This window comes from Ammospiza caudacuta, chromosome 15 (genome assembly GCF_027887145.1).
Source record: "Ammospiza caudacuta isolate bAmmCau1 chromosome 15, bAmmCau1.pri, whole genome shotgun sequence".
NCBI classification, from domain to species: domain Eukaryota; kingdom Metazoa; phylum Chordata; class Aves; order Passeriformes; family Passerellidae; genus Ammospiza; species Ammospiza caudacuta.
In genome coordinates, this window is record NC_080607.1 from 15,808,840 (window position 1) to 15,953,018 (window position 144,179).

Sequence of the window (144,179 nt, forward strand, 5' to 3'; positions counted from 1 at the left end):
CACAGGTACCACACCAAACCTTTAAATGCCTGATGAAATTAGGTAAAAATGTTAAATTTTCATCTGGGCACTTATAAAACCCCAAAGTTTTGATACTGTGGCAAAGTTTCTCCCCCAGCTGAAAATTCTCAATACCAAAACCAAAGAGCTGCATAAGCAGGAGCAGGATGAGGATCCCTCAGCTGATTGTGTGAGCAGAACAGAGAACACCCTGACACCAGAATTACTGACACTGATCAGGGCTGAGCTGCTGTGACCCACTGAACCTGAGCTTTTGCTTTGTCATTTATGCTTGCCAAGGTTGTCTCCATCCTGCTTTAAAAGAAAAGATAACAAAGAACTCCCAATGCTTGAATGGCTGTAATTTTCTGCATAGAACCTATAATATTATAAAAGAACTAATGTGCAATCTGAATAGGTAAAGGAGGAAAAATAAAATAAATTGGTCTAGCAACATTTAAATGATGGCAAATGTAAGTTTAATATAAAACCATATTAGAACAATTGAGAATCACGAGAGACTGATTTATTATTTATATAACACACTAAAAGTTATCTGTAAAGGAAATTGTGTAATATGCAGTAAATTAGACAAAGCTGCACTATAAATTGGGATTAAATCTTAAACTGGTTTAAATATTTAATGTGCTATCATGACTCACATTTTCAATAACACTTGTTCAAAGTTCAGCAAGAAGTGTGGAAGCAGACTGAGGAGGAGCACTCACAAACCCTTGCCTCCTGATGATGCCAATTAAATCAAATCATCTCTTAATTGCCAAAACCAGGCAAAAGCAGCACAGGTCTTGTGCTGAGGACCTGCTGCACAACTCACCAGGGATACTGGAAAAACTCTCATTAAAGCCAGCAGAGCTGAGGTCACAGTAACTGCACAGGGTGCAAGATGAGCTCTTCTACATATCAGAATGCATTTCTTAAGTTAAAACTTTATTTGTGGAGCTCCACCTAAGGTCCTGGGGAACACTGATTTCAAGGGTATTGACCTGCATGGCTCAGCCCTGCCTCAGACATTCAGGTTTTGCACTACTGTGGAAAAACAATTGTCTCACTTCCAGTCTGTGGCCTTAACACACTGCGCAAAGAAATAAATCAGAGTCCTTGACCGACAAGGTTTATAACTGGGGATGTCAGACAGCGGGCAGACAAAAGCAGGAACAGTTCAAGGGAAGCTTTGGCACAGCTTTGGTCAGCAATTCAGACACAGATCTCAGCACATTGGCAGCCTGGCTCCCTCAGAGGGCTCTGAAAGGGAAATGGTTTCGTTTCACTCAGGGCAACGGGGAAAAGGCACCAAAATTCTGCTTGTAATCCATGGGGCACTTGTCGGGCTGGGGGGAAATCAAGGTACAACCTCTGCATCCTAGAAAAGGTGGGATATGGCCTTACAAAGGGAAAATGGTTAAAACTGATCCGGGGAGAAGATAAATTACAGAATGTAAGGTAATATTTCATCAGCAATAATCTGAATGGAAATGAGTGGGTGACATTGTTGGTTAAGATCACAGGAGAGGATTTTCACTACTAAACAAGACACAAAATTATCATTTATCTGCACAATACTTAACTCATGGATCACTGAAGTCTTATCATAGGTATTCCTTATGAAATCACTTGTAAAACAAATATATTTTCATTTGTGCATAAAAATAAAGAAACGTCAGGGAAAAAACACTACATATTTCAACTCCTCTCTGTCATATTAAAATGCCAGATGTCTAAATGTATGAATATGCTGAATCCAATCTGGCTGACAGTGGAATATTTGGATGGTTCCACACTAAACCAGCTCTCTGCCTGTTGTCTGGACAGACCCACAGGAGTTTTGTTGAGTTTATCTGGACCTCAGCAGTGCAGCTCTGCCCTGCTCTGTTTGATGCCCATCATTCCCCTAAAAGCATCACAACTGTGAGTGGAGCATAGTTTTTAAAAAATGGGATAATTTGCAGCTTAGGCTTCACTAATAGTTTTAAAGCTAATGTGTTCTGCACAAGAAATAATATTTAGTTGTCTGGAATGTTCTGAGCTGCTTAAAACACCTAATTGTCATGTTGATGAATGTAAAATAGGCATAAGGCAGATAAATGCGGCCCACAGTGAATTGGAATTACAAATGGTAATACTTCCTAGCACTGCTGCTGTAGGAAATTGGGACTTTAATTATTATTTTACTTCAACAGACATTGTTTTGCACAAGGAAAGGTCTCCTTATCTGCATGAACTTCAGGCTGCTGAGCTAAGCAGGGTGGCTGCAGTTTTCCTTGAAGGACAAAGGAGCCCCTCCATCAACAGCCCCCATGGGGACACAGCTTGGTCTGTGGTCACTTGTAGGACACGATTTCTGTCCTAAAAGTTGTTTCTCTCACACAGGACAGACTCCTTGAGTCTCTGAAGCTCCTGTAGTTTATTTCTTCATTATCTTTAAAACTAGAGTTTGTTTATGGCTAGTTATGATTCAGGCACAAACGCCAAATTATTGTCTAATAATGTCATACTGACTGTACATTATTAGTGCAATATCTGGGCCTAAATAAACAACAAGAAAACTTACATTACCAAAATAGATCAATATATAGGAACAAAACCCCACATCCTCCCCTTGAATTTATGTATTTTGGAAACCAGCCCAATTTTCCCCCAATCCCAATGTCAGTAAGAGTATTAAGCATTACACTAAATAATTTTTTCTCATTTATAACAGTCCCTCTCTTTACAGTTCCACAATAATATAGCTTCTAGATAGACAAAGATACATGTACAATCTCCCCTCCCAGCTTTAATTTATTTCCATCCTTGTTACAAATATCTGAAAGCCAGCAGCAATGTTTGGGAGTGGGCTTGACTAGGCTGATTTTTATTATCTAGCAAAACTGGTGAAAGATGTGAGGATGTGCTTAACTCCCAAAACTATTCAGCCACTTTATCTGCTGTTGAAAGAAAAGTGATCCATTCCTGGTTCTCAAGGGAAAGGTAGATGAGGAAGTAAAGATTTCCATGAAAAGCACACCACTCTCTTTCTGCACTATTAGAACCCATGTTTCTCAGGAATGTATTTTCCCAAAGAATATTGTAAGTAAAGTTTTATCGATTTCTGAAAAGCACTCACTACAAAAGAGACCGCTGTACTCCTCTTTGCTAAAGACATCTGATGTTCAGAAGGTAAAGGGTAATAAATTACAATTCCAGACTTTTCCTGCACCTGCTGCCTCTGGCCCTGGTCCCAGGATAACAAGAACTGCAATCACCCCCAGCAGCAGGAGCCTGACAGGCACAGGGACAAACCCCGCCTGTCACTCACGCCACATCTGCCCAGCCATGAGCCACGCTAAAGGAATCCCTGCAGCTGGATCCCTCTGCAGCCTGGCACCAGGTGCACAGGGCACAGCACCACGCCTGACACAGCTCCCAAATCCAACATTTGGCTGGCAAAATCACCCAGGGTGGAAATCAGGACACAGCTCTGTGACAGTGTTCACAGGGGTCTTGGGATGAGGGAGGAGACGAGGATCTGACTCCATGTTTCAGAAGGCTGATTTATTATTTTATGATATATATTATATTAAAACTATACTAAAAGAATAGGAGAAAGGATTTCATCAGAAGGCTGGCTGAGAATAGAAAAAGAAAGAGTGAATAACAAAAGCTTGTGTCTCAGACAGAGTCTGAGCCAGCTGACTGTGATTGGCCATTATATAGAAACAATCACGTGAGACAATCACAGATCCACCTGTTGCATTCCACAGCAGCAGATAATCAATGTTTACATTTTGTTCCTGAGGCTTCTCAGCTCCTCAGGAGAAAAATCCTCAGGAAAGGATTTTCCATAAAATGTGTCTGTGACACAGCTCCAGCTCTGCTGGGCTGTTCTGGATGCACAACTGCAGCCACAGAGCCTCTCCTGGGGCAGAGGAGACCCTGGGAGTGCTCCTGTGTGTGTTTATCCTCCTGATCAGCCACTGAACCCCCTCTCACTGCAGCTCAATCATAGGATAGACAAATAGTCCATTTAGACGTTTCCAGGTGTGTCTCTCTATATATTCCTACCACTCTCCTGGAATAATGTAACTCAGATATATGTAAGCCAGTCTTCTTCTGGAAGAACACTCTGAAATACATTTCTGGTGTTGATTATAAGCTAAGAATAATTTATTTTTAAAAAATTCTCAGCAAGAACATATCCAATCTTTATCATGATATGAAACAACATTATGATTTCCAGCTTGGTATTATTTTTATGAGTTCCATTCTTTCTTAATAGAAACTTGAATAAAAACTGGTCTGGCCAAACCTCTCTGTTTTATTTCTTTTATTGTAACCATTAAATCAGCTTTCATTTCATTACTCTAATTGTGCCTGGGAGCAGCAACTGCCACCTTAAGGCACATAACCTAATTTAAAATGCTCACAGCTCATTCCACCTTAAAATATATTGCAGTACTTAGGTTCAGCACAGCAGGTCAAGCTATACAACAGCACTCTTGTGATCAGAGGACTTTTTGGCAGTTAAATCAGGAGAAAGACTGAGGCAATGTGAAAAAAGTAACATTTCTCTTGCTTAAAAGATACACAGTAGTTGACATAACCATTTTTTATTTGTACCTTAAGTGTCTCCAGAGGATTCTTATTTAGGCAGAGATTTCTCACATAAGGAGCATTTCTTGGCACAGCACACAAACATCTAATTCACTTGGATGATTTTTACTGTGGGGATTATACATGTAAAGAGCCACCTTACTGGGCTGTGAGGGGAAAATCCATAATGATGATGTATATGCCTGTTTGTGCTCCTTGTGTGGGCCTTTCTGCCATTGTTTCTGACTGTTCTCTGTCTTTATCTATTCCAGATCTGCCTGTAAACTGCATATTCCCTCAATCTTATTGATATTCTCTCCATTTTATTGATGGGGAAGTGAGACAACAATTAAACAACTCCCTGACATCACATAGGGGTGCAAAGGCAGAGCTGGCATTTAAATTTAGGTCTCCTCCCTGCTAGGTGAGTGCCCCATATAAAAGGTGCTGTTGCAGCTACTCCTCCTTTCCTCTCTCATTGCACAGACTCATTCCCTACAGCAATATCTCTGAAAGACTTGCCCTGGCTCAGGGATTCCAGCCCCTGGAAACCAGGCCATGAGTAAAACACTTTCCTTGAGCAGACGTGGGGCAGATCTTCGTCAGCAGGAAGCGCAATTACAAACCCGAGTTGTGGTAAGGTGCAATAAAGGGGCAAACCAACATTTCCAGTCTTGAGCATCTCCAAAAACCTCATCCACCTGAAATCCCTGCCTAAAAACTCTGTAACCCAGTGTCTGGTCCCTGCTGGACCAAAAGCAGCCAAACCCATGAGGGGGTTCAGGGTTTGAGTGAGGTCCAGGTCCAAGGGAATTCAGTACAAACAACTAATAAATATCTGCAGTTTGCTTTGGAAGAAGAAGGGATTTTTCCTTGGTCCTACAGAGAACCAGCTGATAGGAAATATCTCCCCACTCTCCTTGGGAGGCAGCAGCTGAGGAGCTGCTCATTTCATGGGCTGAACAGACCCTAATTGCACCTCAAAGCACTGAAAAAGGACCAAGCAGTCCCTTGGGCTGGACATAAACAATGAATGGATCCATTCATGGTGAATCTGTTTTAGATATGAGAAAGCCAGAGATGGGTCAGTGGATCTTGACCAAAACCCCATAATAATTCTATTTTGATGCATTCTATGATGTAATATCTCTAAGTATTTGCATAAACACATATTTACATATTTCTAGACATTCACATGCCCCACCCATCTATAAAACAGATTCTGAGGACAATTACCAATGGTATTTAAAATACAAATTTTAAAACTTCCTCAAACCTTCTTTTTGCAGATATTTTAAAACAAGTTTTTCCTCTTCAAACAAATCAGCATATTTTAAAAATTCTTCAGTTGAAGTGTCATTGATGAAATACTCCAGGCTGGGGAACTTTACTATGTGATAAGAATGACTTAGCTGTGAGCTGAGGCATCCCAAAATGACAGTTTTCAGAAAGCCCTGATTCTGTTTTCGTAATGTAAATTAGATGATTGAGTGGCATATGGTTATCCTGTTGTTATGACATAGCTGTGTGTATTTTCTCTGCATCAATAAAATTAGAACTTGAAAAAAAAAAGCACTCATTTAAATTGCAGCATGAACAAAGCCCCAATTTAAGCACATCATACATATAATGTGCAGGGATATGGAGATACATTTGCATCAGCTCGATCCACATTACAGCTGACACCAACCTGCTCCAGAGGTAGGGACAGCACAGGTCACTGCAGAGCCAGAGTTATTCCAGCAGCCAAAATGCTGCTCCAGGGTCAGACCATGGCCTTCACCTTCTGGTCAGTGCAGGAAATTGAAGCCTTCCAGAGTGTGGCATGATTTTATTGGAATTCCTGGTTATTAGGAGCCTGGCTCTCAGTTGTTGTTTCTCAGTCACTGAATTGTGTTTCACAATAGTGCCACATTTGGTGAAAATACCTAGTGCTTTCCCTAGAATATTTTTGATCCCACCTACACATCCTTTGATGAATATTTAATTATTTTCACAGAGTGCAACAGCCCAGGTAACAAGGACATGAACCTGTTGTCTCTCTAGGTGCTTCAGGGGCAGAGCTCCAAAAACCTGCTACAATTCCACCATGTCTACACAAGTGCTGCAATTTTGCTGTCCAGATGAGGGACATGGGCATCTCCTGCCTCCTTTTTTTTCCTGTGTGCTCAATAAATACAATTTTAACAGAGAACTGCAGTACTAAAACCAGTGGATCATTAATTTTTGAGTATCTTCCCTAGATACTTCATCTGAACAGCTCTGGAGCAGAACACAAACATCTAATCCAGGAGGATTAATTTTCACCACAGAGATTACATCTGGTAAAATGTGTCATGTAAAATCTTCATGATGCCCTGGTGGGATGAGGGCTTTGGAGAGAATCTTGTTTTGAGAGTTGTTGGAATATAACTGAAAAACAACATTGCCTTGTCAGGTAAGATGAGCATGAAGGCTTTTAGGCCACCTTCAGGCAGGACTGGCAATCAGTCAGGAACTGGCTGATGGCTCCTGTGATGCAGTAATTCTTATTTTTTTTGTGGATATTGGCAGCTTCCTTCTAAACTCAACTTTGCAACCCAAGTCTCCAGCACGTTTAGAATTGCAGATGTGTGTTCTGAGAATTTGCAGTGTTTGCCAGAAAGACACTATATGATATTAGCACAGTTGGTTCTGAATTTTAAACCCAAATCTGATGTTCTATGACTCACAGCCTCAGGAAAGAATTAGATGAATATCTCATAAGGGGAGAGACACTGCCTGAATATCTTTATAGAGGAGATATGCTGAATAGTAACCATTATCTCCATATGACAAGCTACCATTCTATTCAGGATCTGGTGTGCTGCTACACAAGCAGAGAATGCCACAGAGATAGCCACATCTGAATTATCTTTAATACACCTAGAGTGCCAGAAATCAATGGAACTGCAGCAGCACAGACCTCACTCATTGCTTTTCCTTTCAGTTCATGTCCTGGGTGCCTCACTGACACCCCTGCACAGTCCACTCTGAAATCCAGGCTGTCCCAGCACTGCCAGATAAAAGCTGTCCCAGGGCTCCTACTTGTGCTGTAATCACCTCTCTGCTCACAGCACTGCATCAGCTCCACTTCGGAACAACAAACCAGCACTTGAAATATGGAGGGTGTTTAGCAGAGCCTCAAGATAGCTGGCCTTTCATTCAGATAGCCAGCACTTAATTTCAATTTTTGCTACGTCTTTCTTGTAGCAAAGTCCCTCACAACAGCTAAAAATAATTGGTACAATGTGAATCTAGCTCCAAGCAGATCTGTCAATGAAAATATTTCTGTCAATAAAAATATTTACTACACCTGGTTTTGAAAAGTGAGTCATCTCATAGACTGGTTGTTATTAAACCTAAAGTGACCTTATTTTCAAGGTGTCCAGATTCCATCATGTGCTAGAATTTCTAGGATATTCCTCTCTCTTCCAGGACTCAGAAGCACTAAAGTTGGCTTTGAGAACTTTTCAGTCCAAAGAATTACAGCAAAGAAATGAACAGCTTGTGGCATTGCAAGACTCGTGGTGCCATGTAAATCAATCTGCTCCAAGCATCCCCATTATAATTCTTTTTGAAAGGCCCAATAAATGCTTGTACAAACAGATGATAAATCACAATTCCTTTAATGACTTACAAGAGGACACTGCTTTGCATGGGGAGGAGGTGCACTCCATTTGGCTGACTTTACTGCCTACCCAGGCTCACATCTGGAGCAGCAGGATTTATGGCACCTCCAGGCCATAACTCTGTTAAAGGAACATGGAAACAGCTCCTTTTGTTGTGCAACTCCAGGAGATGCCCACCCCAAACAGCCCAAGAGGAGCTGGGCTGCTCCTATGACTTATCAAGCATTTTTCATTTCTTTTTTACAAAGAAAACCTCGTGACATTGTCCTAAAATGTCCTGAGTTCAGCAGCAGGATGTAATGGCAATTATCAATTCACTGTATTTAACACAATAGCCCCCAAAATTCCTAACAGGAGTGGAATATTCACAGTGCCCTGGTGCTACACAAATACACAGTGTAAAGTTTCTTTTTCTGAAAAGTTTTTGTACTCAATAACCCAAAAGACCAAAGATTGGAAGAGAAAACATGGGTAAATCTGTGTTTGGTGGATTTTAGGGATGGTGTGGTGTTTCAGCATTGCTTACCTCTTACTTCCTCCTGCCTTGACACTTCTTTATTCCACTTTCTTGCTGGATTCATGGTGAATCTCTGGCATAATCTTTGTGAGCAGGAGAAGAACAATACTGGACCATTCCCTCATCCTCCAATTTCTGATCACAATTATTGTGAGAAGAGAAGGAGCTGCAATAGAAACGGGTGTGTTTTAACAAATATCCAGCATTTCTGGCTCTGTACTTTTACATCCCTGGTACCATTTCTAGACCATCCCCAGGAGGAGTTTGTGTGCTAATGCTTGCAGATTTGGCTTGTGAAAAGTGCCTCCATAAATAGATTTATCCTTTAAACATCAGTCTCTCTCCTTCCTTTCTGAGCAGCATCTTTCATTTTTCACAAGATGCAAAAAGAACCTACTGATGATAATGTCCTTTTGCTCCTCTAGAAAGAGAAGCTCTTAAGCCCCTCCAGCAAAACAAGTCCCTGTTTAACAAGTTACTGAATAAATGCAAATTCCATGGAGCTTTGCTTAATGGGGCAAGCAAGTACTTCAGTTCAAAGTTGAAGAAATCATGGATGCTAACTTAGAAATGCTTCTTTCCTCTGAAGTTCAGCTCTGCACAGAATCAAGGAAATAAAATCAGCTGGAAAAAATATACACATTTAAAAATAAAAAAAAAAAGTCAAACCTCTCAAAATTTGAGAAGTACCAAACTATTCTCAGATATGTATTTCGATAAAGTGATTTTCAGCTAAGTGGCAAGAAAGACATGACTTTTCATCTTATTAGGCTGGTGTGGAAAGAGCAGTGCTGCTCTATCACACCTTGCAGGCTTTGCCAGTCCCAGATAAGCTACAGCAAAGCCTTCATGACTCAAATATTAAACTTTTAGAACAGCTTTTGTTTCCTCCCATGCTGCTCACCTAAACAGAAGGATTGGCAAACATCTGCGAAGGCACTGCTTGTTCCCTTTACAGCCCTCCTCAATCTCCAGTGCTGTAATGGAGCCACAAAAACAGTGACAGCTTGAATTGGACAGCTCAGGATCGACACTCCTGCTTTACATCTTAAGAAATATTGTCTCCTGGGCTATTCAAGCTCCTTCATAAGCAGCTGTGGTCTTTTTCTTCTCCTGAGATTACAAGATTTAGGGAGAAAAGACTGGATTTTTTTAACTACAGTTCAGTACAAAGCACCTGCAGCACCACCTCCAAAATCTCTCATTTCTTGCTGCAATGTCAGATCTGATTTGTGATGAATTTCTTTCCTGCACATAGAGCATAACCCCAAAAACACAAACAACACCCATGGTCTACAATGGGTGCCAAAAGGCAATGTCCAAATCCACTTTCTCCCAACATTATTCCTTGTTTGGGATCTCAGATATTATTTTGAGGCTCAAAGCAGAAATTTCAGGGCCCAGAGAATACATAGTGTTTAACAGAGAGCTCTCCAGAGAAGTTTGGCTTCTGGAGCAAGGGGAAAGCTTGAACCTAAACATTTCTAAGGGACAAAACAAACGGTGATAAAGTGGTAACAACATTTAGTTGGATAGAACTAATTACTCATGGTAGAGGATAAGAGCAAGGGCTTGCTTTGGCAGTAAGTGAACTTACTGAAAGTAAGCACAAGTAATAAACCTAAATATGGGCTTGATTAAGGGAAAGTTTTTCAAAACTCAATGTATGGAAGTAATTAGACAGAAAATGAGAACAGGAGAAATGGCACCAAGTCACTTGGAGACACACTACATAAAAAACATAGATTTTCCTTATGCATGATATACACAGTGGACTAAAGCTCCTGTTTTCTTTTCGATCTGGCCTGATCACATTTATTTTCTAGTCATGAATGACTGGATTCAATTAAAACACAAGCTCGCCTGTCAATTAAATTGAAACAGAAACTCTCCTGATATTCAGGAGTAAGTGTTAAAAATCACCAAGTACTACCAGCAACTGCCATACTTAAAACTCTTCACACACACAAGCAGAATGTATTCTGTTGCTGAATTACTGTAAATGTGAGTTTCTATTACCTTGTGGGGGTTAATTTAAAGGAAGAAAAAGATTATAGTCCTTTCTAAAGTCTAAGCATTTAATTTTTTAAAGTCCAACAACAAATATTGCAACAGCAATGTGATGCAGATATGCAAGGGTATGATGAATTATTGGGTGACTTAATGGAGTCACTTTTCATCTCCACTTAAAAGGTGCCAATTTTTTATTAAGTTTACTTACTTAACCTGCCATTTCATCCAGCCTAGAGAAGTTTTGCTGACACCTCAGCTTAATTTAGCTTGCTTAAATGGAACTTTGCTACATTTAAATACACATGCTCTTGCTCCTAGCTTATTTCACATCACTAAAAATAAATGAGAAACTGTTGAGACCTGTACTCTGAGTACACTATTTCCTTATGAATTGGGTCTTGCAGCTGTACTAAAACAACTTTTGGATGTCCCCTGGAGGAAATAAATATTAAAATTTCATCTCTCATATTTCCCAGGATCCACCAAAAGCGCACTGCCAGCAGGGGAGGTTCCCAGGCCAAGACCACTCTGATGTGTCCCTCAGCTGCCGAGGTGCCATGGCCAGGCTGTGCTGGTGCTTTTGTGGGGCAGGAGCTCCTTACCCTGCTTCTGCAGAGGGGATGCCCTTGGCTCAGGCTGTGATGCTGAGGGAATTCCCTTTAATGTGAGAGGGATGTGCCAGTGGAAGCTGCCCTCTCATGGGGAGCTTTGCCCCTCCAACAGCAGGAGGGTATTGGAACTGTGCTAGGATTTCTCAGCTGTCAGAAGCAGAGCTAGAATTCCCCTGTTAATAGCCAGTGCTAACAGATCCACAACAAGCTTGGAAAGCAGAGTGATGTTAAACTGCTCTGCCTTTGTGGCTTGGGCCTTTTTTAAAAGCAGACCACCAAAAAGGTCACTTCACACTCGGCACTTTCTCATTAGTTTTGCATTTAGCAGGGTTGTTCTTTATTCCTTCCCTTCTTCTATTGATCCTGGGGGAGAGGAGGTGCAGAGGGAAGATGACAAATAGGCTGCAGTTGTCCCTTCCCTTCTGTCATTTGTTTCACGGGTAAGTGAGTAGAAATGAAGACAGCATGTTCCACACTGAGTGCTGAGAGCACAGAATATGGCCTCCAGCTAGAGCACAAATAATTTCTATGCATGATGAATCCTTTCAATAACAAGGGCCCTGCTAATGCAGGATCAAATCACAGTCATTAGCTCTTGGCACTGTTCTTAAAATGATATAGAAATCCAAGCAGCATCCAGCCATGCTCCTGTAGCACACACACACTAGCCAGGATTTCAGCTGGCAATTTACTTTTCTCATCAATGTGCTGGTATAATTGGATTAAAAACATAAAAAAAAGCCATCTGATGGCATAAACTCCTCAAAAAACAATAACCTGCTTAAGGAAATGATGGATCATCCTGAAATAAGGGGCTGTGGTGTGAATCTATTGATGGATGAATTGATTCTGGGACTATTTCAAGACCTGTGGCCCTGTGTGATGGATGATTTCCTATGGCAGGTAACAAACTATTGAAACAAAGCCATATATTCTAGTTCTTCTGATTCTCAGTCACCAGTGCCTTTTGAAACCATGGTACTCACAGAAGGAGTCACACTTAGTGCAGCAAAAATGCTTTCAAACTGTGTTCAAGCTCTTTGACTGTGATCCAGAAGCTTCACAGAGTCATTTAGAAGCATTTCTTGTTGCCTTAAGCCATCTTTTTCTTTTAATTCTTTTGCATTATTTTTACATAGGTAGTAGTTATATTCATATTCTAATTTATGATACTATTATTCAGTACTTGATAAATTGAAAAATTTTATTAATATCCTGCAATGTTTAAGTTAGAAATTCTCTTCAAATCCCCAAATAATTTCTTTGCCTAAGTTCTAATACTAAGAACATTGTATTCTATTTTTAAACAGCACTTTCCTGGAAGATTTTTTTATTTGCACTTTCTTTTGGTAACTGTGCATCCATAAAGATACCTTACATTCTATTCTTAATGGATTTTTTAATGAAAAGAAAACCAGCAATTAGTAAAGAATTCTATTTACATGGATGCCTCAGTATTCCCTGTGTTGCTGTTCTTTGGGGAACAGCACATGGCAAAATAGATACTACTCTTTTATAAATGAGGTTCACAGAAAATTAAACTTCAGCCCGTGTTTCACTCTCTCTCAGTCCAGATAAGGGATGTCCCCTGCCCCCTGTACATATTTTTGGCAGTTTATCCACTACAATAATTACAATTTTCATAAATTCTCACAGCACCATTGGTTTTGCTAGTTTGATACAGCACTGGGGCTGACCTGGAGCAGACCATGGGTCTGTCCAGAGTTTGTCAGGCTGAAATGGGCTCCACTTGTTACCCAATTGCAGGAATTGCTGGTTAATGAACTCCCTGAAGTGCCAGCAGGACAGTGAGCAGGGGCCAGGCTGCCCAGCCTGTGAGAGCAGCTCAGGGCCATCAAAGGAAACCCAACAACAAAATTGGCCTTCTAGACTGTGCCAAAAACCCTGCTGACCAAGTAATTCCCAAAATCCTTGAGGCTCAGCTAACTCCAGAAGCGCATTGACATGACAAACCTGAGGGAGGCTCTGTCAGGGATGCACTCTGGTTCCACTCCAGCACAGAGCACGCTGAGATCCAGAAAGCACCAGCAGAGGCACACACAGAGCACACACAGCACAGAGCACACACAGAAAGCACCAGCAGAGGCTCACATTTGACTGTCCCAGGCTGAGACAGGTGACACCCAGGCCAAAATTCAACAACATCAGAGATAAAAGGGTTGGTGCAATGGCCTGCTGGTACCTTTCCCTGTTGTTCTCTGAATTCCACATGAACCCAGTGCTGAAGCAGCCTGTACCAAACCGAGCCAAGAGGATCAAGAGAGATAACATTTTAAAGTTGATTCAACACATGTTTCTTTTGAAAACAAGTTTTTAGGATGTTGCCATATGATCTCATCTGGAAGAATATATCTTCTCTTCCAAACCTATTATGCTGACTTTCTGTGCAACCTTGATTAAAAATAGAAGACATATTTTGGAAGCAAATCCCAAATGATTTTTGTATCTGAAAATAGAATGTAATTATTTTTTTAAATGCCTTGACTTTTTCCTCATCCAAAAAAAAAACCTTATAAGCCACCCACCTTAAATGCTAAATTGTGACACCTCAAAGTTATAAACTAACTGGACACCATTGGTGACAACATCTGAAAACATCTGTGCTCCTTCTGGGATTTACTACAAAAACTGATCAGTACAAGAGGACTCTAAGCAGCAGAAGGGAAATGTGGTGCCTCTAGACAGCTGATTGCACATTTGTGTCTAATGACAAAGCTTATAGAGCAATATACCCACTTTGTTATCTAGGAACATTGGATTCTGTTCTGGAAAACACCTTAGCAATCACTATATGTAGCTCTTCTCTGTTTCAAGCTGCCACATTTTACATGTTCCCTGTTATAAACCAGAATTAATTTGCTGTAATGCAATATGCAGATCAAAATTAGAACAATATTTTCATCTTCTCTTCAGTCAGTTTGTTTCATCTAAAAGAAAAATCACAGCTTGAGCTGTGTAATCTCAGCCAAAGATAAATCTCAGTTTATTATGTATCAAGACTTCCTGGGAAGCCATTTGGCTGAATTAAGCTCATCCTTCCTTTTTTGTGACAACTCATGTCATGACATTAAAAGGTCATGTTCCTTCCTTTCTGTCACTTCAAATTATGCCATCAATATCAAGAAGTGATTCAACAGAGAATGTAATAAATACTACGGAATTATTAAAATCATGCTAGGTGGCGGCTTTTCATACATTCCTGATTTCAGCTAACACTTTGCATTCTTAACAGGAAAAACAGGTGCCTTGAATACACTGGGAAATGAGTTGAGGCTGCAGGTCTGGGGAGGAGGAGGAGGAAGAGGAGGAAGAGTAACTCCCATTCCAGTCACGCCGTGCCCATAATCACAGCAACAGCAGCACACACACATTCATTAAGGAAACGTTCAGCTCCCCTCTTTGCAATTGTGTTTAAAATTATTTCCTCAACACTCTATCCCCAAAGCATACCTCTGGACTAAAATAAGAAATAAATAATTTAAAGGGATAAATGTTTATTGAAAACATTTGCATCTGACTCAATCAAGTGCTTAGTTGTTATTTTTCTGTATCACTTTTTTACTTCCGTGCTCTTCTTTGGCTTTTAAATGAGAAATTTAGGTTTCATTTTTCAAGAAAAGCACTTTTATGTTTCCCCCACCTTCTGGCAGAGAGTCCCAATCTCCTTCCTAGGAGATGACTTGGAGCTCCCCACCTGAAACACAAATTGAAGAAATAATCCAACTGTAAACACACCATTTATGTTAATGGTTGGGAAAAACCAACCTGGAGAATTAACTGCCACACAGCAGCACAATCTCTGCTCCCCTTGTCAGAGAAAGCAATAAGAACCCTGGGAGAAGGAAATAAAATATTTTTTTTAATGTAGCTGCAGATTGAGATATGGCTCTTTTCCACAGGTTTAATTAGCATGGAGGCAGAGATTCCCACTTTGTAATTTCTCTTCCTTAATTGATTCATAGTTCTATTTTTGAGTTAAAATTCTGCACCCAACTACACACATTGCACGTCCCAGGAAGCAGAAACAAAGTCATTTGAAGAACAGCTGAGCAGCTCACTGCAACATGGATAGAGGTGAAAAATAACATTAAATACACACAACAAGGGCTTGGGGAGCAGGAATATCAAGAGAGGAGAACCTTCCAGCAGCACTGGAGTTGGCAAGACCAGAGGAAAAACTAAAAGAACTGACTGAAAAGAGGGATGAGAGGAGGGGAAGGGAACAGAGATGGCTGAGGCAGCAGGACAGGGAATAAAGGCTGCCCCAGTGACGTGCGAAATAAAACCTCACACAGCTGCAACACCTGGAGCCTGCCCTGGCCAAGGGGCTCTCTGCTTGTGCTTTTCAATAAGTGAGGTCTGGTGGCTCTCCTTGCCTCTCCCACCTGGAACTACATTTTATTTTTGTGCCTGCAGCTTCCAGCAGGATTTCTACCATGTGCTGAACCACTCCTTTTCCCCTTCCCTTTGTACACAGGAAGGATCTTTCCACCTTGCCTTTTCTCTCCTCCAAGACTGATGCTGGGGATGGACACACTCAGTGCTGAGAGCCACTCACTGCAGCCTCTTCTGCTGAATGCTGGAAGGAAAAACCAGCACCAGAAACCTCCTCACTGCCCCTTAGCAAATTTCCACTTTTTAACCCCAATGCCAATCCTGACCCTTTCCCCCTGCAGCTAAAATCCAGTATTCCTGGGGTGAAAAGGTTTGTCTCAGACAAGACAATTTTGCTGCACACACTCTAAGTTGTGTTCTTGAATACTGCTGAGCATCCAATTCAAATTTGGTTGTCTGAAGGACAAATTGAAAGAGCTATATAGATGTCTCAATCAACTAAGAATATTCTAAAATATTACCACAGAAAACTTTTTCTTCTTGCTAAAAGAGGTAGATAGAATATTTTTAAATGCAACTTAAAATTCCATTTTATATTGAGAACGCAGCAACTTCTATCTTTGTTTAGCACATTCTTTTTTGTCACTCTGATCTTCTCAAAACCATGCAGTCAAAGCATTGTGAACTGCTGTGTTTAGTTTTTGGCCACAGAGACATTTTCCTGCTGAAGAAACAATGACTTTTAAACTGCCTCTTCTTTCTACTCAGTAATTACAGCCAACAGCACTTTAGAAATTTAGATGCAAACAAAACACCAGGACCTTCTCCCAGTCAAGCCTCATCTTCAGAAAATCCAAGACAGATCCTAGAAATGTTTTTGTGTATAAGTCAAAGTCAGTATTTCAATTATGAAGCCAGCAACTACTCACATGTAAAGTTTTACAGTGCTAAACGCACTAAAAAGTGACAATGATGCAGAACCACCAAGCTGTATTATAGTCTTAGTTCTCAAAATATTTGGATTTTATTAGCTTAGCAATGAGGCTTCCACTGCATGCTAATCATTCATTAATGCACCTCTCCTTAGAGAGAGGACCAAGTCCAACATGTTCCTTCTCATTTCATTTCAAAGGAACATATATTATATATGTGAGCTACATATAGTTCTGGACCTCAAGAAATCATCAGCAGTACCTCATTGGGCTGTGATATTCTGCAGGGAATCTTACACAATGAAGAGAAAAAAAACCTCTGAATAATTTACACTAAAATCTGCTTGATTTACAACCTTCTGTTCTATCTCTGTGGGAGACAGCTCTGGCAATGAATCCTCACAGTAAATCTACATTTAACAAAAGAAGTTGCTAAGCTCCAACAACTGGCCAGTCCAACTTAGATAATCCTGACAAGGAGATAACTAAATCCCAGAGACCCCGAGGAAGAGCACAGAGAGCTGTTCCATCATCTGATTTAACCACAGCCTGGCTACAGCAGAGTCACCACAAGGCTGGAAAGGAGCTGACCCCGTTGTGTCAGGCAAACAGAGCACAAAGGCTCCCAGGCCAAGGATCTTGCAATCAAAGTGAAAAAAGGAATAAAAATAAACACTAGAACCCAAGGAAAAAGGACAAAAAAGAACAGCATTAGTAAGGGCTGCAGCAAGTCCTGCTAGTGCTAAATTTCTTACAGCAGAGAGCTGGAAGGAGCACAGAGGAGGAGAAGAGCACATCTTGCCAGAGGTGCCCAAGGAGCCTTTGGCAAGCAGGGTCAGGCTGCCCCAACAGCTCACACTGAGCTGGGCAATGCTGGGGTCACCCACCAGCATTCAAAACACCAGATTTGAAAATTTCCACCAGTTCTGGAGGTGAACACACACACACTTACATAGGGAAAAATGCCCCTGAACAAAGCATTTGCCAGGAGATAGCAGGAGTAAATGCTGAGCAACATCCTCAGGTGGTGTAGCCCAACTTCTAGAAAAGATTCCTTCTTAAGAAAACTGAGGAAATTTAATGCATTTTTGGAACTGTTGAGGAAAAACAAACAAACAAACAACATATAGGTTTTTAAAATCCTACTGCTTAACAGGAGATGAAATCTTGAATATTCATTATCTTCCTGAATTGGAATGAGTGCTGGAAAACAAAAAATCAGGAGATGGCAGAAACAGGGAAAACAGCCAGACTTCCTCTGTGTGGAACATATGTGTTAGTTTTGTTGAAAAATAAGAAGGAAGAAGTTCTTCAAATTGCAGCCCATGGGTGATGATTTTCCAAACTCACACCGGGACCCTCGCCCTTCCTGCAGCCCATTCTCTGTATCAGCTCAGGCATTAATCACATAAAAATGATGCTGCTGCTTACAACAGGGAGCATCCCACCCTTGGGACGGCAGGAACCTGAGCTGCAGGAGCTCCTGAGGGCAGTGGGGTGCTGGTCACTGGTGCATGCACAGAGCAGTTACACTGGATGGAGATCCTGGCTGGTTCTGGGGATGGAGAATTCACACAACAGCAGAAATGTTTGTGATCCCCAGCTTTGGGAGGGATTCTACAGCCTGAGAGAGTGGAATGGTCCCCTCCAAGCCTCCCATCACTGGTACTGAGGGGTTTTAACCCAAATCAACAAAGCAAACTCTTAAGCATCAGCCTTGCAAAGGATGTTCATTAAAGCTCTTCTCAGAGGTGTAAAAGATAAAAATAAGGCAACTGTTGAAGGACAGGAATGCATGATGTGGTGCTGAAGAGGATGCTGAGAAACAGAGATCCAGAAGTTGCTCTGCTCAGGCAGGACAATTTGGCTTGTGCAAAGTTTCAATGGCCAGGTTTGGTAAACTGTTTTCCTGAAGGTCCAGAACTCAGAGCTGTAGGCACACAGAACTAGAAGCATTCATATGTGGCTTTCCCACTAAATAAAACCCCCAAACAACTCAAAGGCATTCCACAATTTTGTATTGCTGTTATAATTTCAGATATTTATGAGGCAGAGAATATTGGTATTCTGTATTTCTTATGAAATTATTTGTTTTATGCATTATCAGTATTCTGATTGGAAGAGTGAGTTCTGGAATAGCCTCTCCCCCTTCTTGGGGCATTCTGATTATCTGCAGGAAAAACGACATGGGTGTTTTAAAAGAGATATGTTTAGGTTCCACTAAAATACCATGACAACCTTCAGAATTATTCACTTTCAAAGCTATTCCAGAATAATCTGTAAACTAACATCAAATATTTCATACCATTTTGGCAGAAAATGAAAAGTGTTCCATTTCATGCTTAATTTATTTTTTAATTATAAATCTGTTGGTAAACAGTACCATAATAGGCTTTGCTTTGTGCCTGCTTTATGCTTCTGAATTCTTAGAGTTTTAATATGTTTTCAATACAAAAAAATATGATAACTACTCCTGGAAATGACTGGCTGGATGAGTTCGTCCCTAAGTAAATTTTAGCATTAATCACATACACTTGCTAGTAAGGGACATTAAAAACCCAGATAGAAAACAGTCTGGCAATTTTTAAACATCAGAATAATAATAGAGGTAATAATTTATACCTAGAACAGTTTAATACTAATTCTACCATAACAGTAATCTTTTCAGAAAAACAGGAAGATAATTTTTAATTAAAACCACTTTTTGTATAAAATTGTTAAACAAGCACATGGATGACATCCCACAAAGCCACAGCCTCATATTTTACCTACTCCCTCTGCTGTACTCCTGAAATTGAGAGTTCCCCTGACACATGAGTGAGAACTTTGGCTTCCTGTTGCTCCTTTTGAAGTTCCACAATCACTTAAGATAGTGGGGGTTGGTATTTAAACATTTATATTAGCACAATTACAACGTGCTGATTCATTAACAGCCAGCCTTTACTGTATTTGGGCAGGAGCACTTTTCCTTTTGCTGCTTTTTGGCAGCACATTCTCCTCCCTAAAGCAGAAATAAGCAATATCTGTCCAACCACACACAAGCCAATCATCAAAAGAACCTTCCTATCTATATGTATAATATATGCAAGTAATTAGAAATATATTTTGAAAATCAGCCTCCCTCCTATGAGTCTTTGCTCGTGTCTGCACTCAGCCTTTATTGCTGCAGGTATCATCACACCCTCTACTATTTGTAGCATACTCTGAGTAATTTCACAGTTGCCAAGCTGTTGACAACTTCACCCCCAGCTCCCACAAGAGCTATGGATTTGCAGAGCACACGGATATTGGAACTTCTGCAGCAGCAGAAACAAGCACAAATATTTGCAAGGGATCAGGAAGCCTCCCTGGTAGAGTGACAAGCATTAGGAAATCCTGGCTTTGCATATAAGATAAGAAGTTCAGTTTACATGGCCTTACGCACAAATTCACCCAGGCTGGTATTTCACCTTAGGTCAAGAGGAAAGTTCAAGTAGTCAGCTCCTTTCTGCCATTAAATAATTTATCAGCACAAGTGCACAACACACTGCAAGGCTCTTCCATCACTGGACCCAGAGTGAAAAAGGAAAATCTGCCAGGCTGTGCTTGAGGAGAGCTGCTGCCCTTCCTGAGAGGGGGCTGTGCTGAAACACAGATTTCACCCGGGCAGGTGTTTGTGGAGCAGAGAGAGCAGCATGGAAATTCCTCACTGAAATCTGTCAGCCCTGCACAGTCCTGAGGACGTGTTTTAGGGAGGGGGATGGCAGCTCAGTGGTCACTGCAATAAATCAAAGCCTTGGCTGCACAGAGTGACTCCAACTGCAGGAGGGATTCCCTCAGAGCCTCCCTCTCCCAGCAAACCTGCTCTGAGGAAACAGGGAGGTGTCACAGACACATTTTATGGAAAATCCTTTCCTTAGGATTTTTCCTCCTGAGAAGCTGAGAGGCCCCAGGAACAAAATGTAAACATTGATTATCTGCTGCTGTGGAATGCAACAGGTGCATCTGGGACTGGCTCATGTTGGATGTTTGTCATTAATGGCCAATCACAGTCAGTTGGCTCGGACAGAAAGCCAAGACACAAATATTTGTTATCATTCTTTTTTCTATTCTTAGCCAGCCTTCTGATGAAATCCTTTCTTTTAGTATCCTTTTAATGTAATATATATCATAAAATAATAAGTCAAGCCTTCTGAAACATGGAGCCAACATTCTCATCTCTTCCCTCATCCAAGAATCCCTGTGAACACCGTCACAGGAAGGGACTGCATAATTTAATAGTACAATATATATTTAAAATAGCATACAAAATAAATAACAAAAAAGGAGTATACAGGGGTGCAGATATACAAATGGAAGTCAGAATTCCATCAAGAAATTCAAGTTCTTTTTACATAAACACACATCCCTATTACAGCGGCCTGAGTGGGTCGCTGCTGGTGAGAGAGAGACGGTGAATCTTGTATCTTGATCAGAAGGCTGAATTTATTAATATATGATATAATACATTATAATTATACTAAAAAGAATATAGAGAGAGGTTTGCAGAGCTGCTAGCTAAGCTAAGAATAGATAGAAAAGAACCCACAACAAAGTTGTGTCCAGGGACTCAGTCCCCTGGCTTGCACTGATGATTGGCCCTTAATTATGAACATAGAAAATGAGCCAATCAAGGTGAATCCTATTGCATTCCACAGCAGCTGATAATAATTGTTTACCTTCTCTTCGGGGGCCTCTGGCTCCCGAAGACACAGAAATATGAAAGAAAAGGATTTCTGTGGAGAAATGTCTGCGACACATCCCCCAAAGTTTTAAAAATAGACTTAAAATTTTGTCCTTGGCTTTTAACAGAATATTTTACAGAAAATAATTTAGCAAGCAATCTTTCCAGGCTTACTTCTTTCTATATTTACTGGAGGAGTAAAGACCTTTATTTTATATTGATACCTTTCTATAGGCAAACATCTGGCTTTATTTTTCAAATTCCAGTTTATATCACCTACATTTGTCAAGATTTAAAACTGATTAAGATAATGCTTTAGTTCTCATTTCCCTTCTTAGAAACATTTTAATACCTTTTGATGTCAAGACTAAGGCCAAGCTGACAATTTGTATTCTGTTGTATTTTAAACTAATGTCTGTTATCCAGACTAAGAAAAGAAACAGCTATTTATAGGATTTAAATTCCATGTTAAACTTTTGCAGTATGTTAAGAGACTGAAGTTTCAAAACTTAATAATTTAGGGTATATTATTTTCATTTATATAATTTATATAATCTATTTTCATTTAGATAATTATAATTTAATTTTATTAAATTAATTATTCCATGTATAACAAGAGAAATAAAAATCAAAATTGCATAACTGTAAAAATTATTCTTGAGCACATTGTTGTGTGAAGTAAACCTAACATTTTAGTTGAGCTCAACATGACTGTTCAAAAATTTTCATCATTACGTCCATAAATTTTCCAAGAACTGATTAGCCATCACTCCTAATTTACTATTCACCTGAAAATCACAGAACCCCCCAAACTTTAATTCAGGAGTTGATTATGAAAGAAGTAGTAGAATGGAAAAAGGAAATGGTTTTGAAATCATAATGGACAAGTCAGCACTGAAAGTCAGTGACAGTGGAGCTTCTCTTTTCTTTTCCCTTTAATCCCATCCTTCTCTGAACTGCAGACATAGCAGGGCTAAAACCTGTTGATAGAATAATTTATCTATAGAGATAACAAATGAATTTAGCAGTTATGCCTATATGCAAACAAAAACAATTAAAGGAAAAAGTGTACTTTACCGGGTAATTTCTTTGCAACAAATTATTCCACTAACTTCATCGAAGTTATTAAAGTAATTCTAATTTATGTATTAATAAAATATGCAAAAAACACACATGCTGTCTCTGTGTTTACTCAGTACACAGGGATCCTGATAACAGATTTTACTTTAGTCATTCCTTTCCTTTGCTCGCTTCATAAGAATAGATTGAACTCCAAAAATCTTTCTGGAACTCTTTCTACACAATCAAAATGGCATTAAGAAAAATCTTTCCATATAGCCATGAGGAACATTTCTTGGTATATTGTGCTTACAACAATGTTTTCAAAAAGGAACCAAACTTTTGTTCAGTGAAAAGGCTGGAAATTATTCCAAGGAAGAAAAACATTTTTAAAAATATGGACCTTAAAGTTTGTCCTGTCAACTTACAAAAATACTACAAAACAGTATCCAAACTGATACTGTTTGGATCAGTAACCCTAATGTGCCTTTAAAAACTTTGAGAATTTCAAATTCTAAGTGCGGGTTTCCATGATCTGCAATCTTAACCCCTCAAAGAGTTTACTGAACTGGAATACCAAGTTCTGAAGCACAGGAATTTTGGTGCCAAAGCCTCACATTAAAACAAAATGTGAATCAAATCTCACGTGTCTTCAGGCAACACAACCTCCCCTAAATTGTACCTGACCCTGGGTCTGTATGACCAAAATGTACACAGGACTTGAACTGGATTGATTGAGAAAGGCACTTGGTTTATTTTCCCTGTATCATCCTCGTAGAAGGTCATTTAAAAATCCTTTAGGCTGTGCATTTTAAATGATTTTGTCATGAGAAATTAATTTACAGGCTTATAGACTTCGCAGAAATGGTAGATTTCTAAAGACTTTTTGAGCAGTGAATAATGAACTTTGCCATCCTCCTCAACACTGACTGATTTAGTTTCCTGAATAAGTGAGGCAAGTGGTGGTCTTATCTCTGTGCTGAGGTCAAACGATTTCTGATTGGAAGCAGCAAGAATAAAAGACAAAAATTTCTGCTTTCTAATACATCAGACCTCATCACTCTCCTGTACAGCAGCACAGCTCCATCTGAATGTCTCCAGAAGGCATTCTCAAGAATTATAACCAGGAGACCTTGGCTAAAATCTGTCAATGCAAAGCAAGAATTTTATTTCCACTCCACATTGAAAAAACAAAAAAGATGTTTGAGAACTAAAGGTGCTAATTTTCTTCATATTTTGAAGCAATTCCAGGGTCAAGTTTTCAATTTTTGAGATAAAACCTCCTCTTTAATACTGAAGACTTTGTATCTAAATGCTATAAAGACTATCATTTAGGAATACTTTTTTCATCCTAATATTTCCTCCTTTAAATACTCTGCATCACTGCAAAGCAAATAAAAGGTTTTATATCTCTGACATGGAAAGTTGCTGTTGAGAATTTGACAGTCATGAGAAGAATTAAATCTGTGGCATCAGTTTGAGCTTGGTAATGAGCCAACATCTGGACAGCTTTGGTTGTTTAGAGGTGTTTGGAATCTAAATACAAATCAGCAGCCAGCACAACCAAGGCGAACACCTTCCTATGTATATATATATATCTGTATTGATATATTTCTGAAAATTGCACTGAACTTCTGGTTTACAGCTCCAAATGTCGCCTGTTCCCAGTAGACACACTCCAGCCATGTTGCCCCCTTCCATTACGCATTATAAATTCCATGATTCTTTAGAATACATGAATTTATAGCCTCACTTTTGTCCCCAACCCAGCTACATGTTGATGAATGAGATCTCAGACTAGATAGGTAAATAGAAAGAAGGTGAAGGATGGGAGCTTGCAATGTATAATTTATTACAAGTACCACAAAATACCAGTGCTGAGAGAAAACAAATTATTGGCTTCTCATGCAGTGACCATGAGAAGGTGATAAATATTTTACTATATAGTACTCATCAGACATTTGAATAGCTCATCTGTCCCATTTATGCCAGCTACAATGAATTCAACCTATCAGTGGCGAATGCATTTTTAATGTTTTGTTACCTTCAGTGGAAGGGGCAGCTAAAAAGTCCCTCTTCCCCAAGAATCACATTTTTCATTTGATTAAACACAGTAAACTGTTTATTCTTGAAGAGGCTTTTCTTGTTCAAAGCCCTTTACATCTTACAGAAATTTCAAGCCCAATTTCATTCCACTTTCTAGGAAGCAGAAGTTAACAAAGCTGTTTTCCAAGCTGTGAGAACGTGGTCTTTTGATGGGAAAACACTTGCCTCTACTAAAATTAAAAACATTTGTAAACACCTATGGGCACTCTTCCCTTCAAAGAGAAGTCGAGCCAGATAACTCCAAGTGGCCTTTTGTAAGAAATACAATCCTGAAAAATCAGCAATTAGCTGAATTCAAAAGGCTCATTTCTGTTACCTGTGAAAACTCTCAAATTTGCTTTTCAATGGAAAACAGAACTTCCAGAGATATTGAGGAGCTCCAAGAGGGACATGAAGTGAAAAGAACCTGCTCCAAATACCCCATGAGAATGCGTAATTGGAGTCTTTATACCAAGCCTCTGCTACCCTCCTTGGAACACAGCAAATGCTTTCAAAATTCTTTTTGTTGTCTTGCTGTTCTTCACTGCAGTACTCTCAAATATTATGAGCGAAAACACAAGACGAAGAAATTTGAAATTCCTGGTTCTAGGTATCAATTTGCTTTCCAGAATGTACCTCTTGTAGGCATTCAGGCTGGGAGCCACACTGCTCCTAATCCTAAATAAAACCTTGGATTAAACATGGGCTCGTCTAAAACACAAATCAAGACTAAAGGATTCAAAGGACATTTATTCTCTGCTTGCCCTTCTGGAACTTCCTATATCAGGAATCAGGAGCTATAAACTGCATCTTGTTAGTGCTGACTTCTGACCCTAAACTTTTCAGAAAAATAGGAATCAAGCAGAAATAAAGAATGGTAAATTCGACTCTAATTAGCCAAACCTATGCTTGAACATTCAATCTTGTTGAATGCCTCACTTATTTGGAGATGCAGCTTCTATTTTCCCTAACCCTGTTTTTATTCTGACCTTTCAAAGCCATTTCTCTCCGTAAAACTTTGCTAACACAGCCTGCACTGAGCTTCCAGAGGCAATTCTTGTTCCTGGCTTTATCCCTAGAGATGGAACGGGCAGGAAAGCACAAAGAATTGAGAGCCATGAAAATACAACTACCAACAGCTATTTAAGGCTTGGATTTTGGGTTCAGAAACAGGGAATTCCTTTCATTTCTATACATCTCTGATATCCTTTGACTTGCATCCCTTATAATCATCTCTCCGTTGCCATGGTGCATATGAAGCTCTCAGTAGTGAGCAGGCTCAGTGTCTCTGCACTGACAATAACAAAGAACACAGATGGCCACTGCTATTATTCCCACTCCCTCTGTGTCCTTGTGCACTTGATGGAGTCTGGAAAAATGTCTCTGTTACTCCACCCATATAATATTGACCACCACAAAAGCTGCTGGAGCAGCAATAACAAGATGGAACACAAAGAGTTTCAGGAATTTCTGCCTGCCAGTAACAAAAATACACGAGCTCTTACATCAGAGACAGAGGGTCCAATAAAGTGGATAAGGGGATTGAAATGAAAAAAAAAAAAAAAACAACAAACAGGAAAAACATATTTTGATAGCACCTGCTTAGATGAAGCAAGGTCAGAGGATCAACAGCAACCCAGGGCTGTTGACAGAGCTCAGCTCTCTGGTCCTTTCTGATGAAATCACCATTGACACAGTAAGTAACATCATAAAAGCCAGAAATGTTGTGCCAAAAATCATCAGCTGCTAAATGAGCTGATTAATCAAAATACAGCAGAGAATGCTTCATCCTTTTGTGCTCCCCACACCCTGATGAAGCACACTGTCTTCTTCAGAGTTTTCAGTGGAATTCTGTCTTAATTATATTTGGAGAAAACGTTTCTCTGGTGAAACCAGAGTATTTTGGATACCAGTAATGGTCTCAAAGTATGTCTATCAAATCTGAAGGATAAGGTTAGGAAATAATTCTTGTTAACCAAACAACTTGGAGGTGTCAAAATATTCTTGTGGGTGGTCAAATATTTAAAACTCAGAACAGCTGAATTAAAAAAAAAAAAAACAAAACAGGTTTAATCTCAAAGTCAATTTCAGGGGAAAAAAAGCATGAAACTGAATTTTTGCCTCAGTATTTTGTGTTTGGACACCCCTGATTCTGCTCCCCTGCCTATTCCAATGAACCCCAAGTTTAGCACTGTTTCCTCTTTTTCCATGCTATATTTTGGGGATGAAAGCACAGTGTTCTAATGCACCACGTATCATCATGTTAAGCTACATCAAAATGGGACCAAGAGTTTGTCTTCAATTTTTTTTTTTTTTTTGCTTGTTTCTTGTTTCTGATTGACAAGAGCAAAAAGCAAAGTTTGAGGTGTTCTCTAATATGCAAACCAGGGACATTATTTACACTATTTGAAGCAGAATTTATGACAGACACAACAGTTTTTGAAAGTTATTATCCTTAAAGAAATTATTTTGCTTCTGATACCCAACTGTTTTGCATTTGGCAGCAAGTGATTTATAAAGGAAATCAGTTAAATATTGGAAGTTCTCTATTGTTAGAGTTCCTTTTTTTCTCATCAATTCCATATATGCTTCTCTTATGAATTCTGAGCTCTGTATTCAGTAACCATTCTAACCACCTAAATATGTACTGCATTATTTGTGAATTAGAAAGCAACTTATTTAGGAATTTCACAAAATTGCTTTTCTTCTAGGTGCTATTTTGCAATCTATCTATTTTGTCTTTTATCTAGCACAGCTTCTATGTGACATGAGCCTTAAGAGATATTTCATACACATGTGAATTGCAGGATTTGGAAAAAAAAGTTTCAAAGACAAGATCCAGCTTTGATTGTGGCCAGAAGGAAAAAACAAGTTCGATGAAAACAAGGCAAAACTAAGGAACAAAACCTTGTACAGGGCTGCTGTTATATAAATTTATCTCTCTAATGAGATTCCCACAGCCACAAAAGCCTGGATCTGACAATAAGTTCCAAGTTCCTTCACCAGTATGAAGCAGGATTCCTCCAGCATCCTCCTGAATCTTCTTTCAGAAATTTCCACACTGAGATTTATTTTTGGTAAGAATTAGTAAAATTCCACCTGACTCTAAAACATTTATTCAGGTGGCTTTTGTGAAATGTGTTCTTCAAATGTTGAAGTTAAATAATAAAGGCTCCATTCAAGACTCACACACCCACTGGAGACACCTGGTGCATAACTTTAAAAAATATATGGCCACAAAAAGAAAATTTACATTACACAACAAGAAAAACTTGGCAAACTGCATCATCCACAGTAGCTAAAGAGGAACATATTTGTGCTACACATTTAATGTGCTAATGGCAGCAAAGTAAGCAATTAGCACTGAGATGTGAGATATGATTTAACACCTCTTTTTCATGTATAACCCAGGTGCCAAAAAGGCCACTTGAATTTCTTTTGCCTTCTCCTGCCTCACCCTACTGAACATTGCATACAGTGTGAAAGAAACAAAGGATTTTGTACCTCCTCCCTAACAAATAAGGTGAATTTTAGCACTTCAAGGGTCTAGGCCAAAACCTAAGAAGGCTTTCTTAACCTGGAAGTAAGGTTAACGTCATCCTTAGCCCCTAAGCCAAATCTGCAAATTTTATAAAACAGTTTATATAGAAATTACAGCCCTGCACCATATGCAGAAGCCAACCCACTGGAAGGAGGAAAGTCTTCTATCCAGCTGGTCTGGTGCTAAAAACAAACCCCTCCGAGTGTGAGGAGAGCTATTTTGGCCCTGGCTGGCAGCCACACCAACACCAACACCCCTCCCAAGCTCTTCTCCTCCTCTCCCTCATCACGTCACTTCCACTGCCTCCAATCTGGTTTTGCACAACTCCTCAACCCTTCCCTTCCCTGGGGAAACTCCCCAGTTTGCCTCTCACACCAGCTCCCAGCCTCTCCTGAGCTCCTCTGGGAGCCAACAGAGAGGACAAGCTCTTGTTTCTCTCTTTTGACTCAGTTTCTGTATGTGCCAGGCCAGAGATAAACAACTCTTGGAATTATTTTCACATAAAACTTACCCTTCCAAAACTTACACCGGCAAATGGCTGTGGATCTGATTCATTGATGGCAACATGTTTACACTGAGAAAATGTTGATGGTAGCCTCAGCTTTACTCAGCAGTGACACAAATTTCAGGCCTAACCCAATGGTGATCCAAAGCAGGAGAACAAGTGCATTAAATTCACATCCAGCAGGAAAACAAGATGAAGGCACATTCCCAGAGAGGGGGGAAGGAAAAAAAAAAAAAAACAACAAAAAAAAAACCACTGCAGAAAAGTGTAAAAACCAAGATGCACTGAATTAGATTCCCTCTGGACTATGAGAATCCAGGACATCAAACCCACATCATGAATATTACCATCACTCAAACTCAGTGAGACAGATTGTCTCACCTAGCAGTACCCATTTCACAGGGAGACTTTCTTTACTTAAGTCTTTACACATCCCTAAAGACTTGTGTGCATAAACTGCTCAAGAAATTTGTAAACTAGTTACAACCACACTTAAAAAATCTGGCCTATGACTCCTGTGTGTGTTTTTGGAGTCAAACCTTTCTACAGTTTCCTCAGTGACATTTAATTAGAACTCTGCGTGCCACATTCAGCCTCATGTCAGCAAAATACCTTGGGTAAACAGCAGCAAGCAAACTTCAATGGGTTTATTTACTACACAGTTAATAACGTGGGTGAACTATTTATCTTGGGTCTAATATTTATTTTGGCAGAAAACTTGGTACACATCCTTTATTCTTTTTGCTTCTCATATGTACGGAAATCTTAGAAATATCCACTGACAAATAGCGAAGTTCAGAACCTTTTCCTGAAAATAAACACTGATCTATTGCTTTTGTATCAAAATGTTACTAAGCACTGAGTTCACTCAACAAAAAACAGAAGGCTCCCTTGCTGTCTCATACACACATCCTTCACTTCTTTTCAACACACAGAAATGCTCTCAAGAGAACATGTACCACCTTGAATTACTTTATTTTCAATAAAATCCAGCAGTGGTACTATAGTAACCATCATCACCATGATTAATGTAGGAAACATTTGGAAAACATGTTATTATTACTCTAAATTACATTTGCTTGAGTTAATTTTTATGCATGGCTACTAAAATACAAAGAGTTCTGAATTGTTAATTGCAACATTCAGCCTTCTGAGATGAGATGTGAAGAACAAGTACATGCTGCCGAAAGGTTTTTAGTTTGAGAATCTGCAAACTAAAGAAAAGGGTGCAACATGTTGTAAAAGTCACTCTCCAGGCTATCAAACCCAAAGATTCCAGTGCCAATGACATCCTTAATTAAAGATTCCTGTTAAACTTCAAGACCAGAATGTACTTCCAGCTTAATGCTGCGACAGAAAACTGTTTTATTCTGCACTTTTATACTGTTTTTCCTCTTATCACTGCTGCTGAGTGTTAAATCCTCCCTTGTCCTACAGCAGCATTATCTGTTTCTCAGGCACAGCAATGCACACTCAAAGTTGTGATGGATTAAGATGCACTGGGATTATTAATCACAGCACACAGGGACTGGGCAGAGCTTCTCCCTGCAGATTTCGCAGATTGTTCAAGTGACACCTCTGGAAACCCTGAGCCTCAGCCCATGCAGTCCCCAGGAAATGTTTTGTATATGAACAGAAGTACACAGATGTGATTGAAATATGGAGTTGGAAAAGAATTTGGATAAAACAGACTCCCTCTCCTGTGACTTCCACAGCTGCACATGATTGATCCTACAAAAGACAGAGGATCAGGGACCAGATTCCATTTCTCTGGGGACAGAGGAAGCATCCAAGCAGGACCTGAAGGTTTCACAGACAGAAAAGCACATTTTCCCCAGTCTTTCCCAGTAACAAGCAGCCAGAAGAAATAACTTTCCTGTTTGTAATCAGCTATAGCACAACTACACTTTCTGTGCAATGATTAAAGTTCAAGAGAATTGAGAAATGTTTAATTCCAATAAAACAATAGATGTTGCATCTGAATTTCACATTGCTGCATAAAATTTCCTTTCAATAGCAGTCAAGTCATTTCCTATTTGGCCCATAATAGTCCTAAAATCCTAAATATCAGCACCACAATCCCCAAGTGCAGGTTCAATCACATTGATTTTCAATAACCAGCACAGTTCTGAAATGTATCTACGGAAAACATTCAATAATTCCTTTGGTATTTTGATATGCATAAGTGGGATATTTATTAATAAATCAGGAAAAAAAAGATATTTAACCCTACAAGTGAATCAGCTCCTGAAATTAGTCCCTTCTCTGTGGTTACAACCCTGCTTTGGCAAACTTGCAGTTTAATTATTCCATGCTTCAATATCCCAAAGGCAACGATGCATTTTTCAGAAGTTATTGGATCCTAATCAGTGCTTTCAACCAGACTTCCAGACAAAGCCTACCCAACACCTTATTTATTAATAACGGCACATACTTTGATTTATATTGTATGCATTCAGCAAAGAAGCAGCCTGTCTCTGGTGGAAAGCAAGCTCCCTCTTTTAGCAGATAAAGATGTTTCACCTCCAGCCCACACAGAGCTGCTGAGGAGTGCAAGCTGTGGGTTTGCCTCTGTAGAAAAAGAACAGGGGGATCATGGAAAGGGAAAATTTGGGATAGGGAGAACGCAGGGATTGCATAGAAATGTGCAAAGTTGCCAATATCATGGCACAGTCACCACACGCACCATGGCAGCAGCTCTGGCACTGCTCACTCCCCAACCTCAGGGAGCGCCTACAAAAATTGGCATTTGCTGTTCTTGCTACTAAACTGCCCCTCTTCCTACTGCTTTTCCCATGTGACTGGAAAAATTAGGAGATCCACAATCATCTCCTCAATCTGCTCTAACTCCTCCAGCCAAGACCTTCCTGGACTTTGGTTTCCATGGCTGAGAGTTTATTTTCCTTTCTGCCACTTCAGGCTTTCACCTGCACTCAGAGAATATTCCTTCATAAACTGCAATGAGACTTCAGCTGGGGAAAAAGGATTTAAAGGCCACAAGGAAACTGAAAGTCCTGTTTTTCTTTATGAAAAGCAGATTGGTCATTTTGCCTGTTTTAAAAACCACTCAAATACAATGAACCAATTTGTCCAGTTTTAGGAGAAACCATGAAATTATTTCCAAAGAAAGCAAGAGTGTTATAAATCGACCAAAAGAAGGAAAAGAAAGTCCAGACAAATTTAAAAATACATTACTAGCATCCACTTCATTTCCAACTTTTTGGAAACTGTTTTGTACACAGCACTGACTTCTCTGCATGCTGAAACACTCTGTACCCTTAAAAATTTTTCTTCAAATCTCAGTTTATAGAGTATAGCAGCCACAAGGGAATTGATGAAAAGCTGGAAGGTATCTTACCTTGCCAATCCACTAAAAATCTTCTGTACCAGAAAAAAACAAAACAAACAAAAACCCCAGAGAAACAAACAAACAAGAAGGGACAAACAAAGTTCCATGTTTATTGCAGACTCAGTCCTTCTGTTCTGGGGCTGAACTCATGCATCCCCATGAAGTGTGAGGTATCACCATGAGGTCAAGGACAAAACTCTAGTATCTGACACACAGAAAATTGAACTTTAAAAAACTTTAGGTATCATCTGAAGCCAAGTGATTGTCCATGAATGGCGACCATGATCTGTTCAAGGCAGAGGTCAGTTTTGGCACTGCCATGTTGAGATTTCATTTGAAAGATTATTAATCCCAGCAGATATCCAAAACTTCATGGTCAAGGCCCTGAGCAGCCTGATCCCGGCCAGTCCTGTTCCAAGTGGGGTCTCAACCAGAGGACCTCCAGGGGTTCATTCCAGTCAACTACTCCAGGATTTTAAGGTTTATAAGTATTAAAATCAATGTCTTTGAATAGCTCTATAATCAGGATAACTCCCTCACTGCATCAAGAAGCTATGGTAAACACAAGAAAAGGACTTCAGAAGACAATGCCATCAGCAGCAGAAGAGCCTGACTCAACACCCATTGAAATTCTCTTCCTTTCTTGTAGTCCTAAAAAAAGATGTTTAAAAAACAACTCCAGAGCAGCAGACATTAATATCCAATAGACATTCCCTGCAGTGCCATCTGGCCTAAATATCTTTCCATTCCATTGAGCTTCCTGCATTAGTAACTGGCATTTCAAAGGGAGACACTCCACACAAGTGCTTTGTTGCCACTAGGATTAGTTTAGCTTTTAAAATCTGGGCTTTGTCTGGGAAAATGTGAATGCTTCCCTAATAGTTAATACCTGTAAGGTGAGGAACAGTGGTACATGCTGAGAGATTAGTGTCTGGACAGATGCTATTGAGGAGTTCATCTTAAATCACTGCAAGGCCAATCTATTCTATGCCTATAATTGCTGCTCAAAGTTCATGGTGGCATTTTCATGATATGCCTAAAATAGTCTTTGTGGGTGCTGTTAGAGCTGATTTGACAGCAGGTAAGGCATGAGGGGCAATGATCCAGCTGAATGCCTGTCTGAGTCATTTTGATAAGTGTGCAGCCTGTGCAGAAACTTCTTAATTGCTCCAATATTCTTCAGTTGTTCCTGTTCACAGGCTCTGTGAGAAAGGTCATCAATCACAGAGTGTGTGAAGTTTTTATGTTTTGCTTGCTTAACAAAATACATTTTAAAGAAAGTAGAACCAGTTAATAAGAACTTAAGGACGTTATGATGTTCCCCCTCCTAACAGCAAATTTGGAACATGAATCATTTAGTATCTGTATTAGAGGGAGGCACAAGCTTAGTGCTAAACCTTTCTCTTATTCATGCTCTGCAAGGAAAACACTGCCTCTGGTATTTAGATGTGGTAATGGCAGCAATACATCCACTAATTAAAAACTTGTGATGTATGGAAAGGGCAGAGCAGGCACTCCCATAACCCAGCCCTGGACTTGCCCCCGAGGTCAACAAAGGCATTCAGTAATTTTACATTTTTGATGAGCCTTGAGAGAACACAGCCTACACATAATGACATGGAACAGGTCTGGAGAAATCTGGGAACACAGAGCCACTTTTCAATTTCAGGACATTCTCATCACTTCCACATGACCAGGACAACCCTGGCTCTTCATCTGAGGCACAAAGAAAGGTCAGCCTGGGTGCATGGCCATTCTTTCCTACTCCAACCCAAATATTGCTGGGAAAAATGGGCCAAAAATTGAGTGGGTTTGCTTTATTTCACTGGTTGGTCCCTTTGCTTTGGAATCATCTCATTGCATAAGAAGGTGCTTTCATTCCAGGAGAGACACCAGGCCTGAATCCAACCCTTTGTATCTAATGCTGTGTACATTTCAGATCGCATCAAGGTTGCCATAGGAACATAAAGATTTGTATTGAATGGCAAAAACTTCAAAAAATATAATATAGGAATCCTGCATAATTTGTTGACAGTAAGTATTCATTGCCTGAGGCCTATATCACTTTAAAATTACACATTTTTGCTAAGAAAGAAATTGAAACCTTGATAAAGCAATTAAATTTTACAGAATATTCAATTTTTTCCCACTTGCTGCTTTTGGAAATAAGTTTTTTTTAGATTACACATGTACATATTCATACACCATCACCAGTTACGGAATTCTCCCTGGTTCTGACAGTGGATATTTTAAAAAGAGGAAGCAACCTCTCAATTATGTGAAAGAAACCCCAAAACACCACCATCTACATTCCCACTGCCCATTTATATCTGCCCTTCCAATCCAGGCAAATCTCTCATTTTAAGAATAACAGCAATATTATCTCCAAATAATTTTGAGCATTTTTAACATTAAATAGCCCCAAAGCTAAACTTCCATTATATTGCCTTTTCTTGCAGGTCCTTTCATCTCTGCAACTGCAATGTTCCAACCTCAAAGCCTTTCCTTGCAAAACCAAGCCCATGCCAGGCAGTTCTCTCCCCCAGACTTTATTTGATATAGTAACAGATGGATCCCAAACTGCAGAAAGACACCCACTGACTTCAAACCTGGAAAGATTTAAAGTGCATCTGTAATGTGCCAATTCCCACATTCCTATGGAAAACTGCAAAGGAGAGGATTTTAGGCTGCTGATAAAAGCATCCTGAGAAAAACCCACAGCTCCACACATGGAAATCCCTGTGATTGCACCTGCCTGCTTTGAGGGAAAGAAATCCTTCTCTGGTGTTTCACTAAAAACTAAAACCCAAACCGTGTTTTTCACAGGGAAGAGTCTGCAAAATTTTTTTCACCATTAGCCCTGAAGGTCACAAATAATTACAGGTATTCCCAAGCAACATCATAAAGAGATTTTGCACACTGAACTCCCATTGTTCTGGCTGCAAAGGAGAGAAGGAATTCCCCCTCAAAGGTTGTTACCAGATGTCTCACTGAGAGCTGCATCATGTGATAAAATAATTCCTCTTCTCCTTGGAGAATTAAATGGAGAGGAAAAAAAAACAAGTTCCAAAGTCAATCCTCACCCAGCAGCATCTGCAGCACTGACTACAGCAAACCCTTTCCGCAAGCCATGGAATTAGAGGAAAATAAACTCCAAAGTTTGTGGAGTAAATTATAATACCAAATGAAATAATTTTGATCTTTTTGTGGACACTCTGGAAATGGAAAATAATTTATTCCCTAAAGTCCTTGAATGATGAATATTTGGATTTATTTCAGAAGGAATCAAAACAGTCAGAGAGTGTTTGAATGCAATGAATTTTGCTGCTAATACTGGGCAGAAGTGCAAATGGATCTATCTTCTTTTTGCCCATTAATGCTAATGCATGTGCATTGAAAAGAGAATATAATCCATAATATATGCAAAAAATCTGCATTATTGTTGGTAGAAGAGTTACACTTGTCCTTGGGCTTTAGTAATATTCTCTGCTGGTGTTCTTTTGTTTAATAAAAGCATCATTATTTTTCCTTTTAATTGAATAGTTACACTTCAGAGCAGCATTAGTGAGACCATTTTCAACTGAATTTTTGCTGTAACTCCACCATCCTCCTCTTTATATCTCTTTAGGGATGAGTGAATTTGCCTCCAAAGCTTGATAGGAGCCAAATATGATTGCCTTTGAAGGTACAAAAAGTGTTTAAAAACTTCCCTTATGAAATAAAATTCTAGTTTCTTCCCTTTTTAAACCTTGTGTGAAAGGTACAAATATGGTTTAAAAAACCTGAAACCAACCCAAATCAACAAAATAGAACAAAAGACCCCCAAAATGCCATCATAACAAACCCAACAAACAAAATCCCCAAAAACTTAAAAGTCTGAGAATAACAGGAATATTTTTGTTCAGTTATGAATTGCAGGTGGGATTAAAAGGGAGAGGCAATACAGGAAATATGAAGGGTTACTACACACTTCAAGCTTCCCTCTGTCACAAATATCTCATTAATTAGAGTTTAATTTCCTATGCAATTTTGTGACTCCATGAACTGAAGCATTAAAAACTACTGGTCCTGTGAACACCATGTGCCTTTTCCCCCTCATGATTTTCCACCTCTGCTGCACAAAATTTCATTTTGCGGGTGCCCAGCCCTGGCCTGAGCCAGCCCAGTGCCCTGAATGCAGGGCTGGCCTTGGTGCTCTTATTCTGCAGAGGGAAAAGCCATTTCTAGGACAGGAATGCAGGATTTACACTGATTTGGAAATGCCCCAAAAAGCAGGAGTTAGTACCAATAAATAAAGATTTTAAACAAAACCAAACCAACAACAAAAAAAACTCCCACCAAACACCAAAACTATTGGCAGCATCCAGAAAGGAAAAATTGGCCTGTGCTTCCTCTTCCACAGCAAAAGTTTCACTCTGTCACTCTGAGCTCAGGTGGGAATGCACCTTGGCTTGGTCTGGTCTCATTCACCCTTTCTTGTTCTTTTTTGAGGCAAAAGTATTGTTTTCTTCAACAATAAAAATACTTAAAATGTTCCTGGTTGTACAGAGAAGAAAACAAATCCCTGATAGAACTGAACCATCCATGGCAGGATCTGTTGTCTGGAAAAAGTGGTTTTGAAAGCAACAGTGGTTTATGCATTCAGGTAAATCACTGTATGACTTCCACTAAGAATTTCATTATTTTTCTTTCCTCCTGATGAGGTAACAAGTACAGCAATATTGCTTTCACCAGTTTCTCTGTGCAGATTTCTATCACAAGTATTCTCTATCAGCCACTATTTAACAATGCAGTCAATGGCAGGTGATGATCTGAGCCAGATCCCTCCCATCTGCTCAGCTCCTCCACCTTCCACCTTGTAAGGGAGATGGAAACACAATTCAAATGTTTCTCCAACACACCTGCACAATTTGATTCCTTTTGTTACTTCCCTTGAATAGATTTGGAAACAAAGAACAAACAACCTCCTTCTGCACACCCCAGACATCTGAGTGCAGAGAGAGGTTAAGACTGAAGTTGCAAATGAAAGGAGAGCAAGCCAAAAAGCATACCTCAAGAAAAGAAAGCTACCCAAAAAAAACCCCTTAAATTAAATTATTTTTAAGCCACTTAAATATTTTTTCCCACTCAATCATAGTGCTGAGTCCAGAGAGGAATCTGAACATGATTGTGTCTCGTGGTAGGAATTAAATTTTCATTTCAGGTCCCATAATGGAAATGACCCTAATTCAAATTCTTTAGAGAAGATGTTTGCCCCTTGCCACCTGCTTAGATTTAATTTGAGAGAACATGAAAAAAAATTAAAAAATTAAAAGGTAGAAATCACATTGCTGTGTTTGTTGTACTCACATGGTTTTTGTGAGGGAATGCTGGAGAATAAGAGAGCAAAGAGGAAAACAGAGCACTCAAAATGTTTTGACTGCAAATGCTTGCAAAAATGTTTTCTTCCTTTCAAAAGAAGACATTGGTAACAGACAGCTTCCCTAAAAATGAGACTTAAGGCCATGATGCCCAGCATACAATGAATGGGAGAGATGAGTCTGTGAATTTTAAAGGGAAAGGACTCACAAGATTTGATTGTATTAAATAGCATGAACAAATGAGGGTTTTTCTTAATAATAAAAATCAAAAATTAATAAAATCACCCCAATCAAATACAACAAAAAGCCAGATGACTTATACCAATAGAAAAATCCCATGCAGCAGTTTTATGCTGCATCACAAACACCCTGCTTCCCTGACCAGCCTCCAGCATGGCTCTTCTTCCCTCAGGCCAGGAGAAATTCCACCAGCAGAGAGTGGTGCCACTTTACATCAGGCTGGTGCCACCACAAGCTGCTCAGCAGCACCAATAAATTGCTCCTGAGGCCTGAAGTGTCTCAGCAGATGAAAATGAGGAATATTTTTGCCCAATTATGAATTGCAAAGCTGTAGGAAAGCCTGTGACATCCTCCTGGTGCACCATATGGATGTGGTCAAGGGGGCACTGAGGTGGAGAAGCACACAGCCAAATGTGCTCTTATCCATCAGCTTGGGTAATTCAGATGCTCAGGGGTTGCTCCCACCTTGAGGATATTTTTCAGCACCTAAAATGGTTTAGGTCACCTCCAGACCTGTTGGTCATTTGGGAGGCAAAATCAAACTGGGTTGTTTCCGGGTTTTTTGCAGTTTTTTGTGCTCAGGAATGTGCACCTGCCTGAGCTGGGTTAGTGAGGGAAAACAAAATCCAGTGAGCACAAACACTCAAGGGCACTGTTTCAGTAGGAATTAATCCCACAACGAGCAGAACCAACGTTGTGTTTTCACAGACCTCCTAGAACTGATTGTCAACAGCTCCTGCATTGTGTCAGACACCATGGCATTATTCAGAGCAGATGACATTCTTAAAATCTGCATTTAGATGAATAAATACAGGTTGAGAGCTTGCACTTGAGGCAATCATTTAGGGAGAATTCTGTCATGGCTTTTTTTTTTCACTAGCAAGTTCCAGTTCTCACTCAAGTTTAGCAAAAGTGCACTGAAAGGATGCCAAAAAACACAATTAGAAATGCTTGGAGTAATCAAGTAAGAAAAATTTTGATTCCTTATTGTGCTGCCTTAAAGAAATACAAATGAAAAATTATTCTGATATCCCACTTCCAAGATACATTAAAAGGGTAAAATCTCCTTCCACAAGCTTCCTGTTGGTAATGTGCCCAGATATACAGCACAGTAACACAATTTGTTCTATTTAAATGCAAAAGGAAAAATAGGTACAAAATGCAGCTATTACCCAGTTGCTGAAAGGTATTTTCTCCCAATTCAAAAACCCTTAAAGACATTTTAGGGCAATTAGTTAACAAGTAAGTTCTGATTTTCAGATGTCAATGAATTCAGGAAGCATTTTAGACACAAAATAGGAGCATTAAGCCCCCAGCATAGGTGTGATGTCAGGGAAGGTGCTTGGCTTTTCCTGCTGGAGCCTCTCCAGAAGGGCAGGAATAGCAGCAGGATAAAGCACTTTTTTCCCCTAGCAGCACGGGGTCTGCCCAAATTGTTTAAACCTCCCCTTGCTGCTGAATTTACATCTGCTCTGGGAGGTTCAAGCCACAGGGAGGGCTCCTGTCAGTCAGCTGCATTCCCACTGTGCCAGCAGCAGCCAAACCTCCAGGGTGGCATTGCTGTGGCTCTACAAGCTGCACCTAAAATATTGCTAAAAGCTGCCCCCCAGAGAAAACAGCCCCTGCAGATGGGGAAATGTATTGACTGGTCAATGCTCAAGTCTCTGATTGTGTATTCAGAGCACAGACGACTGCAATTAGTCTCATATCCTGCGAAATTACAACAGAGTTAACTCTGGTCCAACAGGGATGGGGTGGGAAGACAGGGTGATTACATTTATTTTTAGTGAATACATCTTTTTAGAGTTCCAAAAGTTACTTTAACCTCTTTTCCCACTCCTCTTGGCTGGAGTAAGCCCTTTGCCTTTTTGGTGGTGGCAGAAGCACAGACAGTGTCTGCTCTGAAAACAAGGAACAGCAGTTCTGCTCAGCAGAGATCTGTGCAGGCATCATTTGCTGGGAGAATTGATAAAACACGTCAGAATTTGTCTCTAAAGTAAGAATTGACATCAAGTCTTTCAACACATGCTTTGCTATTGATACTTGCCATAAAAAATAAATTCAAAGATGCCAGTCAGTTGTCAGCGCTGTTTCACTGCACAAGGAAAACAAAATACAAATGAGAAACCATATTTGTATCTGAATAGTGCAGAATAAAATCAAATTGTATCAGACAGTGTACAAGTCACTGTCCCTTTCTATTAGCAGCAGTTGTAGGCAAACCCAGTGTTACAGAATGTTTCCTTCTGCATTTTTCCTTTTGGTGTCACATAAATTAACCAGAAAAAATATTTAGCTTTCCTCAGGAACAAGCTGTCTTTGTCACTTTGTCTTGACTTCATCTGTGTGCCTTAGACCCTGCCTGAAGAGCTCTTGAAGGCTCCTTAACATCAGAAACACAAACTTCTTTTAAATCATAGTAATGGCAGTGCCCAGCTCAGCTAGCAAAACAGGAGGAAAACTCAACTGCAGCATTCCCAAGGACTACACAATAAAATCCTGGGTGCATGAAAAAACAGGATCATTTTTCCACTCACCCATTCCAGCTGAAGGCCAAAGAGAAACATCTAAACAACAAAAATTTTTCTGTGGCTATTTTTTGGATGTTTTATATAATTGGTCAAGAGTAAAAATATTTACAGAAACACAATGATGGCTGTAAATTTTTTTTCAGAACAAAACTCCAGAAGTTTCTCTTGTATGCCAAGACTTTGTAACACTGAATATGAAAAAAATATTGAGCCAGGCCTTTATATAGTCCATTGAACATATAAAACACTGACTAAATGTTATCTTATTCTGGTTCAGATCAATTCAAGTCATGGAAAATTTCATCACAAAGGAATGATAAAAGGGATACAGATCTCTCTGATGAAAGGTATTTCTCATTGAATTATTTCAAGTACCCTTTATAAAGTACTTGGTTTAAAAAAATAAAATTAACACACACAAAACAAAATAAAAACAGATAATGCTGATTTACCAAGACATCTTTGAGTACATTGGCTTTCCAGACCTCACCACCCATCAAAAGAAAAGATCTTTTGGGACTGGACTTGCAGAGCAGGGTGTGAGTGAGTGGGGAAATGCTCATGTTGATGTTACACCACCCATTGTGTTATTTACTTTGCAATGTGTTACCATCACAAAGTGTTATTTTAGTTCTAGTATAATGCTTCCTCTTATAAAAATGTCAAATACAAGTGCTTTCTGCAATTACAGACTGTTTCAATAGATAAAAGGGATTTGTCTTTACAAGAAAGGAACTTGTCTCTAAAGTTTAAAATATATACTTGCATATGTCTGTAGAGAAATACAAGGAGAAAAAAAATCCATCTGAATACTCCTTAAAATGATGCTGCATCAACCCAAGATGTTTCAAGCTGTATGTACATTTACACCAAAAATTGCCAAAAAATTCTCCTCTCCCCCTAACTGCTCACACAATCAGTGTCAGTCCCTTGAGTGGCTGGATTTTGGAGATACAGAATCCTGTCATTACCTACAGAAGGACCTACTGCATTTGATCAAGGACCTCTTGTGCACAACACCCCAAGTTCACTGCAACATTCCAAAACTGCCCACGGTAATTGAGATAGACAGGAGGCTTATTTCAGCCAAAGCTCTTCTACCAGAAATCTTTCTTCTGATTGTGCTCCGCTTCAACAGTCCATACATAATTTAAAACCAATATATTTCCAATTATTCTGAGCTCCCTAAACAAGAGAATTTTTATGGATGTTAAATATAACCAGGTAATCATTAAAATGTTGCTTGTGTTGCAATTTTTTTGCAGTTCAAAAGCAATGTGAAAATTTCTTAGTAGTAAATGAGACCTCTAGGGAGGAATGGTTAGAATTAGGTTTAATCAGATTTTCCAGAAGAAAGTGGAGGGAAAATCCAGCAAAATCATGTCCAATTTTCCTGCTCTTTTGGAATCAAAGTCAAGCCCAATAACTCATCCATAGCAGTTATTCCGACAGAAATATGTTCCTAATTTCATGCAAAAGGTGAATTTAACTCCATGACCAGAAATGTTCTGGCTGCATCATCCAAAATGTTCAGGTTTGTAGATTGACATGACCTTATTATTATTAAATTGAAATCAAAGCCTTGTAGGATGTTTTCAAATGCCTGACAGCTACTAAAGCCCATCTCAGTGCCACATTAATAGAAGCCAAAAGAAATCAGCTCCACCTTCCTTGAGCAGCAGCTGTGTTCAAACTATGAGTAGGCTACAAGTGTTGTGCATGCAAAAATAGTCAAGAGTTATAAATGTGTAAAACATATAAAAAGATAAAATCTAAGATGGACAGAGGTGTTGAGTCTTACAGTTTTCTTCTGGGAATAAATGATTTTCTCATTAAAAGCCTGTATTCACATTTAGCATTTCCTGGAAGCTGATTGTGTTTTACCTCAGGGGAAGAAGTTGCCTGTCATGCTTCCAACACCTGCTGCTCCTTCTGAACCAGCAAGCTCTCTCTGCACAGTTTGCTTTTACATTTCCTGAGGTACTATTCTCAAAAGCACCCAAGCAGTGACAGTTCTGTGGTTTAAGTTCTTTTGGAAATGGGTCTTGTTGCTCTCCAATGGGACTGATGCACTACAGAAGCTCTCCCTGCACACTTTGAGGCTGGCAGATCTCCAAACTCACAAAAAGAGCCTTGTTCACTCCCAGCAGCCCCCTGAGAGCACAGAGCACTATAGACATAGCTGGAACACATCCTCTATTTCTGTTAGTTTTGAAGCCAATGCAAGATTTCTTACCTCCACTTTATGCATGGTTATATCAAAAGCCAGATATGTTAAATGCCTTCACAAGTCTGACTCAGAGAATCCCTTACCCCTGGCATTAGTAGACACACAAAAAATGTGCAGCTATTTCCTTATCCATAGGATAAGCAGTGAACTTCAGGCCTTTGCTGTCAAATGATTTTACGTAATCAACCAATACTTGAAAGCAAAATGCACTTTTAAAGAAGCAAAAGAGGAAAAATTACATCAATACATGCTAAGACACCTCCATCCTGTCTCAGCATATTTAAGGTGACAGCTTTTACGGGCTCTTAAGAAATCCTTAGGGAGGAATTAGGAAAACTTCTCAAGGCACAGTTACCTGGTGCATAGATTACATTTTAGGCACTCAGGGTTAAACCAAATACAGTGAAAACAGCTCCACACTGCCAGAAGTGTTCCCAGAAACCTTACAGTTTTTCTGCAAGGACTGTGCTTCCACAGGGAAGGAGTTTTGTTTTGTTTTCCTCCTCTGAACTTTGGAAGAAAACAACCCAACAGCATCTTGACTTCAAAAAGTTATTCAAACTGCAATTGGATGGAATCAACATCACCAGAAAAACTGGGGGCTTCCCATCAGTTCTGTGCTTTCTCGACATTTAAAAGCAATTCTGCATAGGAGTATTTGGCCAAATTTAAAAGACTGTATTACAATACACCATTAAAGACCAGACCAGCAATATTAAATGAATGCAGAGACATCAGGAATGCTCTTTTAACACTCTTCATTTCTACCACCAGGAAGAAGAGAAAGAAAACATGAGCTCCACGAGACAGGTGTCAGGTTACTCAGAATATAAGAGATGTCAAAAGAAATCAAACTGTCTAAAGTCCCTATTAATTTGTTTCTTGTTCATTGAAGGAATTACAACTGAGACACATTCAAAAGAAGAAACCCAATGAACAATATTAATTTTGTTGTCTAAATAGCTTGAGGATAAAAAGTGATAATCTCCAGAGTCAGCAGAATGTTTTCCCTTATTTACCAAATAAAACAATATATACTTGCATAAAACCTACTTACAGTTCCTAAAGTTCCTTTATCATTGCTCAGAGCTGCTGAGTTACACCCTTTGTAATCACACCACACCCTCTCACTTTTGGGGGAACAAACCAGGAGTAGAACTTAAACTACAGCTGGCAAACTCAGATCCTTCTGTAGCCTTTGCTGTTTTCCAGGTGTATTTCCAGGTGAACTTTGTAAGAGGACTCAGCGTGTCATCTTCTCTTGGATGGAATTATTTCTAACCCCAGTTTGACAAATTTGAGGAAAGAAGTAAACTTTTATTTGGTGTAATTAAAAAAGTGCACACAAGTATTTCCACATCATTGTTTGAGCACTACTTTAACAGTAATTATCATCGCAGAAGGTAACAAATTCTCTGCTGCCATGAACAGTGGCGTTGGCTTCTGGACTAATATTCCTTCTGCTGCTGCCCAAGGAGGGGTGGTAAAACAAAAAATGAGATCCACACCTATGTTCACCTTCCAGTGGGATGGGCAAACTTCCCCATATGCCAGAACAAAACTGAGAGGTACAATTGGACCCATATTTTTAGATTCCTCTTCAGGGCTATTCCCTACTGAGGGGGGATCACAGTAAATATTTGGTGGATTACATGAGCTGTTCCCCTCCTCTTTTACTGCTCTGCTAAACTCAGTGACCCTGAGATGTTCTGGTGAAGGCTCCCAGCAGTGACACTTGGCACTGGGATTTGCTGATGTGAAATCAGCTTTACTACACACACTCAGATTTAAGACTGGGTCTTACAAAATTAGCCAGAGCTGTGCTCTGCAGTTTCATGCTGGCTGATATTTATTCCTTAAAAACCTTAACACATCATTCAGACACATCCCAGTCAGCATGGCAACATCTTACTCAACATTCAGTCAGTTCTGCTGACCAAGTTTTGCTGGCCCAGTGCTGCAAGAGCCAAGATCCTGCCTGCACCAACCCAAGGGCCAATGCCTGACCCATTTCAAACCTCAGGTCAGTGCAAGAATCAAGAAAAAGTCTACAAGGTCAGGATACAAAAGATGTTCAGGGAGGAACTGTGAGGAGTGGGCAAAAAAAAGAATGATGTATCAGGATCTGTGCAACCCAGAGTGAAGATATTAGGAAGAGAATAAGCAAATGGAAAGATGTATAATTCAAAGGAGAAAACAGAGCAGTGAAACAAGGGAATGCTTTATTACATTGCTGAGTTACAGTGGTAAACCAAAGTGATATACACCTAGCTAGCTCAGAAGAAACAGAAGAATTCAAAAGAGAAGAAAAACATACAGAGTCCATAAATTATTTCACAAGGTATAACAATATCTGATAGAAAATTTAGTACTAGGATGTTGCAATAAATAATCCAATAAATATTAACATTACAATACAGAACAAAACAATCTGGAATGGGAACATCCACTGAAGTTCATGGAGGGCAGGGAAACTAAAGCAGGGCTGGTGCTCCTCACCACTTTGGGGAGAGATGAAGAGCATAAGAAATCCATCTTCAGTATTGTAAGTGACATGAGCTCCTAAAATATGCATCAAATGAAACACCAGAGAGACAAGAAAGGCCCCTGTTCAGCAGAAATCTCCAACCCTGCTGCCAGGGCAGGATGCCAGGGAAACAGGCAGGTCTGGTAGCTGAGCAGAGCTGGCCTCACCCCTGTGCCTGCAGGGATGCTTCCCCAGCCATCAGCAACATTTATTTTTCATCTAACCTCAATGAGCAGGAAGCAATACCCAAAACAGGCAGGATAATTTGTTCCACTAAGACACAGAAGATTTGCTCCACGAGTGCTAAAGGATTAGACTCCTAAATTACCTGATTTAATTTTCATTTTACCAAAAAAAAAAAAAAAAATCAGGCACTTCAGTGGAAATAAAGCAGTGAATTTCAGTCTCCTGAATGTTTTGGGGAAAGATTTTCAAGCTGAGAGGATGACTTGGAAGGACCTAAACAGTTACACCTGGGGAAACCCTTCAGGGTTTTCTTTTATTATCATCAAGCTCCTGTGTTTTCTTTACAAATTTCTGAATATCAGAAGAACTGTCAAATATGACTTATAGTAATAGAACATATATGCTTCCCATGCTTGTGAAACATTATAACCTCACTAAACATTTTTCTAGGGATTTTTGTTGGGAGACATTGTGTCCTGTGTGTTATTCTGGAGCTCATGGTGTTATGTGAAAATGACACAAAGCTACAGAAAAACACCCAGAGCAAGGAATAGTCTTCAGAAAAATAAAAATTAAAGCCTTAAGGAATATTGCATCAGTATTTTCAATCAAACACAGCCATCAGGTGACATACTTATATATATATATATATGTGTAAAACCAACTTGTGCTTTGTGGAACAAGACCCAAGATGCAAATCAGGAATCTTTCTGAAACTTTGTCATTTGTTTTGTAAATTTTCCAATCCATTTTCTCAGAGTTAAGGCAGGGAAAAAAATAGCTGGGATAAAGAACAATGAACCTAAACCAATGCATATTTAATCTCAGCTTAAAGAAAACAATTTAAAACTCATTTTGAGAAACATGGAGGTGTTGCCCAAGTTTTACCTTGTATGTCAAGCTGATTTGATATTTAACATTCAAAGTAAACCAAACAGTGCAAACAAGCTTCCTCTAGAACTAGAGATGAAAATGGATAGAAGCTTATTGATTCAACAAAACTACCATTTTAGTACAAAGTTCAGATTTAAACTTCCACCAGAATAACTGCAATGAGAAAAAGGTTGCTTATTTAAAAGTTTCACAAGGATGTTTTTGGGGGTGATGGGGGATGGTGGTGAGCTGGGGTCACACGCAAATGGTGAGCTCTGGTTTTATCAAACAGGGGAGGAGGGACAGAGCAAAATCCAAACCACCAAACACAATAAAATGCCTTTTCTTTAGAGTATTTTCTTCTGATTACTTGACATATCTCGACCAAACTAGCTGAGATGTGTTCTGTATCATAAACAAGCTCTCAGATGTTTTGCAGTTCGCCTTGAACTATTTCCCTCAAACTCCTTGAGCAGCTTAAAATCAAGGAAGGAAACGCTGTGAACTTGGTAAAGTTTTCCAAGAGAAGGAGTTTAAGTTTGATTCTATTAGATCTGTTAAACTATTCTATTATTCTGAATTGTTTGCTACCAGCTTTACCTCCAACAGCCAGAAACCAAAGAACCCCAAGACCAAAGCACAGGTCCTGCTGGAGATCCCAGGGCTCAGAGCTACAGCAGAGCCTGTACATTGCTCTGGCCAGCACAAGAATGAAAACTCATTTCATATCCCGAATCACTACATGCTTTCACACAGCAATTATTATTTATAATGACATTTCCCAAGCTGGTTGCTTAACTATGAGGCTACAGGAGTACCTGAACAGGGTAGAGACATAAGCAGACAATTTGATTTTCACTGCAGCACTCTCAAAATCTCTTTTCTGGGTACTGATTACAGAGACAAAGAAATGCTTCCTCCCAGACATGTGGTTTCAGATGGAAATATTGCAGAATGCTTTACAAAAACCTTGTCTCCCACAGATTATTTCAAATTCAAACTGTGTGTTCCAAGCATTGATTCACTCTGTTTTTCAATTTTCAAGCAAAATATTGTTTATATAAAAGGAGAATAGTCAATGTATGCATATATACACACTTACATATGCACCCTCTGTTTTAAAAGTCTTGCTCAGAGAAATGAAACAAATTGAAACACTGCAGCAAATGAAACATAACTTGGGAATTACTGAATTTCTTGTCTTTTCTGCATAAAAGTGACATAAGTGGGAGACACTGGATCCATGTGCACTTGAGTAACTTGGCAGATCCTGGCTGTAGGCTTTGTGTCTGACACACAATCTCACAGCCCTCCCTTCTCAGATGTTCTCTAAGTGCAGACAAATGTCCATGGTAATAGAGCTCACCCAAACTCAGCTAGCAGGGGCTGCAGCAGCCCCTTCCTGACACAGCTCATGGTTCCACAGAGTTCATGGCCCTCACTGTCCAATAGCCAATCTCATTTTTATATCTATAAAAATATAGACTATATATAACAAATATATATTTATAACAGCAAATTGCATTTCAAGAGTTTGACTTCACCAGGATTTCCTACATTAAACAAAAAAAACAAAACAACCCCCAAAAAAGCAGCTGGGCATTCCAATGGAATTTTATATAAACCCGAGATATAGTCCATAATATTTCAGAGATTTCAAACCTATAAATCAAGGTTATACATTCAGCTCTTGGTTTAAGAAGCAAGGAAACTTCTCTTCACTTCTCTTAATGCTTTTGAGTTTAAAAACAGGGAATTTGTTTCTTGACCTGCATTGCAGGGCAGGGGAGGAAATCTTTTAAAGGAATTGCGGTATAGGAAAAGCATTCCTGGATCATGTGGGAGGTTCTCACCAAAAACTGATCCCAAAACTCAGGGATGCTGGTAATTAGCATCCATCACACAGGTTATTTCAGATCATGCCAGATGATCTCATCAAGCCACCAAAACCCAGAAAGCTGAGAGAAAAAACCTCATTTTCTTTTAGTGAGAAAGAACCAACTCTCCTGATGAAAAGCTCTTGGCCAACATAAAATCTGTCAAACCAGCTCCAGGGGAGAAATGTCTGTGTAACTTCAGAGCCTGTGCTTAACCTTTAATCATTTGCTTACAGTCTTCATTTTCCCAGGCTTACACCTCACTCTTCCCTTTCCTGCAGGTGACTTGTTTATTCCTGAAATAATGAGAAATGCACTTCTTGCTACTGCACAGAAAGCATTGAAATAGCAACTCATGCCTTTGCTTGATCTGCATTGTTCTCTTTATGGTTTGTTGCTTCGTTTTAAAATGAAAAGTGCTGAAAACTAAGGTTGCAACAAAAAGTTTATAGAATGGAGTTTAACCCAAAATTCTCTCCCAGAATAATTATAGCAATATTACAGTTTAATTATAGCCAATATTGTAGAAATCCTTGTTTTTTCCAGGGCTCAACTGCTCCAGCAAAGAAGAGGGCAACTAGGGGCAGCCAGAGTAAAAGGACACTCCAGGTGGATAAAGTTTGGGAAAACAGATTGTAACTAGTTTATGTGAAAATCCTGAACCACACCTCATTAGGTATTTTTGCTTCTGAATTAAAGGAATAACATCCATTCTGATAAGTAACACCCTGTTGTTCATGAAATACATGATTTTGTCTGATAAAAGTGGACTAATTTTCTGAGATGAAAGGAAACTTGTGAAGGAGCCACAGAAGGCATTTTGAAACCACAAAAAATAAATCAGATGCAGCTGGTAATGAGATTGTGCTGTACTGATTTCTGTAACACCAAAGCTGAACTTTCCTGAGAGACCACAGTGTTTACACTGCTTTATCATTAATAACACAAGAGAACCCTGTGTTAAAATCAGACAGTTCAAAAGAGAAGTCACATGCAAGGCACAAAACAATTCCATTTTAGAAGCTCCACTGCCAATCAAGACATTTTTTTCAATGCACACTCCCAAATTTCCTCTGAATATTTTCTGTATAGTTCAAACACCTCCCTGGCCATGAGATTAACTCACAGGCTGCCAGGCAGTTGGCAATGCCTGAGGACACAGACAAGTCATTGTTTTATATTGGCATTTCACGCAAGAAACTCAATGCCCTGGCAAGCACAGCACTTTTGTCCAGCACAGTTCCTTCAAATTCAAGCAGCCCTTTTCAGGTTTTGGGAAAACTTGTGTTCCTCAGAAAAATCAGATTTTTTTGCTTAACTTTGTTCTGGTTGGGAAATATAAAGACCACATAGAATGAAAATGGAAGAATTTTAATCCTTATAGTCAGGCAAAGGAGAAAGTTCCCTGTTCTCACCCACATCCTTTGCTGACATTGTCTGAGTGCCAGCAGCAGCAGCTCCATGGCTTTGTTGGATGTGACAATGTCTCACCTGCAGGTACCATCAGAGCTCTCAAAGCAAATCTCCAAGACAAGCTCAGGGTTATGAATCATTCTCATATCTAGATAAATACCTTCCTGTGTCTATTAAATGTAATTGTTATCACACAGAGTACATGCTTATATCAAGTTATACTGATATTTCATTAGTAAAGATTTCCTTTAGCCTGAAATATTTCTGGCTTTATAATTTAAAAATCTTCAACATTTAAATACTCTAGAAAACAAAGAAAATAATGATGAAAAGCAGCAAAATTCGCTGTTACTTTGATCTAAGCAAAATTTACTAACAAAAAAAAAATCAAGATATTTCAATTCCACATCTACAGAATGGTTTAAACATGGTTAAAGAGCTGTAACAGTCACTTCAAATACATGACCTCTATAAAAAGGTAAAGGACCATGGTTTTGTCAACAGAACTGACTGCTGTTATGGCTAGTACTTGTCATTTTATGGGGTTTTTCCTAATCTCCAAGGGCCTTGGTGTATTTAACTTACAACCTCTCCCCTCTTTTTAAAGCCTGTGAATATTTGGCTGTGCCTAAACTGAACACAGAGGGGGGTAAAAAAGCAGCTCAATTTGCAAGTGTCACAAAGTTCACATTGTCACTTTCTTCATATTCTTAGTCTTCTTCTTTCTACTGCACTAATTCTATCAACACCAGTCAGAACTAGCTGTGCAAATGAAGCTGCCTGTGGGAGCAGAGGAAAGCAAAGCAGGCAGAATATCAGCAAAACACATGAAATAAATAATACAGTGCAGCCTTGTGTTCTCTCACAGCAAGTGGACACCAGGACTTCAATCTGTTCTCACAAAATCTCCATAAAGTCTGGGTTTGCAGCTCTGTAAAGTCACTCTCATTTCCAGAAATCCTCTTGTGCCCCCACTTCCCCAGAAGAGCAATGGCCAACGAGCTGGATTACCATAAATTCAGCAATCAAATTTACACAGCTCTGGAGATGCAAGTAAAATGAGTATTGTATCTTCATTTCCTTTGTGGCACTTTATCAACCTCTTCCTCTGCTGATGGTAGAAGTCAATAAAATCCTATTAACACTAAGATGTTGTATTAAGTTTGACAGTTTACAAATTGCAGGGGTTTTCATTTCAAATATGAGCAGCTTGAGATACTCTGGAGTTCCACTGTATAAAATTGTTAAAGTTGGAATAAAGTAGATAAAATAATTTGGGGGTATTTTTTTCCTCTCCTTTTAAAGGCAGCAGCAGAAGGAAAATCAAACATGAAAAATAACCTTATAAGCCTTCCTGAGAGATTAACATTAGTCTAACCAGCAAGACCAGAAGAATCACAACAGATCTATATTTTGAGTAAAGCATTCACCTTGCTATGGACTCCATGGGCTCTGTACCAGGCTCTGCTGCTCTCTCTAATCACAAGTAACTACCTTTGCAAAATGAGCACCACATCCTCAGAGAAAAAGGCTTAAAGTAACTGAGCACTTTAATAGGTAATTAAATAGAGATACCAGCAGCAGGGATGGAGTTGGCACCTGCAGAAACAGCAATCAAAGGTGTGGCTGACCAGCTGGCAAATGAATTAGGAATTATGCCAGAACAAACTTAGGGGCAAATCTAAAGCTATTCCTGCAACTGGGCAAATTGCCATAATTTCTGCGCTTATCCACCCAGCAATTTAAATTCCCATTAAATAATATTTGAGGAAAACAAACATCAGTCCCACTTGGTGCTGTTGTTCCAGTTTTTTCAAAGATGAAAAGTGTTCTCTCAGAGAGGAGCACATCAGTAAAAAGCATTTAAGCAAAGTCTAGAAACATTTCCTAAAAAAGAGATGTAAATGCAAAGCAGGACTTTTCTTTTGTTGTTTTTTGTTTTTTTTTTTAAAGACATGTCCCTTTTAAGTAGAATTGCAAAGCCTGTCAAAAATTCCCTAGTCACTGAACTCAAGGATAGGGATTCTCCCAATTAAATAATTCATTAAATCAGGAAAGCATCACTCAGACACTCCAGTCAGAAAATAACACAGGGTTTGTATCTGCAGCCTTTTTAATACCAACAATTCCAAACAGCACCAAGCTCGTGGCTATACATAGACTCCTCAGATCACCACTCTCACTGCAGAAGACAGTCTTGGACTGCTCACAAGACAGAGTGGGAGGCTTTATTTTGAAGCAAACATTGCCTCCAGTAAAGGATGTTTGCACACAGCAATAACTTGCCAGTGTTTAAGGCCAGGAGCATTCATAACACCCACTTATAAACATTCAAATATATCTTCTTTTTTTTTCCCCCTGTGAACTATACATCATGGCAGGAAAAAAAAAAAAAAAAAAAAAACCACAACATCATCTGCTTCAAGTAATTTTGTCCAGCTATGACAGCAGGTGGATCATATTGAGCCATCTATCCACCACCCTGCCTGCACCCCAAATTTCCATGGACACCCCAAAGGGGCTTCCCTGGCATCTGAGGCTGCCTGGCCTCCCTCTGCTGTCCTTGAGCTCAGGGGTGAAGGACAGAGTGGCAGAATTGTGTGAATTCAGCACCACAGTTCGTTTAGTGGCACAATGATTTCGCTGGTTTAAGTGGTTGGGAGTTCAATCTTGCAGGCTTAAATTTCACCTTAAGCAGCAGAACAAAAAGATGTCTCTCTACAGTGCTTAGAGAAAATAATCTGCTGGTGAAGGTAGAATTTCAGGGGGGGAAAACTGAACGATACATTTAAGTGTTCATGTTATTTACTTGTTTGTAATGCATGACCTCCCTAAGTGCCAATTAAAGCTTAGAGTAGGCCAAGTGACACCTTCACACAGCCAACCCTAACATCAGCCACAGTGGAAGCCAGGATTTGGAAATAAAACTCAAAATCCCAGGAAAACAATATCTGAAAGGCTTCCTTCCCAAAACATTGGTTGTGATTTGTACTGGGTCACCTCATCAGACTTTTGCATTCAAAGCCACACATGCAATGTGTCAGATGTGAACCACAGCACCTCAGACACAGGGTATATGTTAGCACCTGGTTCATACTGAGAATAGATTGCTTTAAGTGCCCAAACAGCTGAAGAAAGGAAGGGATTTTAATATTTCTCCCCAGCCAAACTGAAATAATTATGTGCTGTCAAGTCAGCAGTGAAATATGAACCCAGAGCACAGGACAAACCTCTCTGCCTTGTTGTGATACTGTTATGAGTGATGCATTTTTAGTCTTATATCAGGTGACAACATCTCAACATCCTTTGGTATTTTACTGTCTTGCTGACTAACAAAATAAAGCATGTGAACCCTTTTTATTTTCAGGTTCATCAGTTTTATATTCCTATTTACTTGCCATACATTTTAAATCTGATGATACCCAACACAGGCAGCTCCAAATATGCTGTTTTTAAGAGATACCAGCTGACTGTCTTTGATTTCATAAAAGCCTATTTTCAAGGTATTAGCTGTCTACACCTGTATTTTTTTTAATACACAATGTAACAGTGATAGGAGAGGCAAAGCAGATGGAAAATGCAATTACAGATTCTTCTCTAAACAGGGGAAACGCCCCATGGTGGCCTTACAAAAGTTGATTTTGTACACTCTGCTGGACCAGGCCCCAGATTCCTTGCTGCTTACATACCACACATTTTATTAGAGTTTAAGAGGAATGTGTTTATTCAAGCAATCTCCAGCCTGTCTTTATTAGATGAAAGAATTTGTTCTACAAGAACCTATTGTGTTGGAATCCTTGATTTCAGCTCCTCCATATAAGGACAAATAAGAATGTGTTAGAAATACAGGCCTTTAAAAGGGAAGTTCTCTGAAGCATAACAGAAAAATATTTATGTTTACATCTGCCTGCCTTAATTTCTTGGAGTTTTTCCACCAAGACATTTCTCCTGAAGCAGCAGAACTCATTTGTTAAGTCTTTGACTTCCTCAGCCCCTCATGCATTCCCTGATTCAGCAGGAACACTATGGAACACCTGGTGCTTTGCTGCTCCTGAGTAGCCCAATTATCACTTGGATTGCATCAAAATTAGGTTCTTTTTCAAGTGGCTCAGCTGCCCTCTCTTGAGATTATTTTCATGCTCAGACTGTGGCTCTCAAACAAGGGGTGTTGTACAATCTAAAGCAAATTTGCTCTGTCTCTTTTCATCCCTCCCAGGCTCACAACAGGGTAAGAGACAAAAGTGAAGGTGTGAGGAGCCAAAACAAAGACAGAAATCCACTGTCCCAAAACCAAGGGGTAGCAGAGACAGAAATCCATGTCCCAAAACAAAGGGACAGCAGGGCAGCTCTCAAACAGTGAGAAGGATGAAGGAGAGCTCAGTCCATAAAACCTTCCAGAGGTGCCCAGCACACACCTGATGATCTGAACATCCTTCAACAAACTCCAAATATCAAATCAGGCCACATTTGTGCGGAAAACAGACACTCCCAACCAAACCAGCAGCCTTAGGTCACCTGCAGCACTGTTTTTGAAAAACTTCCATCAGATGGGCAGGAACACTTTACCGAGGGAATTGGCTGAAATGGCAAAGCATCCAGATTAAGTAAATGCGTTCTTGGTTAAAATATTATATTAAAGTGACAGACTAAATTGAACTCCTTAGGAGAATAATAAAAGATTAGGTCACAGTACTGAGAAAAATCATTTCATAGTAAACCAAATACAGACAGTGCATTTGAGGCATTGCTAGAAAGTTAATACATGTGCTGCTCCCTCTGAGAAGTGCAGTTTGCTATTGCACTAATCTGATGCTTTCCTTGTGAATTAAATTGTCCTCTTTAGAACTCAAGGTCAATAAAACTCTTCTCTAAGCATTGAGGAACCAGAACATTTCCTCATTAAAAAACAACCAACCAAAACCATTGTCTCTTCAATCTGAAGGGTTCAGCCTAACTTGAGTATTACAGAATGAGTGAGGCACAAGGAGAGTGGCCCTGATTCTCTCCAGAAGAGTCTAGGTAACCAAAGGTTAATCAATTTTCTAGAATGAAAGCAACCTTGAGTTCTACAAACCACAGATTGGATTTTTCACGTAGAAACACTTCTTAGTCACAGTAACAAAAAAGTACCTGGGAAATACACCCACAATAGAATAAAAATAATATTCATAAGAAAACCCAATACTTAGGAATAGTAAGTTCATAATCTAACACAGTGTTACAAACAGTTAGAACTTCATTCTCCTACTAAACAGTGCAAGTTTTGCTGCTTCCAAACTCCTTCCCAATTGGGAACAGGAAAAACAAACGAACAAACCAACCCTGGATGGAAGAACATTTCACATTAGTAAAACTGGCCACAGAAGCAAAGTTTAAGCAAAAAACTCATGACTTTTCCAGTGCCCATTTCAGAGTCCATTTCTATTTTGGAGGGTACTTCAAGAGCATTTAACGTAATAATGCAAAGTAAAATGAGCATCAGATCTGCTGCTCAGTAAAGTCACCAGCCACAGCAAGTTTCTGCTTATTGACAGCATTTCTACAGCACTGACCAGGATTAAAAAGGCACCTCTTGTTATAAAAGAACATCTCTGCTTTCAACCTCTATTCCCAGATGTTTACACTATCTGTTCAAAGACCTATTAGATCTAAACTCTTTGATATATGACCAGCTAGTTCTGCACAGCTTTTTGTTAACTGAGATCTAAACCCAGCAGGGAAGAGGACAAATCAGTTCTTTTATCAAATGTTTTCACTATCAATTCACTATGAACAGAAATGTTCTTTGCTTGTTTTTTCAGCACTCTAGTAGACCATGAGTTTAGAAAGACGAGTGGAAAAGGACAAAATTCACCTCTTAACTAATGTATTTTTAAATGTATTATTTCTGAAACAAATGTGAACAATTTTAGCTCTGAATAAAGATTCCAGTGGAAAGTTCTGGATATACACCCTGAAAACAATTACTTATTTCTCCCCTCAAACAGCACTGCAGTGGGTACCAGTCTGTTCACACTGAAGAAAATTCTGATACTCCTTATGCCAAATATTTAATTTTAAATACTGAGAAAAAAACCTTCAGATTTAGTTCACTTATATAAGCAATGAAAAGCACATTAAATCAGGAATTAGTGAATAAAAGACATCTAACAAACCTTAATTCATTTATTGAACGAGAGAACGTTTCTCTTGCAAAACCCAAGAACACAACCCAAACCACAAACAAAACAAGCAAATTAAGAAATAAAACACTTGAATCTTTCAAATCAAAGGCCAAATTATGTTCAGGAGCTATGCAGAGCTGAAAAGGGTTCTAACAATACACACAGTAATAAATACCTATCACTGACAGTGTGAAAACAAACGCTGCCCAAAATAAGGTTTTGCTACATAAAGCTTAAAAAATTTTCAGAATTAATTCTGGATTTTTTTTTAATGAAGTTGAGTTCTGAAAGCAAACAGAGCACTTAATATTGATTGCTCATCTTGTCAATAATGTTAAACCACATCCACAAACCAGCATTTAAAGCTGCATTATTTCTTCAGGAAAGTTCTCACACAGATCTCTCTCCATCTCTGCTCTGCATTGTAATTGAGCAGAGGTCTACAAACTAAATGATGCATGAATGTGTATAGATTCAAAGTTCAATTTCTTCAATCAAAAATCCAAAAAGCACTGCCAAAGAAGGAGGGAAAAAAAACCCAGCAAAAAGGAAAAACAGCATCTGCTGATATTCAACTCTGACTTTGCCACTCTGAACAGAATTACAAAACCTCATGTAATGAGAGAATAATTAGGCATCCATAAAGCAATCATTGGAACATTGTCAAAAGTCGAGTCTTTGGGAAAAAAATGAGAAAAAAATACAAATATCAGCACTTTCCCCAGCATTCCCTAAGTCTGGGCTTTTTGCTTCCCCTGACTGACTGCAATCAATGAGTCAGCTGCAGTGGGTCGAACTCAACTGGGATAAAATGGCACCTTATGAAGTAAGTGCCTCCATAGATCTCCCCAAATGAGTCATAAAGCCATTCATCAATATCCCACCTCGAGCAGCACGGCCCAGGCAGGAGGGGAGTGCTGGGAGCAGCAAAGCTCACTCTGGGATTCCATTTGCAGCCCATAAATCAGGATTTCTTACATTCCCTGCCACCATTAAGTGAGGAATGAGAACCTCCACTATCATTAGTCGACAGCTAACAAGGCATTAACATTTTCATTAACAGTGTTGACAAATCCAAATCGATTTTAAAAGCTCATTTGCATCATATCCAAAAATTGTGAAGTAGAAGGGAACAGCCTGACAACTTGATTATATGCTATAGCTCAAATTTTTATTTTTCTGCCAATGCATAGCTGTGAGGTGCACATCACATCTGGTTATGTCCTGGTGCCCTCAGATATTCAGTTTGCAGCTGCTGTATCAAGGCTCCTGTGCACAGAGAGGTGATGATCTCTGGGTGTTTGGTTTGTGAGACACCACAGCCTGAGCTCTCATTTCACCTGCACTGTGCCTGAGACAGCCACTAGAGATCCTCTCCCACTTTGCCTCCTGACCTTTTTTGATAGGCAGATCTTTTTTCCTGGAATTAGGAAGGGTCAGTCCCAAAACAAGCTCAGCAGCCATCCAAAATGAAAGCCTATAATGTACACTAGACACTGATGGTTTTCTTTGAATTCCAATACATTATCTGCTATTGCTTTCAAATTTCATTCAAAACCCTTCAGCCAAATTAAGCACTGCTACAGAGAATTAGAATAAAATTCATTCTGTAATTGACAGCCTCTAAAATGGACTAATTAAATTATGCTTCAATATTCCAGATTTGGTACATAAATACAGTTAACATTTCTTTTTGCAAAAAAAATACAGTTAATATTTCTTTTTGGTATGATAGAGAGCAAGCAATTTTGAGAACCAGATTCACATGAGTGTGTATCCAGAAGAAAGAAAAATATTAGACAGTTTCAAATGCGCCTTAACAGCAAAACACATAACATTTATTGTAGTCATTAAGGAGAATGCTTTTTTCAGTTATACATTTTGGCTTTAGTGACAGTTACATGCATTGGCCAAGATGATTTTTTAATTTTAAGTAACAAGAACCTATTAGAAGAAAAATAGAAGATAAAAAAGAATAATTCTGGAGTTGGGTGTGCTGTGCACAGCCTCCATCAGCTACTTCCATTCTCTCTCTAGAGGAAAAAACAAACAGGGATCAGTGCTGCCTTCATCTTCTCCCAGTTCCACCTGTAATCACAGAGCTTAAAAATGAAAGCAAAACTGCTACTAATGAAGTGGCTTTGAATTAGACACTACTTGTCCAGAAAAACTGCTCCAAAATTGATCCCCCATGAATTCATCTTTGCAGTCTGAGCTAACATGCTTTGCCTTTCTGGCAGCAGGGAGATGAAAAGCAAGCAGTGCATGATGTGCAAAAGTTGCTATTTTCCTCTCACTGAATAAAAATCCTCTCAGACTGACTTGTCTGGCTCCACTGACAGTGACAAGCAAGGGTTTATCTCTGCTGCCTTGCAGAGCTCACACAACTCTGGGGCTGTTCCATAACCTCTGTCCCTCAAGATGGACAAGTCCCTCTCCAGAGCGCAAAACAGGACAAAAAATAAAAACCCAAAGCCACAAAACCCAACAAAACAGAAACACAAGCAAAAAACCCCATGAAAAGCGTGTTTAAAATACACCAGCAGCACAACATAGTGTTTGATGATACTTTAGAGGATCAATGTCAAAAGCAATGTCCTTGATAAACATTAAGTATTCATTTAAAGTTTCTGATGCTTTAATATTCCTAAAAGTCACACTAGGAATTCTCTTTCAAGATCCAGACAGTTCTACCAGAACTGGCCAGTCTTGAAGTGCTTGCTTTTTAATACTGGCTTCCTAATTCTGTCAGTTTACAAGCTCTCTTTCCAAAAATTACTTTCATAACAAAATCTTAGAAACTTGAATTTTCTATTTGCCAATTCCTCTGCCCCAGGAAACCTCACATACAATGCTATTTTAATAACTTCCATGCCTTCCCTTGCATCTCCATAATTACAACAATCCGGATCCTGGCTAAGCTGAGACAAATAACATCATTTGTTAAGAGAGGCTTTGCAGCCTGGGCTGTTTTTGTCCCTGGCCATGGCAGGAAAGCTGCTGCTAATGCTGTTCCATGGGCAGCAAATTGCCCGAGGCACGGGCAGGCCCAGCACAGGCTCCGTGCTGGGTTTGCTCAGGCTCTGATCAATACGTTCTGTGCATCTTGTCTGTATTGGAGCTCTCCTTATTACAGGCTCAATTGATCCTCCGAGCAACAGCAGAGATTGTGCTCCATGGCTAGAGCAGATGTTGTTCTGACCTCCACCCACCAGCTCAGAGAGTTTTCTGTCTGCCTTCCATGAAGAAAAATATTCCAATAAAGAAAAATATCCAAGGCCCACGTTGTGCCCTTGAACAATGGATGCTGCATTTGTTATACAAAAGTTTCTGCTAAAGCTCCTTTTATTTTATTTTTAAAAAAATCTCAACACCCACATCAACACCCACCATGAAAATCACAGTAAACTACTCATTCCTAAGAATTTTAGAAACATATCCTTGACTTTTAAAAACTTTAAATTCGTGAAAAAGAGTACAGCAAATTCTAGAAGGCAACACTACAGCAACACAAAGAATCCATTTTCTGAGATTGCTGTAAGCTATAGATTAACACATGATGCCACCATTTACCAATACCACAGATTTATACTGGCCCAAGAAATCTCCTGTCATTTGAATTAATTGTTATCTTTAACATTAAGCCAGCACAAAAACCAGAAATAAACCCACCAAATAATAAACAAAAATTTAAAACCACCAAAACCTTCTTAGGAGTACAAGGAAATCTGATAAACATAGGAAAAAAACCCTCTCAAGTAGGAGATACAAAAGATCCTTAAGATAGCAGTGATAAAGGAAATGGAGGTACAAAGGGAGAATTGTGATCTGAAAGGATGGGATATTGCTTTTGAGAATATCTGATATAAGGAAGCCCAAGGGGAGGTATCAATATATCAAATATTTGTTATATTTGGAAACTACTTAATAGGTTAACCTGAGTACTGAGAAGGCTGAAGGGCAGATAGAAAACACTAAACTCACCCCCACATACGCATAAAAAGCAGGAGAACTTCTGGGCAAATAACTGACAAGGCAGGGTTCTGCAGGACAGAACCTTGCATCTCATTAAAAAATAAGAATAAAAACATTGTAGAGATAAAATTAGGGAAAAAAACCACCTAGCTCCTTCATCCTAATGGGTATTGACATTATATTCTTTTCTCATGTATTTTGATCTGTCTCTTATTGATCCCCAGGTCTCACCCTTCCAGGTTCTGGAGCACAGAGCAGCTGATGGAAAGAACTGGAGCATTTTCCTTGGTGTCTCTGCCAGGGACAAGTCTGGGAAGGGTCTGCCCCTATTACCAGGACCCTGGACCAAAAGTGAAACAGGAGCAGCTACAAACTTGGTTCTTGGAGAATTTTTTAGCAAATAAACCAAGGAAAATCTCATGGACCATCAGACTGGCAGAAAGCAAAATTGTGGGCTTTGCACAGTAACCTGCCTCAGGTCCAATCCACACCCATACCTGTGCTTAGAGGCTGGAGAGGGGAGAAAAATGTTCCTCTTCTCCCTTCTCTGTACATTTAAACCACAAATCTTTTGTGCAAACCTCATCAGACCATAAAGACACACAGCTAGAGATTACTGAAGACCAGAAGACTCAATTTGGAATTAATGTCCTATCAGAATTTCAGGACATAATGTGCTATTAGAACATAATTTTAGAGAAAATATCTAAATTTTGTTTGTGATCAAGGAAAGTGTTGGTTTTGAATTAAGGCAGCTCACAACAATCGTGCAGCAGCATCGGTAATCCTGCCAGGGCAAGTATGAAAACGTCTGGATGTTGGAGGATTCCTTTTTGTTTGGTAGTTTAAATTTCACCTTTTTCCTCTCCACCTGTCCAACAGTCAAGGACTACAAAGCCAACAGAACAGGAGATATTATTTTAGGATCAAGATGTCTCACCAGAAATGGAAGAAAAGCCAGCAGTGCATTGAGTACAATGTAAGTAACAAAGTCTTCCTCCACTCCCCCTGTGTTTACACTTTATTTTTCATTCCTGGACAGCTACAGTAGTTTCATGGAGCCCTCAGCTACTGCATTATCAGCAAAGCAAAATGAAATAAACTGCTACAATTGCTTGTCACTGCTGTCATTTCTCCATCCTATTAAGTAGCTCTGTGATTCATCCAAGTGGGCTGGAGCTGGGATCAGGATGTGAAAAATAGCCTTGTCTTCAGCTTAAGATATTTCTTCTGTATATAGGTAACGAGATCCAGGCTCCATCTCTGGAACACACATGTTACTCCTCATTAAATTTGAAAGGGAATGTCTGTAATTTCATTCTGATCCCTCTTCAGGTGTAGGTGTAGATGATCTTATTCACTCCAGTGGAGGGTTGGAGAAAGAAGTACAGAAGATAAATACATAGCTGAAGACATGGCAGGAGTGATAGGCAATAATTATACAGCCTGATGGGATGTTTGTCACTTTTCTTGCCTTGTTTAATGTTGCTACAAAGACATAAATGCATTTTTTTCCTCTCCACAAAACATTTGGAGAATTGATGCTTGCTAAAGACCAGATGCATTTTGATTTAATGAAACCAGAAGATTGGAAAAATGAGTGAAAAATCTTCATTCTTAATCTCTTTCACTAAGCAAGGAGAATAATAAAAAACCCAATGCAATTTTTAAAAAGGCAAAAAACAACAACAAACAAATAAATGGATTCAAGAGAACTTAAAAATGTCTATTTCTATATTTTGTGTAATGTAAAATTCACTCATTTCATGTTCCTGAAGCTTTGCCAGGACAGGCTCCAGGAAGAGCATGGGAAATGTTTGTAGATGAAGATGAAGGAACAAACCCAGGGGGCAGCCAGGGCCTGGATTAGAGGGAGAGCTGGATTAGAAGATAAATTCCCAAACACACAAGGATCTGCTTTGCATTTTGACACCCCTCTGTGGTCAATTTAAAAGGTTCTGATTCACACTTCAGCCTAGAGAAGGGAATTTTCCCCGTTCTTATATATTACAAACACTCATGCTGTGGAAATCTCTCCACCAAGTCCCTGCAATTATCTTCATGCTTTAATCTCCTGTGCTGTCCTCAGAGTCCCATTTTTGTGTCCCTTGGGCCCCTTGCCCTGCTCACTCCACTTGAATCTCTTTGGGACAGCCCTGCTCCTCAAAATCCAGGGCAGAGTTCAGGGAAGGGAAGGGCTGGAGGCTCCCCATATATCACATTTTAAATAACTCTGAGAATAAGCAAGATAAGATATGCCTGAGAAAAACTTGATAATTATTATAATAATTTATACATCCTATTTCTACACACCTACTGTTTTAGATATCAAGTATATTAAATACTATAAATGCAATCTATTCTCAGGATTTCAAAAGGCATTAACTTGATATTTTTATTTTTTTGTTCAAAGGACAGATGATGTTTTCCAGCTGGGGGTCAAGAAGGGGAAAAATCTCTTTGTAGAGAAAATGGAGGAGGAACTCCCAGATAAATACTAATTATTTTCTTGTCAAGTGCTATCATTGTCCTGCCTACAAAGTAGTGGAGCAGCGCTGAAGTGGCATTTTATGATAAAATAAGAACTAAAATAATAATTGATACAAGATGGGATGCATTCTCATGCTCTGTTACAAGATCTGGCAATTCAAAGACTCTACTTCAAACTTTTAACAGTCCTTGAAACAAACACTGTATATACTTAATTATCAGGGAATTCATAATGAAAAACAAAGGTTTTTTTTCTATTTAAACTTTCAAATTTAGAGGATGCACTAAGTAAAAGAGATCATACATAATTTAATGTAATTTAGGAAGTAAATTAAAATATCATTTAATTCCTCCATCTAATAACACTGCTTTTTCAAGCTCTGGGGATGTTGTTTAAGCCAAAGGTGGTGGTTTCCTTGACAATTCTAGGTAGGAATAGAGACCCTTAAAAGAAATGAATAGAATAAAAGGGCATGAATAAGCAGGATTTACTAAATTAAGGGTTCAGGAAATTATAAGAGATCCCTGAAGAAGACTTAATATTGAAGTCATATATTAAAATAAAGAATAAAATGAAGGTTAATCCTGATAATGAAGCTCTTGAACACAGAGAAAATGTCATTATTCAACATGTTAACACAGGCAGAGGTGGGGTGAGACCTGGATGCCTTGGGACAGTCAATGGGATTTGTTGGTTTTCATCTGCTGCTCTTTAGGGCTGATGGAAATGATGGAAAACTGCTCCTGGCCAGTGGCTGCTGGGGTGGCAGGGAACTCCCAGCAAAATGAGATGAGAGAGTCCAACAGAATAACCCAAGGCTCCCTCAGAGCACCCTGGGGAGCTGTTCTGCCTTCGGGACAAAGCTGAAATTCATTTTCAAGGTGTTAAAAGCCTCAACTCTGATGTGACAAACTTCATCCCATTGCCCTGCCATGCAGCTGAGCTTGGGGAGACCAATATTGGCAATTTCAGCAACAGGGAAACAGTTTCAGACCAGACTGGAATTCTTTTTAGTCAGAGCAAAATCCGAGAAGGAAAACTCGCTTCTAAAAGCTGGAAATTTGGTTTATTTTGCTATAACAAGGCTTAATTCCACACTTCCCCCTGCCCTAAGCATAAACATGGGAAACTGTGAAAGCAAAAGACTTTCTGAGCTAAAACTGGCTGAAGTAATTTTCCAAGCTGAATGTTTTAGAATCAGGATGGAAGGAGCAAACCTGATGCACAGAGAACACCTAACACAGAAATATAAAGTCCATTATTTAACAGGGTTCAGTCAAACCCCATTGTGAGAGATTCTCCTTGGCATATTGCAGGAGATTTTCATGCTGCCCTTCTGTGCTCTTACCAACTGGTTAGAAATGTTTCAGATAAGCCTTCAGCTGCTCAAAGCTTTTGTACATTGAACCTTTCTCCTGGAGAGTATTTAAAACATACAATGAAATTATCTAGTGAAAGACTTGAGGTTTCTTATCCTATTTTTATTGGATAGATGACTGCATGTCTAAAGCTTGGCTCATATTCACCCTGAAAAGCTGTTTATATGTGAAGGCAGGAATTGGATAATACTGCTTAGGCTGTGTGGTTTGTGCATGCAACAGGGTTACAGACAAAAATAAAGGTAGGGTTTTAGGTTTCTGGTCTGAATTGCTGCACTAAGTCTCTCTGCAGCTTTACCTTACTATTACAGCTGGAGAAATACCTACTTGATATTTTACATTTTAAAGAGACTGGAAAAACATTTCAAAAGCCATTGACAACTTTGTAGTTACATCCCCAATTATCAAACCTTTAAGATCTACACACACATATGTATATAGGTTATTATAAAAGTGATTTCACTGTTACCACAGTCAAATGAAGAACATATTCCTGCTCCAGGATGACATAATGTCTGCTTGCTTTTCAGACACTCTAACCTTAAAGGTAATAATAAAAAGCCTGTCAAATATTTCAACCATCTTTTGGCCTTCACCACTCCTGTTATCTGTCACAGCAGTTTAGCTCTTGCATGTTCTAAATAATACAAAACACTAACAGAACTCTATCAGCAGGGAAATCACTTTGGTGCCTTTTATTTCCTTTTTACAGCATCTCTGTACCTGAGAAATGTCTTTTTCTTTTCTCTGATGAAAGTCATTCACCATTGTTTCAGTGAAAAACCTTAATTAAGAACCTCCCTGATAGAACAATCCTCTGCAGAAGCAGGGAAGAACATTCCCATGTCCTAAAAGCCCCCACAATTGTCATCCTCAGAGATTGTTATATTGAGGGATTGGCATCTCTCCCTTAGCATGGCTATTAAATTGATATGTCCAGAGACCGCTTATATTTAGAATATTTCAACTTTCAGGATCTGAAGGTATTCCCACATTTTTTTACAAGTCACATTTCAGACCAGTAGCTTGAAAAGTAAATAGAGGACTTTTGCAATATTGCAAGCACTGATCCCTCAAAATTTCATCAGCCTTCTATAGTTTAGTAACAAAAGTAAAAGAAACAAGTGGCTCTTGAGAAGCTACTGAAGAGAATTAACAAGGAGGTAGAAAAGGCTGCTCACTGATCTGTCTAATGAAACCACAAATTAAATGTAGAGTGTGGGCTAAAACAACTCCTGGCTCTCCTTGCTATGTTAAGAAAAACAAACTTGGGTGTTTCTCTCCACAAAGTGAGGAGAAATGCACAAAGCTGCATCTTTTCATCCCTGCTCCTGAATTCTGTCCTTGAATGAAATTATTTCCAAAGTCTGACAGAAGAAACACTGAGCAGGGATGAGGTTTTCAATGCCTTCCATCAGCTTTGCTGCCTTTCCATAAATTCAACAAATTCTTTTAACCAGAATTTTCAAATTCCATGAGGCAGTAGAGTAACACTTCTCAACCAAAATATTTCAAACCTCAGTAATCAAATTCTTGTACAAAGTAAGAATTAAGTATTTAGGCCATTTAACAAAACCCAACAAAATGCAGGTCACAATGGCAGGTGACATTCTCTAAGCCAGCATCACAGAATCACACTCAACTTCTTATTTTCCTTTATAAGCAACAGAAAAGAGCTTTTCATGGAGTTGTTGTTAAAGAGGCTTGGCTGTGCAGCCACCGCTGTTCCAGCTACAATCTCATCAGCCTGAGAGCTGCTCTTGAGACACTTCAAATGTTCCCAGTGTAAACCAGCTCTTCCCACACCTACTGCAGCTGACAAAGCCTGAACACGTGCTTAAAATCACAAGAATTATAAGAAAAAATTCATTTATGGCGGAATGTTTATATGAGAAGAATAAAGTTCAGAATTTTCTGTACACTTTGTCATACACTGAGATTCCCTTCCCTGTTGCCTCAGTGCCTAAAAAGATGGCTATCAGAAAATATTTGGTATTTTTTCAGCTATAATCAGAACATATTTGGTATTTTATTTAGTTATAATCAGAAAATATTTGTTATTTCATTTAGCTATAATTCTGGGATAAGTCAGCATTACTTAATTGTGCAGGTGATGAACATAAATTTCACAGTGTATTTTAATTAACAAATTTATCCACCTATTGAAATTACTGGTTTAAAAAAATGCACAGAAATACAAAAAACCTGCAATTCAATTCCCATTACTAGAATTACATTTGTTATCTACATTTTGGGAATTTCCTAATTGTTAAACAATTACCACTGCATTTACAGATAGTGCTGATGCTACTGAAAGCTGATTTTTTTTCCCCCAGAATATAAACAAGTACTTATTTTACATGTACAAAAAATTTGGTTTTTTCACCCGCAATTTATTTGTGCTCCATGGGGGTGAGTAGGAACGCTCCGATTTGGGTTTCTGCTTTTATTTACTTCTGGAAAAAAGGAACTTTAACTCCACCGGAACTGCTGAACACTTGGTTTGTAACACAATGTGCAATTCAAATTTGGCTCTTGGCAATGCCCTGGTCACTGCTGCATGAACAGCAGTGCCTAAAGGGTTAATGTTAGGGTCACATTAATTTCACAACTGCTCTGACATTAATGCACTCCTTGCTCCCTTACTTAATGTTTCCCCACATTTTATTGCTCTGAACAGAAGTCTGACGATAACTGACTTTAATGAAGTGAATCACAGGTGTCAAACCCTCATTTCTGTATGTACAGATGTAAAACCCAATTCCCCCCCCATATATACTGTGCTGATCCAGCTATCCAGAACTCTTAAAATAGCATTAATTTGCATGTAGAGCAGCTCTAAAGACCTCTCTTATTTTCACAATAAGATAAAACAACTTAATGTAAATCTAGATCTGTCGATTTAAATACATTATAAAATACATATTACATATATTTATTCAGCACACGGTGCTTCTGAGGCTTCTCTGTGCCCTGATTTATTTTTCTTTTGTTATTAGTTCACAGCTAAGCAATGTGCTTTATGCTCTCAGCAAACATTTCAGTGCTTTGGTTTCTCTAGGAGGAATTTTTTCAGCTGAACTCTGGTCATGCCCACACTGGCCAGAGCTGGCTCATTCTGCACAGCCTGGCCTCATGCACAAATCACACAGGGTTTGGCCACATTCTCAGTGCTGATTCTGCTCTGGAGTCCCCAGAACACAGGATTTCTGGGGTGGCTCTCAGATGAGAACACTTGCAGGGCTTGCAGGTTACCACTTTGAGAAGTTTCATGGCTCTGCCATGTGCAGGTTCATCTCAGGGATTTGGCTGATCTGGAAATAAATCAGCAGTAATGTAGAGCCTGAGAGTCAAATTCACAGCCTGAGCAGAGTTACATGGTCTGGGTTTGGAAAACCAGGGAGCAGACAGTCCAAAACAACACAGCAGCTTGGAATAATCCTGAATTTGGAAAAGCCAGGGATAGCAGACAAAGACAGCACAGCAGCTTGGAACCCTGATATCAAGGAAAAGTCTTTAAGAGCAGCACCACTTTTCCCTCACCAATCTCCCAAGTTAGACACTGATTATTGACAAAACTGGGCTTAGAAACACGGAAATCCTCTAAGGGCACCTGAACGAGGATCTCTGCTCCCACAGCTACATCAGATGTTCTGATAGAGAATATTTCTCCTGTCCAGCCCATGACCTTTAGATGATCACATCAAAGTCCCCCTGGAATGATTCGGTTCCTCACAGGACACCTCAGCCTCCAATCTTTCTGTTTAGGTGACAAGAGGGTATTGGGCAGAACTGTTTATTTTAGCCTTTGCTTTAACCTTTCCCCTGCTCAGTGCTATGTGAGAACAGAGCTTTTTCCATGTTTATCCCGCTGGTTTGTGTTGTGTCAGTGCAGGAATGGATTTCTGCACACCACCCTTCAGGGTGTTCCAGGCTGTGTCTTAGTCCAGAGCAAGCACTTTGGGGAGGTGATGATAAAAATGTCAAGGGAAGAACAGAAAACTTGAAGGTACAAAAACACCACAGTCCTTGAGGAACAGGCAAGTCACAGACATCTTAAACACTGCAGGGCAGAAATACAGAATTAAAAGGATTGAGGTTTAAGGATATTTTTCAAGCACAAGGAACAAGATACTGACAAAGGAGAAAACAATTTTTCTGAAGGACAACAAGAGATGTTTACTGCTGATGAAAATACACCTTAAAATAAACTTTAAACAAGCAAGATGTGCAACAAAATAACTGCAGTTAGTCAAGTTCAGTTTATGTGAGCACCAAGAGCTCCAAGCCCTTCAATCCTTTTCAATGCCCAATCTCTAACACCTCCAAAACAAGATCCCTTGCTAGCAGTGGGATCCATAGCATCCCACAGGAATTCAGAGGACTCATTTCCTAAGAGTTAAAAACTGCTATGGTCATCAGCATAGAAATAAAAACAGCATTAATAAACCCAGTGCTCAGAAAACAAGTAGCACCTGAAAAAATGCCATGTTTTTAAAACCATGGAAATTCACTTTCTTTTGATCTTTTATCTTTCTACTTCACCTGTTTTTAAGGGCTTGTTTAGTCGGGTTTTTAACTTCAGGGTGTGCTCGGGTTCGTGCTTTTTTCTGCAGCCTTGACAGGCAGATATTTACCTGGAAAGGAAGCTGTGATTTATAGGCATTAAATGACTCCTGGAGGTAAACCCTTAGGAGCATCACCAATTATTGCAAGACAAGAGCTGGGAGCCTCTAGTAGTAAACATGTATTTCCACCCTAACTCATAACAGATCTACAGCAAATTCCTTCATTTTCTCTTCCTCTGAGAAATGCTGTTTGCTTTGTGTTGCAGAAGTTGCTAGAGAGGTAGATCAGAAGAGATAATGTAAAATGCTTGCAAAACTTGAAACACTCACTTCATTCGTGTTCCTGGCTCCACTATTCACTTGTTAGAAAAACTTTAGTGCACAGATAAGGAAGGAATATTTTTGGATGTGCTAGAAAATATTCTAAGTATGGAGTTGCTCTTTTAAGCAAACTTCATGCTATTATCCTACTTCTAATTGGAATAAAAATAAAACATGCAACATAGGTAACCAATCTAGTCAAATATTCCCAACTCAGTTTCAAAAACTTACTTTTAACCAATAACTACTGACTAAAACGTATGGGAAATATTGCAAGCCACTTTTGTGAGCAGAAATGGAACACAAAGACAGTTACTTGTCAGGAACTATTTTTCCACACATACTGGCATGTATTTAAAAAGTCCTTTACCTGCTGTGCAGCACCCAGAGAGTGAAAGGACAAAGAGGTTAAAGATGGCCTTGGAGCATCTTTTACAAAAGACCTGCCATTGATGGCTAAAAAAGCCTAAAGCAAAATACAGAGACATTTTCCTCAGGGTGTAAGAATTTAGCTGGAAAGGGTTTTCTAAGATTGGAGCTGGGTCAGTGTAATCTTCAACAAAAACTGAGGACAAATTTGAAGTGAATTGTGGCAGAGGAGTGAAATGTTGTCATAAAACCAACCTAGGGAAGAAAGGATTCCAGACAGAGGCAAGTTTTATCTGTGTGCAGTTATTAGGGATGTGTTTTAGACATTCTGAGGGTGGGAGGCAGGCTAAGTGCCTTGCTGAAATCCAGGCACAAAGAACCATAAACCTTAGGGCAAGATCTGGCCACATCAATAACTTTCCTTGAGCTAGGACTTGGTTGAACTCACAATAATTTTCTGTAGAGACAAAGAAGAACTAAAGGCAACAACAGGAGCAGGAACTTGTAATTGAAGCTGAGAAAAAAATACAAGCCAGATATTGGTGAACAGAAGTTAACCTTAAATAATAACAGATTTTATGTTGATTAAGAAAATCTATTATTTGATTGAATCCTTAACAGCACTCACAGTTAACTGATTAAAGTGAATGAATTAGATTTATACACCTCTCACAACCTCTTTTTTTCTTTTTTAATGAGGAAGAGGCAAAATCTCAAAATGCCTCATTCATCTCCACCAAACTCAGGAATGGAATCAAAAATTACAAGTTATTCCTCTTTTCCCAAATGGCACAGTTCAAATTTGAGGGAGAGCCTCTGATCCTTTCGTGTTGCAGGATTAAACTAATTTAAAATCTTCAAGAGAAGTGTCTGGTGAAGAAGCTCTGAAATCTCAGAACTGCACATTCAGTCCATGACAGCACTAAAAGATTAAAATTTAAAATTGAGAAGACCTACAGTACAAAGTGTGCACATTTATCTGTGGGCATTATTTAAAAGCCTGTTTGAAGTCATCTGATGACTTTCCAGTTAATTTGATGAGCTTTAGAGTAGGACACATGAACATGATACAATAAACAATTTATACAGTTACTGTCACACCTGTCAGTAAAATGAGACTTCAACAGTTTCTTCCTGTGGCTCAAACCAAATCAGGCCAGTTATAAGAAATCTTAAAACAATCCAAATAGAGACAATCTTGTACAGATGAAGACTTGTACCCTCTACAAGATGCTGTGTTTTAAAAAAGTATTAATATTGAGCTTTTGATGTAGGTGCTGTCCTGATTTTATGCTAATTAACAGCAGAGCTTTTGCTGATAAAATTAGGTCAATTATATTTAATTGGATCCATTAAACCAACTGTAATCTTATTAATAATTTGTAGACCTGAGTTGTCAGATTTTTCTACATCTTAAGGTTCCTTGGTTTTGTTTCATTGTCTCACCTCCCATCCTGCAATCTTACTTAAGAAATAAACCCCTCCGTCAATATCTCTTTCAATGTTTCACCATTCACATGTTATGAAAATCCTACAAATTCCCATTTTGGTTTCCATTTCACAGCATGTAGCTGTGCTCAGATATATGGAATTCAGCCAGCAGTTGTCCCCAAATGCTTCAAAATACCCTCACATTGGTACAAAATTGTACCTATGCAAAGTTATCAGGAATTAAATCTTTGTAGCTCATAAACAGGAAAAGTTTCTTCTGAACAACTTCATTTTTGTCAGGTTATTTAAATTCAGCTGAAGGATGGGGCCATACATCACACAGCAATAGGTTACCCAGAAATTACCTGCCTTTTAACAAAAAGACATTTTTGATTGTTTGTATGTTACTTTTGATGCCCAGACACTTAAATCTGCCTGACTCAATGCTCTTCCAAAGACAACTTGCATGTTTTTGTTAAACACATATTTTAAGTGATAATAAATTAAAGTTATTCCCAAAAGTTCTGCTACATTCCATTCCTTATTAAAAGCTCACAAATGTAACTTCCCAAAAACATTGCATATATGAGGTACATTATTTAGTTTCAGAGTATGTTTATATTACCTTTCTAGCTCATAATTTGATTTTTTCAGCAGCTTTTCTCAAATTGATGTGACCTTACAGTGTACACAGTAAAAATGATCTAATTTAAAAAGTTCTAAGTAAGTTTCAATTGCTTTTTTTCTTCTAATCAACCAACCATTAAAATTAGAAAATTTGAGGATTTTTAAAATGTGAAGATATAAGGGTAGATTGTCATAAAGTATCTGGACATTGATATCAATCCCTCCTATCGCCACCCCCCAAGAATGGAGCTTGTCCATAACTTTTTCCTGTTATTGGTAATATCTCCTATATCGCCTAATGGATAATATTTCATTTGGATAATTATCCTATTTAATGTATTTAGAAAAAGTTTTAGTCATAACTCTAAGATTTTCAAAACAAATGTTTAGACCATCCCATCTTTATTCCATAGATGGACAAGATATTCAGAAAAGTCCATACTTATTTTGCAAGATTTTTTTCACTTGTTCTCCTCTTTCACAGCATCTTGTTAAGAAATAACAGTTATTTGAGGGCTTTGAGTTCCACACTTAAATTATCCAGACCACAGGGAGAGGACGGTTGGGAATTTTTTTAGTTACAATTATACCCTTATAAACTGATTTGCAGCATTGATATTCCTTCTTAGCAGTTATCAACTTGACCTCTAATGAACAGAACAGATTTATGCGAAACTCATTTAGGAGTCAGGTTATGACTTTGGTGATTCACACTGGCTGATAATTAACAGCACGTACTGAACAATTCATGAGAGCTCTGAAAATTGAACTTCTGCACTGTAAACTGGAGGGTACTACAGGGACAAGGGGGTTTGGGTTGGATTTGCTGTTTGCTGGTCACAGGAATAACAGGAGAGAGCTGTGATCAGTCAGGCTGTACCTTGAGTTTTCCTCATACATATCATTATTCTTGTATGTCAGCACATAGAAACACAAGAGCGCAAATGGAAGCAAGCACAGCTTATTACAGATTTATGGACTGTTTTCCCTAATTCTCCACATCAGACTTGGCCACCTACCCACCACATCCCCTAGATGTCACCCAGGATCTTATTTTTTCATTGCCTACAAACATCCCTTGACACAAGGGAGCTTTTGCTCACCTTTCTGAATAGAAACTTGCTAAGAAAAATGTAACAAGATACAACAAGCAAAAGGCTTCTGGTTGGATGCTGTTCCCCATGCTAACAACACATGACCTTTTTGCAAAAGGCCTTCAGTGACTGCTTCTTTCCAACAGCAATGTTTTACTGTGTTTCAATATTTGAACTGGAATAAAAGTTGTCCTTATGCTGAGGATAAAGTGAAAATTGGGACTTTTGTGTTTCAGTTCAGTGTTTGCCTCAGTTTCCCCAAATGTCCCTCAGGTTTCTGCACTGTCCAAGACCTTTCACTCAGCTCAGGTTTCTCCTTCAGGGGAGCTCTCCTTGCTCCTCGGGCTGAAGTTTCTACTTTTATCTGCAATTTGAAATTGAAATTTCACAAGGGTGACCCCAAACCTGCTCAAACCCTGAACACTCCAGCTGGACACTCCCAACTGAGTAGAGCCCAGGATTTTCACCAGAGGCTTTGATTTTTCTCTACTGCATCCTTTCCTCAATTCTGCAAGTAAAAATAAATACCTCTACTTTTAGCAATGCAAATACAGAGTTGGTGGGGCATCCCACGTGGCAGCAGCGAGCAGATTACAAGACAGGCTGAAGGGGAAAATTTCAGTTTCCCTGAAAATTGATCAGCTGAGCACTAAAAATTGTACAAGCATTTCCTCTTCCAGCACTCTGTGCTGCTGCTTAGTCTTGTAAAAATTAAAAATTGGTTTTATTCATGTGAACAATCTTATTGATGCCTAACATACGAAAAGCATGATTGATTTTTTTCCTAGGCAACATTAGAACTAATGCTAATTCACTCCTGCAACATTATTCCAGTTCTTATTATAGGAAAAGTACATTAAATAGCTCTTTATATCAACACAAACAGCAGAAGAAAATTTTCAGAGTTTCGTCCAAACTGCACAGTAAAGTTATATTTGATCATCTCGCAGCACTTTTTCTTCAGAAGAAAATAGCAAGATAGGCACACAAAAAAAGTGTGCACCATATCAATAAAGAGATTATTCCAAGTACTAATCGGGGGGAAGAAAGAGAGTCCCTTGGCATGAATTAGATAAACCTGTCTTTGAACAGCTTCAGTTGTTTTCACTTCAGAGTGAGACAAAGGAAAGACATTAAAGATTACTGACAACCTGTGTATTTGTCCTCCTTTTGTCTACTTCAAACACAGACTGACTCCTGTATTTGTTTTCCTGAGTCAAGCTACAGATCTAATGAGCTGCTCTATTTTTATTTTCTTTTGGTGAGAACATTCTTTGAACAGCTTATTTTAAAAGATAGGGGTTTTTCTTTAATTTTCATTGTTGGAAAATGTGACAATTATGCTATGTAGACAACTGCAGCTGGATTCAGAGCAAAGTTACTTTGAATATTCTTTATATCCTGAATTTCTTCCTTCATTACATACTGAAACTGCTGTGGGAAGATAACCATAGCTGGATGTAAATTCCAATTTGAAACCAAACGTAAAGCACATTTCCAAGAATGCATAATTAAGCAGCATTTGTTAGAGTCAATTTGAGCACATAAATTATTGAACACGGGTTAATTTTGGTGGGATTAAAAGCACCACCTGTTCACTTCTATAAAAAAATACCATCATTTCTGTTTCAGTGCTGTACTTGATTCCTACAGATTTGGTTCCATCCTTTCAGGTTGCAGTTGGTTGATGAATACCCTGCAGTGCTGACAGAAACAACACATGCCACAATTTTTGTGGTTCCATAACTAAACACTACAAAACAAAAGGCATTTTCCAGGTAGGGAAAACACCCTAGATCAGGGTTCTAGACTAGTGTTCCATTGGTGTAAAGGTTTAAATGCTGCAAGGCAAAGTTCAGAGCAATAGTGGGAGCTGCTGCTCAGCTACAGCTTTTGAGATGCAAGACTCGATGGTTGCTGCAGAGCAGCCACTTATTGAAGCCTTTCACTGCAGTTCTCCTTTCTGCTGCTCTCACTGGCTGACACACTCCAGCCCACTGTGGAAAATGCTCCTTTCACCTTCTCATGTAGAGTTGTTTCCAAACGACAAGCTTAAAAATGGGTTTACAACTGTGAAGTTTAAAGAGGGGCTCGATAGACTGCAGTGAGCCACAAGCAATTGCTGTAAATGTTTCAATGCAAATCTCTTCCCACTAAATCTTTCAGCTTTGATGGGAGGATGAACCCTTGACTTGCTCAGCATCTGAGGAGGAGGCAGGAAAATTCAGGGCTTTGGGGGAAACCAAGGAGATTACAAGTCAACTAAAAATCCATGTGGATCCACAGGACAGGACCCTGTGGTACTTGAACCCCATTGATATTTTTATGCAGAGATTCACAACTATACCTTAAAAAGAGACCTGCCGCACTCCACTGTAGTGTTTTTATCTTTAGTTAGTGCAGAGTGTCTGTCCTCCACAGTCCTGCGTGCCTGAAAGAGGCCACCACATCAAGGCACAGGGTTAAAAGTTTATAAGGTAACAGCTGTTGAAATATGCAGTTCAAGGAACATATTCATTAGATGCAGCTTGGAAAAAAAGGAAAAAATACACCGGTGGAAGAATTTATCCACTAAGTTCTGCTTTTAAAAAAAGTATTCTAGGGACACTGTCAGTTCTTGGAACAAGATAAAGTGAGTTGTAGACACTACAGAAGCGTTACTGTTAGCAGCATCAGATGTTCAAAGGAGAGATACATTTAAAGCCTTTCAGTGTAGGGGGCACTGTGGGAATTCTGTAGAAGCAGGATCAGAGACACCCTCTCTCATCTTCCAGCTGTCAAACTCAAACCCCCAAGTGTTCAATTTCATCAGTAGATATGTTGAAAAAGGAACCCATGAAAACAAGCTCAGTGCAATAAAAGCAAGGCTGCAATACACGAACATGGTGACAAGGCAGCAACAAGATTAAAATGTTGCTCAGAAAAGGAAAAGGGCAATTTCCAATCCCCAGCAGAATTGAGAGAGTGCACCAGAGACCATGCACATGTAGGAACTCTCAGAGTGGCTGCCAAGGCACCCCATTTCTATCCTTCTTCTCTTTTTTACTCTATCTTTACACCAGAGTTTAATTCTACATCTTCAGTGCTGAACTGGCAGAGGAGTGCAAGGACAGTAAAAGTTTCATTAAGTATGCCAAGAGAAGTAGCAGGGACAAAAATCCAATGAGAGCTGAATTTCAAATAAAAATGAGTAACATTTTTTTTCTTTGCAGGAGTTTGGGCCCTCATGCCTAAATATATTACTGCAGGTAGCTTTATTGCCATAAGCTTAAACTTATTGTTACAGCTCTGAGACCTCAGTCCAAATTCAATAAACTGATATGTAAAATATTGGCCCCTCAAATCTCAGAAGAGTTGCCAGAATTACTTAATCTATTAATAAAAACTTGCTTATTCCTTGGAATTCACTGCAAGTGATGAACTTCTAGCAAGTCACTCAGCAGAACACAGCACAGACCTTCCTTACAATGTGAGGTAGAGACTGACACCAAGCACTAAAGCTGTGTGTGTGACTCCTGGTGATCTCATCCCGTAGCTGTTCATGCAAAAAATTGTTTTTCTCTTTCACTTCCCTCAGATCCAGACCTTTTGATTTTGGTTTGATGTGTGGATTCGAAAACATAACTGTGAAATCAACTTGGTTTCACCTGACTTAAAGTCAAAACCAGCCAGTTTTATACACTTCCTGTAATACTTAGAAGCCTGTTCAGACCAGCCAATCTTTCCTTCGTGACCCTCATGCAAATTTCCATCTTTTTTTACTGGATGGAAAACAAACTTCCATTGTGTAGAAGGCCTACACAGCCTCCAGTTACCCCAGTCCCAATTTACCTAATCAGCACTACAGCTTACAAGCTCCAGCATTTGTAAACTATTTACCACCTAGTTAAAAACAGCACAGGATGTTTGTTAGGAATATTTTCATTTCTATATGGTACCCAGAGAATATGTTAGCATTTTCCTTTTGATGTCAAGTGCTATCTAACAAAAAACTCCACACTTTTTTTTTAATTCAAGAGATTGCAAAGTAGGTGGAGAGACTGCATTTGTAGGTTTATGATTCTTATTTAAGCAGCTGCTTACATAAATCCTCAGGTATGTATGATTAATTATTTGCTTTCTAATCCCTGTTCAAAAGAATGCATCTGCTTTCATGTTTAAATCAGGTTTTAGCAGCCTTTTTTTAAGCATTTGACAAACTAAAAACACAGACACCTGTATATTCAAAAGAGTTCTTGTAATGCTATTGATGCTCATCTGTTCCTTAGTGCACCTTTGCAGAGCTGTGGTGAGCTGTCACACATGATCTGCTTGCTGTGATATTTGGAGTTCAATATATTTCCCACAATTGCATATTTTACAGAGTAGACACTAGTATTCCAAACACTTATGTAGATAATGGATACTGGGCTAAAAACATGGATATTAAAGGAAAACAATCAATGGGAATACAGCACAAGTTGAATAATTATGTTTAGTGAGTCACCTGACAAGTCAGATCACAAAAGTTACATTTGGGGTTAAAAAAACACTTTTCCAAGGCAAACTGATGTGAACAAGTCTTGAATTAGATCCTTTTCTAAAGCCTTCATGCTTAAGCTTTGAGACTGACTATAAAACCTGAATAAGTGCCCTAAGAGCCTGTTCCTTTGGAAGGATGGTTCAGTTGTCCTGAACTTGGATGAGACAAAGCTGAATCTCACCTTTTCCTGAGCAGAAAGCTTGAGCCAGAAATGAATAGTCTATTATAAATTATGGCATCACATCCCATAGAAGGTTGTTATAATCTTATTGCAAAGCTCCCATACCTTCTCTGTGATTTCTCATGGGCATCTGCTCACAGCACTGACTCCTTCTTCACAGCACAGCCAACAAACTCCAACTGTCCCCTCACCAGCTAAGCCACTCTTTTATAGCACTTATCCTTATTGGACACAGCTGTGGCTTATTAAGGGCAGGCCTGTTCCTAATCTTTGGTGATTGGCACAGCTGAAACTCTTCAGGGTGAGATTGCCTTCTGCACTATCTTTATTTTCTTACATTCTGTCCCCCCACAGAAGGCAGGAGGGGTGCTGAGATGCAGCTCCCCATGGCAGAGCAGCACCTTTACCAGCCTCTTTTCAGGTGACATTTACCATGCTATTTCCTCCACTCAAATTCATTCTGGATGTTGATATGAATATTTCAATCAATCACAGAAATGTGAAAAAGAAATTGAAAAGGACCTAGAAACACTGTCCAACATCTCCTGTAGCAGGGCAGAATCAACTGTATCAAAACTGAAACGCTCTTTCATAAACATTCCTAATATGGATATTTCCTAACTCCTCCCCAACTTGGGGCCTTTCCCATTGGATTTGGGTCATGTCATTTCCTTTGGTTCTTAATTACTCCACATTTTATTGTGCTTCATTATCTGAAATAAATGTAATCCTTGTCAAAGCATTCAGTCTATTCATGGCACATGTAATACAAAGGCTTGTTACATCAAGCTCGCTGCCAGCGATAACTCAACTATTTTCCATTCAATTACAGAACACACTGATTTTCCTGCTGAGTCACCTCAAATTCAATTTCTCATTGAGAATTCAACTAAATTACTTGCCCATGAATTAACAATGCTGAATGCTAATACAGACATTGAATTATATTACATTTCAGTGACTAGAAGATGTAATTGCAGCTGGCAACGTCTACTTCATTTTTTTTCCCCTTCTTTTCCAGTTTTGACTTAGTGATGCTGTCTTTTAAACCCAACACTCAGTGGCAAAAACACTCCATAACCATTTTTTAGGATTTGGAATGCATCCCATCAGATCACACAAACAATATTTCTGTTTTATCTACTGATTATAGCTCAGACATGTTTTTGGGGATGGGCTGGTGGGCTATTGGCAGAACTGTGTTAATGTTCCTGGGTTTGCTCACTAAAACCTGATAGCCTGAACCAAATTTCAGTGTGAAACATTCCTTGGCCATCAGTCACCTGCTAGAGAAGTAAAGTAAGCAAATGGATGAAATCCATGTAAGACAGGCATAATTATCTTTCTTTTTCCTGAAAGAATAAACATGTTATCTATCACAGCCTTTTTCATTAATCTCAAGCGCTTCAACTCAAGTAATAAAAATCTTAATCTAGACAAAATTAAAAATCCAATCCAAATTATAGAGTAACTCCCAAGTCCCACCTAGCTAATCACCTACAATCCCAGACAGTCTTAATAACTAACCAAACCTGATTATCTATGAAAATTAAGGTGTAACTCCTTAGAACAGTATTTCTGGCACATGGAAGTAACACCAAATTATCTGCTACAGGATTTGGAATATATTCACATCAGGAAATTTTAAATCAGCAAGATGTTTAGATTTGGAGTTTGAGCTTGGTTTTAACTAGTAAAAAATAAAGCTAGTTCTGTGTTTACTTCTTCAGCAAGATAAACCAAAGACTTTCTAAATGGATAAATATTTCTGAATAGTTGAACTTAGGAGCTTTTCTTCCCAGGAAACCAGAAGAACAGGTGTGGAGATGTTCTGCTGTGATCCAGTGAGATGGGTGAGGAATTAAGGCTATGGAGCACAGTTGAGAAAACCTGGTGGAGATTTCTTTTTTCCCTTTTTTTCCTTTTTTTTTCCTCTTTTACACTAAAGTCACTGCTATACAATGAGGATTACTTCAGTAATAGCAGAAAAACACACAGATATTGACAGCTTAAATAATAATGAAAAATATACTGACATTGAGAGCTTAAAGCTTATTCATCCATTAGTATCTGCAGCAATGATGTCAAATTCAGGTGCAAACAACCTCACATAAGGACTTTGCACTTAGTTTGAAAATTCCAGCAAAATACTTTGCTACAGCATTTGCTGTGTCACCAAAATTCAAACATTTTTGCAGAGTAGCTGAGTTCCAAGCAGAACAAACCCTACCTGGCTTCCTGGCAGTCAGCCCAGTAACACAGCTCTGTGCAACTGCCTAGGAACTGTGGGCTCTGGAGTATTGGCAAAGAATTTAATGGTTTAGTTGTCCCAAAAATCAAACAAAATCTCATTACTGAAATCCAAGACAGATATATAGTACACATGTTTAGATGAAGTGAATTATTCTAACACAAATTTTCCAGAGTAATTACTGAGTAGTTACATTCACACACACAGTTCCCCCTCTCTAATTGCATTTCCTTGTATATAATATATGCACTTGTAAATAGCAGAAAAAACTTGCCCCAATTTACTGGCGCCATTCTTCCATATAGATTAAAAATGCAGATTAATACTGAAAGAAAGCTAGAAACGTTAAAAATAGTATGTATTTTTTTTTTATTCAGAATTATATTGATATTCAGCCTCTAAATAAGTTAGTGCCTGGAATGCCTTATCTGTTTTCTTCTTAACTCTTATGCTACTATAAATGGCTAAAACCCTATTTTTAATGACAATTAAAAATAGCAATAGATATCAAGAGATGTTACTGCTGACTGTGATACTTCTTTTTTCTGTATATTTTCTGACTTTCTTTTCCTCATGGTCTGTTTTTACTTTATACTAATGGATAATTTGGTAATCCAACAGGAAATTTTAATCTATTTTTATTGGGTTTTAATTTTTAATGGGGGGGGGGATCTGTAATTTTAATAGTTTAAGTACAGTCTGCATTCCTTGCTCTGGTTACATCAGCTTTGCTTTTACCTTCCAGTGTGGGTAAGCCATTGAAACAATTCTACAACTGAAGTTAAATTAGGGTTGAAAGCTGAGTTACAGGAAGAAACTCCAGGAGCCACTCAAGCTACATTATAAACTGAATCCTTTAAGGGACTGCTGTTAATTCCAGAAACCAACCTGAGCACTGAACTGCCAACCAACCATCCCTGCTCCTACCCTGCTGTAAATGTTCCTGGAGATCTCCAGAAAACAGATAAAATAACGAACAAATACACAAGCAAAATTCTCCTGTCCAAGCCTGAATGAAACCTATCAGAACGTCACCTCAAATCACTCCAGTGAAAGTAACTTTCCTTCAAGGTGTGTGTTCTTGTGCTCTTTTTGTACTGGAGCATCACAGGGCTGCGAATTATTACAAATGCCGGCACTTGGGGACTGGCTGGGCTTGTGGGAACGACGCACTCCTCTAGATGATTACCAACCATTCATCTGGCCAATGTGAGGCCAAATCTGGCCTGACTGCCTGGCTCAGGGGAATATAATTAACTCTGCAGTCAGGTTGCATTTGCCAAGTAGGATGAGCCCCGGGTGGGGAAGGCACAGGAGCAAGAGCTGATGCTGCCACCCAGAGCACAAAATTGGACTCGCCACAAAGCCAGGACCGGCTTTTTTCACATCAAAACTGCACAGACATCAAGCACCCCTTTATGGCAATCAAAAAAACCCCCCCATAAATAATTCTGTATTTTTTTAAATTTCACTACATCTTTGACCAGTTAGTAAACAACTCCTTACATTCTTACATCTTACTCCTCACTCCTTACATCAAAACACCCACACCACTAAAGGGTGACCTTAGGAAAGCATGTTTGAAAACAGCTAAGTACATTTAAGTGTTATTGATTGCACAAGTAATAGCGCCAAAAGTGATTACACAGTGTGGTACTTACAAAAATAATTACACTTCAGAAAATCAAAATTAATTTGTACACTTCTGCTACACTTTTGAAGTTGTTGACATTTCATTGTAGTGCTCCTAATGAACTGAAAATTATTAATAATTGTTTCTACTTCAGTGTGACAAATGTCATTTAGGTTAGGATGTGAATTTGTCAGTACCTCATCAGATCACTAAGTTGACTTTTGGCTCATGTTAATTTGAAAGGAGGGTTATTTGTATTTATCAGATGCAAGTCTACACAAGCCAACCATATTATCACTATGTTTGCTGGTTCCTAACTGTGAAATATTTTATGTGGTGTAGTCCTCTGTTCTTAGAAATCACTCTAAAGGTGTAAAAACAATGGAAAATTAAGTTCTCTGGACAAAACATTAAAAGTTTTCTTCTTCAAAACACTTCACAAGAAAAATGATATAAACTAAAGCTGTGAAATTAGCGTAACCCCAGGGCCACTGTCTGAAGTACCATTTCCTTTTTATTCCTCTACCAAACAAATTTAGTTTTATTTTAACATAGAGCAAACTACATTGTTCACTCATGGAAAATTATCAAATTAATAGCAAAATCTGTGTAAAGCAAAAGTCAAATTGTATTATGCCTCAGTGCTTGTCTCATAGAGCACATCACTACTATAAAGCTATATAATAAGCCCAAATAAAGTAATTCAGCTTCCAAAATACTTTCAATAAAAACGCTGAGGGCTTTTCAAGCACTTGCAAAGTATGAAATAAGTAAAATTCATACATGCAATATCTTGATACCCTTGCTGTTCCAATTTTAGAGTCAGGTGAAGTGACAAGCAGATGATTTGTCTGGGCAATTACAGCAAACCAATAACAAACCTGCAAACAGAGTTTTGGAAGACCTGTCTCCAGGCTGCTCAGGGAGTTCTCATCTACTGCCCTCAATTTTGACAGGAGTCTTTGCCTCAGGACACCCTATCAAGATTCAAGTTACTTTCCAATAGCTGATCTAAAAGTGCATAGACTGAAACATCTAGGTTTTGACAATTTTAAAGAAAGAAAAGCCATGAGAAGAACACAGAAACCTCATTTTTCACAAAACTCTTCACATTTTTCGCCATTACTGTTAATCCATGGATGGAAAAAAATTGGGGAGTTTCTATCCAAAGAATTGTTCTATCCAATACAATTGTTCTAAGTGCTATGTGAGCAGTACTTTCAGTCATATAAAACAACTACGTTAGGCTAAGACCACTGGTGGTTTCACAAGTAAGAACAACTATCCAGAACTGGGTTTGTAAAACCCAAGCCTCATGCAACGGTGGCTGCATTAATATCTGAGAAATGTTATCACTTATCCAGATCTTATTTCACTGTGTCTGCTTGATGATAAATCCTGGTTTTAGAGGCCACACAGAATTCAGGAGGCTGCAGTTTGTGCTGTGCTTGGGAAATGGGTGCTCCTGCTTTTCCACAAATCCAAGGGGAACACTGGCAGGTTTGAAAGAACAGCTTGCATAAACCCACCCATTCAGTAACTCTATCTTTGTTTACAGAACCCCAAGAAAACAAACCCAAAGAAAGCAACAGCATATGTGTTTCTACTAGATCAGGGTGGATTTTCATTCCTTTGTTAACACTGAAGGCACATGGTAAACAAAACACACTTTAATCTGATTTCTGTTGTACTTTGCAATTAGAGACCAAAGGAAGGGCTATTTAAGGAACATGCTTTGTCAGAAATACAAGAGGAAATCCAACACAGCAACAAAAGCAGTTGAAGTGGTCGAACAAGAGTAGCAAATAAAGCAGCCAAACAGTCTGGCACAGGCAGAGACACCTTTTGATTATAACCATGCCCCACTCCTCACCCACAGTGATAACAAGGTGTTTCACTTGCAGGAGATAAGCACAAACCTCCCCAAATAAAACACTCACCTCAGTTCTACCTTTATATTCTCATCAGCAATTTTCCACTTTTTTTCCAACCAAAATGTTAAACAGAAAATTTAAATTGAATAGAAAGCTATGTCTTTATTTTCATCTTGTGCTTTCCTCCTTTATTCCATTCACCTCTAAATCCCTGGTTTATCCCTGTTCAGCTTTATCAGACTCATGATATTTAGATTCGTGATGTTTATTTCTCCTACAGTCCCAGTTCTCAGGCTCTTAAGATTATTTGAGAATCCCAACTTCAATTTAAAAATCCTTATATTGCTAGCTCTCAGGTTCTGGAGGACTGTATGAAAGTATAACTCAAGTGTACTCTAAAAGCTCTATATAAAAGGCAAAGAAAAGTGTAATTCTGAAGAAAACAGAAAAACAGAGACTATGTTTTTAATATGTTTTCACAATTGCTTCTTGGTGATTTTTTTTTAATTGCTAGGATTTATGAAGGAATTATGGGTAGGTGCCATATTCTGGTCACAAACAGATATTACATAAAAACTTCACAAACCTGGTGTGGTGCATAACAGCCCACACATTCCCAAGGAGCACTGTCAGAATAGCACAGGCTCAATATTAAAAGGCCAGGAAAATCACTTCCTTGCACCACTTTTTCCATAACAGTGATGTATAAAGGGTGACAAACTAGAGCAGGTTTTGCCCTAGTGACATGATGCACTTGCTGACACTCTAGCCTGAAGAATGGGGACATGTCCAATGACCCCAAGTGCAAAATAAGTGTTATCATTATAACACAAGAGTTCAATTACCATTACATTGCAAGAACTCCGTATTGCTAGAGTTTCATACCTCCTCGATGTTTCTTGTAGGCAGCTCCTCCAGGCACTAACTTTTCCTTGTCCTCACAGCAGCCAAATAACTCGTTTCCACTAATCCACTCTTTTATAGCACGCTTCTTATTGGCTACACCTGTGGCCCATTAACATCAGGCCTGCTCCTAATCTTGCATAATTAACCCAGCTGCAACTCCTTAAGGGGTACAATTACTTTCTATAGTACCTTTATTTACTTATATTCTCTCCCCCTACAAATGAGAATTCAAGAGCCTTGTGATCTTATTGCAAAGCTCCCATACCTCCTCAGTGATGCCTCATGGGCAGCTCCTTGCAGCACTGGCTCCTTCTTCTTCACAGCACAGCCAACAAACTCCAACTCCCTTCTCAAGCAGCTCATCTGCCACCTGGCAGTGCCATTCCCTACATTGTGCCCCACGAACACCACCCTTGGGTGGAGGGATGGAATGTAAGAGAATAATGCAGAAGGCGATCTCAGCCCTGAGGAGCTGCAGCTGTACCAATCACCAAAGATTAGGAACAGGCCTGCCCTTAATGGGCTGCAGCTGTGTCCAATTAAGGGTGAGGGCTATAAAAGAGAGGGTTAGCTGGCTGAGGAAGCAGTTGGAGTTTGTTGCTGTGCTGTGAAGAAGATGGGGTCAGTGCTGCAAGGAGCTGCCCATGAGACAGCGCTGAGAAGGTATGGGAGCTTTGTTATAAGATGATAACATCTTTGGCTTCTCATTTTGTACTTGGGGTTGTTGGACATGCCCTTGTTCCTTAGGGTAGCAAACATCCCACAGGAAAGGATGTTCTGGGTTATTCTGACATGTGGATCCTTGTTGGATTTTGCTGCTAAAGGAGCTGAGGTGTAAGGGTTGCTGCTCCTGTCTATGGTTATGTTCAAAAGAGATGCAAACCCTGTTTATTCTGCTGACTGTAGAACAGGAGTGAAAATAAACCTAAGAGAACTGGGCTGTGTGAGGAGTCTGAAAGGTTAAAAGCTGTGTGTTTTATGAACTTGAAAGGCCTGATAAGTAAGAGGGATTGGGGGGGGGGGGGGAATCTCAGTTTCTGCAAAGGGGAGCCAGGTAGGCAGGTGCTGTGTGAGGTGGTGTTGCTTCACTGGTTCAGAATTACTCTGCTTTCTTGGAGTTGTTACTCCAGAGTTTGCAAAGAAGCTTTGAACTCTTCATAAATGTCTGTATCTGGAGAACTTATAAGCTGGTTTGCTAATTACAGAACAGGGTGGAAAGGTTACAGCTAAAAAGCTACAATATAGGTAGATCTGCAAGCCTTAATTATACTTTAGTTTTGCTCCTGTTCAGGCTTCAGTTGGAACATCATTGAGAGGTTAGTGTATTGCTTTGAGGTATGAATACAAATCCTTAATTAACACCATAGCAGAAAACTTTGGTTACTTATTTGGTCTGAGATATGAAAAAAAATGGTTAACTGAATAAGGATGTGTTCCCCTGAAGTGAAAAATTTGTACCTTACTAATATTTCTTTCAAAACCTTTTGATTTTAAATTAAGAGGAGTGGTTTTGTGATTAAACCCCTGGGTAGAAATTCAGCAAATTTGAGTTCCGCTCTCATGTCTGAGCCAGACTCATTATGTGACCCTGGGTTAGGTGTTGGTCATCAGGGCTGGCTTCCCAGCGCCCATCTGCTTTTAATTGCCAGGACAGTGGAGCTGAGAAATTGCCAATGGGACTAGCAGGACTTTCTGCATTAGCTGCAGTTGACTTTGGATCAGACCCTGTTGTCTGTGTCTTTCCTAAATATACATGTGGAGAACCAGGCTCTGGTTAACTGGTATATTGGAATTAATAAATATTGCGCACTGAAGAGAAATTACAGGTAAGAGGCTTTCTGAAGTAAAGAAATGCATTTAGTACAACAAAGTATTAAAATATTAATGTGTCTGTTGTGTTTTCCTAATGCAGTGTGTTAGGGTAACAATTCAGCAACTTTCTCAGTTGTCTCCAAACTATCACACAGTTTTAAAATGTCTTATTTCTACACCACTGGAAGAAAACAAAGAAATGCATCCAGATATTTCCTCTCAGGAAAGGCTGGTCCTGGTGATACACCTGTAGTTGTTTAAGAAAGGCGATTTGATTTGTGCCAGCATCAGCCCAGAACCTTCCAGGCTGTTTGTGTTCTTCTGAGCACTTGGATAGGGGAAAAAGCCAGCAACAAACAAAGAAAACAAACAGGAAACCCCAACAGTTAAGTTGAAGTTCTAGACTATGCATTTGATATTGTTTTGGGCTGGAGTTTAAAACATTAGTTAGCAAACAAAGCTGAAATTATTTTGAAGGGTTGCTTTATTTCTTCTCTTACAATTCAATCTGCTATTGTTTCTTCCTGTGTGCTGTGCATTGTTTCATCATGTGCAGAGTATTTCAATTGGAACAGAATTAACTGATGCTGTCACATCCATGCCAGGTGAAGCAAGCATGAACTTTGTTGTGAGAAGCATGGAGTAGCTTGCAGGGTCCATTCCATCCCATCCTAAGCCCCCTTCAGGTTGGATGAAGAGACATAAAGTAGATTAGCAAGTAATGACTGGAGGAAAAATTGTATGGAGTTATTTTCACATTTAGATCAGGATCATTATAACCAGAATCTCAGGAGCCATTATTTTAAGCATTAGTGGTTAATGCAGTACACTACATTAAGTTTTATGCACAGCATTTGGAACCTTGGGATGACTGCTGTAAACTTTCCATCACTGCAGGTTTGCACAATGACCTTTTATCTTCATTAGGAAATACTCTGAAATTGCTGTAAGTAGACTGGTATGGATTCTTTGTGGTGTAAATTAGGATATGTATTGATGTTAATGGGGCTGTTTGCATTTATTAGTATAAATTAGTTTTAGTGTTCTCTCACATCATAAATCACAATGGACATCAGGAAAGTCATTTGGCAACAGTGATGTACAAACAGTGAAAATGAGAAAACAATTGACTCCATCATTCAATGTTTAGTGGCAGGAATGTGTCTCAAGCATGTGAGTGTGTATTTCCCAAGCTTCACCCTTCCTTGATGTGGAGCACTGGATGAACAGGAGCAGTGACAAAGGATGAGCTCTAATAAAGGAAATTGTTGGACAGAAAAGAATATCCCAGATCTAAACCTTGAGTCCCTATTGTTACTGACAACCACATTAAAAAATTTGAATTTCTGAGATGTTACCATAAAACAAATGCATAATACAAATAATAATTCATAGGTAGGTAAATGACAGCTACTCAGGCAAGCCTGAACATCTGTTTTATAGTGAATGAACATTAAACACTTCTGGCATGTAGTGCTCTATTTTTACCCCAAAAATCCATACAATATTTAAACCCTTTTCATGCTGCATTTTGAGTCATTATTCCATATTGATATCGTGCAAAGCTGTGATTTCCTTATGTAGGAAAAAGACTTGCTGGGTTTATTTGTTGTGGGAATTTGTAAGGAAAACTTTATAGAATATAGAAATTTTTAGATAGCAGCAAGTATTTAATCATGGCAATGGCTTTTTCAAGTGATTTTTCTTTATGACAAACCAAATAAGTATTGTATTATTTGTGGATCAGTATATCTAAGATCAGCACACATTGCTGTTTATTGGCTCATTTTATCATGCTCAACTGTCACAAAGTTCTTATTAATCTGTCTCTGAAGGATCAAAATGCTTTAATAAATATGTTAGTTCCTTTAGATCTTGGGCTGAAATGAAGCTGTTAGTTAAATGTACTGTGACTTTGAGTGAAGATACCTTTAGAGAGACTTAAAATGGGAGCATGTTACATAAATCCAAGTTTGACAAAGCAGACTGTAACTTTCTCTTAATGGCCAATTAGGACTTAAATAAAAATGTAAAAAGACAAAATGTGAGACTTCTTTATGAGATATGATTGATTTATCAAAGGGATGATTAACTTTTCAGTTTTATAGGGAAAGCTCTTTGCTTGTGTGGGGTGTTCATTTACCTGTACAGATTGATGTGCTTTTAAGTCTGTACACATAATAAATGCATGCATTACACAAGGGTTCAGAAAGGTGCTCACCTTTCATTGCTTCAAAGAGGTAGATAAGTTGAGTTTTTACTTTATTCAGGACATGAATTTTCATGTACGTTATTTAGCTGCTGGTGGCAAACAGGAGGGAGCCTAAAGGAAAAGCAGCCCCTAAAAGGACTGCAAGACCATTCTGCAGAGGGGTCTCTGTTTTAAAGGCAGAGCTCATTTTTTTTTCAGTCAGAGTAAGTGTTGTGTCTGAGCACACAGCAGTAAATGTTTGGTTTCTATGAAGGGATCAAAGTGTTGTGCAAGGAGGAGTGGATGATGTACCACTGCCATTTCAAAGGCGGAATGCACTTTAATAACAGCATCAGGTTTAAGAAGAAGGAATTGAGATCATCCATGTGGTATTGTCATTGGTCATTGCAATACAATTTCAGATGGTTGGCAACTCTCCCCAGATGAACCTGCAAACCTTGGAGTGGGAACCCTCTGCAGGGTGAGCAAGGGTTTTACTGGAGCTGTGTGCTAAGTGAGCCTGCATTTCACCATCTCAAAGGATTATACCAAAGGTCTTTCTTCTGTAAAGTTCTTTAACCTGCTGATCTTAACATCAGCAGCATGGGTTTTGATTTTATACATAGGTTTGAGAAGCAAATGCTGGACTTGAAGTACCCAAATCTTTCCAGATATCTCTTATTTGAAGAGCTCACATGTCTTAAGTAAAACCAAGTAACAGAGGTTGAATGCAATGTTACTTTAGTTTTCATCAGGAAATGCCCCACGAGTATCACAGTCTTGTAGTTTTGTAATAAACTAGCTTTTGATATTATGCTCACATTGAGATGTTCGTGGCAATTAGCAGCTTTAGATGAACACCCAAATGTGGCAACAGAGTTTTTTGATGTCTGCAATAGTGAACGAGTTGAAGATGAACACAGTACAGTAGTGAATGTGTTGATGATGGGAATACCCAGGTCTGTAACACTTCTTGGAAAGCCAAGTCCATGGGGACTGAAATTGGTTGGTTTTCCAATGGAGGTGTGTGTCTCTGTGCACCACAGAAGAATGGATCTCCTTCCCACTCAGGGTTAGTTTGCACAGCCCATCCATCCATCAGTCTGCTTCCTCAGGAGTGTTAACAGTTTAGCACTACTTTATTTCCCTTAAATCTCAGCAACAATCCATGATATTGTTACAGTGCATTACATGGCTTTTCCTCTGTGTCATTGTGTATTGCCATTGGGAAATGAAGCATAAAAGGCTGCCATTAGAGCACATCATTAAATAAGACCGCATGAATTCCAACTGTTGAACAATTGATCAGTTCCATTTTGAGCCAAAGAGGTGTTTTATCCCAGTTGTGTTCTTTTAATATAAAAAAAATCCATGTTTTAGTGGTGCCTTAAATTTCCTTTAACTTTTCTTTCAGAAATTGTGCAGTAATATTAGCCTCTCTCTTGTAAAGGAAAAGATCAAAGCATACCAGAACTTATGTACATGTGCTAAATGTGAGAGAGCTAGAAATTAACTCCCAAGTGCTGTAAGTTTTCTGAGTTATCTGGAAGTGATTCATGCTGAGGGGTTGTTTTAAGACCCTGTTTTAGCTGGGTGCAAAGCACAGTCACAGTTGTTCAGTTAACTGCAGCCACAAAGACTGGATTTAGCCTCAGCATCATTTTTTCTGGTTGTGCTGAAGTAGTTCAGTTCTATCCAGTCTGCCACTTCACTCATTTTGAAGCTTTGGTGTTTTGCTGTGGTGTGGTTTTGAAGCTCTTTCAGTATTTCTCTGGTGTTTTATTCCACAGAGCTGAAATGCACATGTGTAGGAGCAGATCAATAGGGACAGGGATGCACTTAAGCTCTGACTTCTGTTTTTCTGCCCGTGTTCAAGCATGACCCGAGCCATCCAGAGCCTCTGACTTTCCCTTCAGCGACCTCATGGCTCTTCTCAGTCAATGGCAACTAAAGCAGTGGTGCTGCTCTGTGAAACACCAAATTCATTGGAATTGCAAGGGGCAGAGCTGCCCCAGCCAGCCCAGAGCAGAACAGAGATATTGGATGCTGCAGGGTGGGAGCTCACACCAGTTCTGGCAGGGCTAGGAAGGTATTTTCGTCCTGTGCCTGATTAAAGGAAATTCTTGGTAACATTTCTGCACTAGACAAAGCTGATTTCTGAGCTGGGCATCAATGATTTTTTTTTTTTTTTACAGAATAATAGCTAAAAGGCAGATCCATAAGACTAATATCTGTAAAATAAAAAGATAACAATACCTGTGAAAAAAAAAAACCCAAACTATGATGTCAAGACCTACACCTGATGTATTTTTTACCTCTCTTTATTTCTGGGATACAGACATCTGCTAAGTTCTCTCAGAAGCCCATTAAATACAGATTTTTTTTTTAAATAGCTTTTCTTCAGGTATGTGTTATATAGAACATTTTGATTCAAATTTATGGCATTTCAGTACCTTAAAATTATTCAATGCTGAATTTAAATATTCATTTTCTTATTTTAGAATTAGACACCTATATGAATAAAATTAGGCTCAGTGGAGGAGGATATAGCTTGTCCACAGTGTTTCTGTGAAAAAGTAGAAAAGCAAAACTGAGAGTGAGGCAGCCAAATGAGCATCTTCTATATTGCTTGTACAATTAATTATTGTCTTACATCACAAAATCATTAGTGTTTTGGCTAACACAGATATCATGTTTATCATAAATTATTGTTAATGCAGCTCATAGACCACAGATTGCCATCTCTGTTTGGAGCAAGTGAATGTTGACCAAACTCAACTCATTCACCAAACAATTGCGTTTCCAACATGTAATTAACTTAGACAAAAGGGGTGTTCAAATGTTTCAATGGTTTAAATTAGATTAAAGTTAAATTAGGTTAAATTTAATTACTAAGGGTGACAATATTCCACACCACTAATGATGTTTGGATCACTGGGTACTGGTAGTTATTTTGTTGTGAGGAATATTGTGATGTCTTTTATCATGAGGTGAATAAGGATTTTTACCAGAATCAGTTTCCTTTAGAACCCTAAATCTGACTTCTGTCATGCTGGGTGGCATTGCCTTGCTGCATTGCTGATGAGACTCAGTGACTCGAGAAATAAAAGGAAGTAGGGTGCTATAGAATGTCCTCCTTATTCTCAAAAACTCCAGCAAGTATTTAATGTACCTACCTGTCCCTTGGTGCCCAGAGTGACCTTGTCCAGGTGACACATCAAGGAGTGCACGCTGCTTCATTTGCTGAGGTGAATAATGTCACACAGCTGCTGCTGCTCTCATGTGTCACTGTATCTCCAAACTTTCCTTGTGTTTTCTTTCTCATAGACATCATCAAAAATAAAAACCATTTTAAATGTTAAAATAATGAATATTGAGGAGCATTCTGATGGAACACTGTAAGGTTATGGAGTTCCTTTGACAGGAAGTTCTGTGAACTCTCTGAAGCTGGGGTGGAATCATCATTCTTCCTGTTGCGTTTATTGATGCTTGTCCCACAAACAGCGGAAGTTATTGAGGCACAAAATGCATTTATGTGAAAATTGAGGCAAAAGCAATATATTCTGGATTCACAGTGATAAAACACTTATGACTTTTGCTTTTGTTAGAACAAATATTGGCGGAGGTTAAAGGCAAAAGTGTAATTCAACCACATCTATGATGTGTGCGAGCCACTTAAATTCAACTTTATTTTCCCTGAATGTTTTGAACTTTGATTTTTGACTGCTTGGAAACTGCCCCTTTAGAATTTAGAATGAAGCTCCAGGAGAAAGAAATAGAAGGTCCATTGTTAAATCTTCAAAGAAAAATATTCAAGGATAAAAGTAAAATTGGAATACAAAAGATTTTTTAAAAGTTATTTAATGTTTCAAAATGTGGCTCTGGCCTCTGCCTACTGGCCAGCTTCAAGTTTACTGTGTGAGGACTGAAATTTCAAAGGTGACTTGCAAATGTCTTTTTTCCTGCATTAAGTAATGTGAAGCCATGTGGCCCTTCAGTCTGAACATGTGGCACTAAAAATATACATGAGGGGAGTGCTTTGTTTCAGAGTCACTTTTTTCCTTTCATTTGTTTCTGAAATCAAAGTTTTTTGTGTTCTTGAAAAGAATGAGCCTGTGTAATGTCATGCTTTGAAATGCTCTTCTCTTGACATTATAAGACCATGAAAGGGAGAACTTTGACTAACTCTATTATTCCTTCACCTTAAAGACATTGTCAAGTTTGCTGAGCTCTAAATATGACCCACCTATTTTTGTTTCTTTTACCTCTTATTCTGTTACAAAGCTTAATTCTTTTCTACATGCAGTGCCTCAAAGGTTCCTTTTCTTCATAAAATTAAACCAATAAAAATCCAGAAACATAGGTTTTAAGTGACTTTTGCATAATTCACATCAATGTAGGCAGGTGATTGAGGCAGGCCAACTTTATTTGAACTAACTATTGCTTATCAAACAATGAGCAAAACTGGTTTGGAATTAGTTATGTCTTTTGATGTGTGGGTGCAGTGCTGATCAAAGTCCTTGATAGCCATTCATGTGAATCCCTGGACAGGCTTTGTCCCCATTAAAAATACATCCCATTGCAATAACCCTCAGAGAACCCCCCTTCCTTTTCAAGTGAAAAGAATTTTAACTTGACCCCTTTAACTCCCAGGCATAAATCCCCAAATTGAGTTATGTACTTTTGTTTTACATCTCAGTGCCTCCATCTAACAAAACTAAATCCCTAATGCTTTAATTACCTATAATGATCTCCTTCACAAATATTCTGCTTATTATGGCCCAGAAAATAGTCTTCTTGAAAACCAGGGACCATCTTTGTGCATAATAAAGTCACTGTGATATATATATATGTATATACACACAAGCGTTGCTGTTCAATAGGTTCTGCAGCTGTGAAAGATATTAATTTTTAGTTCATTCCATTGTCGTTTTTATCTAAATATCTAACTGAAAATGCACTTCAGTTCCTGAAATTTAGCTCAGTTCACTTAAGTAAATAGCTGTACACAGCTGAAAAATTGGCTTTTATGATCAGAAAGTTTTAAAAGCTTAATTTTGCTCATAATTGCTACACATAGAAAATTAACTTTGAAAATGTAATGTGATAAGAAAACTCCTGACCTCAGTAAAATCTATTTTGTGCCTAATAAAAGAAGGAAACACCCAAGGCTTTGCTTTGAAGTCCCTGAAACCCAAAGATCAGAATGAGTGTAAAATACCCAGAGCCCTGCAGAACTGCAATTATTACCTCAGTGTCTGTGGTAGCTCAAGTTCCTGGTTGGATAAGTATTAGATCAATGGTGAGCAAACATTGCATTTCTAAAAAATGGGCAAAAAGGTCAATCCATGCAATGTTCCTTTCCTGTTGCCCTCTGGAATTGACAGCCAAGAGAGAATCTGAGTGAAATTTTGCTTCAGTTTTTGAGGGGAGAGCACATGAATATTGTGGTTGATGTGGGAGCTCCAAGACTTGCTGGGTCTTTAAAACAAAAAACTAAATCCTGCCAGAGAGATGTGGATTAGAGGGTTGTAACAGATAGGCAGACAATTGAGAAATTAATCTCATTTCATAAGTTACAGATTTAGTCCCAGATTAGAGGGAGCCTAACCACAAAGTTTAGTGATGAATGTGGAAAAAGTAGAAACAATCTTCTTTGGTTCTACTATCTAAAATAAAATTGAAGTGACATTTTTCAAATGAGAATACATTGTCTGCTGCTTTGTCTGGTTCTTTCATTTCAACTTTGTTAGATCTTTTGTTTCTTTGATGCTCAGAATATTGCACCATTTGGCTCTAAAACCTACATTAGAAGAGCATTAATTAAAGGCAGACACAGTGCAATGGAGACACTGTTAAAATTATGCTTGAAGGTACAATGTAATTAATTTTGTACAAGTGAAACATAAAAGAGAGAATGAAACCAGAGGAAATAGCAGCACATCCTCACCAAATGATAATGAGAAATACAATTGCAAATCAGACAAAATGTGAAAGGACATATGGAATAATTAGATTGCAAGAAAGAAATCAAAACAAAGGGTAACCTGCTAATTGTTCTTGAAAATTAAGCAAAGAATATACAACTCATGTTCAAGGTTCTTGGGGTTTGTTTTGGGGTGCTTTTCTGTGAAGTGTAAGATCGGCATTAAGTGGCTGTCATTAAAATGAGGTTGTGCATTTTATATCAGAATTTCGTGACAGGTGTGTAAAGATCTGAGCACTCTGCTTCACTTCAGAGCAACTTCTGTGTTAGGAGTTATCTCAGAAGAAAAGGGGTTGGGAGCTGGGTTATGGTCCCCAGGCTGAAAATGAAGGCACATGACAGAATTAATTCTAATTCCGTCTGCAAAGGAGGAAATAAAGTCTTCAGGAAACTGCTTTATTTTAATTGGTTGTTTTAAGTAACAATTAAACTTTTGTAGTTCTTGTCAGAGCCCCGGTGATTGACCCTCAGTTCTGAGTGTTCTTGAGTAAAGCACTTCAAAAGATCAAAGACGTGGCTTGGGCATTTATCCTGTTCTCAGGAGTTTAAGTGAAGCCCAAGGTTCTCACAGGTCTGTGGTAGCATCTTTGAAGGTGTAGCATAAAACAGAAAGGAAGTTTGTCATGTGTTTAAAGATCTCTGGTGCATGTGGTGAACTCCTGGTGGTGGCTGGAATTACAAAATTATTGAGTTCCTTTGGAGCAGGAATTCCAGCGGTGTGCTGGGATAATCACTCTTACCAGCTATGGAAGGGTGGCACCACTTGACTTTTTGTGGGACCAGATTTCCAATTGTCAAATCCTTTGTTTTCTTTTGGTTTGGGGTAAAGAAAAGCAGCAGAAATGTCAGCATCCAGTTTCACACCCCCGTAGCATTTGTCTCATGGCATGGAATGGTGTCATAGAGTCACTCAACATCCAGGCTTCTGTCATCTGGGATAAATCAAACAGAAATTCTCCTGGCAAAAACGTCAGTGTTTTCATTGCTGGCAAACCAAAATACTTGATTAGGGAAAAATCCTGAAGCTTCTTTTAAAACGTGATGTAACTTTATATATATAATCTGTTTTAAGACTGCAGATTATAAATTCTTGCCAATTTTAAAACTTTCCTACGTGTGATAACTATTTAACTAGATTCTAGTAGTTGAGTTTTTCCATTTTAAGTAAAAATTCCTTTTTTTCACTGTTTGGATACATCAATTTATTCCTGTCTTCCAATTCATTAGAACCAAAATAAAAATAGCCAGTGAGAAGGAATTTGATGTGAGGATCAGCCAAAGCCAGGTGCAGTCATGGGTTAGAAAGTTCCGGGAGTTTTTTCCGAACCAGGAGCTGAATATCAGCATTCCCAGGTGATCCTGAAGGCTTCTTGCAAGAACAAGATCATTAATTGCCAACAACCTGAAAATATGCACAGAAAGGCTTGATCCCTTAACAAAAATATTGATTCCTTAACATCCTGTGTGGTGTTATTGGCCTTCTACACTTTTAAAGCTTTCTTAATTAGTCACAAACTCCTGAGCTGGAGTTTTGTAATTCACAGCATAACACTTCCTCTGTTGTGTTCATTTTGTCATCCACTGGGGTTTTGAAGAGTTTTAAATAAATCCCTTTTTTAGTATTATACAGCGCATTGTAATAAAGTCCTTTAGCATATTTTACTTATCTTGTTTTGGGGTTATTTGAAGGACAAAATAAGTTTCAAAACAATGTTTTAAGGTAAAACACACTGAACTGTCTCTAGTGTATATAATTATATTGATCAGTCCATATTTTTTCACTGAAATGCCAAGCCACACAATTTCAAAATCAAACTATAGGGAGAAACTGCATTGTTTTGGCTTCCATGGTGAAACTTCTAAATTATAAAATACAAAAAATTCAAATGGAGAAGCCTGATGAAGTAGGGTATACAGTAAAAATGTGAAGCTCCTTGATCTCACAAGTTGTCTCTTTTGTCACAATTTGCACAAAATAGAAGGAATATGGGAACTTCAAAAGGGCAGAGATTGTTCAGTCATTAACTTTTACAGCAATTTTAGGGACAACTCATTTAACTGAAGTTTAAGCTTTATTTCTGTGTCATGACTTTGTAAATTGTCTTGCAGTAAATACCAATGTGTTGTTGGGCTTTTGTTTTTATTAAAAAATGCCTTTTACAGTTGATGATTACACACAGAAAAAATGTCCAGCTAAGAAGCCTAACCTTCCAAGATAATGTATTCTTTACAGATTATTTCCACAAATATGCTCCTGTTGTTTTCATAAAACATATGTATGAAATTGATTTCCTGATTCACTTCAGCTTACAGGATTTGTAAGCCCAGTTTTTGTCTCTACCAATTAATCTTGGCAATTTTTTTCTCTGCTACATGAATGCACAGAGAATTTTGATAACAAGTAGCTCTAATTCATAGCTTCACGAAAGGGCCTTTTAATCTGTTCTGTTTTACACAATTTCCCTGAAGAAACCTGCTGAATTTCAAAGCAGGTGTCTTTTAAAGGCTTACAGATAATATTTTGAAAGGTAAGTATATTTTGCTACTATAAATGAAGGGGGAATATCTTTTCCTAATAAAGCAAGCTGCTCGAAGAATCATGAAAGACCTCTGGTGACTTCAGAGCCTCCTTTGTATAGCACAGTGTTAAATTCTGCCCTTATGAATGTTTGTAGTAAAGGCATCACTACCTAATGGTTCTTTGTTGCGATTAAACTCAGAAATTATTTATACTCTTTCTGCATGCAAAAAACCCCAGGTATTTTCTCATATAACAAACCCATTATATTTTGAAAGCCTCATCTACAGTGAAACTTTGAAGTAGATGAGTGATTTTTGTTGTGCCTTGTAGTTTTAGCTTCTAGCTTGTGTAATTAATCTTCTCCTGTTTTGGCAATCTTGCAGTTAAGGTAACAGGTTTTGCTAGAGAAGAATTTCCAAATCTGACTTACTTTTAAACTAAGTCTAAAAAGTAACAGCTGAAAATGCATTTTCATGAATTCTCAGGAAAATGGGGACTTGGGGTGTTTCCTAACAGAAGTCTGAGGATGAGGGCATGACAATGAAAGCCACTGTGATGTTTTGTAGAGCACCTACAATGAGAATTTTTGTTCATCCTCTTAAATTAGCCCAAAAAGAGCACTAAGAGTGCTGAAAAGAGTCCCAAGCAAGCAGCAGCATCACTGCTGTTGAATAATGCACTCGCTGCAGCAGGTTCCTGAGGCAGCACCAATGAGGAAGGTGCAGCAAGCACAGCACTCTAAATTTACTGTGCTCTGATCTCCACTGAATTTCTCACTTTATTCAAAGAAATATGCTTCACAGAACTCAGGGCTGTGTCTTCACCCTTGTAGCTTGTTTCAAATTAGGTTGTGGTTCTGGCCACCTGTCATTACACTGCCAGCTACTATTAAACCATCAAAGCAGTATTTTAGCTGCTTTGATGTAGTCTGGAATTGTATCTACTGCTGAATGATGATTAGATTAAATGTTACAAATGTATCCAAAGGGAATAGAAGCACTTGTCTAATCTTGATCCGCTACAATTTAATTTTAAGTATTTCCTTATATTTCTATTATTTCTGAGGCATTCCTTTGTATTTATAGATGCCAGTACAGCAGGAACAGCCTCTTGGAATAGCATTAAAAGCTGCCATTAGCAGAGTCTGTGTTATTAATGTGATGTTTCATACATCACAACTTCAGAAAGGTCTAGAAAATGAACAGTGGAAATGCTATTTCCTCTTTTTAAGTGACATTCCATTTTAATGAATATGGGGAAAGTACTGAAGGAAAATGAAATTCTTTTGTTCTGGTTTGGTGGAGAAGTCTGGCTTCTGCTTGAGATGTTTTGGCTGGGTTCCTCCAGGCCCGATCAGTCAGTTAACACTTGTGAGGTGTTTGGGCTTGAGCCCAAGCCTTTATTTTATCTCCTGACCAAGTTCTGGTGCCCCTTTGCCGAGCTGGTGCCGGATTCCCTGGAGGATGCACCTGCAGGGGCTGCTCCCTCCTGGGAAGGATGGAGGGTGGGACAGCTCAGACCCTCCCCGATAAGCACGTCTGAGAAAAAGGACCAAAAGCCAGCTGCAGCTCAGGTTTCTGCTGCAGGATGTCAACAGCAGAGCCCTGGGACCCCCTCCCACCCACAGGGGACACACAAGTGAATTCTGTCTTTGGGACAGCCCTGGAGAACAGCTTTGGTGTACAATGGCTGGGTCTAATCTCTGTGCCCTGGGTCCCCCTCCTCACCGCTGCTTTGATGAAAAAAAGGGTTTACAAATTAGCTTTCGTAGTAATAATTTAATTAATTAATGGAAGCAGCCTTTTAGCTGTTCCAGAATTGGTCTGCGACAAAACAAAACTCACCCAAATCTTCTGTTTGTGGATTTAATGCTTGAGAATGTGTCCAGATCCCCTGACCATGGTCTCACCGTTTGTCTTCCCAGAAAATATAATTCAGATCTGGATGCTGGCAGCTCCTTTTGGGAGTGGTACCTGTGCCCAGGTTAATGGAAGGAGGACACCATTAGTAGCTGATGCTGGACCTGATGTCTTTAGCAGCAGATCAGTCTGAGCCCAGAGCCTGCAAACATCTGGCTTTTTGTTTGAGGAGGAATTGATGCTGCATAATTACAGAAGGGCAAAGATCCAAAGAGAAAGAGAAAAGGAAAATATTGCTCTAATGAAATGTCTGATGCTGCATGATGCATTTCTTATTACATAGGCAAGAACATTTTTAAGCTCTGTTTCATGTTTCAGTTTTTCTGATTTTCAGCAAATTGCAATAATAGGAAAAGGTTAATTACAGGCCTCAAATGAAGGTTGTTTTTATGATTAGAAGTGTAGCAAAGACAAACAGGCTTTTGTCTGATTGTCTTCTGGCTGATTGCAATAAAATTTAGATATGGGATTATTTCTATGTGGACTTTTTCATTTTAGTTTATATAGCAAGAGTCAAGTGTGCTTCAAATCACCCTTCTAAGCAGAACATCTACATGATGTATGGCAAGTGGAAACTTTTTAATTGTGGTAGGTCAAGGAAATCTTTCAGAATGGTGCATGAATAGAGCTATGCAATTCAAGCTGTGATTGTCCCAGTGAGCTCCTGTCCATTGGAAATGGCTCATTTTAAGTTGTGGAAAATGAAGAATTTTCATTGACATCAGTACAGCCTCAAATTAACTGTTCCTGATGCAGCAGTGTGGATCTGATATTTAGGGCTAGATCTCAAACCTGCTGAAATAAAGGCATAATTTTATCCAAACTTTCATATAAGAAGTCTGGGGGTGGCTTTCATGTTAGAAGAACTTTAGAGGAGCCCTATCTTTGTTTTGTTCAACTATGTGGGAACTGAAACTGTATCATTATATTTGTCTTTGAAGAAGAAATAAGTTCCAATTAAAGTGAGTGTTATTAAAAAAAAGGGCAGAACCTCATCCCAATTAAATATTTGAAAGAGAGCTGTGCATTTAAAGTAGTTAAAACTTCTGATTGGAGACCTTAAAAACAAATTGTTTTTCATTTTCTCAAACTCTACATAAAATTGCCATTGAATTATTTTCTTTACAATAGAGAACTCCATTCTAGAATGAAACTTATCCTTTTTACATTACCTGGAGGTTACAAAAAACATGAAATTCTAGACAATAAGTTTTCTTGCAAAGATTTAAGGATAAGTGTTAACTGCTGCTGCTGTGTTTTCTTATAGTGAGAAGTTTTAGTGTGTTAATTATGCAAAGGATAATGATGATTTCTAATTCCCAGATTTGCACGCTGCACTGGTTACTGATCTTGTGCAAAATATCAAAATCCCAGGTCTGAAAACATCACCATCAGTACAGTGAAAGGAGTGAGAAATAAGTTGTGGTTTTCCTTGAATTAAGGTGAATTGATGCCTTTTTAGACAAGGATAAGGTGTAGCAGAGCCACAGCCATTTCCCTAATACTGCTCAAGTATGAGGAAAAGAAAAGGGACTCGCTAGTGACTGATTGTTTTTATGGAGACTTAGGGAAGGCAAGGATGAGTGTCTCAAGTGTTTCTCATATATTTTTGTGTAGAACTCATGCTTCTGTCAGGAAGAACTAAAAATCCTTAACTCGGTAAAAATATTTTAATTTTTTGATATTATATATATTATAGGTTTAATAATATTATAATTTAAAAATATTTATTTTTCCTAAATAAAAACAAAATTACAAATATCACTCCAAGTCACACCTTATGCAAAAATACATCTTAATACAATTTTACCTCAGCTTTGCACACAACACCCAACCATATCCCTTTACCATTAGCACAAAAAATCTTTCTAATTTGTAAAAATAAAATTTACCTTACCATTCCATCAAAAATAATCCATATAACATTAGAAACCTTTACTAACACCTAACATAAAAATTATAAGGAATAAACATAAAAAACTCATCAAACAACATAAATTCAACCACAATAATAATAATAACTTAAGCATATATTTCAGTTAGTTTTGGCGAGGTTATTCTAAGTTTTACCAGCCACAGAGGGGCCTGTGTTGCTGCCCAAATTTAGGAGTTGAATCCCCAAACAAAGAATCCCTGCTCTCACCCAGCCTTTACCATGGCTCTGTTCTGCTGCCTCACTGCCAGGGGGATGTTGTTCGCCTGTGTCTGCAGAAAAAGTAAATGCACAAGAAAGGGAACAGTCTCAGCAGCAGTAATCCAGTGGGATTTTATTACTAATGTAATTTGCAGGAGGGAAAATAAAAATAATAGTTGATTATTTTGAACTGGGATAAATGGTCTCCTTAACGAGAACTTAGAGGAGTGGTGGTTTCCTTCATTGCATTTGCTTTTCCTGCATGAATCTTCTATGGCTCAGCTGAAAATGAGGGTCTGCTCCTTGTACTTAAAATAACACAAAAATTCATTGCTTTGTTCTCCTTTTCACAAGAGAAAGGAGATTTTTTGTGGGTTTTTTTACCAGTTTTAATGCCATCCCCATGTCTCTGTAGACAGTTGCAGTGTCCTTCACTTTAACAGCAGAACACAGCCTTGAGCAGTTGTTATCCCTCAGCAGAGCCTCGCAGTGTTGGGCTGAAGGGGACCTTTGCTCTCCCTGCAGAAATCTTTGTTGTGCCCATTTCTCTGTTTTAAAAATGTAAACACTCCTTGCTTGGCCATGACCTTGCCTGGATGACTCTTGACTACAGCAAACAGTGGATGTGTGCTACAGCAGAAATAATGGTATTTAAAAATAATGGCATTTATAATGTAATATTAGCTGCTGTGGAGGGAGAAAATCCAGGCTTAGAGCCATGGAAAAATGAGGAGATTGACACCCCCCTGCTCTCAGTGATGTGAGGATTCCTCCTTACACATCATCACATCTAATTCCAGTTTGGGTGATGCATGGGCTCAGGGCTGAGCTTTCCTACCCTTCTCTGGGATAATTTGGGTTTCTTAATTGGATGTGATCTCTGCTATGAAATGTATTTCATTTTCTGCCTTTGGATGGGAAATATATTTGAAAAGACCCAAGTAGCTGGACTTCAGTAGGTCTGTCACTGAGTTTATCAGACTTGAGTTCATCAAACTTCAGGAAGGCTAAAAATACTAAGAATAGCCCTCTAAAATCATCAAATTTCAGGTTATTAATCAATAGTGAGAGGAATAAAAGACTTATCCAAAACCAATGAAAATATGCATAGACTAAGCTTTTAAAAAGGAATTTGTGTTAGCTGAGAATAGGAAAAATAACCAATGGGTTGTTTATTTTAAACATGGTAATGAACAGAAAAGTAACTACAAAAATGAGAGCTTGGTGTCTTGTATTCATTCCCTCTCCATGACCTTCATAGCAGATCTATAGGATTTACAAGTTAGGAATTTTTGACAGTTGTACAAACTGAAATATTCATCTAAAAGTCGAAGTATTTCATCTTTGGATTGATGAGACAAAGTGAAAAGTGATTTGTCAGTTTTTCAGTTTGCCACTGAATGTGCAATTGAACCAGGTCAATTTAATTTGTGAATAAATCTGCTAAGCTATTGTGTTTGGGGTTTTGTTTTTGTTTTTTAATGGGATGGAGACCATTAATAAAATCCTTTGAAAAAAAAGTCAGAAGACTCAAGTGTTAGGAGATTTGGAGACTCAATTCCTAAATATTTTGATCCTTCCTTCTGCAGGAGGTCTAAAGCCTGCGAGTCTCCAGCTGCATTGCAATTATTGTCAAATCAGTAAAGCTTTTTGCCTCTGTCTCATTCCAAACATTTTTACAATATTATAAACAGCTCATTTTTGTTCACTGAAACCTTAGATTATAAATAGCAACATTCAGCACTTTTAGTTCAGTGTAAATTGTTGGGGGAGAAAGATTCAGAACAATTTTAATCATATTGTCAAACCCAGAATAAGCTAATGTATCAAGTTGAGAGTTTTTTCCAGTTTTATGACATAATTACTTGTGTATTAGGCCCACAATGAAAAAAATAGCTCTGCAAGAGCAATGTTTTTAAAACTTTATTAGTAATGTTTGCCTTAAGATAAAATGAGTAATTACCAGCCCATTAAATACTGACAGGTAACCAGTTACGTTGTCAAGTTATTTCAGTTAAGTAAAATCAATCCTTCACTGTTATGCTTAATTAAGGTAATTCCAGCTTGGCTCTGATGTAAAACTCAGTTGGAATTCAGGGAAAAAAAAAAAAAAGCCTTGAAAAGATGGAATGCTACTGTATTGTGCAGCATTCTGCAACTAAAGAGTTAATAGTTTATGGTCATAATGAGATGGGAGGTGTCAGATACCAAACATTCCTGAAGTTCTCACTTTATTTAGGCTCTAGGTATAAGCTAGATTTTTAATCTGCTTCCAGGAGTAGATTGATGCCTGAGGACTGCCAAATTCTAAACTTGTCCAAATCTGGTTGGAATCACCCAAAATTTGATTGTGGGGGGGTTTCTGTGGCTGGGAGTGAGCTGCCACTAACAGGTGACACAGCATCAGTGACTTCAGTCCAGCCTGGCTGAAGGGCTCTGAGAGCACCTCCAGCTTCCAAACTGCTGGCAATGTCATTTTGGGATGCAAATAACAAAGCTCCAGAATTCCCTGTGAGTGCCTTAAAGCCTTATTTTCAGCACTTGCCACAACTGTTAATTATTTGAAAATGAACTTAAATTAATTCATAGCTAAGTTACTGTAAGTATGAAGATACAGCCTGTGTCTCTTCCAGTGGAAGTTTGTGTTTTATTTCTTGCCCTGAGTTTGTTCCATCTTTGAGGTGTCTTGTAGTGTCTAAAATAAAAAACAAGTAAACACCATCTCATTCCTTAAAAGCTGGGAAAATGAATATTATTATTAGAAATTACTTCAAATCCTAGTGCTCTGATTTTTATGTGAATCAACTGTTGCCTGCACTTGTGTGGAAGGATCAGGGAATTAATGGGATGTGTTGGTTGGAGGGATGATTTCATGCAGTGCTTGGGGAGCTGGGAGGTGCAGTCAGGAGAGGGACCTGCCAAGGAATTGTGACACAGTAGCTCAATCAGATTTGGAGCTTGTTTCAGAATTTCTATGAATATTGGAGCATCATGGGTGCTAAATAGTCTAACCCACTGGGCTGCAGGGATTTCACAACCTGTTGGAGTAGGTAAAGAGCAGCATGTGCCGTCTCAAAGATGAATTTTTTCTCATGGGAAATAAGTATTTACACTGGACTGGAGAGTGTGCTGGGGGTGTCAGTGAATGGATAAATGCTGGAATCACCTGAAGCGCTGTTTGTAGGACACCAAAGCTGCATCACACACTCCAAAGGTTTGTGCACGATTAACTTCTTTTTCTGATACAGGCTCAGGGATCCTCTTTCACAATGTATTAGGTGTACAGGAAAAAGCATTTAAATATTTTGGGGTTTGGCAGCCAGTTTGACTCTGGCAAGACTTTAAAATCAGTGTGTTATTGTATCACTGCCTTGCAGGCTATTAAAGTAATTAGCATAATGCATAGCCCATGATCTTCACAGCAGCTAATCAACAATTTTAGATTTATATGCAAAAGCAATTTTAACTTATTTTGTCTTAGCTTTCCCCCCAGCCCTGGTGATTCTGATGTTTTTGTTGCAGCACATTTTGAAGTGCACGCCTTTATTCTGTTATTTCCACAGCACCACCTTCAGCAGAGGCAGCAGGTCTGTGATGTAAAATACATCACTGCTAGGAAGCTTTCTCTTCAAAATAATTACATTCCTGGATAATTGTTTATTTTCAGAGACTGTTCCATATTGTGTCTGCTCGCCCCCAATCTAATTTTATTTTGATGGACTGGAATATCAGCCGTGCTGTTCTCAAGCCTGAAGTTAATGTATTCATTAGTTATAATTGCTTCCAATGTGTCCTCACCCATCTTAGTCTTCTGCTTACTTAATGATTCTGATTGGATGTTCAACACTTTTATCTGGGTTAATTTACTATTCATAGTACAATGATGGATTATTCATTTTGTTACCCAGATTACAACTGTAAATGGAGTTATACATCATCAATGAGAGCACCACAGAATCATTTAGCTAAAAAATGCCTTCTAGTTATCTTGAAGCAGCAAAGATAGTCACATAAAAACTTTGTGGCTGGCAGCACTTCCTACCCAAAGATGGCTGAATTCATTAGCCTGCTATGAATTGCTATAAAATTCTGTAAATGCTGGTTTTAAACACTGTTTTATGTGCCTAAGTGTGCGTTTGTGTGTGTGAATTATCTTGGTGGAAACTTCATAAAATGTAAACTAAAATCAACAGTAGAACAGAGTTTGTAAAGGGCAGTGGATTGGAGCTTAGAACTCCTGAGCTCTGTTGAGCAGTAATGGGCAGCAAGAATAGTTTAAAATGCTTCTTCCTATTTCTGAAGTCTATTTTGAAAAATTCTCAAAGGTAATATCTAGTGAGTTAGAATTTTATCAAAATCAAGGCGGAATAAAAAAAAGAGAGGGAAAAGTCAGAAATAAAATGTGAGAGAATCAATTCAGAAGTGAATTGAGGAAAACTGAAAGGGTTTGATGCCAGTAGTCATTAGGCTGAAAGACAGAACCTGTCAAAATAAAGTGAGTGTTGTGCAAGAAAAATCAGTGCAGAATGAGGAGACACTTGGATTTTTCAGACCTAAATCAATTTATAGTAGATGATGGACAAAATTACCTTTGATTGAGTTTTTTTTTTTAGTTCTCCAAGTGCTATTTTAAACTGAGAGATGACAAATTTCTGCATTTTGTGATATTCCTCTCAATTTCTAGAAATCTGAAAAAGAAAAATGATGAGAGTTTTGGGGTTCAGAGGCAGGACCGTGCCTGGGGAGGTTTTCCCTGGGCTCTGTCAGGTGCTGCAGGTTTCTGGTTTTTCTCTTTAGCTTCCAACTTGAAACCAGTGAGGTTTGATTGAGAAATAAGCTGGAAACACAGATTTACAAGTGACTCAGAGGGGCCATAATTTTACAAGGATGTAAAGAGTGTCAAGTCTGGTGGATTTGGAGATTTGGATCCTTTGCCTGAAAAGCACCAAAGCACAACAGTTTTCACTTTTATCAATGCATCTTTTTATTCAGAGATAGTTCCTTTTTTTCTGACCTACAGAGGCATTTAGGAATTGTCTCCCAGACATCTTCTCTGTGAGTTCTTCTTGCATTTCTTTTGTCATACTGAGAGTTTTAATATCTGGTGTCAAGCACAATTTTACTCAAATAGGTGAATTACAGACATTTTTATGCATTTTCAGGATGAGAGCCCAGATAAGAAGAATTCTGTTAACACAGTATCTACTTCCACTTTTTAGTAATCTGTGATCTGAAAAAGAAACACTCATACTCTGCTCAGGCTCAGAACATTTCAGAAAAAATCTAAAACTCAATTACCAGGGCTTGGCGACCTTACAGAAGGAAACAGCACCTGATTAACTGATGAGGAAATAAACAGCAGCAATGTAATGTGACCTTTAAAGAGCAGCTCGTGAAAATCTTTTGAAACATTTCTACTTAAAGCATATGTCAGGAATATACTTTGTGTGGTTGTTCTCTTCATTCTGTGCTGCTCCTTATCTGACACTGTGGCATTTGGGGTTTGTGCCTTGGATTCCCTTCGTGGGTTGTGCATCCAAACCTGGACTGAGATTGCAGCTGCTGGGATTCTTCGGTTTTTAAATGAAATTTTATCGATGTGGTTATTTACCTCATGGAATATGAAATGTTCTCTTCCCTTCTTAATTTGATCCATTAAATATTTATTGTAGTGTGAGTGGTCACATTGATGGACATGTCAAAGAAGTGCCAAAATCAGAGCCACAAGTTGTGATCAATTTTCAGATCACATCTTTGTCTATTATGCTCTTAATAACAGAAATGGTGTTAACAATCTATAGTGTCATTCAGCCACAGTTCTTAAATATGGGTGTGCAGAAGAAAGCTGAAAATCACTTTGAATTCTTGTGTTCTTAAGGGCTGGAATTTAGATCCTTGAATGTAATCAAAGTAGAAGTACTAGAAAATATTTTGGAATATTTTTTTAATTTAGCATGGAGCAACATAGTACATTAAATTTTATTGTACATGATATCTGGCTTCTTAGGTAGAGCATGAGAGAACATAAAATGGAACTTCTTGTCATATAAATGTGGTTTATCAGCATTCAGTTGTGATATGTAGCCAGTTCTAAGTCAAAATTTTCTTACAACCCTTTTTGTTAAGCTTCAGCTATGAAGCAACTGAAACCATTTTGCCCATAAACGGTAAATTAATTTTCCCGTTTTAATTAATCATTTACAAATCCTTTCTGTATTGAAAAATAGGAAAATACAGATCCCTCAGATGCTTCAACATACCCTTAAACTTGTAATTTTCTTGTAATTTTGTATTAAAAGTCAGTTGAGTCCTGTAGATTCAATCTTCCATAACACAATTGTAGTTATGTATCAATGGTAACATTTCTTTTATTTCCGTTCTTTACACTTCCTCTGCCTCTCACTTTTTCTCTCTGTGACTCCACCCCTGCATTCCCCTGCTCCTGGGCTGTTTCTCTGAAGGAATGCTGACAGTCAATACTTTCCTATCAGAACTCCAGCAGCACCCAGAACTTCAGGAATAATTTAAAGCCTCCAAAGGTGCAGCCACCTGTGTTTCCTTTCCTTCTCTTTGTTCAGATACGAACAGGTGACACAAAAGAACATGACCCAAATCTGAAATTCAGACAGGTCCTTCCCTGAACTTGCACTTAAGAATAAATTTTTTGTAGATGAAATTTGATTCAATTAAACTTGGAAAGGTGATTACTATCTCCCAGATTCCCTTTCTCAAATCAATTTCTTTTTCATGTTGGAAAAGGATCCAAGAGCTCCTTATCTCCCTGGATGTTGCTTTTTTTTTCCTCCCTCAGAAAAAAAAAATCCTTATGTGGCCAGTACAAAGAGAATTGTTTATGCTTTTCTGAGTGAATGCCAAGAAGAAGAGAACCAGAAAACAAAGACTAAACCCTTCTTGAATTTGCTGCTTTAATTTTCTGACAGTCTGTCACACTGAAGCAGAAAAATCTTAAAAATTCAGTTTATATACTTCCTTTAAAACTATTTGGGAAGCTGAGTGTGCACCAGCCTTTGAAGAGACTATAATCTAGGTTGAAAGCATAAGAGGAGGCACATTAGAAACTTTTTTCTTCCTTTTGTTTTCTCTTCAAAATTGAATGGGACAAATCATCACAGTTCTGTTCTCTCAAAAGCCATTGAACATCTGCCACCAGATAAGGATTGTCAGCCTTTCTGCCTCTGTGTGCAGGGCTGGAGCACAGCAATAATCACTGCTCTTCCTGGCAGTTGCTGCTCAGAGGAGGATGTGAACCCAGGCTCCCCTTGTCTCTTCTGTCCCTCCTATCATCCACCCTCCCCAGCTCCATTCCTGCTGTCTTTCATAGATCCTACTTTTTTTTCCAAGACTTTTTTTTTTTTACTGTTTTGACCAAAAAAAGTGGAATTTTTTAAAGTTTCTTCCAGTGTTGCCTCTGTTTTTAGGTCTTTTGCTATCACATGGAAATTAGGTTTACACTCTCAGCAGTTGCTTGTCTCTGTCAGGTTTCAAAACTTCTCAGCTGTTTATTAATTATAACTAAAGGAAATGAGCAGGTGTTCTAAAAACAAGTATAAACCCATAATAAACAATTATTCACCATCCCTTGAGCCTGCTTGTAGCTCCAAATATACATTATATATAGTGTTAGAGATGTGTGTGTTGGTTTATGTAGTGTTTGTGCTACAGACATGCACCACACCATTGTTATCCTGCATCAATTATTATAAACATGTAGACAAATAATAAAAATATTCATAGCAAAGTTATGCAAAGGAGTTGTTGGAAGTGTAATGAGAGTTATTCACCCAGCACACATTGTTTCATCATGTTCTCAACACAATGGCTAAAAACTTTACAAAAAAGGAAACTTGATGGTATCCCCAAAAGATCCCCCTTGGAAATGTTGCTTCCTGGAATGAATTTGCAATAAGGCAAATAATTTAGATATCTAGAGCAAGCCTGCTACAGATACAAGGCACAAATATTAAAGTTCTCTGCTACTTCTGTGTTTAATCAAAACACGTTAATTTAAAATATGCACCTCAATCCCAGTCATTTCATATTGTATATATATGCCTTGATAAAACAAATATAGGTCTAGTATTGTTTAATAAAAGAATAACAAAATGATTCCTGACATAATCACCTTTAAGCTCATCCCTGACCTCATATATTTTAATTATGTATAAGAGTTAGGAGATCGCCTGTGCAACAAGGAGCCCTTCATTACCTGTAATTCCTATTTTATAACTTTTTTGTTTGATCAGTTCCAGGATTCATTCCAAAGAAATTCAACAGAATAAATTATCATTCTCCCCAACCATTTGACTGTAGCTTTGAATATATAATGTACCCACCCATGTATATTATTTATGAAAGATTGATTATTCTTTCATCTCAATATCCCTTTTATGCCGAGAGAATTTTGGGTTTAACACTTTCCTTCCCAGACATGAAGAATTGCTGCCCAAATGTGCTGCTGCATCCCACATGGGCACATCAAAGCCTGCTGAAAGCTCATCTGGGAACCTCAGCAGGAGCTGCAGTTACACTTCTGGCTCACAGGCTGCTAAAGATAACTCAGGGGATGGGAAGGGGAAGAGGTGAATGGACTTTATCATCCATGCCCTAAATGATGAAACATGCTCTTTTAAAGCTGGATCAACATGGAATTTAAATTAAATTTTTGGTTCTGATTTAGTGCTTTGCTGTTCTTGCCCAGTGAGTGGAGTAGTAGAGAGCTAAAAGTGCAAAAATAATTTAGGAAAGTGGGTATAAACATGAACTGCAGGTATTGGAAGCCATTTGTGTTTCAGTGGATTTGCTGTGTTTGTGTACGTTGAATGAAAATAAATAAAACAGTATGTTTGTCTTGGGAAAATGCTGCATTGGCTTTTAGCTCCAGGTTTTGGTAAACCTGGGAGCTTTGTGTTTCTCAGGGACAGATGGCTCCATCACCACTTGCCCTGCTCTGCTGTCAGTGACAAATCTCACAGCACATGGGGTACAATGGGGTCTCCTCAAACAGGAGAATTTCTGCCTGGGGAGGGCATCATCCCTCCTGAGACTGCTCTGGGATGGTCTCACAGCAAAGGGTGAATTCAATGTGATTTCTGTGGGTACAGCTCTCAGCAGCCTGGATCTGATATCAGCTCCTTGCTCAGAGGGCTGTACAGTCATTGATTAGGGATGGAGGTAAGGAATTCAACTTAGAATTGCTCAGAAATCCTGGAGCAATCTTTGGATATTACCTGTATTGTTCCATCAACCAGAAAAATCTTCATTGTGACTGCAAACTGTTCAAAGGCCCCTCTCCTGTCCACCCTTTGTCCAATTTGGATTAGCTCCATTTATTTTTTTTCTGGAGAAGTAGATCCTAAGGAAAAGCTGCTTTGGTGACAATGGGATGAGTTACATGAAGAACATGGATGGGTATTTGGGTCACCTAATGCCCCTGGTGAACTTTGAGGGGTTTTGGTACATTTCCTACCAAATTTTATCTCTAAGTTGTCAAGCTTGACTGGGTGGTCAAGGAATAGTTAATCCTGTAACTCCAGGGTTAAGGGAATCATTCACACCAGCACAGCTGCTTCTCAGAGCTGGTCTGTTCATCCTGCTGGGTGTCCTCACAGGTGTTTTGTCATGCAATGATCTTTGCAAAACATGCAGCTGTTTTGATTTTTGGTTACTCTTCTGGTGGTCAGTTATCTTCACTCCCTTTTTATCTTCCCTTTCTAATAAAATTACCAGTTTTTGCTTGCACATTTTGTAGAAATTGTTTCCTTGTCCATGCTCGGGGAGTTGGAACTAGATGACCTTCAAGGTCCCTTCCAAACCATTTTATGATTGAGTTACTTGGCAAAATAATTGAATTTTCAATCTAAGCCCAATGTGAAAAAAGATCAAATGAAATATGGGTTTCCTTAATGATAATTTAAAATCTAAATAATATAAAAGTCATAAGGAAATACATTTTGCAAAGGGTGAATTAATACCATGATTTAAAGATGTAGAATCAAAATAATTTCGTGTTATGCATTTTGAGGAGAGAGGAGATTCTTTTGGTCAAAATAACTTTAGATAGAAAGCTATAAGACTGCTGCAGGTTTTGGTTAAAAATGAATCAAAGTTTCACCTAAACTTATTTTTGCATTTTATGATAAAAATATGTTGTCAGGCTGTCCAATAAGGTTATCTTTTGAAATGTGTTGCCTGAGCAATGAGCAGAGCAGAAATTATTCAGTCATCACCCTGTCAGGGACTGCATGATTCCCACTGGCATTGGGAAGATGACGTGCAAACCAAGGCCCCAGTTCTGGAAAGATGTCACATTTCTCCAGCTTATGCACAAAACCGGCCAGCAGCTTCCTTGGGACTGCAGTGGATATAAACTGCATTGCTGGCTGCTTTCCTGCAAGATGCTGGAGGAAAATTCACCCCCATAAAAGCTCCCTGGATGTCTTCACTCTTGTTGGCTCTAAGAGCCTTGCTCTTATCAGTGAAACAATCAGGCTGCGCAGTTTGGGGGTCTGGGGGCTCCCCAGCAGTTCAAAGGAACACATTTGCATTCCAAACCTGCCAAGTATTTGTGGGTTGGAAACTGTTTCACAGTTTATTCTTCTTTAAAACTGCTTTCAACCTCTCCTGCACAAACCAGAGAGCAACACCTCCCAGGAGTATTGGTTTGTCTCTGCTCTTCTGCAGAAATAATTAAAAAACATCTGGAATATCAATAACTTCTGTCACAGGGACTGCAGCAGTATTGCACTGCAAGGCTGTGCATTTACCTTTCACAGCTGAATTGCACCAGATTTTGTGTAACACTGGGGAATTTCTTGCCCACCAGTCAGACTGAGTTGGATCTGACTTTGTACAGCTCTGGTAGCAAAAAACTTTAAAATCCTTTTTATTTTTGATATTTCGTATCCCTTTGTTTCCTTATTCCACCAGTCTAAAAAGCTTTGTCCCATTTGTGCATCCATTCATGTAATTCCAGTTCTTGCTAACTTCATTGCTTTTGTTGTTTTCTTGGGTTTTGGTGGGCTCTTTCAGAGGAGGCAGAGATGAAGGAATAGTTTGGGGGAGGTTAAGTGTTTTTCCCATTGAAATTCTTACATCCTTTTCTAAAAACAAGAAAATTCCTTTCTGTCTCTGCAACATAGCTCTGAGTTTATTTAAAGAATTTTTTTTACAGTGGGAGCTAAAGGAAGGCACTGGGCTCCCTTCACCAGCAGTGTGACACAATGTGAGTCACTGGAGTCACACTCTGCTGAAGTGGCTCATGGCTGGAGGCTGTTTCTGCTCCATCCTAGGGAGATTCTGAGTCCCAGTGCTTGACAGGGCTGGCTGGGGATCTTGTCTTCCACAAACAGTTGATGCTCAGACTGAGCTTTGCTTGGCTGTGCTGCTCCCATCTGTTTCCATGGCACTGCTCCTGCTCGAGGTGAAATGCCAGCTCCAATAGGGCACCAGTGCCAAGGAAGGATTGGTTTGGGTAGGAGGAGTCAGTTCTGCTGTGAGATCCCTGCCTTGTGCAGGAATTGCCCCGTCCAGAGCTGTGTCATGCAGGAGCTGGGCTTTCCCCATGTGCTGCTGCTCGTTTCCCTCTGAGTTACCTTGTCCTGCTCAGGGCTGGCCCCAGGCTCAGTCTGCCTCCACCAGCACCCCAGCTGAGCAGACTGGGCCCCATTTGGCTTCAGTCAATGACTCCCTGTGTTTTAAGAACTAGCCAAGAATGCTGTGATTGATTATGATATCCCATCCTGTTAGTTCTTTGTATATCACACTATTTCTCTCACTGCATGATCATTGTCCTTTTTCTTAAATAAACTCCTTTTTCTTAAATAAACATTGCGCCACTGAGCAGTTAGTGGCCTGAAGATTAACTCTGTAAGCATCTCTGTGAGTAAAGGGCTTTCTTTTTGTGTTTATAGTTAAAGTGATGTCATTGTTCCAAGGTCCTCGAGCCATTCTAATTGATCCTGAAGCTCCTAAGGTTAGAAGTTCTCTTCTTTCAAAGATATCCATTTAAATAATTTATCTGTTACTCTTTTATTATGCATTTCTTTTTGAACTTGTCTTTCAGGGAAATGGTGGTTAACAATGAGAAAAAAATGTGTTTTGCAGTTTCAGATTCCTTTATCTGCTGGTTGATCAGGTTTTTTCCCTGCAGTACTTTCTATTCTATCCATCCTTTTGGGGCAAAGCCTGAATATTTTGTCATTTTGGACTCACTTTCACTAAAGCTTGTCAGCATGATATTTTAGATAGCCATGCTGAATTTGTGCACCTGAAGTTATAAGGTGGATTTTGTCTGTATCTGGATGTATTTTGAAGCTGTTGGGAGGTTTTTTGCAGTTGTCATAACACTGGTGCAGACTTCTGTGGTGTTTTATCTATGAATACGAGACTGGAAAATCAGCAAGATTGGAGTTACTTTATATAAGGATAGAAGAAAAGATTGGCTGGAGAAATTGCCATAAACAAAGTGAATTGTTCATTACAGAAGGAAAATGAACTTTCTTTATGGAAAATGAACTGTCTATTAACTGCAGGCCAGGAAGGGAGAGCAGACAGTTGCCCAGGATATATTAATTTGCAGCAGCTCAGTATCTCTGCCTCCCACTCAGTTAACGTCACTCTGCCTCTTTATTTTATTCTTCTCCAGAGATTTTTTAATTACCTTTTCTTTATTCTCTCAGTTCAGAACTAATGATGGAGTAATTATTAGTTGTAAATCAGAATGCCTGAAGATGAAGAGACCAGCACTAGAACTCAGGACTGAAGCAAACCTAAAGCTTCATCTCTTTCCCGCAGCATTCCTGGAGATTTCCAGTTGAGAGAGTTCTTAGTCCCAGGAACATGGGTTTTTGCAGAGATGTTATTTCTGCACCCTGGAATTAGCTAAGCAAATATCTTGGCTGATGTGCCCAAATCTCAGAGTGCAGAGCTCTGCCATGGACCTTTGTGGATGCAGAAGGAAACAGATCCCTGGGCATGACTGCTTGAGGAGATTGGAGACAGGTACTACTGGCCATGAGTTTGGTGGGCAATTTTGAGTTTTCTAGCCTGTCTCAGGAGCTCTGGAAAAGTGGGGCCCAGCTGAAATAAACGGGCAGGATGGAGTTGTTCATTTTGTCAGACGAGGAGGCAAGGGCAGATCTCAGCTCTGTGCCTCTCCTGCCTTCTGTGGTTTTTGCACAATATTATCTGTCTGCCATGTCCAGCAGCCTGGACCAATATTTGGTGTGTTGTGAAGGCAGAAGGGAGGCAAGGGGCGCCCGTTTAACTCCAAAAATCAGAGCTTTTAAGTGCCACACAGGAACAAGTAATGAGCTGAGGTGTGGAGGAGCTGCAGTGCATGGATTTGCTCTGAGGTCTGAGCTGAGTGCTGCTGTCAGGTGTCAGGCAGGAATTTGTGTGTGCCAGGCACACACTCACCCATAAATAACTGATGAGATTGCTGGGAGGAATGGTGGGTGATGAACAGAGCACAGAACAGCAGCTGCTGCTGGCTTTAATGAAACCCCTCAGAGTGGGGCACCAAGGGCTCAGGGAAGTCCTGGTGCCCTTCCAGCAGCAGAACAAATGATTTGTGTCATTTGCTGTTAATTCAAACTTTGACATCACAATGGCATTTCTACTATTTTTTTTTTTGTTGTTTTTCATAATTTGTTATAATTTAATTCTTCATTGGAATTGTTAATTTCAAGTAAGGAAAGAGTGGCTCACACACCACCTGAGCACTGCCCGCACTGCAGAGTGTAATAATTAACACTTTTAAACATGTGCAATTCACATCAGCTTGCATTTGTAAATTATCCATTTAATAATATCAAAATAAGAGATTTCAATTAATATCTCTTGTGCTATGCACTTCAAATGCTTTCTTTCTTTTTTTGTGTTTTGGGCAGCTGAAATACCTGGCAAAGAGGGGAAGAGGAATCAGTTGACAAGCCAGCAAATGCAGCAGCAAGAAAGTATTTTTTTAATATGGCACATCCTGCATTTAAAACTGTTCAAAAATCAGCTTACATGCAGAAAAAAATTCAGTGTATTATCATTCATGGAGAAATTATAAATTCCAAATGAGCTGGAATATCATGTTCCAGCCATCTAAATGTAGAGTTCCTATACCAGCAGGAATGCTGGAATAGCATTTTATTTCCCACAGTGATGAAATTGGCAAATTCAACACTTAATCTAGTTTCTAGGAGGTTTTTTTTTCCTCCATGGCAATTGTGAAAATTGTAATTTTATTTATTCTATCAGAATTTAGTTGCTGGTGGTTAACAATTATGCCACAATGTAGTAGCCTTGACAGAAATTTCAGTACATACATTTGGGATGAGAACATTAATACAGTGAAAAATGCCAATGGAATGTTGTAACATAAATTATTGAGCAATAATAAATGAAAACCAGAATGAATAACTGAAAGCCTTCTGAGTCAAGGTGATGCTTGCAATAAATATTTTCAGTGAAATACTTCTCCCTGGTTTAGTAGGATGTGAAAAATCCAGCTCCATAATAGCAGAGCATTTAGAGCATTGAATACCTGAAGCTGGAATTCTAATAATAAATTTGATTTAAAATCTCTAGGAGATTTTTCAAAATCTCAAGGAGATTTTCAAGGAGAAAATTTCAGGCAAAAAGTCCAGAATGGGTCATACTTGAGCTCCTCTGTATGTTTGGTGGGATCTCCCCCAGCAGAAATTTAACATTTTGTTCTGAAGTATTTGGAGGTCTCTGAAGAAAAATAATTATTCTGTATTTTATCATAGTTTCATAACATTTATCTCCCTAAGTATCTCTTCCAAACTGCTGTGGCTACTAAATTTTAGATTCCAAAGAACTCACAGAATATTTGAACACCTGTAAGAAATCAGCCAACCTGGAATATCATTTCCTTCTAATGACATTTGTGCTGTATATGTGAATCAAAAAGTCAAACAACATATTTGATTTTCATCACAACATGAGTTTTGTGTCTGACATTAATACAGGGTCAAATAAACATTGCATGGGAAGGAAATAAATCTGAATTTCAAGTCTGAAAGGGCAGTCATGTTTCTTGAGTGCTCTGAATGTCAGCTTTCTGATAGGAAACGAATACCATGGCAAGGAGCAGGGACATTTGGAGTTGCCTTTTGTATTCACATCCAAGTTTAATTTCTTTGAATCCTTGGTGTTTCCCATGCAGCAGTATCTCATGGCATTTCTAATGTTTCTCTTAAACTGCAGCAAATGAAAAGCTTTGAAAGGTCAGACCTTCTTTGCCATATCAAATAAAATAAAGCTAAGTTAATAGATGTTATTTAATAAAACAGAAAATGATGTCTCACACAGATGTGTTGTTAAAGATGAACTTCCCTTAGAGTTTTGGTAACCACGGAGTCTCTCACAGATTTTGAATTCTTCCAAGAAAAATTATACTGGGTGTCCTTATAATAAATACAAGGGTTTTTTTTAAAATCCTGAGCTCTATTGTGCCCTGTGATTATAATGGGAAGTTATCATTTGGGGACAGACAGATTAATACAATTGTCCTCTGACCTACATGTCCTGGAAAATGAAATCTAATGTCAAAAATAAGAACAGTAAATTAATATTTAATTCAATAGCTTAGAGTAGGCAATATTCTCTCACTTAGTAATGCTAGAGTTTTGTTTGATTTTATTTAGCCTGTATGATAAGAATAAGTAAAGGTGAAGTTCAGGTTAAGATAACCCCAAAAGATTTTGGTTTAGGGCTTTCTTAAGATGCCCACAGTTATTTCTGGTGAAAAGCTGAGACTCTCATTCTTCCTTGACAAAATGGGTCATAATCAGCAAATTTAGCTGCTGTTCTTCTCTATAGTTACATTACAATGGCCTGAATTTTCTATACCTAGGGATGAACTGTAATGTGATTTTATTTCATTACTTTTTAACTTTTCCTTGTTCCTAATATGCTTGGGGCATGTTTTTCTGTGTACTGAGTAACATTTTTATTTGAAATAATCCTCCTAGACTGAGCTAGCATGTGCATGACTGTAAACTCTGCTCTGAACAAATAAATAAGAGATAAATTGCCAAGAGAAGACTGTGAGCAGATGAGAAGTCAGGGCCCTGTTCTGTCTCCAGTCTCCCTCTGCTCTGGGCTGGGTGCTAACAAGGCCCTGCTCCTGCCAAGGTTCAAACTCACCCTTGCTCAGCACACCATTCACTCAATTTAAGTTAATTGAGTGACCATTCCAAGCTGGGAGTAGCTCAATGGCTGATTCTCAAATTTGCAGACAAATTTCAGGTTCTTTTCAGGGGGCAGTGCTGGGAATCCCATTGCAGTGAGGAGCCTCAGCCTGTCCTCAATGGCCTTGGGGGAACAGAGAAAAGGGTTTGGAGGATGTTCATTTTTAGATTTAGCATAAAAGTATTATTGTTTTTTTAAAGGTGTTTCCTACCTCTGAAAGGTAGAAAATCACATGTTGAACCATCTGCTTATGATTTTTAATTTTTTCAATTTTTTTAAAATGAGCTAAAATTCCTATAGGAAGAAATTGCCTTTGAGATTTGTTTTCCTAATTAATCAACTCTTTTAATTGTTTTCATTGTTCTGAAAGCAGAGAAACACCTGTGGGTGGAAAGGAAAATCTTCACAAACCCTAGTTATTTTTTAAAAGAAAGACCTAGATAGGAGGAATTTGGCCTCATCCTCTTTCATTATTGCCTGTGAAATGAGGTGAGAATATATAATCCTCATACTTCTACCAGTGGCTCAGTCAGGACACTGTGCAAGAACCAATTGTTATAGTAATTGAATTTCAGGAAAATTTATGAATCCTCTTCAATAATGTCAAGTTTATTGAAATCTAAAAATAAAGAAACAGAACACTAGTCTGTCTAACTAACCATTATTAATAAAGAAAACATACTGTACTTCACAGGAAATTAGTTTTCTAACTGTTTGTGCTATTGTGAAATGTTACTGCATGTAATCATTTGGAAGGAATAGTTTCCAAAATTTGCCTTCAATGCATTATCCAAAACATTAAATGAAGATCAGTGGAGATTTCCACACAGCAAGGTGGCAATGAACAAGTGGAACTGAAGATAAGAACATTAAAACCTTTGTGTCACAATGTTCTGGTGAGGGGCTGGACAGGTCATTGTGCTCAGATACAAGAAATTTGAACATCCAGGATTTACATATAGATGATGATGATGGTAGCTATAATTATGATTATTATTGGCTGCTGTGTGTGGATTTGCAGTGTAGGAAGATTGAGTCACGATTTGCACTCCTTGTTCTGTTGAGCCAGAGTCTTCCAGGGGCAGGTGCAGATCATAAGAAACAAAACCAATTTTGGCAGATGGTTTTACACTCCTGGAGCCAGTCTCAAGTCAAAGGCTCATCCCAAAAGCCTCATTTGTGACCCCTCTGATTGCAGCTGCCCACACAGAAACCTCAGTGCTCCTCTGTGCTCGTGGTGCCCGAGGACAGAGCACATCCTCATTAATCCAGCAGTGTCACCCTGGACTGCATTGATGGAAATGATTCACAGAGCAAATCTTGCTCTGTTTTACCAATAAACAGTGTTACATTATCACATTTCAATAGCTAATTCCATCACTGAGCCTTTTCACTCGAAAATTAACGTGGTTTTCAGAGGGAAAATAATTACATGTCATTCATAATCCATTAGCAACATAAAAATAAAATTGGGTGCTGATTTTCAGAGGGAGAAGTCTGGAGTATCTACACTTCCCTCATGTGGCATGTTAGTGTAAAGGCTTCTAAGAACCATATTCACCAAATAAAATCTGGCACCTCATATTCCTTTTATTGGAATAGAATTATTTAGGAGCATCAGAATTAGACTTTAAGAAAAGGAGCTTTATTTAAAGACTTTTGCCTGTATTACTGGGTGAATACTGAAGGAGTTTAGGTACAGTTAGAAGAAAAGTACATGAACATTGATTATTATTTTTTGCAATACAAGCAAATAAGCACTAAAAAGCAGAAGCAAAACCACTGAATTTGCCCCTTATACTGAGATTTTTATCAGCACATCTCTTACAGAAAATATCATCAGTCCCATTTTACAGACCAGAAGCTGAAGCACTGCAAATGCAAATATTGCTGGTATTTAAGTAGGGACAATTTCACCCTGTTTTGAGACCTCACTGTCAGTCTCTTCCCCAACCAGGGAACTTTTCTGTCCCTGCAGCAGAACCTGATACTCCTACAGAGACAGCAAAAGGTGCTGGGAATTTTTTGTTAGGGACAATTTAGTTACTTTTCTTTCCCCCCATGTTTTTGTTTTCCAGCTCCCAGACACTTTAGGACTCAAGAGCTTTTTTTACTCCTATATTTTTCTCTTTTTGAACTCTAAATGGGACAGGCAAAGCTAATGATTTTTCAAATGCATTTGTTGCTTTTAAGTGGCACTTGCCAGAAAGCCATTAGAGCCATGATTAATTCCTTCTGTCACAGCAAAAAAAAAAAAAAAAGAAAATCAGCCATGAAAAAGCTGCAAGGCCTTTTAAGTATGAATAATTTGCTGATGGTCTAGGAAGGGATTACAGTGCTGAATACACATCTCTATAAATATTAAAAAAAGGGTTTTTTTAAGAAAAATATACTTCAGGACATGCTTACAACAGCTAAAATAGCTATAGAATTGTGTTTTATTCTTATCCTCTGTCAACTTTTCAAGATTTTGATGTTTCTGAAGAGCCATCGTGCTGAGATATTGAAATCAATGTAAGCTACTTTAATTTTAATCTTCAGAAATCTACCACATTTGTTTGGTTTCTGACTTTGAGGTGGAAGGTTGGCGTAACTCTGGATTGTTGTTCCATTTCAGCTCAGATGTTGAACTCTCAGATCTGAGCTCTGCTCCCCCATGGGTTCTGGACAAGGATTCCCATTTTGAGGGTACCATGAAATATTTTGGGTTTCCTCTCTGAAGGCTGACCCACTGAAGCTGGTGCTATCATTATCAGCAGACTTGGATCCCTCCAGGCGTATTCCATGCACTATTTACAGCCAGGTTGGAAATACAGCATAATAGAAGCAATAACAGGAATTTGGCAGGGTTTTCTTGCACAGAGATGGGACCTGTGATAGCAGGGATGCAAGAGTCACAAAGTAGGAGAGGAACAGTCAGAATTGCTGTTTAGATGATGGTGTGTGTCACAAAGCAGAACAAATGTCTGGGTACAGAACGTGGGCAGGTGTTAACTTCCACCACAAAATATCAATTTACAGCCTGTGCTCTGGGGATGTTTTTCTCTGATATTGAAATGCTTTGCTTTCATAGCTTAAGGTGCTGAAATTTTACTTCTGTCTCCTTCAAAACTGTGAGTTATGCCTGAAAAATAATGCAAGACCTAATGTGCGAATAGTTCTTGGTTGGAGTTTGGCTAAGGCTGTGAATAGTTGTGAGGTATGGAACAGAGGCAGGAGAACTTGTCTTTATTGCTGGATGGGGCTGTAATTGTGATTTCTGTGCACTGAAATATGTTGTCTCTTGCAGCTAGTTTTGAGGTCTGCTAGGAACATAAACAAATTTTAACTACAGCTCTGTGGCCCAAAGCTGGCTTTGTGATTGCTGTTTCTCAACAGTGTGACAAACACTTTTAAAATCATTTACCCATTTTCCTCACCTGTCTCCCTTGGAAATCAGTCTTCTTTTCAGGCAAAGTTATTGGTAAAAATAGGGTATTTTATCCTACTGCCTCCCACTTTACAGCACCATATGGATCATTAAGGCCTGCAAATGCTTCAAGCAGGGCTCACGAGGAGAGTTGGAGTCAACATCCACACTCCGTGAATAGACATCACTCCTGGAATATTGTCATCCTGGGGATTAGCTTGTGAAGAACAGAACTCTACAATGAAAGAACTAATAAAGGGCCAGCAATCAACTGCAAGCCAACACAGATGTGCTCACTTGATAAGAGTAGGTCTGTTTAAAAGACAAATTCTAATAGTTCATTATAGAGAAGAAAAAACCCACATTAACATGGCAGTATCTGATGCAGTTTCCCATTCCCCTGCAACTCCCAAACTGAACAAATCAGCACGATTGCAAACTTCATCTTCTTGTGCCTTATACGCTGTGGCACTCTGGGATCCATCCTGCTGCAAGTGGGATTTGCTGTGAAATTTGTGTTTCTAATGCAGCTGTTGGCAAGAGGCTGCTCTGCAGATTCCCAGTATCCATCATCCCTTCTATTTCTTGGCCATTTTCATGTTTGTTGCTGGTTTCCCCAATATCTCTGGTGATGCTGTTTCCTGTGTTTTTCCTGTGCAGGCAACACAGCTGAGGTCTAACCAGTGTGGTTTTGTGTTATTTCTTCTCTCTTACTCCTTCAGGGTCTCTGATTTCTACTGAGTGCTCTCAGCTCCACATAAATCCAGTGTGACCCAGGCTAACACTTCTTTTATTTACACCTACAGCCATCCTCTTTAACAGTTAGCCTCAGTACATGTATTAAACTCTGTGATTTTGGGTGTACTTAGTGACTGGAAGCATATGAACACTACTCTAATACCATAATACATAATAATAAACACAATTTAGAAGGGCTTGGATATTGGATTTGTTAATTATGTTGTTTACATGACATTCAAAAGAACCAAATCTTGGCTAGTTAAGGCAGAGCATGCAGAGTAACCTGTTAATTTGGATTATTTAATAGAAAAAATCAGTCTCTGAGAGAAAGAGAAAATGTAATTACTGTTCTATTGCTAAAACCAGACATTGAGTTAAAATCGTGGCAAGCAGGTCAACATTTTCATTTTTTAAAATATTAAAAAATGCAAAATTGTTGCTGTTAGCCCTACAAACTTCAGTGAGTTTTTAACTACCTTGTCAGTCTGATCTGATTCAGTGCACTGAATTTAACAGAATTGTTCCATGAATTTTGATGGCACCTCCATTGAGTTCTACCAGTGCAGTCAGCAGGCAACAATTTTCAGGTACATTTTTCACAAGATGCTGTGAGTGCTCAGTGACCACCTCTCCCCCTCCCAGAGAATATTCCTGGGTAACTCCTCTGAGCCAACAGAAAAAACTTTGGCAGAAGCTTTCTGAGGCTTTTAGCTGAAATTAGGAAGGAAAGAGTTTGAATAAATTATTCACATATATAATTCATGCTCAAAATACGTTTTATTCATTCCATCCCCACCCTCTAGAATCTCAATACAGAAATACAAAGTGCTTTCTGAAAGTGGAAAATTGCCTTGATAAACTGGTGTACCACAGATGAAATCTGTTATGAGCCTTCAATTCTATGTCAAACATCTCAGTCATGACTCATGACACTTGATAACCCATAGTTAGGTATTACCATAATCAGGTACAGTTGTATCCTAGATCTATGTGCAGATTATGTTAAATAATTGTTTTGAAATCAAATCTAATTATGAGAAACAGCATTCTGGAAAATACTTCTAACCCAGCTTAGGTTACAGGCCTTGCAGCTACCTAATCAATAATAAGATTTTCCAGCACCTAAAGAAAGTCTTTTCCCTGAAAATATGAAGGCCACATAGGCCTGGTAGACTTGCAGTTGATCCATTGAAAAACCCTCATTTCCCTGTAAACAGGACAAATTATTTTATCTGTGCAACCTTAGTATTTTTCTTGATAAAAAATTCACCAAATAAGGGAGAGCACAGGGGCTCCCCAGTACAGATCAGGGTTCTGGGCTGAGGCCTTAGTTACTCTGTGATGTGCATCACTCCTTAAAGCAGCTAAAATTTTTGGAGTAATTTTTGTCTTCCAAAATTTGAGGTAATGTTGCCTTTTTGGAATGTAGTTTGTGATCAGTTTTCATATTTTATCCATCTGCATACTCATTTCCTGGCTACAAAACTGTGATTTGGGAGCATCCCATAAAGCTTTTTAAAATGAATCCCAGTTATGATTCAAGTTCTTCCACCCACACTTTCTCCTGATCACTTTTTATTTGTGTGCTTTGACAGAGTTGGTTGTGCACACACAAAAATTTTCTGATATGGACATTGGGCTTTCTCTTATTTTTTAAATCATTTTTTTAATTAGAAAGTGCTTTTTCACAAGCCAAGTAGATTTTTTAATAGGACTTTCCTAGAGTAATTACTATTGTGAGGGGCTTTCATTGTGCAATTAAGACAAACGTTCTGCCACGTTTGTTAATTACTGGAACTCTGAAAACACCAAACAAAACAAAACACTCAGTCTGAAAATAATTGAAGCATCACTTGAGCCAGAGCACCCTGCACTGGAAAATGTGAGGTACAAACGAGCAGGCTGAACATCTGCCACCAGTGTGACAATATCCTATAAAAAACCATGTCCATGAGCAGATATTGTAGGTGCTGCCCATCTCCAAATACATCCTGCTGCTGGAAAATGCTACTTCTCAGTAAAAATTAATGAGGTTTCTAATTGTTAAATTGTAATAATGAAGTGTATCATTAAGAGGTCATTTCTGTGATGAGGTGGCTCAGCCATATGGACCTTTCTTTCATGTACTTCCTATTTTCCCCAAAGCTGGTGTCCTAAAACTGAGTTCACCCTCCATCATCCAGCCCCAAACAGGAATATTTAACACTTTCATTTTTCTCAGCCAAAGCCAAAACGTGAGGAGGTGTTGCCTCTCCCCACTCCAGCAGTTTTTGTGAAGCCATGAAAAGCTTATGAATGCCAAATTCCAAGTTCCTAAAGTTGACAGTCATTTCTCACTGCCAGATAGTCTGGTTTTCACACCACAGTGATTATCAAATTTACAGGAACCATCAAATCAGCTTTCCTCAGAGAATTTCTGGAAAGATTTTCAGTCCTTTTGCCATCTTTTGTCCATCCTGCAGTGTCTGCAGCACTTAATGTTGGATGTGTTCACCATCACACATCCCTGCTGGGGCAGGGGAGCAGAGCTGAATGCAGTGCAGAGGTAATTGAGGTTTAAAAAATCCTGCACTGGATCAAAGCTGGAATTCTGAGGTCTCAGAGCTGTCACTCCAGTCACTGGATCAACCTGCAGAACCTGAGGCTCCACTGCTGAGATTTTAATCATAAAAACTGTTTTAGTTAATTGAAAGCTGGGTTTCTCTCTCAGGTCCCAGACAGAAGAGACAGTGGGAAGGTATTTCCTTGTGAGCAGGAATCCTTCACAAGCTTTTCCCTCTGCTGTTCTGCTTCTCTCCTTGCTCCTCATTAGCTGCATTAGGCATCCTAATCCCATTATGGAAATGAGTTGTGATCTGGGAGACATCCTCCCCAAACACCATCTTCTCTGGAGAGCTAGAGAGGCAAAGGTATCATCTTAAACCCAATTCAGCCAGTCAGAATAGGAATGTGACCAATCAGTGACCAAAGCCATATCATAATTAGGGAATTAGAACTGAAACCACAGTGTTTGGAAAATCCGTTTTCAGGCTTTAGGAATAATTCTTCCCTGATGATTCCCACTTTTCAAGGCTTGTTTGGCTGATAACAATGAGAAAATTCACTCTTGTGCTGCATAATGGAGTGCCAAAGCATACAGCACATGCAAAAAAATTCATCTCAGTGCTGGAATCATCTGTCAAATGCCATAACATCTGTCTTACACAGCTGAACAAATTTGCCAATCTTTGAGTAGAATATGATAATGGTGATTAATACATTGACAAGGTGACATGAGCTCCCACAGCAAGCAATATTTCAGAGAGGGGTTTTCTTCCTAAAACAAAGTAAGAGATCACAATCAGCCCAGTGGAAAAAGTGCTGCACAGAAATGGAGGGGGATTCTGGATGACCCTCTGTCACCCATCCTTCACCAGGCAGGGATTGGTGCTGTGGCAGAGCCAGCCTGGGGAGCTGTGTGTGTTCCTGCGTCTGCTGTGCCCCCACACTGCCCTAATCAGGGTTTTATTGTAGGCAAGATTACCTTGTGGGACTTCAAATCAGGATTTTTATATTCCTCCTGGGCTGAAATAAAGAATGTCCAGATAAAAGCCTTGCTTATTGGAAAGTGCTGATGTTCTGGCTTTCAAACAAAATAAAACAGAGTGCTTCAAACTTATCCGATTTCTTACTGAAACAAAAAATTCCCATTGTGGTTTTCCCTATAGAAGCTGTGTGGCAATCCTGTCGTGCACATTTTGGCTTTTCCAGGCACCAATCCCTGGTTTGGACCAATAAGAAACAGGGGGAGCATTGTCCCATTGCAGAGCATAATGGCCTTCAGTGACAGGTGAATTTGGACAAGTGGAAGAAAGTTGAAAGTGATTTACTGCAAGAGGATTGGAACCTTGTCATGGCCTGAGCTACCTTCTTCCGTAGGTTATTCTGGGGTCCTGCTTAGAATTTGTGCAGCAAAGTAAATAATTCTTCAATCATTGAATATTTTTTTTCTCTCTGAAAACACCTCCTCCTCAGGGTAAGGTAAAACTGTAATATGGGAATAAACTAGAGAGGGATTTCAAAATATGTTCATAGGATTGATTCTCCAGCTGCTTTACACTGGGGTTACTGAGGGGATGAATTTGATTCCAACCAAGAAAGTGGGATCTGTTTGTGGCAAAGATATAAACTTCTCAAATGTAGTTACCATTTCATTAGCATAAAATCTTTACTAAAAAGGGTAAATCAGATCAACAGTTTTATCACAAATGACACTACCTAGACATCTTATTGGAGGAGTTTTGATTTATTAAGTCTTTCTGCCAATCCATAATTTTTGTATATGGGAACTACTCATTTGCACATCATTGAAATAAGTAACTGTTAGATAAGAGACAACTTGAGACCCACTTTCATTTGCATTTAGCAAGTCAAGCTGATGTTTTTCACATCATTTATTAAATGAGTTTCAGAAAGATACACACATTTTAATATCCCAGGAAAATACTTGTGATTCATCTTGTCTGTCTGTTCTCACAGGTTCCATAGAAAAATCCTACATGTTGCATTTATAAAAATCTGGCAGTAAGGATTGGGAGGAGAGCTCTGTAAAATATTTGTATTGTGCCTTCTCTGTGGGCTAAATGATGTAAAACTATCCTTCCTTGAGGTTTTGCTACATGCTTGAAATTAATTGCAAAATAATAATAAAAAGGCTTGTTAAAGGAAATGCATTGTAAAGCAGAATTTGATGGTTTTGGCTTAAATAAGTTGAAGATGTAAAGATGATTTCAGGTTCTGCCCTTGTGGAGCCACTGCCTCCCTCTCTGCTCTCAGCACCAGCCAGAGCCACACACAGTTCCATGGAATTATGGAGAGATTTAAAATTGGCAGGTTCAGAGAGCAGTTTTTACACTTTACTTATAATATCACAGATATTTCTAGAATAAGCAGCATAGAAAGGTTATTAATAGTAGGAGGAAAGAAACAGTTTCCTCAGAATAGATGCTGGGTGTAGAAGTGTTTTAGCAAAAGCAAGGATTTGGATAAATGTGGAATGTGAGGGAAAAATCCTGACACTTCAGGTGCTAATGGGTTCTGTGGCACCAATTCAGCAACACAAGGGTGCAAAGGAGGGAAGGGCAGGAAAGCTGATAAAGCTATTTTGGAAAGTATGATCTCAAAATAACCTCCCAATGAAGAATATGAATTTTGTAGAGAAAGTTCAGCTCGTGGTGATTTGGAAAGACATGATTCTGGTTTGGCACTAGGCTTCTAAACAGTTAAAGTAGTTGGTGATGTCTGTCTTTTCTTTGAAAGAAATAAATTGGTAACAAGGCATTTCATTCTTGCTTTGTTGTGACTGAGATCTCCAGAGAATTAAAAATTTAGCAAAACACCTAATGGTAAACCTGGTAAACTGGGCAATCAAATTATAGAAACTACCTCCAAAGTTTTATCCTTTTTAATTCTAACAGTTAATTCACATCCATCAAAAGCCTTTCATGAGATGGATTTCATCTCTGAACACCATTTCATGCTTCATTTTACTACACTGATGGGGATTTTTGGGCACTCATTACTCACTTTTTCCTTCCTTTTTCGTTAAGGAATAGAAATAATAAATCCAGAGGATGTTTTTCTTTCTTCCTCATTTGAGAGGCATTTCTAGGATCAAATCAAATATTTCAGTAGTGTACAAGAGCTGGTTTGTGCTTTGGCTTGTGGACATTGTTCTTGCCTGGTTTTGAGAAAAACTGAATTTTGGACAAGACTCCAGGGTGGGTTCTCACAGCCCCTCATGTAATTTATAAGTGTGGAACTCTGGCTTCCCCTGGTTGGTTCAGAATGGCTCAGTGATGCACCCTGTTCTCAGCCAGGGTGGATTTCTGGACAAGGGTGAAATTTTAGCTTTGGTGATGCTGCAATTTGGGCTGGTACAGCTGCTTCCTACGTGGTGCCCAACGCCACCAAAACACACAGAACTGCTGCAGAAATTGTTGCTATGAGAGAGCTTGCATGGTTCAGACTAGAGCACATTTTGATCATCCTTCCTGTGAGTGCAAAGCAGAGGTGATCAAGTGGTAATTAAGTTGTTAGGGATTTCTTAATAAAGTTGTCTCTTTTAAAAATAGGGTCACAGCCTGGTGGGGGAAGCTTTTCCCTCTGGACAGAAGTATCCTCAGCCTGCTGACCTTGAGGCACCTTTCCATTCAACCTTCCTGGAAAATTATTTCCAGTTTTTATCTATTTTTCTAGCCCTTTCCAAGAACATCCTGACCTTCTAAAAGCCTTTTCACCTACGAAGCACTCTCTGAAGTTTACATCTCTACAAGTCAGCATATATCTGCCAAAATTGTTTGAATCAGAAGCAGCCTGGTCTGTACATAGAATTACCCCAAGTTCTATATTTGTAAATCAAGAAAATGAAAGATGTGCACTGAGGCAGCAAGGAATGTATCCTCAGTGCAGATCACTTTTTTATAGTGAATATCTTTGAGTCACTTGTTAATTCTTCTGGTTAACTGGAAGTGACTTTTGTGAACTTTCTCCTTCTACAAGAGTATTTACTGAGTAGGAACTACTGCCTGTAGTCTCCTGAAGATTTTGTACCCAGGGTTTAAAAAATTCCCTGTGCAGAAGGTGAGAAAAAATTTGTTTTCTCTGAGAACAGCTGTAGTGCTGGACACCAGCGTTTATGAGCAACGTGGAGGTGGAAACCAGGGATGTACCATAGGAGAAAAGGTGTTTTTTTCCTTGTGCCTCTTCTCATAGAACCCAGAGGCAGGAGAAAATAACCCTGAAGGAAACAGCTTCCCTCCACAGCCACTGCAACTTGGGCTGCTGGAGCATGTAATTACATGGAGGGGGAAAGAGCACGCAGTGAAAGGTTGTCAGAGCCTCAGGACTCCTAATTCTCTGTCTGCTGTTGGGAAGTAAAGCCCTGTGTGGCAGAACATGTTTGGGTAATTGGAAAAAGAACTCCTACTGCTTTCATTAGGCTGGCTGTACCTATGTAAAATAAATGCATATTGGCAGTATTTTCCTTATGCCCACAAAGTTCTGATCTCCAGAGAAAGGGAAAACAAAGGCAACATGTTATAATTTGTACAGTGTACTTAAAACTATGGCTATAATAATGGTGCAATTGAGAATGAAAGTGTGTAATATTCAGAGGATGAAGCTGGGCAATGCTGTTTTGAAGTTCCAGAGAGGATAAGTAGTGGCAGGGAAAAGGGAAGAAAACCAACAATGGAGTAATGTCAGTACATTCTGGTCTCTTTGTTGTCTGTAGCTGGAGAGAAAACTGTCTGCCGTTGTGCTGGACAAACAGGAAAGTTCTGTAAAATCAAGAGCAGAGGGAGAATTTGTATATGAATTCCTTTTTCACCAAGTTCCCTGCCCTTCAAGCAACAGAGAAATTATGAAACAATTCTATTTTGTGTATTTCAGATCCATAATGCAAAATCCATAATCCAAAATATACTGCACACTCGTGACACCAAAGATAAAATTGAAATGTTTCTTGCTGACCTGAGAAAGGAGATAGAACATATAGAACCCAGTGAAAAAAACAGAGCTTCCTCTTTTCCTTCTTCAGTGATGCAATTTGACACCACTGCTTGGTTTTGATGCATATTCAGAGAAGGAGGAAAAGAGTCATGGTTTAGATATGCCAGATTTTTCTTAAAAATAAAACTGTAAAATCTTGGTAAGCCTGCATAGTATGCAGGAGTATAAACGGACACAAAACATGTTTTACACACTCCTACCAATTACTTTTTATAAATACTGGATCTATATTTTCTCAGATACTCAATCAGCCTTTCCAAGTCTCTAAAAGGGGTCATAAAATGTTATTCAGCAAAGTCAGCAGCAGCTCTGCTCCTACAGGGCAGAGGAGTGTGAGCAGGCTGTAATTACTGGCTTCAAGTGTTCTCAGTAGTCAGGGACCTATTAGCTATCATTAATTGGTGGCAACAGTTCAGGCAGTTGTACAAAGACAGATGAGCTGAGAGGACATTGCAGGGCCAAGAGTTGAAGAATCACAGCATCAGTCAGAGCAATGGACCTGCCTGGTCCAGTTGCAAAAATACCCCAAATTCTCCCAAAGATACCACCAGATGTTTGAGTCAAATCAGCCTTTTCTAAAGGAAAGGTGACAATAAACTGAATGTTCCTTGTTTGTTGAGTTCTCAGTTTGTGTGCTCCCAGCTGGCCCCAGACCAGGGAGGGTCTTCACTGAGAACTGGAGTCTCCTGTTCAGGGTCACACTCAAACAGGACAGACTCAGACAAGTCCCTTGATCCCAAAATTGTCACCATTGAACCCCTGGCTTCTGAGGACAAGAGTTCAGGCACTGAACTTTCAGTGTCTGAAAAGTGAAGGACCCTTGAAGCCTCTGCCTTGCAGTGTTACAAGGTCATTACCAGAGTTAGTTGCTATCCACTGCACATCTTTTACACCTTTTCTTCCTCACTGTCTGTACCAGCCTTTTCCTAAACAGGCAGGATACTCTGTTCTTCCATTTGACTGACTCAAATTGACAGTGTCAATTCTCAATGCAGAATTAAGATTAATTGTAAAGTTACAGGTCCATGACACAGAAATAGAAATGATCAAAGATTCACCTGCTTAGGTCATGTTTTTTTATTTTATAGCTCCTTAAATACATTATTTATTGTTATTAGAGTGTCGTTTTTAAAAGGCTTTATAGTCACTGGCAAGATTTTCCAAAGACAAGTGCTACAGTCCATCCATGATGAACAGAAGCTCCCATTAATGACAGTGAGAGCTCAGGATCAATAGCAAAACAGCCCCAGGGTCCCAGCTCTGCTGGAATAATCACAGTGTCTGCTCCCTGGGGCTTGCAGGGCTGAAGGAGATGAACTGCTCCAAGTAGACAGCATTAATGCAGTCAGAGCCTGTATCACACTGGTCAACATGTGACCTTGGGTCTCACAGTGACAGGGAAAAACTCTGCCAGTACAAATGTTAGCCAAGATTTTAACAGTGAACTTGAAAGGCATCAGAGTGCTTGGAATCTCCAAACTGTGTAGCCTCCTAAACTCTTTCACATTACACCTTCAATCTGTCTTTCATGTCAGCCTGTGATTCAGAAACTCTTCCTCATGCTCTCTTTTCTTGCATCAGATATTTTTTGAAGTATTCTGACTTCCAAGAATTCTTTTTTTGCCCCTCTTTTTCTTTTTCTTTTTCTTTTTTTTTTTCTTGGTAAGAAAGGATTTTCTTCTTCTAAAACATCATTTCTTGCTTTGGCTTTTATGTCTCAGAGTGGGCAGGAACTCAAGAGGGCTTTGCCATTTGCTGCAGTCAGGAGAAGAATTGAGGTACTTGAATGATCTCTTTGGAGGAAGGAGTCTATTAATCTAGATCTTACAGAGCTCTTTATATATTTATGAGGCTTTAAAATAGATTATTAATAAAGTCAATTCAGATCTTCATGTTGTCATCATATTCTCCCTTTGTTTTACCAACAATGCCAGCTTGAAGAGATTTTTAGCAGAATTTCCCATAAGTGTCTTGGTTCCTTGCATGCCTGGAATGTGATCCCTGTAGAAGTGAATGAAGTTTCTATAATGCCCTTTTCTAAGTGTTCCTCATAACTCCCATCTACTCTGATTCCACCTAAAGAGTTCACCCATGCTGTCATTTCTGTTACTAAACCCATCACTCTTCTTTGTGCAAAGACCAACTTGTCATTACATAAAAGTACCTGAGGGACTGGGTGGTTTCAGTCTGAAGGAGAACCATTACACCTTCCTAAAACTGTGATCAGTGCTGATTTTAGGCATCAAATTAATAGTATTTCATCATTTATTAAGCTAGTCATCAATGTGCTGTTCCATATCTTTGAATAGTTTTAAAGCAGTTATTGGTGTACTGTGTTTATTCACACATGTATTTTTAAGGAAACCCTAATGAGTGCTAACAGCTGTATTTTATCACCAAAAACCACGCTGTTAATTCCTGAGTCTGCTTAAGAAACACCCAGTACACCTGTGCACCTGAGAACAACAGGAATTATTGATTCATTTCTGACACTCTCCCTAGAACCTGTAACAAACCTTTCCCTGGGACACAGGGAAACAAGGAAATACACCACAAGGAAAGGAATTTTCCACTTTCAAATAGAGTGACAAAAAATTGTGGACTCCTTCATCACTGGGAAAGAGTAAAGCCATGTCCTCACCCTCATTAACACTGGGAAAGCTACAAGTGATTAAATTGGCAGAGTAAGCCCAGATTGTGAATGTTGTCATGGTCTTTGTCTACAGCACAACCTGGGGGCAGCCAGACCACTTAGTCAGGCTTGTTCAGGCACTGAAGGCTTAGCCCACAAAAACTGATGGTCCTTTCCTGATTAACCCATAGGTCATTGCTCAGGTAAAGCTGTTTAAAATGTCTTTTTTGGCCATTTGCTACAAGCAGAGGCCATGATTTGTCTCAGCCTCATGTCCTGTTGAGGACAGAAAAATGTATCACAAACACCTGTGAATTTCTGAAACTCTCATCTGATTTTTATCTGACCTTTTCCTGAAACATTATCACACAAATATATTTCTCTAGTCAAGCCTTGGTTTTAAATGGATAAAAGGACCAGAGAGAAAATAGGATGTTTCATTTTGGTGCTTGTTTGGGATTTTATATATATAAACCCCCAGTAAATAAACCTCTGAATGAAAAATTGATGCAGGTTTTCTTTTTTTACCTTTCTCCCCTTATCAGAAATGCACTGAGCCTTATCTCACTGAATATATTCCCTGATCTTGGCTATTCATTAAAAGTAATAGAACAGCTAAATGACTTTGGGACGCAGTAACTCCAACATATTTTGTTTAGTTTCTTCAATAAATCATATTGACAGAGGTTCCTTTATTTTGCTATTGTGTCACTGTAAAAGAATGAACTATAGTTTGAAAATTTCCATCCCTGTTGCTTAAGCTCTGCTCTACTAAGTTTAATACCCTGACAATTCCAGCCATAATTTACTCCCTGGAACAGGTCATTAAGTACGCATTGCAGCTTTAGACTTCTTCTTTGATCCATTGCCTTTTATAAAATATAGAAACAGTCTAAATAGTCTCCATAGAAAGAATTTTCTTTTAGGTTGGTATTTAACTATGAATCATGATACATAATTCACTCACCCATCCAGAAACATTTCTTGCACCACACAGACACGTTGCTTTCATTCTCCAAAAGCCATATGGCACCTCATCATTTGCCACAGTGGACTGATTCAGAAATAATCAGGTTAATCACATTCCCATAGCTAAGTGAGCAGATATGCTGGGAAAGCAGGGAGTGTCTGCTGTGGTACCTGGATAACACAACTGCTCCGTGGCAGCTCTCCAGGGATTGTCAGAGGCACTTGCAGAGCTGCTGGGATTTGCTGTGTGAAGCTACCAGGGCAGCTGGGCTGGGGATGCATCACAGAGCTGTAAGCTGCTCCCTTGGGCAGAGCAAAGGAGCTGAGAACACCCCAGGGAATGGGCACAGCTCATCTCCAGGGAGGAAATGTCATCCTTTTCCTCCAGAGAGCTGTATTCAATCGCTATGAAGTAAGAACATTTATGAATTAAATAATCATGTTGCAATTATGGGATCACTCCTGTCACTTCCTGAAACCTTCGCCTTCAGAGCATCCCATTGGGGTCTATTAAATTACCTGGAGTGTTTGCAGGACCCTGCACAGAGAAAGCATCTATTTCTGCAGTGTTAATGGATCAAACTGCATTATCCTTATTACATTGATAATATCTCTGTCTAGAACGGGTCCATTTCAAATAACAGCACTTAAACTGTCTTAAGGGATAAAAAGTTTTTGAGTTCAGAGAGATTTTACAGAAAGATCTGTGTTGTCTATAAATACATATATGGTAACTGCACAGGTAATTTCATCCTCCTAATGTATAGAAAAAATGGTTATCTATCTATCATTTTGTTATCTATCATTATCAAAATTTTGTTATCTAAATAATCTATCAATCTTCACCCTACACTTCTAGTTTATCCATTTTTCATGTCTGTTTTTTTCAAAGATATTAATCATTTAAACCTATTTATAAAGGTAATATATTTACATGTCTAGACATCTGAATATTCAAGCTCCATTTCTCATTCCATGCAGCAAAAATTGATTAGCCGTACCTAGAGAAAATTTGTCAGAGAGTAACTGCCAATATTAACATCTGCCAGCCAATCTTCTTTATAATCAGCAGTAAAAAGAAGTGATTTTGCCTCTTGGGAGAGCTTTCATAGTCTCCCTTCTCAATTTACAGTTTGTAACTCTCAGGGGTGTGAATATAAATAATATTTCAATTCTCCATAGCTTCATCTATCACATGTTTAAAGTGATGACAGGACCTGAGTAACAAAACACTGGGACAATGACATCCCCAGGCTGCTCTATTAAGGGGAAAAAAACAGAGTCAGCTTAAAAGATCTATGGTCTGAAATGAACTCTGGCAGTAGGACTGACCCAAGGTGTGTAGGGTGAGAGTAAAGAGAAGATCAGTGCAAATACAGGAACAGCTCTCGTGTCTCAGTGAAAACAATGTCAGATCTCAGCAGCATCTGCAGCTCAGGGTCTGCACACTTGAAACATCCAACAAACACAGTGTTACAGCTGAGATATCAAAACCACAGGGACCTGCTGGATGCCAGCTCCTATTAATTTTAATGGGCATCTAACAGCCAGATTCCTTGGGATGGTGTGAGATTCAGCACAAAGCATTAATAAATGCTTGTATTCCCCCTCTCCTTATTCACATCAGCAGGGACTCCTGATGTGGAAACTAAACCCAGAATCTGGTCAAAGGGAGGGTACAGGGAGTGCCCAGGAGAGTTTGGGGATGCCTTCCCGTGCCATGGGCGACTTGTGTACTCTAATCATGGCATCATCCTTTCCTGTGCTGGGAATGGGAATTGAGTAGAGGCTGATCCCTTTTTCTGGGGCATTCCCTGAGCCCACAGCAACACATGGAGGCACCTCCAGGAAGGTCTCAGTGCCCAGGATGGTTGGGTTACACCAGGAAAGTGTCAGTGCCCAGCATGTTGGGGTCACACCATCTTTCCCCTTTAATATCATGAGTGCTGGACTATTCACCAGGGAATTCAATCTGTAAATTGAAAAGGTTATTTCAGAATTCATTTTGATGTCTCAAATGGTACTTGACAAAACTAATGACAACCTATTTAAAGGCTGCATCTGCAGCGCTTAAAGCAATTAGCTTTAAAATCTTTTACAAAAAAACATTAGAATTTTTTCACTTTTTGTATGAATTTTCTGCTGTACCATTCAACAGAAGAGCAAAACTCTTGAGGTAGTTATTAGTCATGTACAGTATTTATTAAGAAAATGTGGGAGACAAATTTGTGTTCCTTAGTTATTTTGCATTGCCTGAAAAGAATTTTTCATCACACTTGAATTCAGATTGTAGCAAGTAATCAGTGAATCACAGGAGAGAGCATTTTCCTTGGCTGTAAAGTGTATTTGCTACCACTGTAATGCACACCAATCAGAAAGGTAGAAAACAAGTGAAATGACTGAACCCTGCATAAAATAGAATAGCTTGTAGACCAGCCATCCCCATCAGAAAGTGACTGAGCAAACATCTCCTCACAAAGAGCTGTAAATTAACAGAGCCTCATTGCCCACAGTGCAGCCAGCCAGATTTACAGCAGCATCTGTCTCTCTGTACTTAGAGACTAAGCAATTATTTTATTCCTAAGCACTTTTTTTTCTCAGAGACAAAAGGCTATTTTTCTACTTGCCCTTCCCAGATTTTTTTAAACAGCCTCTCGGTAGGTTATTTGAAAAGCCAACAACTGCCTGATCTGTTCTCAATATAATTTCATCATTTGTATTTTGACTTGGAAATGTGTGCACCAAGACTGAAATTATTTTACTCCCATAGGGGCAACACTCTGTTTGAAGTGCCCATTAACTAATCCTAAACAGTGGTGGAAAATCAGTGCAAATACATGTGACATCTACATGAATACCAAATGAAATCATACAGATTACTGCTGAATGCCAAATTATTCCACTATAGAAGGGATACTTGAGAGAAGAAGTTGCTGAAATAAGGAGCTAGTCATAAAAAATGTGTCATTCAGTAATAGTTATTTTATATTATGTAGTTCTATTTATTTGTGTGCATTTCTGCCCTGTATCCCAGCTTTTAGGTGCTTAAATTACATCTGGTAAAACCAAGTCCACAATTTCTACTAAATTTTGGATTTGGAATTGAATTTTGTTTTGCCAGATCTGATGCTCTCTGAATATTCACACCATTACCTCCCAGGCTGTGGGGAAGGCAGAGCCTCAACCCCCAAATTTAGCACTATCAGCAGTAATCAGGAAGAGAGGAAAACAAATTTGCACACCACCTTCAATGGACAGGGTTCTGAGGGCAGTTGAATTCTGAGTGCAGAATCCAGAATTCAATATGCAACACGGTAAAATGCAGATTTATAATTACAGAGAAACCAGAATTGCTGTAATCTAGACATATTCACAATGATGAAAAACATTTAAAATCTGCATTGTTATTATCTGCTAACCCAATTTCCTACACAAGCTGATTTTCCAGTCAATTTCTCAGAGTTAAAATGACTAGGATGGAGTACTTGAGATATTCACTCGCATTTATTCCAATATTTGTGTACAAATATGATCAGTTCTTGTCTCTAAAATTTAAAGTTATCTCCCACACTCGTTCTTTCATATCCTCAACCCCAGTACAGCCTCTCAGTGCATTCTTCCAAAACATAGGCTGATATATTGATGTCATTTGTCCATTCTAGACACCCTGAGATGATCATGATGAAGAGAGCAAGTAGAGCTGAAGCTCATAAAATTACAGGAAAAGGGCTTTTAGGGAAGGTTAATTTATGCTGGCATCATCTGGGGTAAAGACGAAGTATTTTTTGCAGTGTCTGCACAGTAGGAGCACGGGGAGGTTCCAATTCAAGCTCAGAAAACAACATCCTAGCACAGCATAACACAAATGATCTTCAAAGGCACATTAGGAGCTGAGCTGAGAGCAGCTGATGGGTTTGTTCTGCTGTGGAATAGAAGTTATTTTGGCTTCACTCCTTTGTTAACTGAGGAGGGAGGAGCTAAATATTTTACTTGACTGAAACCTGCAGCAATCAAACTGTGACTAAAATCAATTATGCAAAATTGCTTTAAATTTTGTGCAAGAGTTTGACTAAAAGAAAAATTGACCAATATTTTCAAATATTATATATCTGCACGATCCTACAGGCTCTGAGGGCTCAGGTTTATTATTTAATATCTATTCAAGGAGAAATGGAATCAGAGCACACAGCCCTGTGCAGAACAGAGCTCTTCTGGAAGCAGTCAGGGAAAACAGGGCTGGGTGTTCCCTCCATGGCCCTGGAGCTGCAATTCCCATTCCTGCTGCCCTCCAAGGCAAGGACACAGAGCCCCACCAGGGCAGCAGCACAGCACAGAGCTCTTGGACCCACCCTCCTTTAGATTCCACTGTGAGGGCAGGACAAGGGGGTTTGTGGACTCATCATCCAAATCAATAAAGATATCTCATAATTGCATTAATGTAAAGGTGAAAGCTACTTCTGGTATCTCCAAATTCAAATACCTGTTTGACGCATAATTTTAAACCTCTTTTGCAGCTGAGTTCTGCATGGTTTATAAACTGGAATCACCAGATACCCTAAAAATTTTCCCCTTATATGTCAGGGTTAGGGGTATGGGGTTGTGTGTAGCAAAAATATAAAAATATCCATGCTTGTCCTCATTCTCTGCTGAGGGAGATGTGGGCTTCAGCACACAACACCCTGGATGTTTATTTATTTACTTCCCAAATATTTGAACTGCTGTGCTCTGGCTGTCCTGGATTAAAGCTGGATCTGATGTGTTTTGTCAGCAATCTACACAAAGATCTGGGTGCAGCTCCAGCCTTTGCAATTCTGGGACAAGGTGAAGCCCCAGGAAATGCAGGATCCCATTACACACAGAATGTTGCATCCAGCTTTTGAAAACCCAGACCCTCTTCAACAAAAATTCAGAACATATTGCGGCTTTCCTTTGCCTATTGTATTACACCCCCACTTGTGAAAAGGAAGCAAAATTCTTTTCATGCTGCATTTTTTAAGGGGTAAAACATTTTTATAGGCGTTGTTGTGATAAAATGTTTAGTTAACATTCCAAGCAGCTTTTAGGAGAACAATATGTAAGCTTTAAATCCTTCTTCAGTTCAGCATGCAGGCATTATCATCTGTTAATATCTATTAATGCATTATTTTTATTTTTCTTCAGCATTTATCTTTTAATTCTACAGATTTTTGTGTTGGGGGTCATGGTGGTGGTGGTGTCCCAAAATTACTTTATTTAATTTGGTATTCTACATGGTTTATCTTTCTGAAGGTGGATTTTATCCCCTAATCCTCTTCCAGTGCAGCAGTAGCCATGAGAATAGAACCCTGGGGCTGCACTTTCTGCAGTGTCTCTGCTCTGAATCCAGCAGCAAAGTTATTGCAGTGCCCTGTAAAGATTTCCGTGGCTCCAATTACCTGGCAGCTGGATCTGTAACCCTAATCATGGTTAGGAACAATGGGATTATCCACCCCTGGATGTGACTCTACATCATTTAAAGCAGTTTCCAATCTTGAATCTTGCTACTTAATACATGGGAACAAGCATGTAATGCAATTTAGTGATCAAAGTCAACACTTGCTGCATTGCCAATGTTATTTATTTTTTTTAAAAAAGGAGAGAGATTGAGAAAAATGGCATGCACAAAGGGGACAAAGTGCCTTCTTGCAGAAAATTGAGTTACTGAAGATGATCTGAAGACTTTAGTAATTTGGTTTATGTTATACTTGATATAACCATAACACATCCATCAAGATTAACCCAGCCTAGAGAAATGGCAAATCACATTAACTTGTTGGGCCACTAGGTGAGAATTGAGGGAGCAGAGTAAAGAAAATATAGATAATTTGTTTGTATGTGTAGCCTTAAATGTTTCTAATGTGAACTGTAATGCCATTACAGAGATACTGAGCAGCACACTCTGAATGCTTGATTGCTCTCTGGCTATATGGAATGAACCTAAATAGCAAATCTTTTATTAACTCTGGTGCTAAGAAATGCATAAAGAAGAGATTGGCCATGAGCAGCAGCAGCAGCTTTTAGTGATGTGACAAAATTGAAGCATGCAACACACTTCTGAGTGCCATCTACTGGCATTTCTTTAATTAAGTGCTACATGCATTCACATGTGGGGAAATCTTCTAATGTCCCAGAAGTCTAAGCCATAATCATTAAACTTTTTAGCTGTCCCTTCATTATTTTCATTGTGGCCTCATTTTCCTAGGATATGCCCTAGAGTATGCAGTTTTCAGCTAGTTTGGTTGGTTTTTGTTTAGTTCACCACACAGACTGCAGGGTTTAAAGAAAGAAATTAATACCGTGAGTGAAAACTAAGAATGAATAATCATCAGGGCTGTGTTTCAAAGTGCATGAACATTGCACAGAACAAACTTCTAGTTTGGCCTCTAGTTCATCATTTTTCTGTGTCAATAAAAGCCTGAAACAATCAAGAATTGGAAGCCCAGGGTTGGAAAAAGCAGCTCTGAGAGACCATTTTCTTTTGCAGAGGTGTAATCATTTGCTTGGCTCATGTACTCAGCACTTCATATTTATGCTCAGTGTGTCACTGGGAAACATGTGGGAATACAGCTTTTTCTGGCAAGGTTGGACCAACTCCAGTATCACTTTTCCTGTGGTGATGAAATCTGCTTTGAAATTTCTGTCCTCAAAATGCAAGTGCTGCTGGAAGTGTGGAATGATGTGTGTGCAGGGGGGCTCTGATAAAGCAATTTAACCAGGGAACTCAAGGCCCAGCCATGAATTATTATCATCTTTGCTCCTTCTGGAAGGCAGGGAAGGTATTGGAATGTCTAATTTGCCATATGTTAGCCTGTATCCTCATCTTCTTTTCAAACAACCAGCTGTGATTCAAGGAATGACTGGATGCTCTCTCACACTACAGCAACCCTGAGAGTGGCCTGCCAGGCCAATGGTAACCAGCATTTATTTCAGATTTTCCATTGTTCTGAGATCCATGTGTAAAACTTCTTGGCCAACTTTTTTGTAGCTTCATTCCAGTATAATGCTTTTATAAATATCTGTACCTATGACAAAGAAAAGTATCTTTAAATGATGAAAAATAACAAAAAAGTGTGGACAAAAGAGCAGGTTCTGGTAGATCTCCTCACTACGGTTCATATTTTATTCATAAAAAGTTCCATTTTCAAACCCCAGCAGGGATTTTTTTCCTGCTATGTCTTGACATAACCTTTGCCATTTCATGGTCTCAGTCATACTCGTGGTTCACAGCTGTTCTGTGATCAGGTAATGGAGCCAGGTCCTTCTCACCCTCTGTCATTTCCAAGCTAATGAGCTCCCTGGTTGTACCAGAATTTCTTGTTACTCATTCCTGAGTGAATGGTTGTGCATTTTGTGCTCTTACATTTCACCCTATTTCCATTACTCCAGTTCCAAATGTCATCCAAATTGTCCTGTAGGGTATTCCACTCTCCCTTTACATTCATGATGCCTCCCAACCACCTTTCAGAACCAAATGTCGCAACCATTGTCTCAAAATTCTGTGTCAGCTTAGTAATTAAAATGTTAAATAAAATGGGCCCTTGCACTAATCCATAAGAAATTCCACCAGCAATTTTCCTCCCATTTAACCTGAGCAGAGTGACTCTCTTTGGAGTCAGAGGAACACATTTTTCTTATTGGTAATTTTTATTCTGTTGTAGCCAAAGTAAATGTGAGAAGGGACAGCTAAAATCAATGGTGACTCCTGAGGGGCTTCAAGTTAAGTATGTGCTCAACTTTTCAGCTGTAAATATCAGAGGGGAAATTTCCCTCTTAAACTCTTTGCCTGGAGTGGAATCTTGTTGCCTGTGCATCTGTTGCCAGAGCAACCTGGACCAGCTCTGGTCCAGTGGCAAAGATCAGCTGCTGCTTTCAGAGCAGACACAATGACAGAAATGTGGGCATCACTTCTGATTTTTGAACACTCAGACCAATATTATCTATTTCCCATATTTCATAAAAATGGGGGGTTTTTTGTTTTCCCCACATCAGAAATTAGATTGGAAAAGTGAACAGAATTTCTCAGTGGCATCCAATATCACAGCTTTTGCTAATTGTTTAATAATGAACATTTTTATCTGAAATATGCAGTGCAAGGCAATGCAGCGCCATCAATCTGATTCCCACATGCAAAATTGTAACAGATCCAGCTTCAAGAAGACTTGAAGGAAAATTTGCAGAAAGCTTTTTTGATTCAGCCTTTGATCCTCAGCTCTACTCAGATCACAGGTCCTACATGCCTGAAACTTCCTAGGTTTAACTACTCCTGGAAAGATAAAGCAACTCAAAGCACACAAAATAGATAATTCCCATCTGAACAGAAATTCAGGCACCACATTTCTGTCTCCTCACAAATACACACTTCAAGTGCCTCAAGGAGATGCTTGGTTAGAATTTTCCTTTTCATAGTTTCTTCTGCTGCAGTGGGGAAAAAAAATTAATAAAATTATACCTAGCAATATCTAGCTCTGTTGAGTTTTGTTCAGTATTTTGCAATAACAATCATAAGTACTAAAAATTGTCTTAAACAATTGCTGCACTGTGGAGAACAAAGGAAACCCTCACACAAAAACAAATAGTGAAGGGTTTTCTTCACTTAAAATACAATGCAGATTATACCATAACATGTACAAGATTTTAATGTTCAATACAATCAAGCATTCTGCTGTGCTCACTGAATATGCTGTGACAAAATAATGCAAAAGTTAGTCAACTTTTCCAGGCAGATTTTGGATGCTTTTTGTGTGTGTAGCTGTATAAATTATAATTTTTTTTTTCATTAGAGGCGCTAAAAAGGAGGATTAATGTAGAAATATTTTGGTGAAAATTTCCATCAAGAATATAGCAAATATATAGTGCAATGTTGAGCAGATAATCCAAAGAATCTCTTGGGTTTGGGCATTTTTGGAAACACTCTGGGTTTTCTTTTCAGGACCTCGGACAGAAGTTTTGTATTATTGATACTATTTTTCAACCATCCTCCTACTTGATCCAGAGCAATCAATGCAGAGATACCAGCTGATATTTTAATCTCTTTTGATGTAAATTCTGCTCATGGGAAGTTTCATCAGAATAGCTTTTCAGCCTGGAAATTGATGTGTTTCTCTCCTTAGGATTAATCCCATTTTCCATCTTATGGTGAGGCAGGAGCTCTGTAAGCAAAGCTCCCTTAGATAAGATTCAGAACTGATGGCTTTAAAATCCAGGTTGTGTCTGAGGGGACTCATTCCTGCAGGACCAGAGCATTTCCCCCAAGGGAACAGGGAATAAACACCCCTCAGAGCTGGAACACTCCCATGCAATGTTATTAATTTTTATTCATTTTCATGAGAATGTGTTCCCTCAATCAAATAACAGAAATTTAGAAACAAAGCCAAGCACTGTTCATAGCTTTACCCATTTCTCCTGAATCTAAACCATTTATCTGCTTTTCTCAATTTTTCACCTGCACATTTTCCCCTTAAATAGTAAGAAACACACTTTCCCAGTTCTATTTGGAAATTTACAATCACATGGTCTCTTACAGTTCACTTTGTTCAATATTTCATGTTTTGCAGGTTCTTAGGTGTGAGATAGGTGTTCTTCCCCACAGTGTGGTACCAGGCAGCACTAACCAAAGACCACTCTTGATGCTGACAGGCAAAAAATATAGATATTTTCCCTTGTCATCCTTATAGAGTGATCAATTGTGATGAAAACAAAAAATAAAAGGAATGCATTCCCACTCTACATCCTGCAATGCAGGGGAATTTAGGATTTATCCAAGTAAAAGACAGTCAGAAAATTTGCTTCATATCTACATCACCTAAATAAAAATTAATTCTTTCCAGATCAGTAACTTCCAATGTTTTACATCTTATTGCTTCTTCTCCATTCATTTATTAAATAAAAAAATTTTTAAAACCTCAAACCCAAAGATCTGAGTTCACTACAGGTCCCTGGCAGCTCTCAGGTGTATCACACTCCCTAGCAGGGCTCAGTGTTGGTCCTCACCTTCCCCAGGATTATTCCTGGAATGAACACCCAGGTCAGTCCAGGGCCTGCACTGTGAGCTCCTGGATGGGTTTGCTGAGCTCTGAAATTCGTGCAAGCCTGGTTTCTGTGTTCCCAGCCTCTCACATCATGCCTTCCATGCATGTTCTGAGAATTACATTAAAGGTCACTTGAAAAAGCAGGTGCAAATCTGTCTCCAAGTCTGAGTGGTTCTGTAGATTCCTGTAAGAACTGGTCTAAGATTATTCACCACTTTAAGCACAGTTGCTGAGGTTAATTAGATTTGTGACCCCTAAAAATTTTAAGTGTCTCCGATGACTGACTTTCCAACTGATAATTTTGTGTGAGAAACAGAAAAAGAATAACAAATAGACTATGAATAAATAAACTCTTGATATTCATTCACATGAGGACAGAGAATATGTTTCTGACATTTAATTAAATATCCAAACGTCCAGAAGATCTATAATAAACCACTTTGCAAGACATCTAAATGTCAGAGAAAACACATCTTACATGATTTTTTAATTTTTTTTTTACCTCTGAAGCTGTGAAGAAGATACAACATCTTTTTTAAAAGACACAGAAACAACAAGCACATATTTTATCTTGAAAGTACTTTTTCAAAGGCTTCTGAGCAGCCAGTTTTTTGCAGTATGATGAGTGGAATTATTTTAATTTATCACACAGCAGTTTGAAACATTAGTTTTACAGATATGCCAGGATGTTCTTGTATAGTTCAAGTCCTGAGACTCACACTACTCAATGCGTGGCAAAACACTGGAAACATTAAATTGAATTTTTTCCCTAAGTACACCTGACACAAGGATCTGAAGATTTTTTCCTATATTTAAATGCTGCAGAAAAACTGTTCTAACCTGTTCCCCTTATGGACATTACTTCTTAATTCCTATTTTTTGTCAAATTCTTAACATCCTCTCACCTGCTCAGGGATGTGTGAAGTACTTCACATTTCTAACCACCCCCTGTGGCTGAGGTTTGATTTCTGTGATTGCAGTCAATACAGCAGGGTCCTACATGGGCCTCTCACATCCTGGGGACAAAGGGAAAGCTGCAGCTCCTTCCCTCACTCATGGGCTCAGCTGCACGCAGGCCATTGTCACAAAGTGCCTTGCCAAGATAAATGTTCCCAGATTTGCTTTAACCTTTCCTCTGCTTTTTTAAAAAAAGATAAATAAAATGCAAGGAGCAGTTTTTGGAATTACCTCAGAATGAGATCCTTTTGGTCAGTTTTTAAGGGGCCATAGTAATGCTGTTGAAATGCTGGAAGTTTTCCCTTTCTTGCACCAGGAAAATCATTGTGTCGTGGTTGTGGGTAAACTGAATGAGCTGCAGGGAGGCCAGAACAGCAGCTAAAGAAATAAATGTGTCATTATTGTCAGAACAAACTGAAAAGGAAGAGGCATCAAAGAATCAGACAGGAATTACTAGGAAGGCTTAGACTGTCAGTTTGCTTCTTCTGAGCAAGAACCTTCTGTCCTCTCACGAGGTACCAAACCTAGAACCAAACTCATTCAAATTTTGTGTCCCACTTGACTCCAACACAGATAGCCAGTACTTCCATGGCTTTAAAGTGACCTTCTGGCCACCTTTGGGTGGCACTGGCACTACAGAGGAGCTGGTGATAAACCCCTCCCCAAAGTCTCCTGTAAAGCAGCAGGTCCAGCCTGAGAGACCAGCTCAGATCCCAGACCCTGGGGTCAGATCCCTGACCCTGGGGTCAGATCTCTGACCCTTGGGGTCAGATCCATGATCCTGGGCTCAGATCCCTGATCCTGGGCTCAGATCCCAAACCCTGGGCTCAGATCCCCTCCAGAGCTGTCACCCCACTGCCCTGCCATGACATCCTGCTCAGTGACATCCTGCAGTGCCTTTGGCCCCGCTGGTCACTGCTCACCCCTGCCCAGGGCCAGCAATGGCAAATGTCACTCGTTTGCAGCCCAGGCCAGAGCAAACACAGCTGTTTTCACTCAGCACCGAGTGTCTGCAGTTACCTGGGGTGTAAATGGGCAGTTAATTAAATCTCCCTCCCAGAGCTTTGTAAGAAATCTATTAAACAAAGAATTGCTGCTATAAACAAACAAACCTGGTTGCAGCTTCAGCTCTTTGACCTCTTCAGTGGATTTTCTGGTTTTATCTGGAGAGCTTCTTTACATTTTTCCTAATTTGCTACCAATATTTTAAAAGTTGTTTAAAAAAAGAAGAAAGAAAGAAAAAAGAAGGATAAGATTTGGCACTGATAATTGTAAGTCTGTTCAGAATACAGGAGGAAGGTTAATTAGCTTTTCTGACCTGAAGAGTCTAGGAAAGTATCCCTGGTGACTCACTAATTGCTGCTCAATGCAGAATAGTGTCTGTGAAGCAAAGTGCATGAAGGCGGACACTGATAATAATGTTACTTTGATTTAAAATTCTCTACCTGCAAGGACATAATGCTGTTTCAGTGCAGCATGCACTCCACTGATAGATCTAAATATTCCCCAACCATTCATTTATTTTATTGGCAATTCTGGTCACTAATCTTGATTTGAATTTATACCGGGAACAACTGTGTTTCTCAGATTGAAAGTAAAATGCTTTTTAGGGTATCATTAGAACGTATTCTGGAAGTGATTTCTCATGTATAATAAACAATTCTATTAAGACAGTTGTATGTGCTGGAGCTGTCTTATTTATTTCATTATGAGAATGCGTCACAGGAAGAATACATCATTTTTATAAATATAAACAAAGAAATAGTCCCTGTTAGGGAAAATATTCCTCCACTGTAAGAAACAGAGACATCATGTTATCTTTTAAAATTGTATGAGACAAATATGGAATAAGGAATTTTTAGGAAACCTATGGAATCAAGCTCACAGAGCATCAGAAAGGTGGTCAGTGTATATATCCTGCTTTTGATATCTATCAATTGACACACAATGACCAGGACTTAACAGGCAAAATAGGTGTGTTCTATTAATTCAGTTAATAAGTAGCTCTCAGGTCTGTGTTTTAAAAGTCCATCAAAGAACAAAATACAAAGTTTGCTCTTCTTAAGCCTTGTACTGTTGGTTTCTTGACACCCTTTTGTTAAGAACTAATTTTTAAAGTTTGTTTAGTAACAGCTAACACATTTTTCATGT

General features: G+C 38.9%; 1 long non-coding RNA gene across 1 annotated transcript; it reads right to left on the reverse strand.

Moving 5' to 3' along the window:
- Positions 1-1,172: 1,172 nt before the first annotated feature.
- LOC131564492 (uncharacterized) lies at positions 1,173-82,967 on the reverse strand. The gene is made up of 3 exons (XR_009275385.1): positions 82,913-82,967; positions 8,767-8,923; positions 1,173-1,263 (listed from the first exon to the last, which is right to left on the reverse strand). It is a non-coding gene; the product is annotated as an uncharacterized LOC131564492 (long non-coding RNA).
- Positions 82,968-144,179: the final 61,212 nt, after the last annotated feature.